Source organism: Bactrocera dorsalis, chromosome 5 (genome assembly GCF_023373825.1).
Source record: "Bactrocera dorsalis isolate Fly_Bdor chromosome 5, ASM2337382v1, whole genome shotgun sequence".
Lineage (NCBI taxonomy): Eukaryota > Metazoa > Arthropoda > Insecta > Diptera > Tephritidae > Bactrocera > Bactrocera dorsalis.
The window spans coordinates 24022261-24133169 of NC_064307.1; the positions used below are offsets into that span (position 1 = coordinate 24022261).

General features: G+C 35.1%; 18 protein-coding genes across 33 annotated transcripts; 11 read left to right on the top strand and 7 right to left on the bottom strand.

Moving 5' to 3' along the window:
- Positions 1 to 9443: 9443 nt before the first annotated feature.
- On the bottom strand, positions 9444 to 11776 carry LOC105223963 (signal recognition particle 54 kDa protein). Its single transcript, XM_011201888.4, has 2 exons — positions 10706 to 11776; positions 9444 to 10568 (listed from the first exon to the last, which is right to left on the bottom strand). The coding sequence occupies exons 1-2, from the start codon at positions 11621 to 11623 to the stop codon at positions 9960 to 9962; spliced, it is 1527 nt and encodes a 508-aa protein (XP_011200190.1). The 5' UTR covers positions 11624 to 11776; the 3' UTR covers positions 9444 to 9959.
- A 522-nt stretch (positions 11777 to 12298) lies between these two features.
- LOC105223962 (protein wntless) lies at positions 12299 to 14828 on the top strand. Its single transcript, XM_011201886.4, has 3 exons — positions 12299 to 12878; positions 12940 to 13802; positions 13959 to 14828. The coding sequence occupies exons 1-3, from the start codon at positions 12436 to 12438 to the stop codon at positions 14333 to 14335; spliced, it is 1683 nt and encodes a 560-aa protein (XP_011200188.1). The 5' UTR covers positions 12299 to 12435; the 3' UTR covers positions 14336 to 14828.
- A 234-nt stretch (positions 14829 to 15062) lies between these two features.
- Positions 15063 to 17424, top strand: LOC105223961 (ankyrin repeat domain-containing protein 54). Its single transcript, XM_011201885.4, has one exon. It carries the CDS (start codon positions 15313 to 15315, stop codon positions 16294 to 16296), a length of 984 nt encoding a protein of 327 aa, XP_011200187.1. The 5' UTR covers positions 15063 to 15312; the 3' UTR covers positions 16297 to 17424.
- Positions 17425 to 17562: 138 nt separating this feature from the next.
- On the top strand, positions 17563 to 18888 carry LOC105223959 (uncharacterized). 5 transcript variants are annotated; one of them, XM_029549301.2, is made up of 6 exons: positions 17618 to 17853; positions 17904 to 17947; positions 18081 to 18214; positions 18274 to 18453; positions 18540 to 18626; positions 18694 to 18888. In XM_029549301.2, the coding sequence occupies exons 3-6, from the start codon at positions 18170 to 18172 to the stop codon at positions 18742 to 18744; spliced, it is 363 nt and encodes a 120-aa protein (XP_029405161.1). In that variant the 5' UTR covers positions 17618 to 17853; positions 17904 to 17947; positions 18081 to 18169; the 3' UTR covers positions 18745 to 18888. The 5 variants fall into 5 exon arrangements, with proteins under 5 accessions (XP_049314216.1, XP_049314215.1, XP_029405161.1 ...); XM_049458259.1 differs by lacking the exons at positions 17618 to 17853; positions 17904 to 17947 and adding an exon at positions 17563 to 17581; XM_049458258.1 differs by lacking the exons at positions 17618 to 17853; positions 17904 to 17947 and adding an exon at positions 17593 to 17611.
- Positions 18889 to 18931: 43 nt separating this feature from the next.
- Positions 18932 to 19452, top strand: LOC125778840 (uncharacterized). The gene is made up of 2 exons (XM_049458260.1): positions 18932 to 19067; positions 19148 to 19452. The coding sequence occupies exons 1-2, from the start codon at positions 18942 to 18944 to the stop codon at positions 19253 to 19255; spliced, it is 234 nt and encodes a 77-aa protein (XP_049314217.1). The 5' UTR covers positions 18932 to 18941; the 3' UTR covers positions 19256 to 19452.
- A 154-nt stretch (positions 19453 to 19606) lies between these two features.
- On the top strand, positions 19607 to 22103 carry LOC105223958 (uncharacterized). The gene has a single exon (XM_011201879.4). The coding sequence runs from the start codon at positions 19683 to 19685 to the stop codon at positions 21735 to 21737; it is 2055 nt and encodes a 684-aa protein (XP_011200181.2). The 5' UTR covers positions 19607 to 19682; the 3' UTR covers positions 21738 to 22103.
- Positions 22104 to 22213: 110 nt separating this feature from the next.
- On the top strand, positions 22214 to 24077 carry LOC105223957 (selenocysteine insertion sequence-binding protein 2). Its single transcript, XM_011201878.4, has 3 exons — positions 22214 to 22896; positions 23074 to 23294; positions 23364 to 24077. The coding sequence occupies exons 1-3, from the start codon at positions 22343 to 22345 to the stop codon at positions 23606 to 23608; spliced, it is 1020 nt and encodes a 339-aa protein (XP_011200180.2). The 5' UTR covers positions 22214 to 22342; the 3' UTR covers positions 23609 to 24077.
- Positions 23920 to 25993, bottom strand: LOC105223956 (bax inhibitor 1). Its single transcript, XM_011201877.4, has 4 exons — positions 25650 to 25993; positions 24786 to 25239; positions 24546 to 24716; positions 23920 to 24075 (listed from the first exon to the last, which is right to left on the bottom strand). Exons 1-4 carry the CDS (start codon positions 25724 to 25726, stop codon positions 24037 to 24039), a joined length of 741 nt encoding a protein of 246 aa, XP_011200179.1. The 5' UTR covers positions 25727 to 25993; the 3' UTR covers positions 23920 to 24036.
- Positions 25994 to 29198: 3205 nt separating this feature from the next.
- Positions 29199 to 34733, bottom strand: LOC105223955 (cleavage and polyadenylation specificity factor subunit 6). 4 transcript variants are annotated; one of them, XM_011201873.4, is made up of 8 exons: positions 34219 to 34733; positions 33918 to 34160; positions 33174 to 33644; positions 31738 to 31905; positions 30803 to 31329; positions 30365 to 30658; positions 30228 to 30293; positions 29199 to 30126 (listed from the first exon to the last, which is right to left on the bottom strand). In XM_011201873.4, the coding sequence occupies exons 1-8, from the start codon at positions 34285 to 34287 to the stop codon at positions 29916 to 29918; spliced, it is 2049 nt and encodes a 682-aa protein (XP_011200175.2). In that variant the 5' UTR covers positions 34288 to 34733; the 3' UTR covers positions 29199 to 29915. The 4 variants fall into 4 exon arrangements, with proteins under 4 accessions (XP_011200175.2, XP_011200173.2, XP_011200174.2 ...); XM_011201871.4 differs by having other exon boundaries at positions 29199 to 30129; positions 34219 to 34732; XM_011201872.4 differs by having other exon boundaries at positions 29199 to 30129; positions 31738 to 31902; positions 34219 to 34731.
- A 339-nt stretch (positions 34734 to 35072) lies between these two features.
- LOC105223953 (protein ST7 homolog) lies at positions 35073 to 37337 on the top strand. Of its 2 annotated transcripts, none has more exons than XM_011201869.4 (3): positions 35073 to 35504; positions 35570 to 35860; positions 35920 to 37337. In XM_011201869.4, the coding sequence occupies exons 1-3, from the start codon at positions 35366 to 35368 to the stop codon at positions 37053 to 37055; spliced, it is 1566 nt and encodes a 521-aa protein (XP_011200171.1). In that variant the 5' UTR covers positions 35073 to 35365; the 3' UTR covers positions 37056 to 37337. The 2 variants fall into 2 exon arrangements, with proteins under 2 accessions (XP_011200171.1, XP_011200172.1); XM_011201870.3 differs by having other exon boundaries at positions 35074 to 35504; positions 35923 to 37337.
- A 1033-nt stretch (positions 37338 to 38370) lies between these two features.
- On the top strand, positions 38371 to 38876 carry LOC105223951 (U6 snRNA-associated Sm-like protein LSm8). Its single transcript, XM_011201867.4, has one exon. The coding sequence runs from the start codon at positions 38475 to 38477 to the stop codon at positions 38763 to 38765; it is 291 nt and encodes a 96-aa protein (XP_011200169.1). The 5' UTR covers positions 38371 to 38474; the 3' UTR covers positions 38766 to 38876.
- Positions 38800 to 40298, bottom strand: LOC105223952 (DNA polymerase delta subunit 2). The gene has a single exon (XM_011201868.3). The coding sequence runs from the start codon at positions 40158 to 40160 to the stop codon at positions 38874 to 38876; it is 1287 nt and encodes a 428-aa protein (XP_011200170.2). The 5' UTR covers positions 40161 to 40298; the 3' UTR covers positions 38800 to 38873.
- Positions 40299 to 40344: 46 nt separating this feature from the next.
- On the top strand, positions 40345 to 41306 carry LOC105223950 (39S ribosomal protein L46, mitochondrial). Its single transcript, XM_011201866.4, has one exon. It carries the CDS (start codon positions 40435 to 40437, stop codon positions 41248 to 41250), a length of 816 nt encoding a protein of 271 aa, XP_011200168.1. The 5' UTR covers positions 40345 to 40434; the 3' UTR covers positions 41251 to 41306.
- A 277-nt stretch (positions 41307 to 41583) lies between these two features.
- On the bottom strand, positions 41584 to 63282 carry LOC105223946 (spectrin alpha chain). Of its 6 annotated transcripts, none has more exons than XM_049458247.1 (9): positions 63145 to 63282; positions 52893 to 53010; positions 48690 to 52751; positions 48161 to 48208; positions 44750 to 46673; positions 44017 to 44620; positions 43841 to 43870; positions 42505 to 43105; positions 41584 to 42415 (listed from the first exon to the last, which is right to left on the bottom strand). In XM_049458247.1, exons 3-9 carry the CDS (start codon positions 52677 to 52679, stop codon positions 42287 to 42289), a joined length of 7326 nt encoding a protein of 2441 aa, XP_049314204.1. In that variant the 5' UTR covers positions 52680 to 52751; positions 52893 to 53010; positions 63145 to 63282; the 3' UTR covers positions 41584 to 42286. The 6 variants fall into 6 exon arrangements, with proteins under 6 accessions (XP_049314204.1, XP_011200157.1, XP_011200159.1 ...); XM_011201855.4 differs by lacking the exon at positions 63145 to 63282 and adding an exon at positions 62323 to 62480; XM_011201857.4 differs by lacking the exon at positions 63145 to 63282 and adding an exon at positions 53155 to 53278.
- LOC105223947 (protein disks lost) lies at positions 55822 to 60048 on the bottom strand. The gene has a single exon (XM_049457793.1). It carries the CDS (start codon positions 60046 to 60048, stop codon positions 55822 to 55824), a length of 4227 nt encoding a protein of 1408 aa, XP_049313750.1.
- Positions 62972 to 64536, top strand: LOC105223948 (ragulator complex protein LAMTOR4 homolog). 3 transcript variants are annotated; one of them, XM_019989444.3, is made up of 3 exons: positions 62972 to 63114; positions 63580 to 63929; positions 64154 to 64536. In XM_019989444.3, the coding sequence occupies exons 2-3, from the start codon at positions 63778 to 63780 to the stop codon at positions 64368 to 64370; spliced, it is 369 nt and encodes a 122-aa protein (XP_019845003.1). In that variant the 5' UTR covers positions 62972 to 63114; positions 63580 to 63777; the 3' UTR covers positions 64371 to 64536. The 3 variants fall into 3 exon arrangements, with proteins under 3 accessions (XP_019845003.1, XP_011200166.1, XP_011200165.1); XM_011201864.4 differs by having other exon boundaries at positions 63018 to 63187; XM_011201863.2 differs by lacking the exon at positions 62972 to 63114 and adding an exon at positions 63117 to 63257.
- Positions 64472 to 66283, bottom strand: LOC105223949 (vacuolar fusion protein CCZ1 homolog). Its single transcript, XM_011201865.3, has 5 exons — positions 66023 to 66283; positions 65649 to 65961; positions 65424 to 65599; positions 65071 to 65342; positions 64472 to 65015 (listed from the first exon to the last, which is right to left on the bottom strand). The coding sequence occupies exons 1-5, from the start codon at positions 66202 to 66204 to the stop codon at positions 64495 to 64497; spliced, it is 1464 nt and encodes a 487-aa protein (XP_011200167.2). The 5' UTR covers positions 66205 to 66283; the 3' UTR covers positions 64472 to 64494.
- A 378-nt stretch (positions 66284 to 66661) lies between these two features.
- LOC105223945 (signal recognition particle receptor subunit beta) lies at positions 66662 to 68062 on the top strand. Its single transcript, XM_011201854.4, has 4 exons — positions 66662 to 66889; positions 66957 to 67263; positions 67333 to 67458; positions 67522 to 68062. Exons 1-4 carry the CDS (start codon positions 66784 to 66786, stop codon positions 67715 to 67717), a joined length of 735 nt encoding a protein of 244 aa, XP_011200156.1. The 5' UTR covers positions 66662 to 66783; the 3' UTR covers positions 67718 to 68062.
- Positions 68063 to 110909: the final 42847 nt, after the last annotated feature.

Consider the following 110909-nt stretch of genomic DNA (forward strand, 5'->3'; position numbering starts at 1 on the left):
GAAGTGGTACCAGTAGCATAGTTGGCAAATGAAAATAGAGCAAGCAAAATGGCGTACTGTTAGCAACATACTTATATACAAACGTGCGACCATCGGCGAAAAAATGAGAGAAACAGTAGAAATTGAAAAGTAAATGCGTGGAAACGAAGTAAAATAAGAAAATGTAGTATGTAGCATGTAGAAAGTAGCAAAAAGGTAGATAGAAGCAAGCAAGCGGGCATACTGGCATTCTTTAATTGATAAAATCAATTTAAAACAAAATAATAATTTCTACGCCACACGCCTACAAGACCACGCGCATATATAGTATGAGGATGCATGCGTCGAGCGCAGTTTTGCTTACAAACCTAAAAATCGACAACATTTCGTATAAAAGTATACACTTTTCATCTAAAAACTAAATATAATTGCTTTTGGTGTGTCATTTTTTCTTGCTTAAAAAATATGAATTCTATATTTAACAAAAGCGAAATGCAATTGTGAAGCATAACTTATACGTTTCAAGAAAAAACTGATGGTAGTCGCAATAGTTTGTAAAAACTGAGCTTGTCACATTGTACAGTGTGTTTAAATTTGAAAGTGGGATGTAAGCCACAAAATATTAATGATGGTAATAGATGAGTTCAAAGTACTACTCAAGCTGTAACTTAAAAGTTTAAACAAAATTTAATGCAATTGTTTTCCTAAAAAACATAAAAAAATTACTTCTGATTTTTTACGTTTAAAATTAATTTTTTTTATTTTAATTGTTTTTTCGTATATCTTTTTATATTGATTTATAATTTTAATTTATAAAATAATTCTAAGAATTGCAACTTTTATTTATTATTATACAAATAATTATTAAAAATGGGATTTTATATATTTCATTGATTGAAATTAATATTGAAAATTTGTTCAATAGCATTAAATTTGCAATTTGCAATTTGAAATTTTTGTACTGATTTTACACTTTATTTTTCAAATTTTAATTTAATTTTTTATATTTCTTAAATGTTTTTTTATTTTATATAGTTTTTATTTATTTTTTCTAATACTAATTTCTCAAATAATTATGAAATATTTTTTTTTTATTTCAATTTGATATTTCTGTATTGATTTTCATTGTTTAGTTTTTAAAAAAATATTAAAAGTGCAATTTTTTAGGATTCGTAATTTTTCTAATTTCAGTTTTTTATTTTACTTTTTTGTTTACTAATATTAATTTCTCTAATAATTATAAAAAATGCTATTTTATATTTTTAGTATTAGTTTTTAATATTAATTTTTAAAATTATTTTTTAAATTTATTTTTAAAAAAACACTTTTTTTAATTTTTAATTGCAATTTTTAAATTTGTTATTATTTTTTCTCTTAATTTGTAAAATAATTATTCTAGTTTAAAATTAAAATATTTTTTTTTTATTTTTATTTTTTAATATTAATTTCTGTAACAATTATTAAAAATACAAGTTTATAATTTTAGTATTGATTTATAATATTAATTGGTTTAAATTTCCAAGTAATTTAATATTGTTTTTTTACTCTTTACTTTCAAAAAAATTATTAAAATTGCAATTTTTAATTTTTTTTTTCAATTTTTGTATTTTTGTATTGATTTTTAGTATTCATTTGCAAAATAATTCTTCTAATTGCAATTTATATATTTTGAAATTTTTTTCTAATTAATTAAATTTCTGTAACAATTATTAAAAATGGAATTTTATATTTTTAGTGTTGATTTTTAATATTAATTTATCAAATTATTTTTAAAAATGCAGTTTTGAAATTTAATATTGTTCAGAAAACAGCAATGAGTTCAAAATCATTTTGAATTTTAGATTTCTGTATCGACACATTGAGTTCAAACTTGACTTATGTATGTTTACATATGGGTTCCAAAGAAGTCTTGGAGGAAAAATTTTGTAATTTCCACAGATTTTCCAAAAATTTCAATGTTGTCGTGTGTGGTGAATATATCTTTCCTCTCCTTTCTTTCAAAAAATCGAATTTTTACCAAGCGAATGCATATTGCGATTACCATAGAGTGACGTATAATTTTTTAAGCTTTTTCGCTTTCTATTCTCAAAACTTATTAAGACAAATTTACAGAGCTTTAATTAGTTGCTAATTCTTTCAACTAAAACCGAAAGCCTAAATTCAATTGGCAATGGCAACCGAAATGCATTTTTGCGAGTGTGGCATATAATTTTTTTTTTCATAAAGAAAGATGTCTTTTTTACAGTAGCATTAAAGTGGACAGTTGCGTTAACGGTAACTGGAAAAAAGTTGACCAACAGATAGGTAATACTACCAACAACAAATCGGGTTATTACGATGAGAAGCAGCGGTTTTCTGCATACATGCGCATAAATAATATATTTACTTAAGTGAAAATTGAAACATTGAATTTGTGAACATTTCAAGTTTGTTAAACAGATGAAAATGCATGCAAGGTAAATGATTTGTGAAGAGTGACCGTAGTATATACATACATACACATAAGTAGTACATAAAAAATCTCTGTAAATGGATAACATAGGCGTAACAAGTAAAAAAGTGAAACAAAAATGAAAAAGTGAAAATAAAAACTGTAACAAAAACAACAAGAAAAACGAAAATGGAAAAAACAAAAAACAAAAACAAATAAAAAGCGTGTAAGCTGCGCGCACGCATTGTTGCTTGAGCATTTGATTTACCTTCTAATTTGCAAATGAAAGATTTATGCTAAAAATGCTTACAAACATTAAAACAAATCCAAATAAAAAGAACTCATAAACCTAAAAGTCAAAATTCTTTGTTCTTCTTTGTCTCCACTATCTACCGTGTACATTTTCTATAAAACTTCGTTGTGAGCTTAACCACAATTAACATCACGCCTTTTATTTTTTGTATTTTCTCGCTTTAAATTATTAAATATTAAATTTGTATGTATTTCATAAGTTTGGTTATTTACAACTTGTGTTATGTTATTATTATTATTTTTATATTTTCTTTGATTTATTTTTAAGTAGATAATTTATTTTTAATTGAAATGTTTAACTGCTTGGCTGGAGCTTAGTTTACTCATATTAATTTTTAGTAGAGCGCTAGCTTTTTAAAGCGAAAACTTTAAATTAATTTTTAAATTAATGTTAAGTGCAAGCAAAGTAATGTAAGTGCGTTTTGATTTTACGATTTTGTTTTTAATTTTTAGTGATTAAATTAAATTAAAAAAACAAGAAACACAAAATTTGATTTTTTGTAATATTTTTTCATAATGTGTATTATTTTTATTCTGTAGAAGGCGCTGTCACAGGATCTCTGCTATTTTGCTCTAACTTTTGCTGAATTAAACGGTACTAGCTTTGTTGTTTAGTGAAGAAGTGGGCTTATTCGAACAAATCTATCGGCAATCTTTAATGTACTTTTATTAGGTCAAATCAGTTTAGATCCCTAGAACAGGCCAAACTTTAACAGTTTATTCTGGGAGTAAGGAAGCTATTTCTTTCTTTCAGGCTTTATTATACGAAGTTCATTCAGGAAATAACGTGGCTTTTTCCTATTTCTAAAAATATCGATGAAAATCCCTGAAAGTGCTAAAAGTTATTCCAAAAATGGAGTTTGAGAAGTGTTTCGACGACTGGAAGAAGCGCTTGTATACCTGTAAGTGCATAATATCAAAGGGTAACTATTTCGAAGGCAACAACACTAGTGTAGACGAAAAAATAAATATTTTTTTCCGTAAATGCCGCTAGGCTATTGGGTCAATTTCACACTGTGAAATAAGAATGTTGGACTGACTTGTTCTCTATCTACCCATTGAGTGATGTTTCAGAACCCTATATATGTACTTACTAAGAGCGATCGCAGAATGACCCGTAATAAGACGCAGAAAGATTTTGCTAAAATTTCTCGGCAACCAATATTTCAACGGTTTTATGGAATTAATGATTTGAGTTCACTATTCATGATATTTGGAGAGGCATTATGGTTAATACACATTTTTTGCCGATTCGAGAACTGTGAACAATCTTCAAAAGATGATAATGGACAGAAATGTAGATATACATACATATAATATTGACTGTAGACATTTCTGTAAAATTATTATTAGATCTATTATATTCAGTGTTCAAGCCTTCAACATCTGTGGTAGCTACACTATTGACAACAAATCGTCTTAGAAGCTAAAATTATTTTAATATGAAATCTAATAAAAAAAATATAAGAACATAATTAAAACCAAAATATTTTGATATTCTTAAATGGTTGGAATTTTTCATCATGTGAGTAATAAATACAAGGTAAATAAACTCGTTTTTGAGAGATTATCAAGTAAGTAACCATCATCATCATTTTCTGCAATTCCCATTGAAGCAACAGACCTCCGGCTGATTATGTTAATTAATACTTTGGCTTCACTTCAGTTGTCGAATAAATCTTTCGCCTTTTATCAGAAAATTAGAGGTATAAATCTAATGATTGATATTGTATAGTCAACAAAATACCGTGATTACGCCGACTACGCATTCATCACGAGGTAGAAAATGGCTGATTATGTTTTTATCCACAGACGGTAGCAGGGTGAATAATAAAATAATAATTAGTAGTTAAGCAGACGGAATATCTACTGGCGCTCCAATACCTAATACGACATTGACTATTCTGCTTTAACAAAAAATCGGAATTGGAAAAAATCGACCACAATTATTCACCGGCGAGTGGTTTCACACAATTTAAAGTAAATACCTGGAGAATACAGTGGATTTTCCAGCTTAGTCAAATTGGACCAACTTAGGCGTTGATGCTGCGGAGATGTGGACCAGTTCGTTGTCATGGTAGAAAAGCAATTTCTTTTCGCCAAATGGGGACTATTTTTCTTCAATTCGCCGTGGAAACGGCATAATAATTTATCTAGGATGAGCATACATTGCATCCGTCGAGCTAACAATTTTTTCATGTTCAATATTTCACTCAATGGTCACTCAAGGCTTTTATGTCTTCTCGAGCACCTTCAATGGGTGGACTACCACTACGAGCTGAACTTCTGCCCTTTATCCTCCATCGTAGCTATTTGCGAAACATCTGATCATGACTTAGCAAAAGCCGACATGCAATCTTACTAAAACGGGTCGACATATCCAGTATTCGATCGCTTTTTGATCGAAAAAAAATCGTATCACCATAAATATACGAATACGTATTTGAAATATTTACTAAATCTTTTATTGCGGTCCATGAGGTGTTTTTGCGATAACTCGGGTGACACCCTTAAATTTAGCTTCTTTTTGTATCCAATATTACTTGTCCTTGTTGTAAAGTTCTTTTGGGAGTCTACATTACTCGTATCAAGAACAACAATATTTGTGTTGCACAAAGCATTCAGTGAAGGTTGTGAAGTCATCGGAATCTTGCTCATGCGAGACGTTCATCTACCTTTGTTAATGCCGATAACATCGAAAAGACATCAGACATATCAGAGGGTATAAATATCTCTTATTCTACAATTTTAGTTAATGTTTAGGGGATGAAACGTCTCAATGCTATACTCATGCCAACAGAACTGAATCTTTTGGAAGAACAACGTTGAGTAGAAGTCGCAGAAGTAATGCTTGAGGATCCTACATTCATCAAGCGTATTATTGCTGATAACGAGCGGTGGTTGACGAGAAGGGTTTATGAATATTATTAAAGCCATCTGTTGGAAAAATAATGCAATATTGACTAGACCTAATGTATAGCGCCGTTAGTTCTGCTTTCTCCAAATGGGCCTGATAGTGAACAGGACAAGACGAAATATCTCCTGTTACCAAACAAACAGTCGTCGCACTCGCGACTTGACTACTACGCCTCTGTTGACAGTCATAACTTCGAAGTCGTAGATAATTTCGTCTATCTTGGAGCCAGCATTAACACCAACAACAACGTCAGCTTCGAAATCCAACGCAGAATAACTCTTGCCAACAGGTGCTACTTTGGACTGAGTAGGCAATAGAGAAGCAAAGTTTACTCCAAACTCTACAAGTCACATCATATAAGGTGCAAGGCATGGACGATGACAACATCTGATGAGTCGGCATTACAAGTTTTCGAGAGGTTCTGCGGAAGATTTATGGTCCTTTGCGCATTAGCAACGGCGAATACCGCAGTCGAGGGAAGTACTTTAGCAGTGAAGGATCTTTTTTCTAACACCTTCAGAGATAGCGTGTAACTTGGAAAACGTTTAATAACAATATTTCAAAAATTTTACTGGAATTTCTTAAAATATGTGAAACATTTACTTAGATTTTTAAAAGACTTTATACAAACCTATTTTTAGTCCTTATAGGCTCACACACAAGGTGTGCTTCTTAAATTTGTATTGTAATGGATACTTGCACTCAAAGATAACACTTCTGTATATTACACACATACACACACCAATGTGTGTTATGTCCTGTTCACCATTTATACACAGACGTACTGCTAATTCCGTTAGCTACGAAAGCCTCGTGTATACATGTGAGTGTATAAAAGAGAACAAATACATATATAAATACACATACAAATACTTATGTAAGTAAAAGCTTACAATGATGTCTATTTGAAGTTTGTTGACTTTCGCATCCGCTACCACAATGAAAGCATTTCCAAAATACTTTTACTGAATTTTCTGCACTCCTGTTCGTTTGGCTTGTTTGACGGTTTTACGAGTGCCAAAATTTGACAGCTAATGACACGTTTTACTGTTATTGCCGTCGTAAAAGTGGGAGTGTATACATACATACATTTGTACAGATTATGTATATCTAAATAATTTTATACTGTTACTTCAATAACGAGCATTTGTAACAAACTTTGCATATATGTATGTATGTACATACAACATGTATACGAATATGTACTTGGTATAGAGATACTATAGGGTAGTTAGTATGATACTCATTTGAATTTGGCTCCGTTTTGGAGCAATATTAAACAATATTGCAAGTACTCAGCATTTTATGAAATACAATATAATGTAATATAATGTAAAGTTTTTAGAACATTCCGATAAAATTATGATATGAAAAGCTTTTAGAGATATAAAATTAAAAAAAAGCTCGCATTTAACGTTTGATAATTAGAATAATATGTACAAAAACAAATTAAAGTAGAAAATTGAAAATTTAAATAAAACATACATTTAGATAGATAACCTTACTTGAGGCCCAGCATTCATTATTGCATAATATTCGACCAAATAGACCACGTCCAGCATGCAGTGAAGAAAATATAGCAGCCGTAGCTAAGAGTGTACACAAAGACCGTGAAGAGTCGATTCGGCACCGATTGCAGCAACTCGGACTGACATATGGAACGACTTGAGGCATTTAAGGTCGAAATCTAAAATTGAAAGCGTACAAAATACAGCTTGTACTAAAACTTAAACCACTCGACCTTCCAAACGACATCGCTCTATGGACTCTTGAAAAGTTCTATGGATATCCGACGTTCGAGCCAAATTTGGTTCAGCGATGAAATCCATTTCTGCCTCAATGGTTATGTAAACAAACAAAATTGCCGCATTTGAGACGTAGCACAACCTGAAGAGATTCAAAAGCTGCGATTTCAGCCATAAGAAAAAAGGTTTGGTGTAGTTTGTGGGTTCATATTTCTTCAAAAATAATGCCGTTGCCGTAAGCTCGGCTATATTTGGTTTCAACAAGACAAGCAACTTTCCACACATCGTATCATTCATTGGATTTATTGATATGTAGAACACTTCGGTGAGCAAATAATTTCACATTGTGGGCTGATATCACCTAACCTCGAAATGGATTACCCTTTATAACGATCCATGCTGAATTTGAAAATTTAGCAATTTTTGAGAACGAATTTATTTCTCTTAACACTGTAATGCTAATGTAGTAAAAATAAATAGTAAAAACAAAAAAACAAAAAAACAAGAAAACGTTAAATTCAGTTGTACCGAAGTTATGATACGCCTCACTTGTCCAGAACAAATTTGCAACGCCTATGGTTCCGGGTTCTATTGGAAGCTTCTTAAGAGAAAATCATACTTTTCTGTGGAATTGAAAAGAGGCACTGAGAAGGAAATCTGAAATCAAATTTTTTCCCTGTGCCAATTCTACTGGAAAAAACAAGATAAAATTGATTGTAATTAGGAGAAGAAACTACCCTATGGAGTACAAAAGTACAAAGTCGCTCTGGATGACATGATCTCTGTTCAAGAACCGGTTTCAGAAACTCTATTTAAAAGAAACTCTATTTAAAAAAATCGAAGGAAAAAGGTAGTCGATTGTCTCAAAAGGTTTTACTCCTTGTTGAAAACGCACCGTCGAATCCAAACGCGAATGAATTATAGTCTGAAGATGGCTCAGTTAGAGCGAAGTTTTTACGGCGGATTTTACACCTTTGATTGAAACAATAAATCAAAACGCAATAAGAATAACAAAATTACATGATCGAAATTCTCTGTTGGCAGCCATTTTCTCCGATGAATCAACTTTCGTGAAAATAACTTGTCCAATAAAAAAAAATTTCCATACAAAAACTTAATTTTTAACGTTCAGTTTATGTGGCAGTTATATGCTAAAGTGATCCGATATCGTCTGTTCCGACAAATGATCAGCTTCCTACAGAGAAAAGAACGTGTACAAAATTTCAGATCGGTATCAAAACTTAGGGAATACTTTTCATATATGTAGACAAACGGACAGGTGGACATAGCTAAATCGACTCAGCTCGTCAGGCTGTTCAATTATTTATACACTTTATAGAGTCTCCGACGTCTACTTCTGGTTGCCGTTCAGGGGATAAAAAAAAATAATAAATCGGAATGGACTACTACCAAACTATATCCCATATATTTCAGCTGTTAACGGGATGAGCTTGGGATGGCATAGTAGATTTTATGTTACTCCATTATCAGCAGCAATAACTCAATATCTCACAAACTACACGAACAATTTTGTATCTGATACGTGCACTTGGTACTACGCGTGTCACTTTGTATATTTTCTAACTCAGTTCTTAATAAATATATAAAAGCTTAACGTAACGGAAATAGTTTCAAAATCGATACTTATTATTTTTGGTCATCGAAATGAGGATCTATTTTCCCACGGTCGTCCAAAAGGTAACTTAAATGGATTTGCATTTTTATGTCGCAAAAAAGGTCAGCCCTGAAGCATTCTTCATAACTATTTTGAGAATATTTTCAGACCTAAGAATAATTACATTCTACTTCCCTCTTTATCTTCTTTATTCCGTATACATGCTTAAGTATATTGGTCAATACCTCAAATATTTTTATGCAAATGTCAGATTGTTTATGATACAAATTCAACCGATTAAGTTTTTACCCACCAAAATAACTTTTATTTTAAAGATTTTATACAAATTATATGATTTAGAGTAAATTGGAAATTAATAAATGAAAATAGTTTATTAATGAAAATATTGAAAAATACTCTTTCACTTGTTAAAGAAACAAATCATTTACTTGAAATTTGTTTTTATTATTCATGCAACCTTTTCGATTCAAAAAGTATCTATTATGACTTAGCCTATTGGTATTTGATAAAGAATTACTTCTTCGTCTATAAGGACTAATTTACACACAACAGAATCTTATTCTATTAAACTTGATTCAATTTCACCTTTTGCTGTTAAAAGTCAATAATTTCGTTTTTTTTTTATTTCTTAATGGGGTTTAATACAAAATCACGCCGTAAATATACTTAATTTTACGCCGCATTGTTTTTATAAATGTATATCTATGTACGTGGTATTTTTCATTTGATCCAATTCAAATAACATAAAATTTACATAATATACAATCAAAAAGTGTTAAATAAGAAAACAATGGAAAAACTCTTTATTGGCGCAACAAGAAAAACAGATGTGCTTAATGTAAATGGGCACCACATCCGCGGCTCTTTCTTTGCTTGACCATACGATTTCTTAACAAATAGTTTTGCTAGAGTCTAAACATTATCTTATTATTGCGGTTTTCATTTGCCACCAAAGCCACCCATTAGATTTCCTAAACCACCAAGACCACCAGCAGCACCCTGCTGTAACTGTCTCATCATATTCTGCAACCCACCAACTCCGCCCATTTGTTGCAGCATACGCGGGTCAATCATTTTTGCCATTTGTTGATTTAATTTTGCCATTTGACTGGGATTGACATTCTTTGTCATGTCTCCTTGTTTGAAAAGGCCTTTAACGCCACCCATTTTTTTCACCACAGCGGCGAATTTCGTATAGTGTGAAATTAGATCGCGTACTTCTTTTTCGAGCACACCAGCACCTTGAGCTACACGCACGTAACGTGTGGGTTGTTTTGTAAACAACTTTACGCCATCACGATTATCCAGTTCACCATCGGACATACTATCCATCATGGTCATCATACGCTTTATTCTTGCCATTGACTCCTGTTCACCTCCTTTTGTCATAAAATCCTGAGAGAAGCCCGGAATCATGCCCATTATTTGAGAGAATGGACCCATTTTCATAATATTTTGAAATTGTTCGTACATATCGCGTATGGTAAATTGGCCATGCTTTATTTTTTCGAGTAGTTCATCGTTGCCGTCCAGATTCAGTTCATTCACCTTAAAAACATAAATTTATATATATTTAACGGCGAATAATTCAAATAAATTTAAACTTATGCCTAAAAAGTTTTCTATTTCGATCAAATTGTATTGAATTATTTTATCTAACGCATAGTTCATTGTCCGAATTTTACCTTATCAATCAGACCTTCGATATCACCCATACCAAGAAGTTTGCTTATAAAGGGTTTCGTCTTAAAAGGCTCCAAGTCGTCAATATGTTCTCCGGTACCGATGAAAATAATCGGAGAATTAGTTGATGCAACTGCAGATAGTGCGCCACCACCTTTTGCGTGACCGTCGAGTTTAGTAATGATAACTGAACCAATATTCACTTTTTCCTTGAACGCTTTAGCTTGGGCCTCACAAGCCTGACCAATGGTAGCATCCATTACGAATATTATATTGTCGGGAGAAACAACTCTAGAGACTGCCAACATTTCTTCGAATAAAGATTCCTCTTGTTTGTGACGCCCGGATGTATCCACTATAATGATTTCGAATCCTTCGCGTTTAAACATATCCACACCCTCTTGTGCAATCATAACAGGATCTATTTCAGTATAACTACCATAAAACGGTATACGAGCTTTTGTTGCATTTTGTTTGATCTGATCATATGCACCTGCACGGAAGGTATCAGCACATACAAGGCAAGATTTCCAATTTCGCTTTTGGTAGTGATAGGCTAGCTTGGTACATGTTGTAGTTTTACCCGAACCCTGTAGACCGACGAACATAATAACATTGGGCCGACCCTTTACTGGCTGATATGGCTTTACACCAGGATCTACCAATTTTATCAATTCCTTGAAGACAGCAGACTGTATCATACGTCGCTTGTTTAAGCCACCAGCCATTTCGTCGAAATCAATAACAGCCCTTACATTCTCGCGCAATTGCTTAACCAAACGAATATTCACATCAGCCTCAAGCAAAGCTGCACATATTTCTTTCAGCATTGAATTCAGAGCTTCCTCATTAATTACTGTGGCTTTACTCAACGACTGAATCGCCGAGGTAATTTTCCGACCTAAATCTGCCAAAACCATTTCTCTGCCGTTCTAGCCCGTTCGCCCTAGCAAATTTTTAAAGTTTTACAGTTGTTTATAAATATTTATTTATTTTAAAACACAATACAGGCTAGATGAGTTTATTATAACTTTTACTTTTTTGACACGTCGATGCGATGTGCATGTCAACTGTCAAAATCTCATTGTAGCATGTCACTAATGTGGACACTGTTTGGAATATACATAGTTCTACATTTTTTAATGCAACTACCAGCATACAGATGACGCCCAAATGAAACAAAAGCAACTATGACCAAAGAACGTACAAGAAATACAATTTATATGTCGTTTGATTATATTCTGTTTACATTGAAATCCTTTAAATCTTAATATCATTAATACACTTATATTAGGTTTTCATAATTTAAACATATTTTATGTAAATTTATTTGAAAGGATTATTAGGTGCTAGCGCAGCATTACAAATTTGATCATTGTTTATGGAGTTGCCACACAAATTTACATATACTTACTTAAATGCACTCTTACTAACTGCATTAGTTTAATTACTTACTGCATTCTTAATTGTAAATAAATGTGTACTTTATTTGATGGTAAATTTCCTCGTATAGTATAAGATTACTAATCATATGCCCTAATATAGATCTGTACATTATTTATTTTTAACAAACTTGGCAGCCTGGCCAATCTTCTTCTTACGCAGTCGCTATTGTTATCGGCGACGCTTTATTTTAGTTTTTTTCCCTGGTATACAACAATTTTTATATTTATATCGATTCTTTATTTAGCCGCATTTTTTAAATAAAGTCTGGTGCTAATATATACCAAAAATGTCAGGTACAATTCTGGAGAATCTTAGCGGACGTAAATTAGCCATATTAGTTGCTATATTGCTATTAAGCCAAGTCGCCTGTTTTCTCTTGGGTGGTCTACTGGCGCCACTGCCAGCCGGCCACCAGGTAATTCTTGGTATGGTCTGTAAAGATACACCACAGCGTCAGAATGACACTACATTTTGGCTGCATTTACGAGGCGAGGGAAAATGTGCTTCCGTTTCACAAGAAGATATTGAACAACATGACACAAAGATGGCAAATGAGATAGTATATATCTTCCAAATGCCTTTACCGCGTGGAGAAGAATTTGACTACTCCCGATGGCAACAAAATTTAATTGGAGTTTTACAGGTAGATATTGCCTACGATTCTGACATGTCACTGGTAGAGCCGCCTAAAGACCTTCAATTAACTATTGATACGCGTTTAGCTTATAGGTACGTAAAAATCATGATTCATTTTATCACATTTTATTATAAATCTCGTATATAATTGTAGAAACAAGGGTGATCGTAAAACTGATTGGAAACTTTATGCACATTCGCTTGAAAATCGTTATCTTGATTGCAGTTTGAAGACGGCGAGTCAAGAGGAGTCGCTATTTTCTTGTGATATGGTACCTCTGTTTGAATTGGGCGATCTCCACCACGACTTCTATTTGCTTAATTTACGTTTTCCCATTGACACCGATATGAAAATGAATCTCAATTTGGGTCATATGCACGATCTAACACTTACTGTAATTCATCAAAATGGTGGTTTCACAAAAGTGTGGTTGTCTCTTAAAACTATCCTTTTCCCCTTCCTGGTGGCAATAATGATTTGGTTTTGGCGGCGAGTACATATCCTACAACGTTCACCAGCTTTATTGGAATATATGCTGATATATCTCGGTGCGGCTTTAACATTTCTTAATTTTCCACTGGAATATCTATCTTTATTCATTGAGATGCCCTATATGCTGCTACTGAGTGATATTCGACAAGGCGTATTTTATGCAATGCTGCTTTCGTTCTGGCTTGTTTTCGCTGGAGAACACATGCTAATTCAGGAGTCGCCTTATAAATCAACAATACGTTCCCGCTATTGGAAACATTTGTCAGCTGTTGTAGTTGGATGTTTGTCACTTTTTATATTTGATATATGCGAGCGTGGCGTACAGATGCGAAACCCATTCTATTCTATATGGACTACGCCTATGGGTGCTAGAGTGGCAATGAGTTTTATTATTTTGGCTGCAATATCGGCAGGCATTTACTTCCTTTTCCTATGCTATATGGTTTGGAAAGTTTTTAAAAATATCGGAGCAAAGCGCACATCATTGCCATCTATGTCTAATGCGCGCCGACTACACTATGAAGGTTAGTATTTTTACATGAAATTATAGTATATTAGTTACGCATATATGTGCATATTAAGAAATTGTTAAAGGAAAAGATAATTGTTAGATCCGATAATAGCCTAGGTAAAGTTAATATTAACTACACGTAGATTAATATTTTTGAACGAATTTGTAGGTCTTATATATCGGTTCAAATTTCTGATGCTTGCTACACTACTATGTGCTGGACTGACTGTTGCCGGATTCATTATGGGACAAGTTGCTGAAGGTCAATGGAAGTGGGACGAAGATATGGAAATACAATTAACATCTGCATTCCTGACTGGTGTCTATGGTATGTGGAACATCTACATATTCGCACTACTTATTCTGTATGCCCCAAGCCACAAACAATGGCCATCCAATAGCTCTGATGAAACAACACAATCAAATGAAAATATTGTTGCTGCAGCCGCAAATGAAGAAATTGAATTCAGCCATTTACCTTCTGATTCTAACCCCAGTGAGATTTCATCACTTACTTCATTTACTAGGAAAGTGGCATTCGATTAAATAGTTAAGCCGTGAGTAGAATGCAACTGCAGTATCGTTTACAATAGACTGAAATTGGCAAAATATTGGCAATGCAAATTGATATAAGTTTGTATATACCACAATTGTACTTAAATATGTACTATGAATTTTAATCGATCATACTCCATTATATACAATAAGTCTTAAATTAAAAATGTGAAAGTAATTAGAAAGTGAACACATATTTTTTAAATAACTTGCCATAAAAAATGTAAAACTAGCATGCAAAAGAAGGTTTATTATATACAATTTTCTTCTTATTAGTGTTAGAGGTACAAATGTACATTGTTATAAGAAAAAAGTTTCAACAGTATTATGTTTTATTACTATTAGCAGACTACATGATTAATTTGTATGCTGTCGTTTAGGGTTTTTACTATTAGTGTAGTGTATGCATGTAACTAAATTTTTTTTTTATATACATATGTATTGTGAATAAAATAAATGTCGAGCATTAGAAAAACAATAAAACATTAATTTGCTTATCTTGGGTTGGGAAATGGACATTAAAAATAGCAATAACGGTACTTAAAGTAATAGAAAATACATATATCGTGCTGTTTTTATACTTATAATTTTTTGTACATATATTTCTTGTTCTGAGCAATTTTTATCGTAATTTTTGAAATTAATTTACGATCACGAACACATTTGTGGGAAACTTCAAAAGAATACAAGCTGGCAACTACAAAATGTGACAGCAGTAGTCGAGTGTTATTAAAAATAGGCGAAGAAGAGAAAAAAACACAAAATACACAAAACAAAAAATTTTCCAATGTGTGAAAAAATATTGTTTATTTAAGAAAGCGTGTGAAATATTGAAAAAATTTACAACAAAATATTAAGAGCTAAATAATATTAATATTTAACTGTTACTAAATATATAGTTTAACGCCCGTTAAAACAATATTTATATTAACAGAGCGCAAAGCTCAAATTACACACACACATAAGCAATGGCCGCGAATGATTCCGGCGTAGAGACGAGCAATGATAGCAACGATGGAGTCAGTAATGTTAGTGTTAATATTGGAGTCGGATTATCAGTAGGTATTGGAAGTGGCATAACAAAAATCATAGATATTACGCCACCACCGGCCATAATGCCGCCCACTCCAACGTCCTCACCCAACACGCATGAGTGGCCAAATTTCAGTCCGAATGCATTCCAACTGAATCGCGGCGAACATTTTGCGCTACCACATTTGCCGCCATTACCCCTCAATTCTGATTATTTACTCCATCCGAGTAACCTGCCGTCAGGAAGTCATCTGTCTCAATTTAAGATGCGCCTCCGCACGCGTAGCAAGCAACGCTTACGTTCAAACTATAACAATATTTTGGCTGAGTCAAATGGTCGCAAATTGCGCACCGCCGCTACCACCTGCAATATCGAATTGTTAACACGCGTCTTAGAATCTGGAGCGGATCCTAATGCGGCTGATGAATACAAACGGAGTCCACTGCATTTGGCCGCTTGTCGAGGTTACATACAAATCGTCCAACAGTTGCTGAAGTTCGGCGCCAATCCTAATGTTGTGGATTCGCTTGGCAATACTCCACTTCATCTTGCCGTAATTTCAGCCAGCTCTAATAACTTTAATGTTGTGGTACGCGTACTTCTACAAGGTGGAGCAAGTGTGCACATGTATGATCGCAGTGGTAAAACTCCTCTTGAATTGGCCGAAGCCAAATTACGTCTATTGCGCACACGCTACGACCGTCCCACTCCCGAGTCAGCGAAAATTTTAGAAGATATGTGCATGCTGACAACGCTTATTTTACGCTATATGGTAAAACAACAACGTGAGCTAGAAGATCTATCTGCGCTTGAACAACGTCTACAGAACTTGAGTACCAGTGACGACCAGGATCAGGTTGTTTCTCAGACAGCGGATGAATTACTGGCAAGTGTCGAACGTTTATCAATCAATAAATAAATATAATTCAACAAGTGATGATGGCTCAATAAAAAACAGCAAAATCCCATTTATTAAGTTTGTAATGCATTTAATAATCAGAAAATGCGGCAAGCAAATGAGTACAATAAGTTATTTATCAAGAAATTTAAGCAATTCGATATGAAAACGTTTTGGATTGTCTGTTCTGTGTGATTTAATAATACTTTATATGGGTCAATACGTCTAGGAGCTTTAAAGACCCCTCAATAAGTTTTTTTCACGTGATTTATTTTTGCATACATATATATTTTATACATTTGATATGTGCATATATGTGTGTTTACGCCCTATTAGTATTGAATTTCACTATGTTTAAAGTCGACGCAACGCAGTCCATTTTTCAACTCTTCAGTTCTGATTGTACACATCCTTGGATATATTTGCGTAGACTTTAATTTTTATGATATGTTATATTTTTTGCTTTTTTTAATTTCAGATTAACTAAACAGTTTATTATATCCAATAAGTCAACATATTTTAAATAATTTACAAATAATGACTTTAGTTATAATCGTTGGCAAAACCGATACAAAATAATGAATAACGAGCAAAGCAAAAATAATAACAATATAAAAGAAATCACGTTACAATGGTATTCGAAATTTTTAAGTTAAAATTTAAGCTAAATTTATGATATATACATATACATAGATATTTATGTATGTATATTCATACAAATTATAATGTAAATGAAAAATATAGGAGATATAATTACAAAATATCCATCATATATATACCTAGAAATCAATCAGAACAGAATTCAACAAATACATAATATGCATTCAATATACATAAGTATATGTATGTGTGTTTATATATGCGAAATGTAAACTAAAAACCTACGTATAGTAGAGAAACTACCACACCGAAATGATAAATAACTTTGCTGATAAAATAACTAAACTGTATGTAATTTCAATTTAATGAGTGTGAAAATAAAGGCATTTGCCATTCAAACAAAAAATTAAAAAATCGCATTTTCTTGAAAAATTTGTTTGTTAAAATTTTAGAACTTTACCAATGGCAGAATTAAAACTAAATTAATTTTGGAGGCATATATACTAAATTGATTCTTAATCATATAAATATAAGTGCAGATTTTTTATTGGCTAGTTCGCTGCCATTTGTTAATCGAGGGTCATGACAACTTTCAAAAATAATAATAATTTTTAAGCACTTGGTAGCTCTACGTAACATATGTTTTGCTTTTCAAATGTTTATGTTTTAATATAAACAAATATCAAAAAGTGTTTTCTTATATTTTGTTAAGTATATTAATTATATTATCAAAGACGTAAACAAAAACAAAACATTTAATTATTTTGCTATAGCCTCAATATTTTATTTTACCGTTAAAAAAAAAAACGTTCTGATTATCTTAAAAACGGCCATGACTATAAACAGGATTAGATAATATTTCGGATATGCGAAAGAAATACAAATCAGCATGAATGCGAAAATAATATAATTATATATTCATTGTAAACAAATGTTGTGGTGCAAGCACCCAATAGTTGTGGTACACGTATTTCGAAGGTTCGCGCAACTAGAAATATCGAAAATTTATTCACAATATAACTTTTCAGATGCTGCAAACAACATAGTAAATTAATATAGTTAAAGTGTTTGTGTATGCATAGTACAACTTATGCATATGATAATACAGTATATTACAATATTAAATAATTTTCTACTCGTACTGACGACGGTGCATACACATCTACCGAAATACTCATCGGGGTATTTTAATGCTTTCATTTTAGAAAATCTATACGAAACAATTTAGCCCAGAAATCTTTGATGACAAACATTTTTCATTCAAATTTTAATTTATCAAAATTTCTTAAAAAGAATGTCATATTCCCCTTTCCAATCAACAGAAACTGGCAATTGGACGGTGAGTATAATAAATGATATGAAAAACAAAGGAAATAACTTCTTAAATGATTTACTTAGGACTTACCTCTGCATTGTGTGCTTTATGAATGGTTAACAAAAAACATGAATTTGCCTAACGACTACGGTACGATCATTGCCTACATTGGATTATTCCTTATAACATGGTATACAATAATATGGGCAGTTCGCTTAGTAATGGCGGTTATTTGGCCATTATTTATTATAGCTTCTGCAATTGTAAGTTTATAATATTCAATTTTAATTTACATGTGTATATGTATGTAATCCAAACATTTTCATCCAATTATTGTTTTCTTTGGAAGGTTGTATTTCGAATATTACAGTTCTATGATCCCGAAGAAATCACTACAATTATGATGAAGTCGTTCAGTATTATTGCAGATACATTGGTGAGTATCAGCAAACTGTATTTAAATTTAATGGTTCCTTAAACAGTTGTATTATTTTATATTTTAGGTAATGGTTTTAGCTAAACTTCTTGAATTTGCATTTGATATATTCGATTAAATGGAATCATACTTCAAAGCATTAGACATAAAATGAAGCGAAAAATTCCACAATATAGCAAGATCAAAGTTGCTGTGAAAGAAAATTATTAAAAATAATGAATAATAAAAAAGTCAGAGAAACTATAAAAATTGTATATCAAACGAAAAATTGGAAATTTTGAAGAAACATAATTTTTTGGTTTTACAAAAAGCAAAATGGCCGTAGCTGTGCGCTTAGTTGAGGTTCTGACCTTAATTACACTGCTAGGAATGCTGACGGGAATATCAATTGTGATCGTGATTCTGCAACGCGTAATCGTGATTACTTTATATTTGCTCGGTGTATGTGTTTCCTTATCAGCATGTATTTTTAAAATATATTGCAATTACTGAATTGTGTTAACAATATTTTATATTTTCAGCCCATAACAGCAACAGTGGGCGGTATACTATATGCTTCAGAAAAAATACTTGTCGGAGCATTAATGAGTATATTGAATTTAACTACAGCACTTAGTACCTCAACTTGAACCTACAACGTATTTAAAATTCTTGGTTGTGCAAAAGGGGACTTTAATCATGTACTTTAAAGATGAAAAAAAAATGTAAAATTTATGTAATGTCACGAATAACTTATGTTTACTTTATTTATTTTTGCGTACTTTTATTAGTGTTAAAATTTTTTTAGTTTTCAAATACACAGTAGTAAAATCTATTGATATTTAAACTATTTTTTTTTTTATAAGACATTTTACTTTCAGCAAAAAAAAAAATCTTCCTCTTACCGCCAAAAAAAATTTCGTAGATTTTGCAGATACATGGTTTTATATATGCTATGTTGGCTTTCTCTTTTCCGGATTAAAAAAAGCTGGCAGCCCTATTTAACTAATTTCGATTGTGCTTGCCTCCATATTCATATCATAATCAATTACAGCTGTTTATATCCAATTAGAAAAGATGTTGATCTGGGGGAAAATATTTTCTTACGTGTTATTTATATTTGGCAGATTATTGTTTATTTCAATCGTAACTGCGTCGCCTATTGAATGTCCAGGAGAAGCTGTTAATGAAATACGTCAACAAGCTGAACAATATGAGTTATCATTTCTCTTTTATCATGTCTCGTGGAGCGATGATAGTCGAATAGCCCGAAAGGTATACGATCACGTTGCACACTATTACCGGGAAAACATTTATTTCGCTACCATCGATTGTTATCACCTTGCATGCAACTGCAGCAAAACGCACACGTCTGCGCTTGGCTCAGGAGCTCCCAATAAATGGCCAACTTTATTAGTACAATATGGTCAACGAATTTGTTTACAATATAACGGCGATTGGAGTTCAAGAGCTCTTCATATCTTTATTGACAACCTGTTTCTACCTGTGGAAAGATTACATTCAAGGAGTGAATTGAAAGAAGTGAGAATGGAAAGAGATGCTGTAGTATTGGGAGTTTTTCCTGATCTCTCCCAACCTGAGTTTCGGAAGTTTGTAAGTGCAGGCGTCAAATGGCTAGAAACTGATCCAGAGTCAAATTTTCGATTTGCTACAACATTTGGAAAGCCGATGGATATTATTATTGACAAAGTGAATAATAACAACCAAACACAATCACAAATTTTACTTATCACTAATAAAGATATAGAGGTGTTACCAAACGATTGGAACGTTAGCAATATCGTTTCTTGGTTAAAATCGAAGATTGTGCTGTCAGTAAATTCTTTGTACGGTTATAACTCACCAAAAAATATTGCAAGTCAGTTACGCTTATCGCCCGTATTGGCTGTAATTGCAAACGACTATTTCTACGAATATATGTCTAACTTAACAAATCCTGAAATGTCCACTAAGGACGAATGTTCTCTAAATTATTTGCAGCATGATCTGCTTGTTTTTGAAGAGCTTAATTATTTAAGATATGCGATGGACAAAATTAAAATATCAAACCCACACACATGTATAGCTAAAGAATATGTTAACCTATGGAATTTACGATATTACTACGGGTTGAATGCCCACCTTAAGCGATTGATGTGCCAATTGAGTGATAATTGTGACAATGAAAATGGATTGGAATTCAATATTAAGCAACTTACAAAGTGTTTACGAAGCAAAAAATTTAATTCGCCCAAAAGAAAAATAGCAGCCGCAAAATATTTAAAAAAATTTGTCGAAACAAATTGGGTCGATTTCAGGTCGAACCAAAATCAATCATTATCTGTTGTTATTTTGGATGAAGTTAAGTACATGGATTTTTTTCAAACTTTGGGAATTAAGGAAACAAATGAAAAGAGCTTAGTAACAATGATAATAGCTGATCGCTTGAAAGAAAGTGTTTTTTTGTCGCAAGATTTATTTGAATACGACAGGCTGGAACACTTTGTACGTGGTTACTATAATAATAGCCTTACAGCGTATAAAACAAGTAGTTACTTTAAAATAAAACCGGAAATACCTCAAAACAAGGTTTTTATTGAAAACGTTAACAGTGAAATATTCATGAAAAAAATAGAGCAGTCCAATTTAACCACAATTTTACTGCTTTATTCGCCGTTATGTACATTCTCAGCACTTGTATCACAGGCACTTATACAATTATCAGCTCGTCTTGACGATTCGTCAGGTATTCAAATCGTACGTATAAATACATCTTTAGATGAGTTACGTTGGGAGTTTAAAATTGATAAAACGCCCACCTTGATTGTGTTTCCCCGTGGACGTGGAACGGATTCTCGAGTATTTCCAATGCATTTAAAGGTGGATGTACGAAACATATTTAGCTTTGTATTGGCTCAAATGGAACCATTGGATCAATTGAAAGCTTTACTCAGCTATTGCAAACGCCAAAAATTACACTCACTTCGAATGCGAAAATGTTTGGAATACATAAAAACTATAGTTGAGTATCAAAAATTGGACAATATAGGTAAACAGAAAATGGATGTAGAACAATTTGTTGAATGGAGCGATGTAAACTGGCAATTAAAAACTATATTCCCTCTATACTAAACATAAATTTTTTTATTTGATCTCAGATCTGTATAAGAAGTAGAATATTTATACGTAAACTTATATTTCACACGCATGAATATATGGATGTATCTGTTTTTGACTTTGTGTTAAATACGACTTATTTTTGAATTATTTATTCACAAAAGTTACAATTGTTTACTAATTATGTCCCTGTTAATCATTCAGTATAACTAAGGTCATTCGAAAACACGCTTAAAACTTTTAAGGTAAGGATTAGTATATATGATCTAAACGCTCTTTTTTGTTCACTGGACAAAGTGGTATTTGACAATGAACTACTCGGCGTATTCGACTGGGAACAAAACAAAACAAAAATAACTTGATTTAAAAAAAAAATCGCAATTAATTTCACAAACACATCCATACTTTCCGGAATTTATCCATGCTTCCGTTCATATCGATAACAAATAATTGTAGTACAAACTACAAAAACAATAACATCGATTATTGACAGTGAGAACACTTGGTAAACAATACAGCTGTGAAATTCAAATTCTGTGTTTTTATTTTTATAGATTTCTTTGCACAAAAAAATTTAATTGTTAAGAGTTTGTTTTAGTAAAGAAAAGTTGTAAACATTTATGAAATGTAATTTTAGTGGGATGGCCGCTAACTATAAAGGTACTTCCGACAAACTAAATGTTATTGACAGAAAAACCTTCGAAAATATAAAGCAGAATCAAGGTACTGAAAACGATGATCCCTTCCGTAAATTAAAAAATGCCAAGTTTCGGAAAAAAAGTGCTGTGAAAAGCGGTGGAGGTGCAACCTTTAATTTGCTGCATTTTCTTACTAAAACTTCTAAGGAAAGAAAAAAGGAAACAAAGTTAAAATACCGAACTGTTTGCAAATTTGGAAATCGTACGCATAAAAATTGGAAGCAACGGGGAAAGACTAGAGAAGGTGGTAAAAGAAAAAAGTATACCAAGTTGAAAAAAGCTATATTGAGCTACAGGCAGCAGAAAAAACACAATCAGCAAAAAACTCAGTTAACAGCGGGATTACTACAGGAAACTGTGCATTTAATTGAATCTCTTTCTATTGATTCCAAAGAAAAGGAAAAAGAGCCAGTCAGTAACGAATTTAAGCCTACACAAGAATTTGTTAAAACCGCTCACTCGAGGCGATTTAGAAGGTATAAACAAATATTACTAACTTACAAATATTCATACTTTAATATTGAATATTAGTAAATACTTGAACATTTAAAAATTAGTTGCATTTCTTCTGCCGCAAGAATTGTTAAAGTAAGGGCTTTTCAAAATGAAGGCTTCACATATACTTATTATTAATAAATAATTTATATTTTTAGTTATTGCGACAATTGCACAACTCCTTTATTGAAAGAACTTACTGAGCAACTACTCCGCGAACTTGATCGCTTTCAAAAACGTGCCGTTGCTCAAAATGCAATAAAGGCTCATGCTCACAGACGCTTCGTAGTAGGATTTCGTGAAGCCAATAATTTTTTACTTGTAAACAAAGTAAAATTGATAATAATTGCACCAGACTGTGAAAAATGTGATGGCGGAGGTTGAAACAATGCAAATATTGCCTACAATTTGTTCAAATAAATTAATTTTTAATTTATTTCTATTATAGACGGACTGGATGAGAAGATTTGCAGTATTAAGAAGCAGTGCCAACAGCAAAATATTCCATATCTCTTCTCACTAAGGCGTCGTGAATTGGCATATACATTGTTTAAGAAAGCTCCGGTTGGCTGTGTGGCGGTGCTTGATTTCGATGGAGCACGTGATATATTTCTAAAGTTGTTACAAGAGTTAGAAATAGCAAAAAAATCTTATGAAGATCTAACAATTATACGATCTGCTGAAATAAAATAAAAAATCTAACAACTTGAGACTAAAGGACTACTTTTACAATCAATTTCCTCTAATAACATTTTAGTTTGAATATTTTTTCTAACTCCTTTTAATCAAACATTCACATACTGAATTTTCCACAATTTTACATTCCATTAACTGTTCGACAATAAACATTTGTTTTTTTTTTATTTATATTAAATATTTATTGTTTACACACAAAATTTTGTTCTTCCTGCTAAAAAGTTAATTTCGTCCTAAAACCTCAATTTAGAACAACTACATAACCTACCGATGTATTTAGAAAACATGGGATAAACAAACCAGTGTAATTAGTATTGGATTTGAAATATAATATTAATGCTGAAATTTGGGTATAAGTTACTTCATGAAAAGATATTTAACATATAAAATATTAATGTTTGGACACTCCGCGAAGGTATTTTCAGTTAGTTCCGTTTACGACGCTCCTCACGTTTACGTTCCTCCTGTAAAAATAAAAATTCATTGTTAGCATACAAAAATATATATTTTTTCTTAAAAAAAAAATAATTAAATTGTTTGAATACCGTAGGGTGATGTGTTTAAATTTTGAAACAAATTTCTCATCATTGGATTTGCATATTACGTTTAGTTAGGAAACTTCAGTAACTAGCACGGCAATCGGAAGTTTATGAGAGCAAATGATGCTTAAGCTGCAATATTTTTATTTTTTATAATTAGAAAATATACTTCATAACCGAAATTTTGTAACACACTTTGATTACATCATTACGAAATCTGCTACTACTATTCAAGATCAATCTAATTTGTTCATTTGTTTTAATATCCGAACACACACGGAAATTAACAATTTAAAAATGTAAAAGAGCCAAACCCTATATAAGCTTAAATTTTAAGTAACAACAAACACCCACAGATTCTACAAACAATTTCAACATCTGTGTAAATGTTTTACCTTTTGTGTTAGAATAATTAATAAACGTCTAAACATGCTTAAAACATCAAAGAACAAATCTAATGCATGTTGAACAACATCTCGATTTCCTGCCCGGCATTTCTCCACTATATTTTGTGTATCGAAGACCACAAAAGCAGCCATTACAAATACACCGACGTAAAGTTGCGCCTATAACAAAAAGAAGTTATTTACCTAATTAATTTCGAAAATCAAAATAAATTTAACTACTTTACTTACCAATTGTACAAAATATGATTGGAAAAACATATTGAAGAGGCTTAATATTGCCATAGTATTGATTACACTGACCAGCAATCCACCCAGGAAAAGATACTTTCCTCGTTCCGCTAGCAAAGCACCCAATGAAAGTGAAACGAAGGTTACCACAGTGCCTGTTAGCGCGGTTATGATTATCGATGGATTGATACTTATTATATATTGCATCAATGGTCCCAAAGTCTGTCCTGAACAAAAACCGAATGCCATCAACATGCTAAAGCGTGTATAGTAGTTCTTTCCATCATCTCTATAAAAATGTAGGCCCAACACAAGCCCCAATGAGGCCAATGCGGCTATCAAACCAAGATTTATAACACCCCACAACTGTAACATCGCTCCTACCGCAGTACTAGCCGTTGCGGCTCCAAGTACCATGTAGACTTTGGCCAAATGAGTACGCACATACGGTTCACTGGAATAAAATAAGGTTTCATTCCTTTAAGATGGGTTGAGGGATATATATACATCTGCAATTCTTAATACTTATTTATTATGCATGTAGATATGTACATATGTAAATGAAAATGACGTGGTCCAATGCAGTTATTACAACCAACTCATATAAAAGGATATATATATATATATATATACATATCTATATTCTGTTTAAAATACATACTTATATAATTTATAACTAAAATCAAATTCTTTAAACAGTTGTGAATACAAAAAGTGGTCACTTTAATTAAAAAGCAAAACATAAATTTATCAGTACATGTATGTATGTACATATTCACATGTATATAAATTCTTCTGTACTTCGACCTAAGCAGAACAAACGAGTATATGTTTTTGATAACACCAAATTTTACAGATACTCACTATTTATCACCCAATCCATTGATAAATCCTTGGACTCTGTCCTGGAAATTTGCATATGTTGCAGTCGAAGACGCCATTTCAAGGCAAAGTGGCGTAACGTATTGCGAAATTTCTGTTGAGGATTCGTGGGGTTTACCTCCGTGAAATTATTGTTTCTATTATAACTTCAAATTTATTATTTTTAGGTCTTGATTCTTTTCAATTATTTTGACAGAAAACTCTCTTTATATCTTGCTTTAATAAATTTTCAGTTTCAAAGTAATCACAAGTTTTCTCTGTTATATTACAACTCGTTACTTCTAGACGTTTTCGCGTTTCTTGTCAATAAATTTCTAATCATCTCCGAAACTCTTTACTTGCTTTTTATTGTAATCGCTTTGTATATTTTCCACCACGGGTTGGCGATGCCACGCTCTTCGAAAATATTTTTATTTACACACGAATTAAATTTTTGCGATAATTATTATCTCAATAGAAGATATCAGATATTGTCAATATACAAATATATAATTTAGAAAAAAATACACAATAGATGCAAATTACAATTCGGTTTCTACAACAGAAGTAAAATTTAATATACCTATGTCCTATGCAGCTAATCTGACGGTGAATATTGATATCTACCAAACCGTTAATATTCGATTGTCTTCTTCATATTTTAGTCTATTAAATTTATATAATACGCTGAGAAGAAAGCATCAAAATAAGAGTAATATACTCGTATATAAAGTAAAGCAAAATTAGAATATAATTGCGTTTATGTTTTACTTACTCTTCTGATTGTTCAGTTACTGGTACGTACATAATGCGTTTTCCCTACATAACATACGCATTATTATTGTGGGATTTAATTTATTTCTATTTTAAGTAAAATATACAATTTTATTAACAAAAACTGTACAAAAGATATGCTGTAACTTTAGAGCACACAAAATTATATTTAGAAGGGTTTACAACTTTTTTATTTCGATTGCAAAATGAAAATTGTGCGTATTAAATTCATCTTACTGCCTCCCTGAATATTTTTATTTAAAAATTTTGCTAGTGTTTAAAGAATGTGACCAACTTAAGGCACTCGAAGGACTTTCTTGCAATTTAAAGCCAATTTACAGAAGTTTATTGAACAACTTGTTTAGTATAAATACATAAAATGGTGTATTTAATAACCACCCTATTTATGTATATATGTATTACGTATGCCTGAATTTGATTTATATTAAAAGACAAGACACCCGAGCATTGGTGGCCCAGCTCCAATGAGCTTAGTATTAATGAAAATGTCATTAACATATTCCTTAATTTACTATTTGTAAATATGTTGACTCTTATAAAATAACTGCTATACTATTAATATTCTAATACTCGTAAAGTTGAAACAAAATAATAAAGAAAAATCCTTTAACATCCTTCTTGTAAAAATAAAGTGCATGAAACCTGCGTACGGTACATCTCATTAGAATTAATATTTTCCATTTACATAATGTTTGTATTTTGCACCAACTATTTTAAAATATGATTTTCCTCTCCAACAAGAAATCGGGTTACACTTACCAGCGATTGCTCCACTTTTCCTTGCGCACAAATTCATCTTTAACTTTTCTTTATCGTATTAATTAAATAAAATAGTTTACATCTATTAATAATGAACCTGACTGCAATTATTAACTTACTGACTTTTAGTGGATGGCTTTTTAGCGCACGAGCGTGATTTCTTGTTAGAGAGTGCACATACATACTTATGTACCACAAGTTTTCACTGTTCATAACAATAGTTGATGGTTTATATAATTCAAATATCTATTTAATACATTAGTTCAAATACAGAAAAACTGTAATTATTTTCTAAATATCACTTTAAATGTAAAATGGCAATGCAAAAATTTGTAACAGTTCAATTTGGATTAAAGTACATTAATGTACTTGTAATTGAGCAAAATGGGAATAGCAAAAAGCATAACAATATAAATGCTTAAGTTATCGGATGATAACAAATATGCAGTTATCCACATAACTACTCACAATTGTTTGATTATTATTTTGGTAACCGTTATAAAAATAAAATAGAGCTCAAACATCCGATAACTACAGCCTTACATACACCACTTATTCAATATGAATATTTCGAGTATTTTTACCTGCTTTTGATTAATCATATCAATACTTTATAATTACAACAGTAATAATGCCATCATCACAGATGGTGTACATTTTTACCGTATTATATCACAGATTATACTAGTATATACAATGCATTTTGAAAAACTTCAAATCACAAAAATAAATATTGGAAATAAATAGTTCTCATTAAAAATTACTGACTTTAGCTTTATGTAAGAAAGTTATCAATGCAATTAAAGCATATCATTATATGAAATTTATAAAGATTATATAATAATATATTATATGTATATATATATATGTATGCATAATGAATTAATTTTTAGCAAAACTAAAAAAAAATATAATAAATAATAACAAAAAAAAAATTAACATTACACTACCACTTGCAGTGCTATTCTTAAGATTAGGAAATGAAGATAGATGGAATACTATTATGCTGAGCAAAATTAAAAATTTCAGTGTTTGAATGTATGATTTACAATCATAAGTAAAATATACATAGACATATGTATCTCAAAAATATATGTAGCATTAATGAATACTGGATAACTTTTTAAGAACAAATTTTTCGAAAACATTCAATAACTGGTAAACTTATACATTTCAAATTAAATGTTATCATAGTTCCTTTTGTTGTCTATTTTTTACAAATTTCTTAATAAGTATCTATCGTAAGGCGATGGACAGTTTGGAGAAATAAAGAGAAAAAATAAAATTTGTCAAATACATTACGCTAGCCACTTAATTTATAGTTTTGGCGTTAGTATATCTACACTTTCATCTATATTGAACATACTTAACAGGATCGCACCCGTAAAATTTTATTTACGATTGTCATAATAAAAAAATTTAAATCACGTTTAATTTCGCCCATAATTATTATACAAAGATTAAGCACATTTTTCTTCCATTGAAGTGTACATAAGATGAAAATGTGATTAAGGAAAAAATGAAAACTCCTAACGTAAGTGGGCAACAATTTCGAAATTTACACAAGTGATTGAAAAAAAAATGTATTGAACAAAGTTTTCATTATGTCTAAGTCTAATGGTGTTACAAAGGAGTAATAAGTATAAAAACCATATACCGAAAGTGTTAAACTTACAATTCTAGGTACTTTGAGATTGTAGAATACTAAGTATACCGTTGGGAGCAGAATTTATGAGGGGGTTTCAGTGTTAGTAATGTGTGTGCAAACAGAAGTTGTTACTATGTTTAAAGTTAGTATATGGATATAATACATACAATTGAAAATAAACATTGGAAACAATGTTGTAATAAGAAGAAAGTTAACAACAATAATAAATATTATAAAACAAAGAAATAATAAATAACAATTGTTATAGCCACGCACAAAACAATGGTGCATATAAATATAGGAGTATTTATATAATTATAGGTATATCAGCATAAAAGACAATACAATAGTTTGCAATTTAACATTTTAAAATATTTTTTTTATTAATAAATGGAAATATCAATATACAATCTTCTTCGGATGTGAACGCGCAGGATTAATGCCGCAAACACGAAAACCGGTTCTGCTGTCGCCATTAGTTGTTACGATTTCACTTAATCAAACTTTAGTTAGATGTCCTTCAAATAATTTATTCACTTTTCTTAATCTTTCCACACACACAGGCTTATTAGTACTGATTAGTTCCATATTTCCTTTATTGAATACTTCATTTCCTGCTACAGCATAAATCTTGTTTGAAGATGTGCATGTTGTATTTTAAAATTGAAAATTTCCGACTTAAGAGTTTACATCTATGTATGTATGTATGTATAGTTCTTCATCGAGACGATTCCACTGAATTAATTATGTTTTCCATCGAAGTCGTCTATGGTTAAACCGCATTTTGCGATTTCTTTAAAAATTATTTAATTTCAGCATATTTAGATCATTTAAATCTATTTAATATAATGATAATCAATTGAAAGTGTTAATTTGCAAACGTACGTTTGCTATGGGGCCTGTCGTAAAAGTTGAATAATTGTTGATTATTTCTCTATGGTTTAAGCATTGCATACAATACAATCAATGTACCACTTTAAGTGTACCGTAGCATCTTTTCTTATTGTATAGATTTATTTACTTTGTTGCATGTGCTGGTTTAAATTTCTACGTGCTTTACTTTCTGCTCAGTGTCGCGAGCGATGTTCCTCACGTCGATCACGGTCCCTTTCCCGATCCCGGTCCCTGTCACGTTCTCGCTCGCGTTCCCTGTCACGATCACGATCCCGATCTGATGAACGATAACGTTCCTCATAATAGCTGCGTTTTGATGGTACATCACTGACAACTTCCGCAATTGCTTCTGGAGATTTTCGTGGACGTGCAGAACGACTGGAGCTACTTTATTTTTGAACCAAGTGATATAAGAATATTAATTAATTTGAAACATTTATAAAAATAAGTTTTATAGTCAATTTATAAAATAATTTTCAAGTTACCTATCATCGCGGTAGTGATCTGGCACAGGGCGTTCACGTTCTCTGCTTCTGGAGCGCTCCCTGTATCTGAAATATATTTTTGGGTTTCAAATAGTCCAATACCTTTAGAAAATATTAGTTGTTTGTGTGTTACTTACCCAGCCTCGCGATCACGATCGCGCTCACGTTCCCGTTCACGTGAACGTTCTCTATAACGTGATGATGAACGCTCCCTGCGTTGTCTTGGTCGATGAGTGCGCTCACGAGATCGTGAACGTTCCCGCCGATTATAACTTTTCGTTTCAATACCATGCAAAGTATCTTGCAATGAACTGATCAAAATCTTACAACGCTCGTCATGAGCCACTTTTGACTGTTTTATGAGAGAAATAGCCGTGACCAATGTTTCAATCGCACTGGAATACTCCCCTGCAGCTGCATCTGAAACGGCTCTATAAAAAGAAAAATATATAGAATATTTTTATAAAAAAGATTATATGGTTTATATAAAAATTATATGGTTTAATGGTCCTTATTAAAAATTGAAAAATTGAACGCGACTTTTCAGTTTCTTAATAAGTTTACTGTTTTCTCACCTGGCTATAGCTGAACTGCTCACAGTGCGGTTTCTGCTCATTATTTCCTCGAATTCCACTTCAGATAATTGAGGTCCGATCGCTTGCTCAGGGAATTGGCCTTGTGGTTTCGCCGGAGCTGGGCCCGGCCACGGTCCTCGTGGTGCACCTTGTTGGGCAAAATGTGGTGGGGGGCCATGTTGAGGTGGCATACCCATTCCTTGCTGTGGTGGTCCTGGTGGGCCATGTGGTGGACCACTCATGGGCGGTCCTCCTGGATGCTGAGGAGGACCACCTGGCTGGGCAAAGAATGCCGGATTTACGTGCGGCGCTGGCCCACCGGGACCTCCGTGTGGTCCTCCTGGCGGGCCGCCAGGGCCCATTTGAGGTGGCCCACCTGGTGGACCACGTGGTGGACCTTGCATATGTGGTGGTCCCTGCGGAGGTCCTCCAGGTGGACCTTGAGGCGGAAAACCACCATGCATTGGAGGCCTATTCCAATCTGGACGTGGGCCACGGATGGGCATTCCCCCTGGTGGTCCCTGGAACTGTAATACAAATAACATTTAAATATAACATGTATATATGCAAGTATATAAAAATAATTAAAATAAAAAGTTTACTAGACTAGATACTAGATGTTTGTTATTTAATATAAAATGCTTTTAGTAGTGTTAAGGTAAGCGCACATTGGTCAACATTTTTGAAGGCTGTTAGAAATTTATAAATGAATTTATCTGAATAATCTGAATGCTCTTCTAAAGAGTGTTTTTTTAGTTACAAATGTTACTAAATACTATTAAACTAGTTGGATAAAAATTTACCTATAAATAAACATGTAAAAGCAAAAATAAAATTAACTTATGTGTATTGATAATTTCGAAATGGTGTTGTTTCTACCTTAGAATAAAATCATTATTGTTATACAGCAATGTTACAAATTTTATTTTGTTTACCATTTGTGGTCGCTGTGGTGGCCCATTTGGCGGTCCTGCTCGTGGTCCATTTGGACGAGGCTGTCCTGTAGCTGTCCACTGACCTTGATTTGGTGGATAGCGTGGCGGTGGACCGGGCAATGGCTGTTGTGGTCCCATGTGTCCACCTCCCTGATGCATTGGCGCCTGCTTGTATTGTTGTACAAATACAGTTTATGTGCATGACAGTTGAGTTGTTGTAAATGTTTTGCCATTAGCGCAATTTCATTGTTTAAAAATGAGTGAAAGAAGTCGAATTATCACATCGAAAAGGTCCAATAAAAACATGGAATAAAACAATAACAGTAGCAATAATAACAAATGTAGACTTTTACAGACGTAGTTCTTTTGCAGCTATATTATATCGGATTTTAATCGCTTAAATCTAAGAAATTAAGTTTAAGAGAAGTTAAATGAAAATAACAGTAAAGAGTTAACAGAAGTGTTAAACCCTTTAAATATATTCAGTATTTCTGTTTTCATAAAGAAACCCATTATTTTACCAGAAAACATGCACTTGTATTTAAAAGAACATATATAAACAATATTTACATATGTACAGATCTATGGATAATTTACATACAATTTAAAAATATAATTATAACAGTCTTTAATATGATTTGGATTTACAGTACAGAGAAATTATATATTTTCTTTTATCTACCAAAGTCAAATGAATATACATAGTAAATAAAATCAATATTTTGACTACCAAAGCCATATGCTTAAAATATGATACATTAGTTGTATAAATTAATTTTTTTAATGTATAAAATTCCAACCTTTAAAATATTAAGTTTTGAAAATAAATATGTGCCTTAGAATTTTTTAAAATAAAATAAATAGTAAAAATTGTATAAGGACACTGATTTCATATTACAATTACATATTGCATCAATTGAAACATTAATATTATACAAATATTTAAACTACATTTTTGCTACAATGGGTTAACATAAAATAAAATTTGTGTTCTGAATAGTTCAAATAATTTTGGATGAATGACGTACTATATATAATGGAAATCAGAAAAGCCACGCCATGAACATTGGCACGTAAAAATTTTAATACAGTAATACAAAAAGTAACAGTTTTTAGTTTTTAAATAATTTCTTAAGGCTGTACATATTTTCTCAGCCAAGGTTTTATAAAGAGATAGAAGAACTACTCTTGTTGTGATTGCTTATGAGATTAAAACCGATTAAATCAAGGACACAGTATACTTAAAAAGACTATTTTTGATATTGGCATTCAGAACTACTCAGATAAACATGCCTAATTTGATTGGTTAGATGCAAATACCTCGAATAATGAACAATATATGCAACCAAGAAAAAATAAAAAAACATATTATAAGAAATGGGGAATAAACTACTTAATTTCTTAATAACTAATAGTTAATAATAATAAGCACATACCTGCATGCGTGGAGGACCAGCATTTGGACCGACAGGTGGACCCTGTTGCATATGTTGTGGTCTATATTGACCTGGTGCCATATTGGGATTAATCATACGAGGAGGATGACCAGGAGGCACACCTTGTCCACCAGGATGTGGAGGCATTGGCCCACCCACTCCCATATTTGGAGGCGCCGGACCACGTGGAGGACCATTTTGCTGCGACGGTGGCACCGGCCGTGTTTTCTGCAAACTCTCGAACTGGTTTAGTGCCTGTTTCGTTGGATAGGTTACAACAGGTGCTTGGCCATGCAACTCCTTTTTAGGTAGACGTTCCAAAACTAGCCGCAAGCTGGCTTCAGACCCAAGCGATACAACACTAAATCCTTTCGATTGACCGTTAGCTCTATTTTCAAAAAATTTAACCTCTTGAAAATCTGTTACTCCAATTTCTCGCATAACATTTGCAATATCTTGGTCGGTTGTCCACTGTAAGTACAAAAAAGAATATACACAAAACAATTAAGTTTTTTATTTACCACATTTGCCTTTAATTTATATTATATATTTTAAATAGAAGTTATATAAAAATGAAGGTAATAGCAATTATAAATGTATTTTCCACGAAAACGAATATATGCATAAGTGGGAATTCTTATAGCAGTATATACCTCATTTCAATTTATAAAAATTAATCCTTTTAGGATATGCATCATTATAAACTTGAAAAAAAAAAATAACTTAAAGAAAGTGCACACATACCCATGTTAAATTGCCTACATATAGCTGATAACGGCGACCCATATGATTAGGAGTTAAACTACCACCTCCTTGATGGTAAAGACCATTTGAGCCACTACCGTTAGCGGCTGAATCGCCTCCAACTACTGGCGCAGCATTTTCGACTGCATTTGCAGATACTGTCACTCCGGCAGGGACAGATGATGGTTCTGTGGGACCACCTATATCATCATACAGATCTACACCTTCTGCTGCAAATTCCTCCTGAAACCAATAAAAATTAAAACCTGAACGTAACGTATAAATAATCTATTTTTCTCACCTGGTTCTGCGCGGCAAAATCTTTATCCAAATCTTCTGCATAAAGATCTAGCACAGCACCGTCAGCCATGGCCGATATTGACTAATTTCAATTTTTCTGAACAATTTAAACAGGCCTAATACCCAAAGCCCCAAGGAAATTTATATTTCAATTTCGTTAACTTTTGTTAACAAATTTTCACCCTCCGTTATAAGCTGCATTCAATTAAATATTATGTATGTATATTAGAAACGGTACGCTCTTTTTATACCAACCACACCGGCGAAAACGTGAATTTTATCCACAAAATCTTACGCTTCTTTTTCACTTTTCTTCACTTTTTAGCAACATTTTTCTACACATGATAATTTGCTAACTGTAACCATATACTTTTAACGCGAACTGATGATATAATTCACAACTTATACCTCTAAGAATTAAAATATTATAACTTCTCTGAATAACCCGCAGAAAAATATTTTTTCTCAATTCATACCGCAATCGAATAGAAAATGGTGCACGAAAGCTGTGGAAAAAAGAAGCGTAAGAAACAATGGCGACACCTGAAGGTAATTCTAAATTGCAAATAAGTAGAGTTGCCAATTATCTTCTTCTTGTGTTGAATAACTTAAGAAAATGGCTTGAATAAACTGAATGTTTAAAAAAATTAGTAATTATTATTATTAAGTAAAGATTATCTGAAATTAGTAAATAATTTTTGCTTATGTTTTCACAACATTTAATTATTAAATTTTCTGTTAAAATATTTTTAAAACTAAATCCTTCGAAATATCCCCAAACCCTCAAAAATTAAAAATATTGGGCATTTTCTGGCAGTAGATCTGCAACAACTCATATAATCCTCTATAAAATTGTAATAAATTTGCATTTGCAAACATCACATATAAAACATATTTACATATTTCCAAAAATTTTGGTTTAGCTTATTGGACAAAGTGGAGAAAGAAACCCTAACATACAAATAAAACAACCAGAATTTATAATTAAATTTTAAATAAAAGTGTAAAGTTTTATTAACAAAATAATTATCAAAAGCTGTGTATTTGTAATTAAATATTACTGTTGTCATTGCGTCTCAAAGAAGAAAGTGTACATTTGTCGAATAGGTTTATAACGGTGGGAGAAGGAAAAAGATCATACAAGAAGAATGTGGGACTCCTCGGTGTTCCTAAGCACACTAACACCGAAGTTTTATGTGGCTTTGACCGGAACATCGAGTCTTATTTCCGGATTAATTTTAATTTTCGAATGGTGGTATTTTCGTAAATATGGTACATCTTTCATAGGTAAAACAGTAATTTTTATACATCTTCAATTTAATAATAATACTATTTAAAATTATTATGTAAAGAACAAGTCTCTATAAACCACATTAGTCCATGGATAAATGGTAGCGATGCACAGGCTGAAGCTAACGGGAATGGAAATAATGGTAGTGGAAATGGAACACCAGGAAGTTCTAATAATCAGACAGCTGGTTCAAGCCAGCAAATGCCAGAGTGCAAAGTCTGGCGCAATCCTTTGAACTTGTATCGAGGAGCAGAATATCAACGCTTTTTTTGGGCAACTAACAAAGAGCCTCTAACTTATTATGACATGAATCTGAGCGCACAAGACCATCAAACATTCTTTACATGCGAAGGTAATTACATGTCAATTTATAATAATGATGTACACTAATTTTAAAAATATTCCTTAAAGTAGGAGATGCGAGAAAAGAAGAATATGAAATAATGCAAACAGCTTGGCGAGAACGGAATCCAGTTCAAAGAATAAAAGCCGCTCATAATGCGCTTGAAATTAATCCAGAATGCGCGCCCGCTTACATACTTTTAGCTGAAGAAGAAGCCACAACTATTTTGGAAGCAGAAAAAATATTAAAAACAGCACTTAAGGTTGCAGAAATAAATTACCGAAGATCGCAGGCTACACAACATCAAGGTCCTATAGCAGAAGCTGCACATCGCCGTGATACAAATGTACTAATCTATATTAAACGACGACTGGCGATGTGCGCACGGAAGCTAGGAAAATTAAAAGAGGCAGCCAAAATATTTCGTGATCTCAGCAAAGAAATTCCATCTATCATGAATGTACTAAACGTGCATGAAAATCTCATAGAGACGCTGCTTGAGATGCAAGCATATGCCGACTGTCAGGCAGTTTTGGCCAAATATGATGATATTTCTTTACCTAAATCGGCAACAATTTGTTACACAGCAGCGTTATTAAAAGCTCGTACTGTGGCAGATAAATTCTCACCCGATATAGCATCAAAGCGCGGTCTTAATACCATTGAAATGAGCGCCGTCGAAGCCATTCATCGAGCTGTTGAATTTAACCCGCATGTACCAAAATATTTATTGGAAACAAAACCTCTTATTTTGCCACCAGAGCACATATTAAAACGTGGCGACTCAGAAGCGCTTGCTTATTCTTTTTTCCATTTAAAGCATTGGAAAAATGTGGAAGGAGCAATAAATTTACTTCATTGCACATGGGAAGGTACATTTCGTATGTTACCATATCCGTTAGAGAGGGGCCATTTATTCTATCCATATCCAACATGTACAGAATGTGCTGATCGCGAATTACTGCCAGCCTTTCACGAGGTGTCAGTTTATCCCAAAAAGGAATTGCCATTCTTTATTTTATTTACAGCAGGACTTTGTTCTTTCACAGCACTTTTAGCTTTGCTTACCCATCAGTATCCTGAGCCGATGGGAGCGCTTGCACAAAATGTTCTTCTTTATATCTCCTATCCATTTCAAATACTTAAAGAGCGCATTGAAGCATTATGGCCATGTAACTTTCTTCATCAGCTGACTCGAGTTTAAAATCTATGTTCATAAAATGGTAACGTAATTTAATAATTTAAGACACATTAACAAGTTGGTGAATACATCAAGATGTCGGACCCAAACTTAACTTGAGATTTTTTTAAGATTACACCATACTAATTTAAGTTGTTTTGTATAATTTGATTTTTTGATTTTATTTATTCAAATAATATTTACCAATTGGTTGCTTAAAGCAACTACTTACATACATATATGAAAGTGTTAAATTCTGAGAATGAATTAGCAATCTCAAGTCAATATAAAGTTATTAAAAGCAAACCTACAGTGGATTTAATTTCGGCATATTTTGCTTCCTTTTTGTGGAGATACATTTTGAATATTTTGCATGCGATAATTTTCAGTACTTATATATCATTAGGATACAATGAAGACTCATTAAGCACTTTGTGGAATTTACCTTGTTTGAAACTCTGAAGAACTCTTATTTAAAGAAAAAAGGGAAGTTTTAATAAATATATGTATGTATACAAAAGCACAAAGTTATTTCGCGATAATAAGGCTCAACGGTAATATAATTGCAATTTCAACTATCTTTAAATAAATTGTGCTTGTTAAATAAACATTACATACTTGAAAGTTGTCAAATTGAATAAGATGCACCACAAACATCACATATTTGTAACTGCTATTAGCATTAAGAGAAAAAAAGTAATCTCGTAATACGTTTACCATTGTAATGGTGGCGACACTACTACCTGGGCTGTGTTTTATCACTGGAGCAACCCTTGCAACAGGTTTGGTCCGTATACTCCTGAATGGTACTGGCATTGAGTCCCACCCGTGCAAGTACCCCATACGGTCCATAAAAGCTTAAACAGGCATCATTTCTCCCGTACTGATAAGCAATAGCGTGCGTGTATTTATGAATGTATGTGTAAATGCGAGTAAATAAGGGAATATTTAATAAACATATGAACATATTAAACTGAATTGTTTAATAATCTCAGTATGTAAAATATGCTATTAAAATAATTAAATTTAAGATCCCTGATTTGATTTAACTTTTGTGACTTCTCTATTCATAAACGTTCTCTGGCCAGGCTCTCCTTTTTTTAAAGAAATTGTTTGCTATTTGTTAAGGATAGTCAACTAATTAATTTAAATAAAATAGTTATAATGTATGGGATCATTTTAATATACATACATATATGTTAAACGGTTAAATATGAGGAAATTTTAGAATGTGTACAACTTCATACCGTAAATATAAAATCGGGATGAGTCCCGGTTACGTAGACTTCACTGTCATGTGAACAGAATTATAGCAATGAAACCATTTATTGTGATCTTCTAAAGAACAAGATAAGAACAAGCACGCGTACAAAAGTCAAATCTTGTTTATATTTTACTTTGACGAAACTGTTGACAATATTCGAGTGAAATTAACATCTTAAAATGGCATCAGGATTGGAGGCCTACATAAATCATACCGTGTCTATAATTACCGCCGATGGACGAAACTTTATCGGCACACTAAAAGGGTTCGATCAAACTATAAATGTCATCCTCGACGAGTCTCATGAGCGAGTCTTCTCTACCACATCTGGTATCGAACAAATTGTTTTGGGACTACATATTATTCGTGGTGATAACATAGCTGTAATTGGTCTTATAGATGACCAAATTGATTCGCGACTTGACTTGGGTAACATACGAGGGGAACCATTGGGTCCAGTAGTGCATTAAGATTTCTTATCTATTACAACAATAAAACAACTAATCCCAATTAAATAATAAATCTTTTATTATTTTCGTATTTTGATAATCAATAAATTACTTTGTTGAATAACTTTCTTATTTATCTGTCTTAAATTTTATTTCTTTGCAATCCAGAGTATCCAAGTCGACTACAGCAATGCTTTGTGTTTTCGAAAAGTTGGGTATACAAATTAATCTCGTAGTTTGTTTCTTTGAACCTTTATGTAAATCAGTTTCAAATACGTCGCAATTTCCCGCGAAATACACGTGAGGACATTCTTGCAAAATAAGAGGGTCTGTGTCAACATATGGGTAACACGCAAGGGTGTCTGGTGCTGTTGGTGCTAAATGTCCCCAAACCAAAGTACTTCGTAGCGCTTCTAAGGGCTTCTCGATCATTGTACATCTAAGTAAGTCATTTATATTCTGTCCAGAACAACCCACAAATTGATTATTATCTAATGAAAAAGCATACGGGTTAGGAACACTTCGGAAAGATGTACTCTTAGAAGCCTTGGGGAACATAAACGGATGGAACGGTTGTTGAGGAAGCATGAAGTTGGCTGGATCATGCGCTCCTGGCATTATGTCAATTGATACACTTTTCGACCAAGAAGCAAACCAACCGTCAATAGCACATATTGCTTTTACTGCTCCATTATTATCGTTGTTGCGAGGTTGCAAAGATGTAGTTTGAGATTCTTCTGTTGCTTTTCCAACGGAATTTCCAGCCACGATTACGCGAACTATTTGGGAATTTTGTTTTCCAAACACGTTACCACATAACCAATGTTGAAATAAGTTAAGTTCGTCGATATAATCATCTGCTCCTGTACAATTAATACCGGATAAAAGAACAAGTTTTCGATTATAGCCTTTATTGGACAAAGGCTTTTGAGGACCTGCTTCATAATATAGTATTTCTTCAACATCAAATCGGCCATCTTCCTCAATGCTTCCCAAAACAGCACAAACTACACCGGTTGACATAAAACGACCGTCTACTTTGCCATACAAACGCACTCGTTGAAGTTCATCCTCAAGAATTAACTTATCTTCAAGGTCTGCATAATGTTCACGAGGTGGCTGCGGAGCGAGTTGGTTTTCCTCAGAAATTTCACGCAATATACTTGGTTTATGAGCTTGATGTTTGTAAATTGTACCTATAATAATGCACGTTTCTGTTTGCTCTTCATGCAAATCGCAAAGTTTCTTTACAGCGTATTTGTTGCTCCAATGTTCCTCCGCTAGTGGTAAAAGGAGCGATGTCATTTCCCTTAATCGATGAGCATAAAAGTGTGAGTATTGTTTGTGATAATCGAATGAGGTAAGCCGAAATTTATTGGATAAGTCCTCATACTCAGATTTACTTCGAGATAGCATTGTTACGCTTTAAAAACTAATGTATGAATATTTTTCGCAAAATAATTTACCCACTTCACAGCGGAATATACAAAAAACTCAATTCGTTGTTGTTTATAACAAATTGACCGGGAAATTGTATTCTTCTTCTTTTATTAAATCAACAATTCACAATTATCTTAGATAGCTGAAAACAGCTGCTCAGTAATCACATAAAAAGGTTAAGTATTTGGATTGCGACCTGATTGGGTTATGTCAGTTTCTATAATAAAGTAAATAGTTTAATTAAATAAAAATGTATCGAAAAATTGTTACGAATCTTGTGAAGTTTGTTCCGAAAAGAGATGCGAACGTGATAATGCGACCAATGTCTGCAAAGTCGGTGGAATCTAAATCAATTGAAAACTGGGATTTGTATGCATCGGTCCTTGTGGAACGTCTGCCCATCGTATCAAAAAGTTTCAACGCCATTGAACGTGAATTCCAGGAGCAACTATGGCGCGTAGAGTTCGAGAACAGTTTACAGTCAGATCATGAACTTAAACATCAACAAGATTTAATACAAAGTGAACTAATCAAAAAAGGAAAAATGGAAGTGGACCTTGACGACAGCGCTTCCAAGCAGACAGCACAAGATTTAAAAGATGCCTACTCAGAGGAGTTAAAAAGTTTTCAATTTGCTTTACGGTCTACTGCCGACGATGCAACCAACAAAACAAATTCAACAAATAGATGCTTAGAAGACACTTTGTATCTGGTTGTCGAGGAATCATTAAGTAAACAAGCGGTGAAGATGTTACCACAAGGTCCACGACTTGATGGTGAGACCATGCGTCAGGCGGCAGAACGAGTGCTACGTGAGAAATGTGGTACTCAATTGGAGGTTACTTTCTATGGAAACGCACCATGCGGATTCTACAAATATAAGTATCCAAAAGAAGTGCGTAAAAGTAGTGTCGGAGCCAAAGTTTTCTTTTACCGAGCATCCCTACATGGCGGTAATGTCGATACAGCAATTGCGAAAAAATTCGAATGGCTGACAAGGCCAGCCTTAGAGGAACAACTTCAAAAATCTGAATATTCAGAAAGTATACAAAAATTTTTGTTATAGAATAAATGTACATAAGTGCCCAAAGCAACATGTTAATAAATCCTCGTTAAAATCAATTAAGTCGTGTTTTGATATATAATGTATATGTATTAAAATTATTGACTGCGACATATGTATGTAATTGGAATGTTGTTGTTGTCCTTTGGGCGGTTTCTCAATCCCCGTTAGGATGGTGAGGGTTATCTATGTTGTCGTCGATTTAATTGGAATCACCAATGTCGATCATACAAGTGAATTGTCAGTTCCTAGCGGTTCCCTCTTAAACAAGTTATATTCAGGTTCAATAGGACTGTTTTCAAAGATTCCAAGCCACAAATTTATAAACTCTAGATATCAATTAATAAGTATACGATTATCTTTATTAGACATGCAGTATATAGATATATAACTTTTTATTTAATAAAATATTTGCAAATTTTCAAGTGCATCTGAATACTTTAAATCTGCGTCAAATAAATGCATTTGTATACAAAAGAAACGGAAATATAATTCTATGAATTATCGTCACTGAATTTTAGTCAATAGTATTTTAGATTTAATAGTATTTTTTCTACTTTTAAGCCTCGTAGCAAATGCAGTCATAAAATCTATGAAAAACTCTATTTTCGTTTTTGATTCGGTTATAATTAATCACTTTGGATTAATATATGTAGCTACCCATATACCTCTAGAGCTAAGGAAGTTCAGGCTATCTTGCACTCTATGTAGATAAATTTATAAGTTGCAGCAAGCTATTTTTTCTGAAAGCATGCAGGCGCATACGAATATTATAATTTTCTCGCATCATACAAGAATGCGCATTATGTAGGAGTGATTAATAAATATGCAAACATATTATTTATGTGGAGTCTTACATAGATATTTTTATGACTTGCAATTGATATTTATTGCTGCCAAATACTTGTTTCCTAGTTGCAAGCGAAACTCAAGTAGACAATGAAATATAATACTTAACTCTAAACTACCCAAGTAATTGCAGGAAATATTTCACTTTGATATTAAGAAAAGTATTTAAATGTTTAATATTATTTTTGATTTAATTTTGAAACAGTGTTCTCGTAAACTCGATATAATCGAGTGCATCCTTAATAGGTTGACCAGAGCGGGGTTCTGAATAAGGCTTCATACGCTGCACACAATAGTCTGCCATGTCCTTGGTTAGGTTCTAAAAGAAATAAATTTACGTTTATTAAATATATACAAATATATGTATATTACTAGCATTGATATTTATGCATTTAGAAGTACACTTACGCAGTAAAGTTCTTCCTTTGTTACGTAGGGGCGGTCGGAGGCAGTGATAGCGCGGAAAGCATTTTCAATTTCTTCGTAGGACTGGACATTCTCTGTTTCCTTTGAAATCATGAAAGCTATGTATTCTTGCAACGAAACATGTCCATCACGATTTGGATCTACAACATTAAGAATAGCTTCGAATTCTGGATCTGGTTGTCCTTCCTCAACCATGGGTAAATCATAGCCGAGAGCACGCAGACATGATTTGAATTCTTGATGATTAAGTTTACCACTTTTGTCTTTGTCAAAGTGTTTGAACATCATTGAGAATTCTTTTAGTGAATCTTCCGATACTCCAGAATGATTGCGCGCTTGTATTTGTTGTTCTAAATTATGTTGCATGCGCATTGATAGTTGGTCTAGTTGATCCCATTGTTGTGCCAGGCCTACTGTTGAATGTTCTGTATAGCGATTGTCCAAGATCAAATGTTCTTCTAGTAACGCGCCCAATTCTTCAATTTTCTTCAAGTCAACACGACGGGCACGTACTTCGGTGGCCTTGATGCGAAGGGCTTCCAATTGCTGTTCCAACGAACCAGAGCCTTCCATCATACTAGTTCTAAATTAAAAGCGTGTAAAAGTATGTTAATACAAAGAAATGGCAATCGACTACTTTTCTATCATATTTAAATCAGCTTTTAGAAGTTGGTTATTTTTTGTTAAATTTGCCTGCAACGCTATTCCAGATTAAAGGCTAGTTATTGAAAAAGCGCAGCTAACTAACAACTCTGTTGGTAAGTAATATTTTTCACAAGAAAAACTAACTCTTTATTGTTTAACGAGCTTTTAAAGAAACTAAAAATGGATTTTCTCAAATATGTATGTATATATGTATTTCGATAAATATTATATGGACCCTAATTAGAATACTATAAAAAAAAATAAAAAGTATGAAATATATATTTTATACTCTTCATTTAAACTACATACATATGATATTTTTCTATTACTCTATTAAGTGGTAAATGTGGTGTTGAACAACCGGAGTAAAAATTAATTAAAGAATAGGCGGCGGTTAATGCAATTTAATGGCTCTCTAAAAAAAACCCAAAAAAATAAAATTGTTGCGTTTGTAATATTATATTTTCAAAAATTTTTAACGTCGCATATGTGGAATAATTTAAGCAGACAGAAGCTATTTATGGTATTTGCTGTTAATAAAAAGTTATTTGCTAAGCACTTTTAACACACACAGCTGCAATTATCATATCAGACATTAAATCATCAACATTTTGCAATGTAACATTGGTTAGAGGAGCGAACACTTGATCATAGTTAAGTAAAGAACTTTTACCCTTCTCTATTATAACCCAGCATATAATATCTAAAACAAAATATAAAAGAGTATAATTCGTCTCAGTAAGGTATGTGAAAAAATATGATATTAAAAATAAATTTCATTGAGTTATAAATGATGTGAATCTTGTTTCCATATTTCCTTAGGCAGTAATATTTTCAAACGATACTTACCTCGTTTCGGTTAGCCACGTGTGGAATAGATTAGCGTGTTTGGCAAATTCCTTTCGCAGTTTATCGTTTTCCTCCTGACGCTTCGCCTCTTTAGCCAATTCGCCATCTCGCTCCTCTATGATCTTTTGCAAGTTGCGCCAGGTCTCTTCAAGAGCTTCCATGGTGAACCAAGTGTATGGGTTAGGCCCAACATTGAAGCTCTTGATCTTTTGATCAAGCGCTGCCAGAGCTTTAAAATCGGCTTCGGCTGACGAAAGTGAAGCCTGGAATTGTGCATGCGCATCGCGCAAAGCACGTATTTCTTCGATCGAATTGCAGCGAACAGGATCAGTAAGGTCCTCTTCGGCATTTTCGAACCAAGAATTGAAGGCCGAAGCTTTCTTCGCAAATGTCAAGTAGAGTTCCTCGATTTGGCGGAACTGATCTTGCATGGCCAACAAGCGTTGTTTACGTGTTTCCGAGGCTTCGCGAAGTTTATTCCAACGTGAAATGACATCTTCGTGACGTTTCAAAATAGCCGGCGATTGAGCGTGATTTGCGTTAATGAGTTGATCCTTCAGAGCGGTAATATTATGTATACCTTCCTGTTCGAATGCATTAAGACCTGCAATAAAAAATCAAAGTCAAGTATAACTTTATATATTTTATAACAATTATTCTAACCAGCATACACAGACAACGATGTGGTATAAAAAAAACATAACAAAAGGAATTCTGGGTAATGTTTGCTTACCAGCATCAAATGTCTCTTGCTTAGTCAGTAATGTTTGAACTGTTGATAGATCACGCCCATATTCGTCGGAGCGCACGTAATTCTCCTTATCGGCTATCCAGCTTTCAACTACATCAGCTTTCCACATGAATTGAAGATAAGCTGAATTGTCTAAGAGAGCGCCTTTGCGTCGAGCAGCCAATGCATTTAAATTATCCAATTTATTGCGTAATTGTTGACAACGTTGAGCGATTGAGTCGCCATGGTGGTTTTTAGCTTCCACCAATTCACTTCCTTGATCGCAAATCAACGAGCAGCGATCCTTATGGGCTGCAAAATCAGTTTCAAATGCGTCATGCTTCTTCAAAAGACCTTGGACAGCAGCCATCGAATCACCGTAGTCGTCGACCGAGAGTAACTGTTGTTTTTCTGTTATCCAAGCCTCCTCTTCCTCAACTTGTGCCAAAAATTGTTGGTATATAAGGGATTCATCCAGTTTTTGTCCACGAGTAGCAGCCAAATTTTTAAGTTCAGCCCAAGCCTGATTTAAAGCCTTTAGACGTTGTTCAATTTCCGGCACACCCAAATTGGAGACGTCCATTAATTTCTCACCCGCCTCTTGCACAGCCTGTATGGCTGGCTCGTGTGATGCCAATTCGGCTTCGAGACGTTTATGTTTCTTCTTCAGATTTTGTACACCCGTCAAATCGCGACCATAATCATCTGAACCAACCAATAATTTCTTTTCTTTGATCCAACTTTCCTCATCGGCAATGTCGCGGAAGAATTGATGTAAAGTAAGTGCCTCATTCAGACGTGCCTGACGGTGTGCAGCCAAATTGCAGATGCGTTCATAACGTTCATTAATACTTTGACGTTTCTCTTGAATACCAGCACTATCAAATTGTCCGCTGTCGACCAAGGAATCGGCCTGGTTGTTCATGTCCTTAATGCGGTCTTCGTGTGCCACGATATCCGCCTCTACCAACTGATGCTTCTTCATGAGGTTTTGGACTGATGCCAAATCCTTACCAGAATCCTCAGTGGTAAGCAAGCTTTCGACCTCGCCCAACCAGAAATCCAAATCCTTGACAGCAGCGATATACGTGCGCTGTTTATTAGCTTCTTTCAATTTCAACGATTTCTCCGTCGTCTTATGTGTAAGGTATTCCCATTGATCAGCAATTTGTGTCAAACGCTTTTGAACAGCATCTTCGGAGCCGCTGCATTGTTTCTTGTCAATCAGGTTTTCACCCATAGCCAAAACACTTTGAATACGATCGGCATTTGCTGCCAATTCGGCTTCGAAAGCCTGATGTTTTTGATGTTTTGATTGAATATTAGCTGGATCTTTATAGCTCTCCTCAGTGGCAAGCTGTAATTTCTCAGCGATCCAATTTTCAATTTCATCAGCATCGCGAGAGAATTGTTGCAATGTTTGTTCATCGCCTAAACGTGAACGTTTCTCAATCAAACCTTCTTTAAGATGACGCCAACGCTCCAACACTTGCTTGCGCTTGTCATCAATCAAATTAGATGCATAGTGATTTTGATTAATTAATGTATCAGCTAATACTTGAAGAGCAGCTATCTTCTCTTCATGACCATTAATGGCCTTATCAAAATCTTCGTGCTTTTTAATTAGAGCCTCCACATTATCGCCCTTATTGTCAACATCATCTGCATTAAGGAAAGCTTCGCGCGCCGACATCCACGATTCCGCCAACTCACAATCACGCATATACAATTGTAAATCCAAGTTTTGCTCAAGTTGTAGCCGACGTGCCGTCCATGCTTTCTCCAATTCCTCACGAGTCTTGGCCAGATCCTCAATTTTCTCCTTGATTTCGGGTGAGGCAAAGTGATTGGATTGGAGCAATTCACTACCAAACTGCTCGAAAGCGGCAAAAGTGCCGGCACGTGCGTCGATTTCTGTGCGATGTTCCTAAGTTACAAGAAAATTTAATTTTGTTTTAAATTTACTGCATTAAAAAGGAAAACAAGTGAGCATAAAATAATGCAAACACAAGTATTTGAAAGGTTAAAACAAGTTGCATAGTCACAAAACTCAGTTAAAACGAAAAAACATACAATCGCACGGAATCGGGTTTTAGTCAAGAAACAATAATGCGCTTGCCGCACAAAAATAATTTGAAATCTTTTAACAACTTGTATTATTGCTAACAGAAACTATTTTTTCTATATTACTAACACAAAGCTTTCAAACAAACAAAGATAACATTGAAGCTGGATTGCTCATTGCGTTTGCGATCAATAATAAGAAGAACGCTCAGATTAATACAACAATAAACACATTATAATCTAATATTCAAAACGGATGTTAGTATATATGATTGGAGAATATTGACTCTCTTAAAAAGTGGTCAATACTACACATGCATACTTCTTTATAAATCATTACTAAAATTCAACTTTGCATTCACTTTATGGGCCTTACGTTTGCTGTACGGTGCAGTAGAAAATATTTTGTGGTCAAATTTAATGAAGGACCCTTTTATTATACATGGTATGTACATGAAAAACCTTTTCATTTGAGGAGAGATTTTCACGAAATTTGATATGAATTATGCAATCTCCGAAGAAATGGCACCTCGGACACCTATAGCACATAGGTGTAATACAAACTGAACGATCAAATCAAGGTTCTGTATGCAACATTTTTTTATTTGGCAGTATTTTACAATTTGACATATTTTATTTTATCTAGCAACGCTACAATCACCGAACAAAATGTTTAGATCGGATCTCTATAGCACATACAAATGTAGTTTCCATACAAACTGGACGAACAAAAACAAGTTATTGTATGGAATTCTTTGCAATATATAATATAAGGGTATCGATGCGGTGCAACCGAAATTACGGTTTTTTCTTGTTTGGCATCAATTATATAACATTTAGATACGGAAATTTCTTGAAAGTTACTTTGAAGCAGGTTTATTTTGAACCAGATTTTTTTTTTCTTTATTTCCGATTCAAAACACTCGCACTTACTAAGTAACTAGTATTTTAAATATTCGACAGTGTTACAACGAAATAACTCCCTTTATAGATGAGTCGTTATTTTATTCCATTAACTTTCGAGAAGGTAGGTCGTCGTCTAAATTTGAAGGTATAATACTTTGCTTTTGTTTTAGTTTAAAATAAAAATTTAGTATCAAATTATTTAATTGTTAATTTTCTAATGTGAGCAAGAAAAATAAAAAAGTAACACTATTGTAACAGTATAATACACAAAAAATAAATGCTATACATCTAAATGAGTACGCATATGCATATTGTTGTATGTACATATGTATTATATAAGTAGTTACAATTAAAATTTGGAAAAAAACATTTATGTATTATTTGACAAAATTGGCTGAAGCAGCAATTCAAAATTTAGTAGTTTGCAATGTAACGAACAACTACCTCAGCATTATTGTGTCCAATAATAGATTCGATTTCAGCGCGACGAGCCTAGGAATGCCGGTGTATGATTGGTATAGGGATGTTTTTTTTTTTAACAATATATTCATGCCGATTTTATATTTAACCATCAATTATCGAAATCAATTGTTTTTTGTTTTTATGTATACATATATGGCAGGTGGTGGAGGTGGTAGAAGATCCAGTAAAATTTGTTTGTATGTAGGCAATGGCGTAAATGATCAAACGAAGTGGATAACAATTCATAGAAAAATCGACAGCAAAACAAAGAAAAACATGTGTTTAATTTAAATATAGATATGCTTATAAGTGTGATTGTTCATAATCATAAACCAATGCGGATGTAACGAAAATAAAAATATATATATTTATATATTTAAGTAAAAAACTGTAAACAATCAAACTGATGCAAATTCTTAAGTGGGAACATACTTATTTTGCAATTATGCAAAAGCAAACACAACAAAAGGAAATAACAAAAAAAATATACAATAAAGCAATGATAATTTACCTGATGACGTTCGATAAGAGCTTCGGCACCAGTTACATCGTTGGCTAACTCATCAGATGTTACTAGGCTCATCATTGAGTTAATCCAAGCAAGCAAATCACGATAGTCGCTAAGGAATCGCTGCAAATCGTATGAATCCAACAGCTTTTCTTTACGTAAAGTGGCCTTTGTAATAATTTGGTCCCACATCTCATTGATTTCCTTTTGTTTGGCATAAGTTTGTTCAGCCGTGTCAGGGTGTGATTGCATTAGACGATTTGCAGTTTCGTCTAATTGACGTATTTTGTCACGAAGCGCTGCTAAATCACGTTCAACACCTTCGTGTTTACGCTGCAATGTTTGTACGCCACGCAAATCTTTTCCTAAATCATCATTGTTTAGAGCATTTTCTTTTTCAGCAATCCAATCTTTTGTTTCGTCGATATCACGATGGAAACGTTGCACTTCATGAGCAGAGCCAAGTTGGCTTGCCTTTTCGGCGGTCAATTGTTGTAGATTATTCCATTTATCGTTAAGGTCTTGCATTTGTGATTGAATTTTCAAGGCTGCCTCTGTTTGTCCGAGAGAAGTCAATTGTACCGCGATTTCATTCATATTTGCCAAACGTACTTCGTTAGCCTTCAGATCATCGTTGAAATCGTCGAATTTCTTTTGCAAAACTTCCACTTCTTCGAGATCCTCACCGACAACATCAGCGATTTGTGCATGATTTTCTTTATCCTTAATCCAGTTGGCCAAATCGGCAGCTTCTCTTACTAGTACGTATGCCTTTACGGTTTCGTTCAATTTATTTTGACGTTCACGTGCCAAAGCCAATAAATTGTCGTATTGGGAATTGATTTGGTTCTGTCGTTTAGCGATAGAGTGATTATCTACGAGATTTTGCTGACTTGCACTAAGACCTGCTTCAATTTTCTTGATGTAAGCAGCTGGTACAAATCCTTGACGATCGTTCACCTCTACCTTCCACCAATCTTTATTATTAGAGTTGAGTAGCGTAAGCACGTCACCTTTTTTCATTGACACCTCACGTGGTGATTTTTCAGTATAATCATAGAGAGCTACAACACACTCCTTGCCAGTGATATCGACAACAGGCGTTTCTTGCTGGCGACAATTTCTAGCTTGCTCTTGTAATCCTTGTATTGTATTGCCAAATGCTTCCAAATCAGAAACTAATGCTTCATGCTTCTTTAGCAATGCTTCAGCGGAGTCTTCATCTTTACCGTAATCATTGCTGGTGGCTATTGGTTCCTTTTCACGCATCCATGACTCCGCTTCATTAGCATCGGCAAAGTATTGATGTGCTTGTAATGAGTCCTCAAGATCTTGTTTACGTTGGTTTGATCTTTCCTTAAGATTGTTCCATTGCTCTTGCAAAGCATCCAAGCGCTGACGAATATCTTCACTAGCAAAAGGCTGTTCCTTTAACATATTCTCTCCAGAGCTGATAACATTAAGTAAACGAGGTTCGTGATTATTGATTTCAGCCAAGACAGCCTGATGTTTTTTAATAAGGTTTTGCACGCCAATCAAGTCACGGCCGCGATTTGTGGAAGCTGCAATGGGCTCCTTTTCACGGATCCAAGCTGCTTCGTCTTCCAGGTCTCGGAACAATTGTTGTACTTGCAAAGAGTCGAGCAAATGTTGTTTGCGTTCGCCCATTGGTGCTGCTAGTGCGGCGTAACGTTCGGACAAGTTAGCTTCCTTGTTGCGGATATTGTCGGCATCAAAATGACCAGACTCGATAAATTTATTAGCTGCTACTTTAATGCTTTCAATACGATCTTGATGAGCCATGACATCTGCTTCGAGAAGTGCATGCTTTTTCTGCAAATTTTGTACCGATGTCAAATCTTTGCCATGATCCTCGGACAACAATTGGCCCTCAATTTCACTCAGCCACAGTTCGATGTCTTCAATGGTACGATTGAACTGTTGCTGCTGGCAGGCCTCGTGCAACTTACAGCCCTTCTTATCCGAAGCTTGGACCAGTGTTTCCCACAATACAACAATTTCCTGCATGCGTGTATTAATTTGATCGGATGCGTAATGCTGCTTTTCGATGAGTTCGGTACCCACGGTTGTTATGTCCTCAATTCGCGATTTGTTAGCGTTAAGCTCATGTTCAAAGTTTTGATGTTTCTGCATTTTTCCATTCAAATTGGTTGGATCCAGATAGCTGTCGTCAGTGGCGAATTTTAGTTTCTCGCTAATCCAACCTTTGGTTTCGTCGCAGTCTCGTTCGAATTGCTGATAACGATTGGAATCTTCCAGCAATTGTCGGCGCCGTGCAGATTTCTCTTGCAATGCCGATCGGCGTGCCAACAGCATTTGACGGCGCTGCGCTACATCGTCGGCGGCATAATGTTGTCCATCAATCAGTTTAGTGGCGAATATATCAAGTGCTTTGATTTTTTCTTCTTGTGCAGCGAGACTCTTCTCAAAGTCTTCGTGCTTCTTAATCAAAGCCTCGACAGAGTCCAATGAATCACCGAGATCTTCATTAGCTAGGAAAGCCTCTTGCTTGGCCATCCATGTATCTGCTTGTTCGGTATCACGGTAGAACAATTGCAAATCCATGCATTGCTCGTATAAGATGCGACGATCTTCCCATAAGGACAATAATGAACTTTTATCATTTTCAAGTGCAGCTAATTTTTCTTGAATTTCGGCAGCAGCATAATGTTCACGTTCCAATAGTTTACGTCCCGATTCGGTAGTTAATTTAAAACTATCTTCGCGTGCATCGATTTCACCCTTATGCTCTTGATGACGTTCCAGTAGCGCTTCTGCTCCGGCAACATCTTTGGCCAATTCATCGGCAGAAATAATGGCTTTCATGCCGTTTATCCACGATACCAAATCGCGGAAATCGGCTAGAAAACGATGCAAAAAGTAGGATTCGTCCAATTTCTGTTTGCGTTCACGTGCCTTGGCCGTCAAGCTCTGCCAGTAGTTGGCAATTTCCGCTTGCTTTTCACGAATTTGATCGCTATGATCGGCATGAATGGAGCATAGACGCAACGCTTCCGCGCCCAAAGTGGAAACTTTATCCTCCAATGCAGCTAGATCACGTTCGACGCCTTCATGTTTACGCTGCAACGCCTGTACGCTGGCCAAGTCACGACCGTAGTCATCTGATGACAGCACAACATCTTTTTCGGCGATCCAGGCCACGGTTTCATCAGCATCACGATTGAATCGTTGAATTTCATGTGCACCAAATAGTTTCTCCTGGCGCACAATTGCCAATTGTTTAAGCCGTTGCCAGGCCTCGTTCAATTCTTCCTTACGTTTGGTTATTGTTTCGCGTTCCGGATGACCATCTTGCACTAACTTATCAGCCAAAATATTAACTTCATTGACACGATACTCTTGTGAAGCCATATCTTTTTGAAACTCGTCGAATTTGCGCTGCAATACCTCAACATGTTCCAAATCTTGTCCAAATTCATCGGCTGTAACGAATGCCTCCTTATCTTTAATCCAGAACATTACTTCTTCACATTGGCGCAAAAATTGTACTAATACAAGTGCCTGTTGCAATTTTTGACCCTTTTCGGCTAAACGGCTCAAAAGTAATTCCCATAAGCGATGCAATTCATCCAAACGACGCAAAATCGTTTCGGAAGCAAAATGCTGTTGATTGATCATCTCTTGACCGGTGTTATCAAGCGATACAATGGCATTACTATGAGCCGACACTTCCGCTTCGAAAGCTTGGTGTTTTTGTATTTTCGCCTGCAAGTTTGTCGGATCACGATAGCTTTCTTCACTTGCAGCTTGCAATTTTTCGTGAATCCATGATTCCAATTCATCTGCATCGCGCTTAAAGTATTGAAAGCGGCGTGAATCCTCTAACTTCTCACGCTTTTGACGGGTCTCGATCTTAAATTCATTATACCGCGAAAGAACCTGTTCTCGACGTTCCTGAATATCTTCGACGGTTTCTAGAATTTTCACCTCCTTAGGCGTAAAATTCTCCATCTTGCTCGTATGCTCGTTTCGTTCGTTGCTTTGTAATGCGTTTATATCTTAGTTGTCGATTTTGTAAAATTTCTGTAAAAAAAAAAAATAATTGTACTTAAATGTGATATTTGAAGTGTGACATTAAGAAATAAAGTGCATAATTTATATAGTTGTAGACTATGTCGATTGATGACCTCATCCACTCATCCGCTTAAGCGGGTTGATAGCTACCTTTGTTTGTTTTCGTTCGCTCTTATTTCCTTTAATTAAATTAATACTGCTTAGTGCGTTTTGTAATTCGAGCTGCCAGCCACCACTTGACTTGTCTCAGAGCCTCTTCCTTCTACACCTACAATAAAAAGAAACATTTTAATAAGCTTTGTTTTTATTGTGCATTCTTTTTTTAATTAAAAAGTCATTATTATATAATAATCAACTGTATCTACAAGCATACATAGTGTGATTGTATGCGTGTACGTATAGTGAGTCAGACCTTCAAAATTTCAATTATGTCAACTGATTGTAAAATGTTGGTCGTTTCGCTCGCTACAGACAAATAACGCGCTCGCGATTCGTCGCTGCGTTTAATGCGAACTCACAACTGTCGGCGACGCTATGAGTTTGATATCAAATTTACACACTTAACCCTTTTTAACTATTAATTGAAACAATATTTTTAGTTTTTATTACAAAATACGATTACAAAGTCTATATACATATAATATTTCTCACAGTTCTAATGACCTTGCTTTTATTGTGACGTTAATTTTTTAGGTTAATATATAGCAGAAATATATTGATATTAATATCCCAATTGGAATCTGTGCTCATTACATACCGTGCATATTTTTAGAGACCGAAAATATCAAATACTACAACTTTTAAAAGTGGCCTGTTGAAGGGTTAATTGAAGAATGTGTATCACCTGCTAAAACCTTTGATAAGCAGTCAATTTAAATTATACATGATATACATACCTAAAAAATAATAACTCAACGCCTAGTGAGAATGAATATACGAAGGCATAAATATTGACACCGGGCAACAATTATTGTTATTTTTTTAAATTAGAAATGAGGAAATAACCCCAATCCATGAGTATGATCTCATGATTTAATTTGCCTTTGATTTCTAGATTGACAAAATTTCTCAACACACAATAATTTCAAAATTTAAACCGAAAAAATTAAAAAAAAACTATATTTCATTGCTTAACACAATTGCCCAAATATGTAGACACAAATTGTAGTAACAAAACACGTACATATGTACATATGCAATCGAAATAATGAAATCAGTAATAATAATAAATTTAAAAAACGAAAGCAAATTAATTAAAGGAATTGAAATCAATTGAAAAGACATAAATTTTCAAATTAGCTCAACACATCATTCTAGAACAAACGAATCCATAACCAGAATGAAAAGTTGTTCTCTTATCTGCTTCCATGATTAGTTCTTTTTTGTTGATTTGACTTTGAGTTTCCAAGTGACCTTTAAACCTTTTCACACTCTTGCAACGAGCTGTGTTCCAGCAAATAAAAATAGAATCTATAAATTTAACTACAGCAGGTGTACTTGCGTATGCAAAAATAATCGGACTAAAACAACGAGTACTTGTTGCTTTGACGATTATCCAGACCCTGCCTTGTGGAAAGCAATACGTTAATAGTCGTCGAAGTCACTTAACGGTAGCCCTAGGAAGCGACCGGACCATAGGGTCCGTTTATAATGCTCTTTTAGAAACTTCAACTTTTTGAGCATTACTGTAAATACATAACTAACGCACTAACAAAGCACATTGCAACTTATGGCAATTGGTCTGGTCTAAAGATTGCTTGAATTGATCCAGATCTTCCTAACGCCCGTAGACCGAGTATTAGAATCGTCGTACATTTATCACCACTTCATGTAAAATATATCACCTGCCCACATAATCAAACAAAACCATATAAACGAACTTTTGAATCAATGCTTACACTTCTGCAACACCTTTAGCAAAACCTGCAATCTATCGGAAATTTTCTTCATTCGTCAGTAAGACATCCATATCTTATCTCAGCATAAAAATACTTTTAAACGTTTACTAAGCAATTGATAAGTTATTTTATACCCAACTTAAAATTTTATCAGGTGCCTGAATTCATATCGGTCTACAAAGAAAATTAGGAAATAGGTACATTCCTGTAAAATTGGGATTTCTCTGAATTGTAGTTTTCAAATTATTTATAACTGATTATTTTTTTTATTTCAGAGCCAGTATTTCTTACGCGCCTTTGTATACCCTGAACAGTTTGCAACACCCAGAAGTAAACGACGGAGAACTTGTTATATTTTGTTTTTGAGATATCGATCAGAAATTTCCCACGAAGCTGCTTATTTGTCGAAACCCCAATATCTGACCACTAACTGCCTTACAAACTGACCGATCAAAATCATGTTCTTGTATGGAATTTTTTTTTATTTGATGATCTTTTTATGAAATTTAGCATAGATTATTGTCCAAGTAAAGTCTATAATCTCCGAACAAATTGTTAAGATCGGGCCGTTACAGCACATAGCTGCCATACAAACTGACCAATCGAAATCAAGCTCTTATATGGATACCTTTAGAATTGATAGGAAATCTTCGCGAAATTTGGTATTGTTTGAAGCAACGTTACATTATCCGAACAAATTAGAAAAAACGCTTTATTTAAGTACTTAACAATATCGACAAGAACACCTTTTTAAAATTGAATAAAAAAAAATTATGGAAGGACCACGGAAGTCGGGTCAAGGTTTTTCCGATTTACTATTGGCCAAGAACTGCCTCGACAATATTGTTTACAACAATAATAAGATTTTTGAAGGCCTTTAATTTGACTTATTACACTATAAAATATTTTTACGTAGTCATGGCTTTAAATTTAAATTTTCGAATCAAGATTTATTCAAATATTTATAAATTACCTACAGCAATAAAATCATTGGCTTTGATTGTGAAATATATCTGGATTAAACTTATAAATAACCTATACAGTATTAAAAACAAAACACGTGAAAGCTTAGCTTAATAAACATAGAATTGTAATTTATTATGTCATAAATTAAAATCACACAAAATAACACTTTAGTCTATTAAAACTTATTGAGGCAAGCAGTATCTTAGCGGTATTAATTAAAAACCTAAATTATCAACGTCTCTTGAGAGATCGGCCAATACTTCCATAAATAAATGAGATTTGGCTTCGTCTTCACTACTCTCGTCGTCGTCAGCGGTATATGGACGTTTTGTTCTTTTTATTTTGACGGTCTCATCAGCAATTCGTTGTAGTGTTTTCGAGATTTCATTCAGTACGTTTATGGGCCAATTCTCTTTGAAAATCGGTATAAACAACACATTCACTTTGTCTATGGTAAGTACTTGTTGTGTTATCATATAAACTAGCAAGTCTTTTAGTTTTTCAAATAAATCACTATTATCTCCTAGGGCTTCGATAAATGCCACCGTGATCAGTGCGTCATAGATATTAGGCGTCTTATTTAAATCTGTCGAACTGGTACTAGTGCTTTCGTCATCACTGACATTATTGACAGCTTGTGCGTTATTTTTGTTAATATTATTTTTACTACGTTCTGTGGTATTTGTGAGCGCAATAAAATTTGGATGCAATAGAATTGTACAAGCTGATTCCATTAATTCGATTGTAACATGCGAGGGCTTATGAATTATTAATTGTTGAATAATTTGTATAACACCTGCACCGATAAGGCGATAAAAAATTGTTGGCAATGTATTTACAAATGCTTTGGGTATTCTTTGCAAAAATGCTACAATTTCTACAGATCCTGCCATAAGTAGCTCTGTGCGTAAGGAGGTGCAATGAAGCCAGTACTGTAGTTCGTCAAGTAAATCAGACACGCTTGGCTTGAAACTGACTATTTTCAATTCAGATGTTGATGACGTTTGTTGTTCCTTTTTATTTGATTTGCATATTTTTTGAGTGATTTCATTGAGATCACCACAATAAAAGCTTGTTGGTTGCACATTATCGATAAACCACTGTTTAATTCGTTTCATAGCATTTTGTCTTATCAATTGGGAGTAGGTTTTTTGTACTATGGGCGTTGTCTCTGTTGGTAGCAGTGCAGGTAGAGCAATTGCAATGCGCTCGTCTAACAATTTTGGTATGTTTGATTCCCAAAGGAGATGCACTTCATCATAGGCACTGGTGTATATGTTAGATACGATTTTATAAACCTCATCTGCATTAGAAGAAGTGATTTCGTTTACACGCTTATCAGCTGTAGCTTTTGTAGGCAGTATATATTTGTGTTGTCCATCCTTAACAACCGACTTATACACTCTTTCAGTGACAAATTCTATAAGACGACGCATGGAGGGATTCTGTGAATGTAGAAATGCTTCAATAAGTTTATTTTGTTGGGCTCGTTGTGAATTGATGGCATTGGTGTTTGTGTTACAGGCAACGTGTGATGGCGAATTCACAGCTGAGGATTGTGGCTCGGCAATACGTGTCGTTATATGGCGATATCTACCTGTGCGTGAGGCAAATTTTGTTGTTGCATATTTGCTTGGCATTATGGCTACCCGAAATTCTGCCAAAAATGGACAGGCAACGGATAGTAGAGATTCAAGTAAGGGATTAAGTGTAATTTCCTTACACATGTTCTTTTCATTTGGAATGCAAACAACTTTGCTGTTAACATGCGTGGCACCTAATATTCTTACAATTAATTCCTCTGGTTCATCATGTTCGGCGTGTGTTTCTGCTTGCGATCTTGTGCCAACATTTGTAGTTATTTGTGTCGTTCGGTATCTAAAATAATTTTCAGCTATGAAGGGTTTTATATCGAAAAGCCAACCCATACAGCAACGTAGAATGAATATAGATGTTGGCGTCAAAGATCTTGGAGTTAAATTGCTGCCGATTGTGGTGTATAAGGCAAATAACATTCGGGTAGTTTCGGCAAAGTCGGACAATTGTAATGTAATATTATCCAACATTGCAAGATATTGTACCAACCACGGTAATGTAATAAGCATTTTATTATATTTGATTGCCTCTAACAAATGGTGAGATACATTAAAGTGTGGTTTAAATAAGCTGCGTAACAATAACTGCTTCTTTTCAATGCTCCCTGATATGGTTGCAGTTTGTAAGTGCTGACTATATGGATAAGCGGTCACGAAACCGAGAAATTTCGCTAATATGATCATAGACGCTAGTGTTTCGGCTCGCACTATAAATTCACTGCATTTCGCCTTATCATTATCCGTTTCGAGTTCATCCGCATCTCTGTTGTCAGTCAATAAATTCGTTTGTTCAAATGTAGAATTATTTAGTGTAATTAGTTGATAATATAGCGCCATTTTTAACTGTTCAGCAAATGGTATCGATCTGGCTTCGGCAATGAAATCACGAAAGAAAGCTTGATTACGTGGAAATTGATAATCGACGCTGAAATTGCTAGGTGCGACTAAACGTTGTGCTAGTTTGCTGAACTTTTCGGCGTCAACATCTAAGCCAATGTCTTCGGGTGAAGTTGCATCACTGGCTGATATCAATAGTTGCGAGACAAACAATTTGGCAAAATGTGCCATATTGATTGAATTTTCCGACTGTTTGAAAATTTCACGAATTCTTGGTGCCAACTCTTGTGTAAAATTCCAATTGGGATTAAGATGATGAGTTTCCCAAAGTTTAAGTACTTTGTAAAAAAGGTCACGTTGAGTTTTGAAGGCGCCAAACTCATTATTGGAAGTGAAATGCTGTCTCGAATCTTTGTCTTCTTGATAGTAAACGCTCTTAAATGGGCTTGTAGTGGAGGTTTCGAATGTTTGTGTCTTATCTTGTAGCAAACTTTGTTTAAGCTGATAAATAGATTCTAGGTACGATTTCAAATTCGTATCAAGGCAGTGAATGCGTTCGTTATGCAGAACTACACCCAAACTTTTAATATCGAGGTGTGCAAACAAGTGTCGCTGACGTCTAATCACACAGAGAGCGAAATAAATGCAATTTGTTATATTACTCAACATTTGCATGCCCATCGATTGTTCTTGAGTTAGGTCAGTTTTGATATTTGCGCCTTCGATGTTATTAACTTCAAGATCGTCAAGTGTGGTTTCCTGTATGTTTAACAAATTCAACGTAAATGCCATTTCACTTAGTATGTTAGTTACAAAATTCAAGTCCATTAAAACCACATATATATCTGCCAGACGTTTTATGTATGGGTGATTTTTGATTTTTCCTAGCTCTACTATAGGCGGTTGAGCTATAAGTGCATCACTCGTTGTTTCCGCTTCCACATTTAATGTGACATCCCTTAGCTTCCGCTTAACCATTTCACGTAAATTTTTCTCTTCTTCACCAATCGAAGTGGTTTCCATTTCTTTACTTATTTCAATAGCATTTAGTTTCAGAGATTTCCTAGCAGCCATAATACTGCACTTATTTTTATCCTCTATTTCAGCATTCGATAGTTTAAGTATATTGTTTTCATTGCTGAATGAACTGTTGGAGCCAAAAGCTTTTAGCTCGCCCGCAACATCTACAACTGACCGATTACTTATAGTGATTGGAACTACGCGCTTTTTGGGTTTACTATTACTTGGAGTTTCATTATATGACGATGCGGCAGTATTTTGAGTTTGTGTAGTTGTAGCTTTCTTTCGGTTCGAACGATTGCTATTTTGTTGGAGCACCATAAAGTCACCAAGGCAAAAGCTGGAGGTAGCGCTGTTGTTGCGTACTGACTTTTCAGTACTATGAGGCGTTACTGGCAGCAATGAGCTATTTCCCGAACGCCGGTTGCTGTTCTGACTGCGACGTATAGGCGTAGATGCGTCACTTTTAAAAGTACTTGTTATGCTTCGTTCCATCGAATGAGCAGGCGTAGAAACCGTAGATGAGATGTTTTTACCATTATTTCGATAATTGCTTGAGAAGTCCGTAAGTTGGCTGCTTTCAAAATAACCTTTACTTTTATTCGCTTGCTCCGGTGTAGAGGCAAAATTTGGTGTGGTTGGTGCCGAATTCTGTGGGTATAGTGACACACGTTTGGGTGTATTAATTTTTTCATACCCATCGATATCGCTAATATTAGTTAACAATTTATTTGTTTTTACAGGCGTTTGGCAAGTTTGCTCTACTTCGTTTGAGCGCAAATATTTTTCAGTTTGTCGACGCATGGTATTCAAGAAATATATTGCAAAATTCTCCAAACTGTCCCTATTATCCGAGTTTGTCTCCTTGAATTGCTGAAGAAACCATTGGCGAAAATGGTCTATAGAAATTGTGTCATCTTCAGTTGTTTGTGTTGGCACTTCCACATTAGCACGTAACAACTGTTTCAATTTTATTTCCGACGTAGTCATTGCTAAACCTTCCTGTTTTCTAACTTCTAATGTATTTAGCTTAGATAATCGTTGAATCTCTAAAGACTGCTCATTTTGCCTCTTTCTATAGTGTTAAATATTTCGTAATATTTAATTTGATCATCTGAAATGGAATATGTCAGAGAAAAAGAGGACGATATTTCAGGATGGAAGTGGTATGAGCTTGTCGTCAGACTTATTGGAAAGATCTAAATTGCATGCACACGTTTATTATTGTAATATATAGTAAACATGTTTTTGCAATATTGGTACTTTTCATTAATAAATAGGTTTGTAATATTATCTACAACAAGTCTACAGCTAATAATTTGTTTTTATAAGTTAGACATTAAAAGTGCGAAAGAGTTAGTTATTATTTTGGAGAAATAGTACTGGAAAAGACCTTCAATTTAAATAATACCTAGAAGAACTACAATCACAACCGACATCAAATATATTTTAGGTTTTATTCTATTTCATCAAAGTCACTTATTTACTTATTATTAAATCTGAACGTTTGTGGGCAGGCGATCGATTCCTTTCAATACAACAAAATTTCAAATATATATATATGTAAATATTATTTTTCGTTTCCCAAAGTATTGAACTATATTACAAGTACAAAAATGTATGGGTACTCAAATTGAAAGGGAGCATCGAATAAGACAATCCTTGAAATATACCACCTCCAAACATTACATTTTTTACAATTTTATAGTATATAAACTGTGGAATAATAGCATAGTATATTTATTTTCCCAAACTTCTATATACAGTTTAGTTCTAGTTATATAGAAAGTAATGTATGTACATACTCGTATACATATATAACTTAATAAATTACCCAAAAATTAAAAAAATAAAAGCATTTAACACAAGTGAATATGCAACCTCAAATGGAAATTTGTACATTCTCATATTTGACCAGACCATAGATATGTTGTGGGAATACTCAGCACTGAACTACTGACAACAACAAAAAAAAAACACTCATACAAGTTCTACAAAACCAATTGACTCAGAGAATTGAGCAAAAATAGTGAAATGACGTAATGCGTAAACACAAATATTTGGTTTTAAAACTGTCTTTGTATAAATGAATTTGTTAATTATCGTCATATCGGAGCGTTTTCTCTCTAGCTATATTACCGGTATACCTCTAGTTGAGAAGGTAAATATTAAGCAAATATATGGAAAAAGACAATAGTATATAATAAAATACATATCAAGTAAAAGACAAACTAAATGAAAAGATAAGTAACGCATGCTCTTTGAGTCATAGTTCAGTTTGAAAGGATGAGCAGACTAAATGTACCATTTAACAACTCAACTTTATTGCTCACTGTTGATTTCATTAGGTGTTGACGTAATACTATTTTATGATTTTTAAAAGGACTCTCATCACAACTTCTGCTAATAAATGAGAATGTAAGCCAAACTAATACCTGACAAACCTATGTTTTCAACACACGAAATATATTTGTTGTAAATCAATAGTATTTTAAACACAAAGTTTTAAGCGACAATAGAAATATGATTAAAATAAATCCCTATTTAGTACATACATAAAAAAAAATCGACTAATATGTAATCATCCTAAAAATATGCAACAGATCGCATCTTGTTTCTAAATACAAATATATAATTTCCAGTGTCATCTTTTGGTCACACCCTTTATTTTATTGTATATTGTATATCGTGGTTCGTACGCAAGAAGCACACACGAAATTAAAATTTGAATTACAAACTTATTTGTTTTACGTGATATTAAGTATATCATATACTTGTATTATTGAGAAAGTTCTTCTTTTGATAGCACAAATTTATTGTAATTGCTTAATTTTCACCATACACAACACATGAACGCAACTCCCAAAACACTTTCCAAAAACAAATTTGCCGTCTGCTCTGCACATCACGAAGCAAGCAGCACGATGACGTCGCTCACATCGGCAATGCTCTTAATGAACGATTTCTCCCCTAAATACTTTTCTTTTTGTAACTTTTTTCTTTCAATAATTTCAGATACAGAAATTTTCGTTGACTTACCAAATATTAAACTACAAAACACAATCAAATATTAACCAAACTAACTGTTTCTTTATTTAATGAAGTATTTTCTTTACTAAATATTGATTAGATTAGCTACAAAATATATTTTTTCCCATAATGGGTGTGGCGGCTGCTTAACTGACCCACAAATTTTCTTCACAAAATACTACCTAATCTTACTATAAACTTCATAAGTACTTATGAAATTTCAATCTAACTTACACGAATAAATTCTTAGTCGCGTTTTACACAATATCCTTTAGTTTTAAACTGGATAGCCTCTTTTTCAATAATTCATTCAAAGCGCACAATACACCAAGTTTAGTATGTTTTAAGAGCACTTTACAAAATGGCAACGAATAAATTCGATATTCGTTGAGAACGTCGTTTGACATTTTCTACTTTGCTTTTTGGCATTCTCCAGTGTTGGAAAAAATTTAGATTACGTAAATGATAAAAACAGAACCGACCCATAAACGCTATAATTTTTTGGAATAAAAATAAAAAAAATGAATGTCACTGCAATATAAATTTATCTGTATAATTATGTAAATAATTTGGTTTAATATAAGATTTTTGAATTAATTTGAGCTGCGATGTCATAATATCAAATTTCAATAGAATGGATATATTTATAATAAATACTGTTCTTATTAGATTATACACTCTCTTATACTAAACTTTTCATTCTCAACAATTAATGTTATGAATTGCAGAGAACGTATATAATAAAAATGTACATTCTCTGGAAGTGCTTATAGGAATCATGAATAATTGTTTCAAATCCAATTTGTTTTTATCCGCCTTCTTTACACATCATTTATTTGCTATTGTTTTGAGTTCTTCATTCGCGTTTTTGTCCTACTTTGTACACGACATTCATAATAAATATACAAAGAAAATATAAACATTCTCGCTACTTCCCAAAACACCGTATATTTTTTTAACTAGGCTTCTATGTAAGATTCCAGGATATCAAACGCGAAATTTCGAGTGTATTAAACTAAAAAAAAGGTTTGAAATAATTATTCTAAGTGCATTTACCTGATTTGGGAAACGAAAAGCGCCCTTCCGTCGAAATAAAATGGTGAAGATTTATACTTTACACAAGAAAATAGATTTTATAAGCTCGTACACTGCATAACACGAATCTTAAGGTATTGAAATTTAATATAGCCCAATATTAATATACAATGACTCCATGGTACAAAATATATTAAAAGTTTACTCCTAGCTTAATTTTACTTCACTAAAGACGCATATAACAAAACTTTGATTGAGATATGTACATTAACGATGTGTGAACTAAAATCGATTTTTAATCGAAGAACAAATTTAAATAGTTATTGAGTAAGGCATCGTAATTACTTATAATAATTTTAACATAGAGGAACTGGTAAAGTAGTAAAAAAATTTATAATAAAAGAAGACAAATTATTTCAAAGTTTTTCTTATATCTTGCAATCTTTATCTTTTTAGGCACGGTTCATGTGTCGCAGTTGACATTTTAAAAGTCGAAAGCGCATAAAGCCTTTTGTTATCACTAAAACTAGATTGACATTTAGATAATTTTAAGTGAAAAACAAAAGAACTTTCTATCTGGAAGAATTTAAATATTCTTCCTTTATCTATAAGTTTAAGAAAGCCTAATTTACCAGCACATTATTCATACTTCAAATGGCATTAATTAGCAATATGGAAAAACTGAGCAATCAAATTGGCTATTTATTATTGCAAGACGATGGAGCAGTAATTGGTTCCGGTGGAGATTTAGAAAATGATGAAAGAAGTGCGAACATATTCATGGAACTTTTACACCTAGCGGAAAGGTTCGTAAAGTTTTATTTTTTTATGATGTACATATGTTAGCCTATAAAGTAGCCGGATCCTATAATCACCAAAAGATTCATCGCGTTTATTGCAATGATTATTATTTTAACCCTCCATATATAAATAACTCTCATAACCAGTTGTCAACATATTACTTCAAAATTATCTAATAATTTTATGTTCTAGAAATACTGCTAAAACGTGTACTATTTTACATTTATAGTGTTGACGATAACTTCATGCCCAATAGCAGTTGTGAACGCATCTCAATTGTGTATGATGACCACAGTTACAATATTTCCATGAGCAATCATCGGATATATATAGTAAAGTTAAAGAATGCTCCGCGTGGAGGTACAGTTTACGGTCTTACGAACAATGGTAGCAATGTGGTATTCTCAGAAAGTGAGACTTCTGGTGTGGCATCAATACTAACTTGAGACGCTACTACATCATGCTGTGTGTTCTGTCACCGTAATCGATCTATGGGACAATTGAATGCCTACCATGAGGAAGTGCGTCGTTTTAATTGGAAAACGCCTTTCATTTATTTAATTATACTTTTTATTTGTCAAAAAATACATCATCTGTAAATTCTTTATCAAACACACGCCTAGCTTCTTGTGTAATATCCAGCAAAGTTGCTTTACTGTTGTGTATTATCACATAGCACCGCCGCCAATTCCAACATCGTTGTACAATCCAAAAATCATTTGTGGTTTTAATCTGCACTTCTTTTAAATCTGAGTACGAGTCCTCTAAAGAATTGGCTTCATCAGAGGGGATAAGATCTGCTATAAGATTAGTGACATTTGCAGGAAGATAATGTGTTGATTTATTTGTTCTACGATATTCTGTGGGAATGTTAGTAAGATGTTTTAAGCTTTGCTCATTGATGAATATGTACTTCGGGTTCACATTATCGTCAGCCGAAGCTAAAGCAGAGAGCGACGAAGAAGTGTTTGCTTTACGAAGACCTTGTTTACTGATATTTTCTTCTATGTCCTTTGCGATACTCGATAACTGAGGTTCCATATACGAGCGTAGTTCATCGTAAAACTCCTTGCATGGAGGATCCTCCGTCGCTATAAAGTAAAGTCATGAATTTTTAGGCAAATATTATTATTCAACAATACTTACCACTAATAAGTAAACACAATGTTGCTCTTAAAACTCGAAAAATTACTATGTAATAACAATGGAGTTCTTTCCTTATTTTGATGTATATTTTAGGTAAGTCGGTTGAGTGTTCTTCACTACCTAAACCAGTGACATAAACTCCATTTTGAAACTTTTCTACTAGGGGACTCTCACTTTGAGAACTTCCTATGAGATGTTCGCATTTTTCGATGAATGAGGTTAAAAGATATTGATGCAAACTACATAATTCAATTGCATCGATTTGCCCACCGCTGTAAGAAAAAAAATGCTTTAATATTTATGTTTTTTAATTTAAAATAACAACTAAGAAAGTTTTGTACATCGAAACTGACCTTATTATTCGTTCGTCATATAGTAAAACGGTCTCTTTTATGACAGGAAACGTTGCACGAATCATGTTTATAAAATTATGGGCTCGAAGAAATAACGCTTGTTCTAAAGGCAAATATTGTATGGAGTGCATAAAGCTGAGCACGTCTCCAACGGGAAACCTCAGAGTTTTCAAATACTAAAACAATATGTTTACTTTTACTAAAGCAAATATAAGTTACACTTACGTTATTGAAAAATGTAGAAAGTCTCCCTTTTAATTGCTCACGCCCATTATCTTCATCACTATCATTTGAATTCGAACGGAAAGTACCTGAACTCAGTCGAAACATATTGTAACATTGACGCAATACGGCCCTATATATTCGATCTTGTACTTCGGTGCCACGATACTCCGGTACCTCAACACCATCCTTGCCTTTAACTTCTTTCGGCACATTTAGAACCATAACAATCCAGTACTCTTTTTCAGGTTGATAGAATAACTGCGTAGTTTTCTGTGTATGTAGCGCTTTGCAGTCATCGTCACCAACGAAGGTGCTAAATAAAATGTGAATATTTAACAATTAATATTGATTTCAATGAAAATTGTATGGTATACCCAGTAAACTGTATAATAGCTTCGCTTAAACCAACATCCTTGATTTTGGTGTTCAGTTCGATATCCTCAGGATTATAGTAGAGTATTTTTTTGAACTCATCGCCTTCTTTTTTACAATAATTCGAATTGAAAACATAAAAGCAGCGCAAAGTAGTTTCAACCCTCTGTAAAAGTTTTGCCATTTTTAACTACATACGCCAAATATAACTTACGAGCTTAATTATTCGGCTTATCTTTGTTTAATGACTGAAACAGCTGTTATTTCTTAGATGTGGGTGAAATATTGTTGACTGCGAGCGCGCCATCCATCGGTCAATAGACTAACAATAATTAATCGATAATTTAAAATCAATTCTAACCCCATTCCTACCAAAATTTTAAACCACACCAATCCAGAAATGCTTTTAGACAAATTGTTTTTAATACTAATAATATACGATACTACATTATATGGATTATACAATGCATAGTAAATGATAATACTGATTAAATAAGCATTAAGTATTATGAAATATTTTTGTGAGCCGATAATTAGTCTGATTTGATAAGTAGATGCCTACCACTTAGTATATTTATCGATACTTTAATTTCAACAACAAAATTACTACCCTAGTGTATGCGTGTCGACTGTGCGCTGTCAACTCATTGACGTGACTTTTGTTTGGAATTTTATATTAACCAAAGTGACTTCGACTTTTCAAAGCGCCACAACTAATTTTTTTTAAATTAAAAACTTTTCATTTATTAATAATTTATACAAAATGGATACAATACCAGAAAGTGCACAAGAGAATACAACATCCAAAGTATCAGAGTTGAATATGACTACTGTACTCGTTGCTGCGGTGCTGGGATTCATTGTAATGGGTTAGTGCTCTTATATATATGTATATTTTCACGGTAAATGTAAAATACTTCTTAAATATCTTTATAGCAATAATACTATTGTTGCGCAGAAGATCGTTTGGCCGACGAGATTTCATTTTGACCGGTTTGAGTGAATCTGGGAAGAGTGCTATATTTATGCAAATGATGCACAAAAAATTCCCAGATACTTTCACTTCCATCACAGAAAACGTGGGCGAATACCGTTCCGGGCGTATGTCTGGCCGTCTTGTAGATATACCTGGACATTATAGAGTGAGGGATAAGTGTTTTGATCAATATAAACGTACAGCTAAGGGCTTAATATTTGTAGTGGATTCTGTAACAGTACAAAAAGATGTCCGCGACGTGGCGGAGTAAGTATACATTGAGTAAAATAAAACTTTTTGACAAAATTTATCTAATTAATCTCGTTGACATAATAGTGCTTTATACAGCGTACTTGCCGATCCTGCCATACAGTCTTGTCCCTTCTTAGTACTTTGCAATAAACAAGATCTGAGCACAGCAAAGGGCGCTCAAGTAATCAAAAGTATATTGGAAAAAGAAATGTAAATTAAGCAATTCAAGTAAAAATCTTAATGATTACTAATTAAAATCATTTCTTACGCCAGGAACATTGTACGGGTAACACGTGGTCGTAAATTGCAGTCGGTAGGAGAGGATAACATGTCAAAACCAGTATTTTTGGGTAAAGAAGGCAAGGACTTTGAATTTTCACACATTAACCAAAACGTACAATTCTTCGAATGCTCTGCAAAAGATAATCAATTGAATAATTTATCTGATTGGATAGACAGAATGCTGTGAAATAAGCGGAAAATAATGCAATTTTTGATATTATGGTATAATAAGAAAATGATCAACATCTTTCATAGACTTTGTCTGCAAATGTTAGCTATACTGTCTGAACGGAAGCAGGTTTGAAGAGGGTTTTAGTTATGTTATATGTTCTGTTATTTTGGATGGTTAGCATTGTGTTTTGAGTCCTTATGGTAAAGCTTATACAAAATTTCCTTTTTTATTCAAATAAATAAAATAAAATAAATTAGATAAATTTTGTAAATATTAAAAGTAGCAAAGCGTTAAGTTTCGCTAAAAAGCGGCTATGCTCACTTTTAATTGCAACGAAATGAAATTTTCAAGTTAAAATAATTTTATATGTAAATAAATGAGAAAAAGAAAAAAATTCAAGTAGTAAATTTCTAGTATGGAAACAGGTCTTCAAGCGTAACAAGTGTGCATGTGAGTGTGTATCTGTACATAAACAAATAAGTATTTGTAACAGCAGAGATGCTAGAAAATTTCATGCAGCCACCAAGAGAAAAGCAACAAGTCACACAAAAAATTTCCAAAAAAGAAAGTCGTTCAACAGGTCAGAAAAATAAAATGCTAGCGCAGTACAAAAACAAATTTCCGTGAATTAAGAGCTGACCGAAGGCACAGCAATTGGAGACAGCTGCTAAGATGTTAGTAACCTTATGATGAGGTGCGAAATGGGGAGAGCTTAATATGATAATAATCACATTATTACGACAGATTTTAAAGAGCATACATATTTACAATGATTCTCGTGCGCTCCCTTGAATTATGACATGCCTAAAAGTATACTATGAAAATTGGTTTGGAAAGATCATTAGGGAAATGTGCTCGATTAGTCCTTGCGTTCATTTCATTTGGGCCGCAAGCTCAACTAATCAGTCCTTTTTACATTTGATTGGAATTTTTAACGAGCTGCTACTTGTCAAACTTCGGTCAAAAATATGCCAGTCTCGTATTAGTTGGAAATATTTACAAGTATGTCGATATCACTATATGTACATACATACGTAAATATATTCATACATAAGTATCCGGGGGAGTTAGTTGCAAAATAAGTTTAAATTACTAAGCAATCTCGGACGATGAACGGCAGCAACGGAAGTTGGGTTACAAAAGCCAACATATACCTTGAAGTTCCTATGACTGTGTGTGAAGTGAAGTTATTGGTATCCGGAAATTGTTTCGAAACTGTGAGTGAATTCATCAAAATCAGCCGATATCATCATTGAAATTCATGGAAATGGAATTAAACATCGACTTATCGCATTTTGAGCGAACATTTGGGCTTACGAGAGGTGTGTGCAGGGTTTGTTCCGCACAAATTGACTGACGATCAAAAATTGCTCAGAATCCAACATTCGATGGACGATTATTTGACGCTAGTGAAAGATTATTTGTCCAAAAATTAATTAACCATTAACCACTCGCCATATTCATCTAATATGGCACCGTGCGACTTCTCCCTTTTCGCATTTGCTTATGAAAGGAAAGCGTTATGCTGACGTAGACGCCATTCAAAAGACTTGCACCGGCATACTGGCGGCCATACCGCCCAACGAGCTAAAGCACTCGTTCGACATGCTTTTGGACCGTGCAAAAGTCTGTATTGAAGCAGAAGGACACTATTTTGAATAAAATAAATTGATTTTGCCGAAAAAACCATTTATTCTGTTTTTTTTTTAAGACCTGTTTACTTTGGAATGCACCTTGTATGTACCAAATTTGGTTGAAACCGGTCGAGTATGAGGCTCTCTCGTGCCATCTGGCGTATTTAGTAATTGATTTATAGCGCATTTAGTCATTTTTAACAGTACTGTTATATGGGTAGTGGGCGGTGTTATCATCCGATTTCATCCATTTGCACACTGTTGGTAAGAGTTCTTAATCAAGACTTATATTGTACCTTTTTCATTTTTCGAAAATAAACGGACACCACCTATTCCACACAAAGCAATCCAATTGAGCTGAAATTTTGACAAATCGTCTACGAGAATGTACTATACGGTAGTTGCATCATAGGTGCGTATCATGAGTCGGCGAAACATTTGATATGGAATTGCTTTGAATTAGTAACCTCCTGTCAAGAAGCTAGCGAAAGGAGCAAACAGAAATCCAGCCAAGTGCCTCAAGTAATGTGCAGATATACATATATAATAAATATATAACGTAAGCATTACTGTGTGTATGTGTGATGCTTACGCAAACATGATTTGTAGGTGAAATTGTCATCGCAGAAGCTCTTGAGGTCTTCACAGGGTAGCTACACACTGCTCGCGCCTTGTAATTGGGTGCCGCATCAACAAGGTGTTAAATGGCACACCATTACGGCCAAACAACAATTACGCGGAAAAGGAAAAGTAAAAGCAAAAACAAAAATATTTAATATAAACAAAACATAATTAGCGCAATGCTCACAGGAGACCTTGTGGAGTTAGGGAACAGGTAAAACTGCGGCGAAGGCTCCGGTTCGTAGACAATGAGGACACAAGTGTTGCCGTTCATGAGGTGATAATTATTAACTACGCCACACGGCCGATCGATTTATTTATGAGCTGCCGAATGTAGCACCGTTATGTATTTAATGTACGCTTTTACGTTCAGGGGTTAATTGATTGGTTCACCAACGAGGTGATGAAGTGCCGCGCTTGATGGCCATAACGATATGCTAAAACAAATTGCATATCTTGACAGGTCCATCGGTGCCGTGATATAAAAATTCGCTGAATTGTTATTGTAACCGTCTACGGTGCTGTTGTCCAACAGCACAATGCAAGCCAAGCCAACCGATTGCCAAGTTATCAAAGGATGCGGCATGCTGTCACTTGGAAGCATACATTTTGTTGACACTCTATCAACTTAAGTAACGGTAGCGGCAGCCACGGCTTGATTTGCATTTGCTGCACGAAATCTTATTAAAACATCATCGCGCTTCAATGTTTGAACGCGTTAATTTGCTCCATACACCCATATATAGTACATGTATCTATTCATATGAATGTGTATTAGGGTGCACCACCTCCGACAGAAATACTTTTAGCTTTAGGAAGTGTAGATTTTGTGAAGAACGCGATAGTTTCTTGCTCAGCAAACCTCAGTAAACCGATTTACAATCCGAAGATTCTTTTTCACTAGGAAAACTCATAAATACGGACGGCGGATTCAGTGGACTTTTTTTGACTTCGGCTTATCTGAAAAGCGGTAATTGCAGTCTTTAGAATATTACTTTGGCTCAGTTTAGGTTACGTAGGTCAAACTGTCAGTGATCTTTGCATCACTCGTACATTTAATTTATCGACATTTTCGTGACGTTGACGACAAAAAATTCAATTCAAAATTACAGTCTGGTTAAATTAGGTTAGGTTAGAAGGTTGATCCAATAACGGAACGCATTTAGACAGCTGGGAACGCCAGTTCATTGTCATATAGTATCTAAATACTCTTAAGTAGATATTTATTGAAAAGACTCTCAAAAATCGACAAATCGCTTTGAACCTACAAAACATTTGCTTAAGCGACTGATATCCACTCTGGCTATGTCGCTACGTTCGCTGTAGATATCGCTGACGAGCTGCTTCAACTACTATCTAGCAAAAGCTGGATAATGGAGGAGAAAATGTTTGGATGCTTTCACCTCGCCTTACTTTATACAATTTTGACAGTTAGCATATTGGGCTTTGTCCATTAGGTATTCCTACGATTGTAATAAGCTGAACTTTAGTGAGAGCAAGTAATAGTTCTGTGGACCTTCTGCGTTCTGAATTCGGATAGAAAAGTCTCGCAGTCGCACAGGAGTTAGTTGTTGACCAGCACTTGCTAAGCACAAGCGAAGTCGAAAGGTAAAGCGTTGCAAGAGACTACGCAAATAATTGGCGTATGAGTATATATAAACTAAGTACACAATAGTTTTCTTAAATATTGAACATATGTACATACAATTGTGATCTATTGACACCACCGAATATATTAAAAAGTTAAAAACCATTTCTCTTTCAAGAAGTTCACCACCCTAACACATATACTTATGTACTTATTTATAAGAATATGCGTAAAATAGTGATCGCCGTAACACTTTCGTCTTGTTCATCCCTCATTGAAAGGAAAAGTTAACTGGTTATTGCTCGTATCGGCTGCACTTTCTAAAAAAAACAAAATAAAAATAATATTTTAAGAGCACTAACTAACTTTTTCCCTTACACTTCACTTCCAATGACTCAAATAGAGGTAGTGATGTCAACAGTAAAATCTGGTCTCAATTTTGGAGATTTTAACTGAAATTTAGTTTTTATACTTCTGCAACATATAGCTATAGAGTGTAATAGTTTTATTCACCTAACGGTTGTATGTATCATCTAACACTAATCGACATAGATATACGGTTATTTATGTAGAAATATTAGAATGCGAGGCGGACATCCCGGTGTCTGTCTGTCAGTTCGTCCGCGGAAGCTGTAACTTAAATAAAAATTAAGATGCCTTCATGAAACTTGGTAGACATGATCCTTGGCATCATAAGATAACTTTGGTATTGTAGATGGGCGTAGTTGGACCACTATCACACCCACAAAAGGTCATCTATCGAGACCGCATAAGGTGTCATAACTACCTAAGCCGTAAGTTAGGATTTGGATAGTTTAATGTACATAACTTCCGAACTAAAAAAACTATGTCACCCAAATTTGCATACGACAAATTTTCTTTACCTTTCTACCGATACTGTGAAAAAGGCCAGGTCCTTCTCCACTTGGTCCTTCCAACGGAGTGGAGGTCTTCCTCTTCCTCTGCTTCCCGCGGCGGGTACTGCGTCTAATACTTTCAGAGCTGGAGTGTTTTCGTCCATCCGGACAACATGACCTAGCCAGCGTAGCCGCTGTCTTTTAATTCGCTGAACTATGTCAATGTCGTCGTATATCTCGTACAGCTCATCGTTCCATCGAATGCGATATTCGCCGTGGGTAACGCGCAAAGGACCATAAATCGTTCGCAGAACTTTTCTCTCGAAAACTCGCAACGTCGACTCATCGGTTGTTGTCGTCGTCCAAGCCTCTGCACCATATAGCAGGACGGGAATTATGAGAGACTTATAGAGTTTGGCTTTTGTTCGTCGAGAGAGGACTTTACTTTTTAATTGTCCGAAGTAGCACCTGTTGGCAAGAGTAATCCTGCGTTGGATTTCCAGGCTGACATTGTTGGTGGTGTTAATGCTGGTTCCTAAATAGACGAAATTATCTACAACTTCAAAGTTATGACTGTCAACAGTGACGTGAGAGCCAAGTCGCGAGTGCGACGACTGTTTGTTTGATGACAGGAGATATTTCGTCTTGCCCTCGTTCACTGCCAGACCCATTTGCGTTGCTTCCTTGTTCAGTCTGGAGAAAGCAGAACTAACGGCGCGGGTGTTGTGGCCGATGATATCAATATCATCAGCATACGCCAGCAGCTGTACACTCTTATAAAAGATTGTACCTGCTCGATTAAGTTCTGCAGCTCGAATAATTTTCTCCAGCAGCAGATTGAAGAAGTCGCACGATAGGGAGTCGCCTTGTCTGAAACCTCGTTTGGTATCGAACGGCTCGGAGAGGTCCTTCCCGATCCTGACGGAGCTTTTCGTGTTGCTCAACGTCAATTTACACAGCTGTATTAGTTTTGCGAGAATACCAAATTCAGACATCGCGGCATAAAGGCAGCTCCTTTTCGTGCTGTCGAAAGCAGCTTTGAAATCGACGAATAGGTGGTGTGTGTCGATTCTCCTTTCACGGGTCTTTTCCAAGATTTGGCGCATTGTGAATATCTGGTCAGTTGTTGATTTACCAGGTCTAAAGCCACACTGATAAGGTCCAATCAGTTTGTTGACGGTGGGCTTTAATCTTTCACACAATACGCTCGATAGAACCTTGTACGCGATGTTGAGGAGGCTTATCCCACGGTAGTTGGCGCAGATTGTGGGGTCTCCTTTTTTATGGATTGGGCATAGCACACTTAAATTCCAATCGTTGGGCATACTTTCGTCCGACCATATTTTGCAAAGAAGCTGATGCATGCACCTTTTCAGCTCTTCGCCGCCGTGTTTGAATAGCTCGGCCGGCAATCCATCGGCCCCTGCCGCTTTGTTGTTTTTCAGGCGGGCAATTGCTATTCGAACTTCTTCATGGTCGGGCAATGGAACGTCTGCTCCATCGTCATCGATTGGGGTATCGGGTTCGCCTTCTCCTGGTGTTGTGCGTTCACTGCCATTCAGCAGGCTGGAGAAGTGTTCCCTCCATAATTTAAGTATGCTCTGGGCATCGGTGGCTAGATCGCCTTGGGGGGTTCTACAAGAGTATGCTCCGGTCTTAAAATCTTCTGTAAGCCGCCGCATCTTTTCGTAGAATTTTCGAGCATTACTCCTGTCGGCCAGCTTATCAAGCTCTTCGTACTCACGCATTTCGGCCTCTTTCTTTTTCTGCCTACAAATGCGTCTCGCTTCCCCATAACTGCACCTACTTTCCATATAAGACAATTTGAACTCCATTTGATTCTTTTACATTATAGTATACAAATCGAGAAGTAATTAATATAAAGGAATAAAATTTTGCAGTAATAATTCACTTAAAGTATGCAACCTTTTGACCAAATCCAACCAAAACTGCGCAAGACCATCGGTACCGAATATGTGGACCCCGGTATCTATAGTTGACTTTTGAGCGTAAATATCATTCAATGTGTGAGATATGCAATTGAAATTCAGACAGAATCCTTTCCCAACAATAGTAATGATTGGTGATTGTATGTAAGGTACCTTAATGAAACCTAAGGAATATTATTTAGTATGTTGCATGATAATACAATTAGTTAATGAATAAAATCGGGTCGATACTACACCAAATCGCATATATTACATATGTACATACATATAATGATTCTCGTTTTTCTAACGAACCTTATGCCGAATATGACCTCCAGCGTATTAGTTATATAGAGTATTTGTATATGTAAAATTGCTTTCATTCCGATTCTCTGGTTGACGAGCTGGCTTGGGATGTCCTTCTGCCTCCTTCTTATTGTTCGGAGCTGGCGTCAAGTGATTTCGCCTGCGCCCCATGACAAGTATATTCCATTTTTTTGCCAATAGGAACGATGTGTCCTAACGGAGTGGCTTTATGAAATTATCTCTAAAATGCCCAACAAGTTATCGAATAAAACGGTGCATATTGACTTCAATCATTATAAATATGGTAAATTTTTCGAAGCAGGTAAACAAAACTTTAAATTTAATATAAAAATAATACATTTCTTTCTAGTAGACCTATGAAATCTTTTATTTTGATTTTTGTCATAAATAGTAAATGATAATGTTTTCAAATTTAGACTGTCTTTATTACTGTCATGTGCCATGTCTTTGCGTGGTCGCGAGTTTGAGTTCAGATCGTGGTCATATGAAAAATACATATACAAAAGCTTCCACTGTTAACGCAACTCGAGCAGTAAAGCTAAAATTGCTGTTATTGGCAACAAAATGTTTAAACTCTTATTAATTTTTGAAAATTAAATAAAAGAATAAAGCAGTTGCGACTGACCGATGCTAGGAATTGCTGGTTGTTAAGTGATTGAGGTCGCCACACCAGCGCCATGGCGTCATATTACCATGTGGTCCATGCCAACTTGTCCTTTATCGCCATTAAGTTTTGATTACAAGAATCTGATACACAAGTACCGTATTTAAATGTACAGTATGCATACATATTTACATAAACTTGAAATGCCTGTTAGTATGTATGTATATAAGCGCATGCGCCTTAAGTAGCAAAAACCACATGTGATTAAGTGTATTCAAAAGAAAATTGCGCCAAGTCAACTGGAAAATTTAAAAAGCCAACTTTTTTGGAGCCTTAAAGCTCTGGTTGGCGATGAAACTTAATACACGAAAAATGGAAGCGCCCCCCATAAGCGCAATCGCTTAGCTTTATTTAACTGATTTTAGACCTCATGTCGTGCCAACAGTAAATAAGTTTTGCAACTTTTTTCGAATGTATCAAATTTTGCACTGGATGCCTGCTTCGGTTAATACATACATACGTACTTATAAAAATATTTGTCTGCGCATATATGGGTATATACCTACGACCACAGGTACATCATCGATCTGTGCGCAGTCGAGCGTATTTCATTCGATTGCTACCGTTTTACAGTTTCCGCTTGGTTAACGCATGCCAGACGAAATGACATATGGGTCCGATCAGGACAACGGCCGGTTGAGTTAACGGGTCAAATGCGTCGAAAAAAAATTGAAACATTTAAAAAAAAATGGCAGATTTCTTTTCATATAGCACGTGCTAAAGCGCATGCGCGACCAGCTGACACAGACATTGAATTTTTTACGTTAAATCTACCTGAAAGTATTGTGGACATACATATATGTAGTATGTATGCATATATTTTTGGAATTAAATTTTATGTATTAGAACTTGATTATTACGAATTTTTTTTAAAGACTAATGGGCTGAAAAGTCTTTGACCTAGCAATAGATCAGGACAGGACAGGACGTTTATGACGACCATAAATTGGATGCAGCGCTCTGGCGTCGTTTGCTGTCAATATCGGTCTATTTTTGTAGCATCGCTTTTGAAAACTCCGTTAATTGCATGAAGCTTTCCACAGAACTCGAACTCCCTTTAAAAAGTTATCATCTTCACAGTTTAGTCGTGCACCAAGTCAACTTGTCATACAATTTCGAACTTAGCGGTGATAGAATCCGAATTCACGAACCTGGTCCATTTGACATATATTTTCTGAGTACTTATTCCATTGTCGATAATTGCTTGGTTATACATATATCGAAGCGAGTTTTTGGGGCGGATGTATATGATTCTAAAAAATTTGAAAGGTATATCGATTTCTATTTTATGTAGTACTTATACTCGTAAATACTTTCCCAAAATTAAAAGGGAAGGCTGGTCCAAGCATTAAAAACTTAATTAGAAATTAAGGTTAAAAAAGTATTATACAACTTTTTCAAGTTTGAAAACAAAAAAAAGTCACATTCTCCCAAAGCTGGATTTCAATAGGCACTTCCAGGTGAGGATACCATCTAGGCGAGAATGGAGAAGAGGTTCAATTGCAGAGGAGGGTACCACCTCAGTCTATACCGACGGGTCCAAAATGGACTGCGGAGTGGGCACGGGGGTATTCTCCGCTGATCTGGGCATATCTCTCTCTATACGTCTACCGAACTCGGCTAGCATCTTCCAAGCAGAAGTACTAGGCATAGAAAAAGCCTGCGAAGTTCTATTAGAAAACCACGGGAATATACATAAAGCAACTATATTTACGGATAGCCAGGCGGCCCTCCTGGCATTGTCTTCACCCATGACAAATTCCAGTATAGTTCACAACTGCAAGAGAGCGCTAAGCTCAATAAAAGACAAGCTCCAGCTAAACTTGATCTGGGTTCCCGGCCACAGGAACATTTTCGGTAACGAAAATTTTCGGAGCTCATACCGAGCCCGCTAGGATCGATCAAAGGAGAGATCAATAGACAATTTCAACAAATTGCTAACAACAGGTGGAAAAACACTACAAAATGCGTCATAGCTAAACAATTATGGCCAACATACGACAGGAAAAGAACCAACGACCTATTAAATAGGTCAAGGAAAAGTATATACAGAATAACAGCTACCACAACAGGGCACTGGCCATTTGGGGAACATGCGTCCAAAATGGGTATGCCCTACAACGACATCTGCCGTGGCTGCGGAGTAGCAGGGAACAAGGAAACAATCTTCCACTTTCTCTGCGAATGCCCAGCTCTGGCACAGATCCGACATAAAACACTCGGAATCCACCAAGCACCAAACCTTGAATGGATTTCCATCAAAAGCATATCGGACATAAGTAGTTTCATCGAAACCTCAAAATGGTTTGAGAGAGAAGATGGAACGTAACAGCAGATACAGGAGGTTCTACGAGCAGTGTATCAAAATGGCACATCAGTGCTAATTGAGCCCGATAGGTTTGAAAACAAAAAGAAGTCACATGCTTCTTAATATGGTAAGTTGGTAACCTAATTCGACCGCGGTACCTGTTTCTGGGCAGTTTGGGAGTCTCTCTTCACGTTGAAAGTCGTTAACCCAAATACTTTTTGTTTTATTAAGCGATTTCTTTTCCAAAAACGAGAGTATGCATACTGATTCCTTATATTTTTCTTAAATTTGCAGACAGAACCGCTTCCAGAAGCGATCAAAATACTTATGTATTATGCGCTAGTAAAGTATTCTTGCGATATATTCGCCATCGCATGGTGAACAGTATTGAGTGGACCACCCTGATATATGTAGCATATTAATATATCCAAAAGCAACATATAAAGGCGTTGTTCTGTGTATTACTGCCAATATTTTGCTCATAATAAATATACATATAAGAGATGCAATATCTGCTACATTGTCGCGAGTGTGCAAATTGATTGGTTAAGTTTGTGTCTTAAGTCTTTTGTCTTTCACTTCGAATAATTTGCGTTAGGGCAATAAATTAAGCAGTCGCTTCAAATGGGTGACAGCTACTAATTTGTTTGCTTTATGCCGAATTAGCTTGTATGGAACAAAAAAATTACTCTTAGCACTGGCGGACCATATCCTGACAGTTGGCCGACTGTAGCTACAAAACATAGCGCAGCATAGTGTTATAGTTTTTGGCAAGCACATAAGAAAATGCCGCGTAAAGTGAAAAGTAAAGTATATAAATATTGATATTGATATCGATGTTTTTAATGAGTGTTTAACATACAGGGTGCGACATCTTTGCCGTCACTAATAGAGTTAGGCTACGAGTTCTAATTTCATTTAATGGGCAATGAGAGATCTTTGATTTGGATTTATTTGACGAATAATAAGTTCGATTGAACTGATATTGAGACATCATTATTACTTATACGCTCTTCATTTAGATATCAGTGTATTCACTTTCACATTTCACAGACCATAATTTGTCCTGAAACCGCAGCTATAAGTACCGAGATGAGCAAAAAGTAGTAACACAAATACTTAATTTTTCCATGGCCATTGTAGGCGTGTACTAAAAATAAACAAGCAAAATAAATTCCAAAAAGCCTTATAAAAAAAATATATATGAAAAATAAAGTCTAAATTTTAAGTCTTTGAATGTGTCGTCATAAAAAAATACACCCTTTATATGCAAACAATTCAAGCTGTGTAGGGTTGCAATATGTTTCACTGAATTACTATCGCTGTGGGCTTAGCGAGAATACGAGTATAGAGGAATTTCAAAACGAGAACTGTTCATGCCACAGTAATATGACACTAATTAAGTTTGCGGTTGGAATTAGTTGGCGCTTTCAGTGCGACAGCGGCCGCTGTCTGTCACAAGTGTTTTGCTTTGTTAGATGTTTTGGTATTTGTCAATACATTTTATGTATGTATGTATTTGTGATTAGATTCGTTCTTTGATCTTAGCCGCTTTTACTGAGAGTTTGCTAAGAATCTAATGTTACTCTTGCAGATCCTTTTTAGTTGCTAGATTTTTTTATTTTTATATACACCTTATGTTTATATGCTTATATTATGTACATATAGTATAAATATGTTGGTGGCCAACAAAGTGCTTTGTATGCATCTTGGTTAGGTTAAAATAAAAGGCTATAGAGATTTTAGTAAAGCTTTCAGCAGGTAATATCAACCATTCGCATGTATTTTTGGTACGCCAAAGCTTTTTTTAAATTTAAATAAAATTTGATACATAACATGTATGTGCTATCTTCCTCTCGTGAAAACTTCCTTTATAAATGTGTGTGAACTTCTGTCTATATATTCCAAACACCGAAAATAAGTAATAAGTAGATAATTTATGTTCTTCTTTAGTGGGTTACATGGGTTTTTTCGGGTAAAAACCCTTGTTTAAATCATTTTTTTTCTCATATAAAAGATGAAATATTTTATTAAAATTTTTATTGATACACTATTACCAAAGAAATTCTGAAATTTTTGAGAGAAAATATTTTAAACCTCCTCGAAAAAAAGATGCGCCAGGGTTGACAGGATAAAAGGAGCATTAAAAGTGACAAAATATGTGTTTTAGTTAAAACTTTAACTTAGAACTTGGAGGAAGGAAACAAACTGAAAATTGGATTTTTGTCGAACATTTTCACGACTTAATGAGTATAGAATGTAATAATTTCCATTTTATCACAATCCATCGAGTTTTTTGTAATAACTCATCTATGTGATGAATCCTTTGGAATCACACACGTCATAAACTAAAGAATTGAGGTTAGGTAGGTGAGTTGAGGTAGAATACCAAAGTTGCGTATTTAGTTTGGTTTGTGTAAAGATGTAAAATGAAAGAGATTTCACACTATGATTTTATTTTGATAGGCAAGGCTAGTTTATATGCCAGCTATATTCCTTGTATTCGGATCTGAACAATATGCTCGGAGATGGTTGAAATGGCTTGAATAATCATCCAGGCTAAATTCTTTTAAAATAAAAATGCTTTCAATACTCGGGTTGTATTCAATCAGTGTGCCAGTTGTATCCATTTGGAGTCCGATATCGGTGGTTGCGACAAATGAGCAGCATTTTGTTGAGAAAAAGATTGGTATCTCAAAAACTGAGGGATATACAGACGGGCAGACTGGAATGGCTTAACCGACTCATCTTACCGCGGTGCTCATTTATATATAAAGTATAGTTTATAGGTTTTTCGATTGTTGTGTTTTCATAAGAAAACTGTTAAATGAAATATCGGAATATTTAAAAAGCTTTTGTGAGCTACAATTCCTTTGTAACTCGAAATATCCGCTTCATTGTTGGCGGTTCGACAGCGACATGGAAATATTTCAGTTCATTAATTCTTTTTTTTTTAGTATTGTAAGAAGCGTTACAATCTGATTATTACTGTTATTACTCACAAGAAAATTGTCTAGACAAAAGCATAACCGACGCTGAATGAAAAGCTTGCCACACGCATTCCAGATATATATGTATGAGTATATCCGTATAATCGGAAACAGTTGAACGCGAGTAAATAAAGTTTTTTCAAGAGTATGCCAGTCCAGTATATTTTGTTGCTTACATTGTATGTACTTGTATATCTATACAAATGTGAATGTATATATGTATGAGCAGAATTATTTGTGATGCAGTTGTGATTTCTCAGCCAGTCTTTACTCAAAGTCTGTTAAGTGTTAATTTCCGCAAAAATATGTTAATTTGTGCAAAAATTCCAGTTGTACGCCTACAAAAGTTCGCACAGCCAAGCATCTGTGAACTTATATACCATTCATGACATTTAGATGCTAAGGCAGGCTGCAAAACAGAATTATTTAAAAAAGTAAATGACTTGCCTCTCAAGCTATGGTATGTGTGTGAGTTACAGATTCACAACATTCCTGGAGTCGGTTTCCGGATTGACGTATTATCGATAGAGTGTTGAGCTTTATAATAGTTGAAGTTATGTTTCTAGGTTAGATCCCTTAGTGAACAAAAATTAGATATCAAGATAAAGTTTTGTCTATTAAAAAAATGGTTTTCGACTTTCTGATATTATATTTCTTCGTAGTGTAGTGTGATATCGAGGCTTAATGGTACAAATGCTCCTTCGTCTGCTATTCGTATCTATGTATATACGTTGCTTCTATCGAGCAAAACAACAAAGCTTAGGTGGCAGCCTTACTTAATTGGCAGGGTCTTATTGATCCAAGCTTGTATGCAGATTTAACGATATGGACGAATGCCTCTGGAATGTATTTTTACGCTTCGTCAATTATTGCGTCTACACTCGTAAACAACAACAACATAATGGTTCGTTTGGGGAATACTACTAGCAGTTATACAGACATACCCATATGCATACTGAGTTACGAGTTTTAATCTTGTGGTTTAAGGCTGTGGTAATATTGTCGGTAGTGTGTCTTTGATTTACGCGCGCATATGTGGAAATATGACTTGACCATTACCGCAAACACTTGCCCAGCTAGCACATAAATACACATAAATCGATATTTACATGTCCGAATTCTGCTTCTTCGACAAAAGCTATGAAAACCGCAAATGCCTGCCACTACCCGACACAATCACTTCATTTTGACTTGGTGGGATTCCTTGAAATTTCGCAATATTTTGCTAATTACAAGTGCAAAGAAGAGAGTATGTATGGACTTTAGACGGGTTAAAGGCAATTGAAACTCAGCTTTCTCCATCCCACCGATATTTCACTCTTCGGTGCTGGTTCGATCTTAATGGGTCCATAATGGGAATCTGGTCTTAGGAAATTAAAAAATACGAGTATCGATCAATCTGTAAGATATACATACTATTAAAATACGAACAGCTTTTTCTCTCTTTTAGTTTTCTAAATAATTTGTCTGTTTTCTAAATAAATGGAAGGGGAATGGATCCCAGGTTATATCGTGTTAAGGACTGTTATTTAGGCAAGAGTCCTTAAAAGTATTTGGCTTCATCGCTACAAAGACCAAACAAGTCATTCATCCTCACCGTCCTGTTGTATGGCACGGACGATGACAACAGCCGATGAGTCGGCGTTACGAGTTTTCGAGACAAAGGTTCCGCGTAAGATTTATGGTTCTTTCCGCATTGGCAACGGCGAACACCGCAGTCGATTCGATTCCCACGACGGCCGGTTCTACGCACCGAAATTTACACGGATTTTACAATGAGCAGTACGTAATATACGACGACATTGATATATTTCATTTAATTAAGAGGCAGAGTCTACGCTGGCTAGGTCATGTCAACCGAATGTATGAAAACACTCAAGGTCTGAGAGTATGCGACGCAGTACCGGGAAGAAGAGAAAGACTTACACTCCGTTGGATAGTCCAGGTGGAGAGAGACCTGGCTACTTTTGGAGTCTCCAGTTGGAAGAACGACAGGAATGCTGTTGTAAACTCGGCTATTACCGCGCAAAGCGAAGGAAAAGAACTAGTAGAATGCTCTTCTATCACATTTAGCTGGAAATCACTGCAAAATGCTGAATATTGGGACCAAAAATAGTTTTTGGTGCTGTAAAATTTATAAATTTTCATCAACTTTAGAGATATCTGCAACATTTGGAATCTCCAAAAGTCGTACGCTCACCATCGAACAATCTACACATCCTTCGCTACCCACTTTTGTTTTAGCGAGCTTGTATCCATATCGGTGTATATAATTATATAAACACACGCGTTCATACCATTGTCGCATTATTCTCTTTAAATTGCTACCTTCGAAATTATCATATCGCATCCGTTAATTACTCGACCGTGTGGTCGCCGACACCGAAATTTGCAGGCACCAACTCACTCACAGTTGATTCATGGATTGTGGCTTGCTACGACCACGGTGGTCGACGGTCGGTGGTCGCCGCCAGTGTGTAGTCATAGCATATATGTATATACATATTATATCTATACATACATATTTGTATGTACATATATAGAGGACTGGCTTTATTTACCACCGACAATGCCGAAAAGCAAAGAACCTTTTGCAATGCTTGCCGCCCAGTTCCCAGGCAAGCTGCGGTTCAGCGCAAATTTGCGGCTACAAAAATTGAGTAATTTGAAATTCAATCAGTAGCCGCGAATCGCCGCCATATACACATACATACATACATATGTGAAAATATTTACAAACATTTGTACAAACACATGTTATAGACAGTATACTGCGCTTTGGCGCTGGGTTGCGAATTAGTGGCTAAAGGGAATCAGTGCCCGTGTGCGCCGACAAGTTCGTGTGCCTACACGAGGCTGGGTGCAAACTGACCACCGCCACCGGCCACCAAGCACAAGTCGGTCTAAACGGCAAATGGCAAACGGCAAAGAGGCGTGGACCCCCACCGTGGAGCAACAGTGCCGGCGGAAGTTCATCGCATGCAAACGTGTATGTCGGCATAATCGGCGTGCAGGTGGGGAGTTAGCCCGTTTTGGCGCACGCACGCAAATTTTATGCCACACGCATTAGCCAATTGACGATGACCACAAAACTCTGATTTCGATTCGTGCAATGCATTTCGGCGTCGCTTTTTGTGGCTTTATACGTCGGCACCACGTTTGCATATGCATATACATATGTGCATGAATGTGTGTGTGTATGCATGTATGTATGTGTGTGTATGCATGTTTTTTGCAATTGTTGCAGGTGGCGCAGTTGGGCATGCGCATGCGGTGGCGCAACGCCGGTGGTCCACTGAGCCATCGGACCATCGATCAACAAGGCACGGCGCCCTGCGTCGCTTTCCGTTTGTGGCCAGCGACTCTGCGTGGCTCCGTTTGCGACGCGTTTCCAGCAATATTAACGAAATAGTTAACTTCATATTTTCCATTGGCTCAAAAGCTTTTGTGAATGGCGCAGTAAAAAGTGCTGCCAAAACTGTATGTAAATACGCTTGTGTACAGAGATATCAATATATAAAAGCACGTCTATATTCGAATGTAGGTCAAGTTTAAAATAGCCTCTATTTTTACAACTCTTCCGGTTACTATACAGATATTCATTTATTGATATTCTGAGAGGTGTCCGCCATTGCGTATCGCATAAGAATCTATTAAAGTACGCCCTTACAATAAATTCCGCACTTATCGGAGCACACATATTTAAATAAACATATGTATGTACTTATATTATATTAAAATTCAAATAACGTTTTGAGTAGTGTTTTATTTTCACAACAATAAATATGTTAAGCTAGTCGCATACTTTGTTGGTTGGGTCAGTAATAATGATAAGGATTAAGTGCGAAATTACAAACAGAGATAGTGAGTATTTCCTCCTCCCCCCGCCAATGGTAATTGACTTCGAGTAGCAAGGACAAGGGCCTGAAATTTTAAATAGTTTGCTATGAAGTGTATTGGTATACATATATACACATATGTATATTTATAAATTAATACATTTGTTGATTTGAGTTTGTATATATACATTGTGACAAAAAAGTAGCAGAAAATTGCAAATAAAACGCAAACTATTTAATTGTTCATTGTTAGTTATTTTATCGCCTTCAAAGTAATCACCACCATGGCCTTTAGCTTCTTTAGCGAATTTTGTTATATACGTATCTTTTCGATCGATTGAAAACGGGTTCCATGAAGCGAAACTTTCAGTTTGAGGAACAAGAAAAAATCACAAGTAGCCAAATCTGGTGAAAATGGTGGTTGATCGATGGCTTCTTCCACTATTCCGGCCCTTTGCGATAATGTTCTCACGAAAACGCCTCAATACGGTCAAATAGAACTCCTTATTGATCGTCTGTCCCTCCGAAACCAACTCATGATGCGAACGAATTGTTTTGTGATCGGCTTTGGAGTAGTTTTTTTGGTTTCGGCTCGCTTTTTGTGTTCAGGGGTATTGACTTGTTTGCATGTTAAACTCATAAACCCATGACCCATCGGCAGTTATAACGCTCTAGATGAATGTGGGTTCGGCATTCGCATCGCAGATCAAGCATGTAAAAAGAGACCTGTTTATGGTACTGTTTTTGAGAAAAAATCAGCTTTATCGGGACGAGTCAAGCAAGAACATGTTTCATTAGCAAATATCCACCAAAATCATGCAAACGTACTCGCGAGAGCTGTTAAGCTCTCTTGCCATCTCTATAACTTGCTTGGCAATTTTCAAGTACCATATCCTTCACTTTTTTTGTATTTTTATCAGTTGAAGGGGTGGTGGGTCGTCCAGAACAGGCATGTCTTCGACGATCTCTCGAACGGGCTTTGTACGCCACCTAGGCTTGTGTTTTTTATAAAACTGAGTCACCGTAAGTCGTTCCCAACATTCGCTGCGATTCCGCATACGAAATTTCGATAGAAATACAAAACTTCAGACAATTTATTTTTCGATGTTATTATCCATTATATAAATTCAACGCACTTCTGAGGTGTACCGACTTAAGCTACTGCTGTAAACAAACTCGTTGACAGATCGCGACCATATTTGGCATAGTAATTAAGATCAGTACTACCAACTTAACAAAATTCAATTTCTGGGTACTTTTCTGTCTCAATATATGTATGTAATATCCCATACTTTAATTTATTACATTATTTCATACAGTAAGCGCTCTGCGATAAAGTCATTCGGACTAATAATTTATTAATTAATTAATTTGTCAACAACTTTTTAACTTTAAACTTTTTTAATTAACATTTCGTGCGATATTCGAATATTAATCACTGAAATTGAATTATTTATTAAATTTACTGAAATTTAAAAAATAATAATATTACTCTAATATTCGCGATTAGTTTTAGGCCCTACGCAATATTCCTTTCATTTAAAAAATGGCGGTTCAATAAGTAATTAGCCTTTCCGCTCACTATTAACAGAGATCGTATCGTCGTAACACATAAGTGGACAATAACAGTTATTTCAGCCGAATCCGACTTGTGGTTTCGTTTTTACCACTGGCGGACGTGTCCATGTAATTTAGAGAAATGGAAAAAGAGCAATATTTGTCGTGATCTTTGTTTTTTGAAAGGGTATCATACACCGAGTTCAATGATCTCTTCTATGATGAAGCGAAAAGTCCAGAAAATCTCTTATGAGCAGACCAACTACTGAAGATTCGCGATATATAGTATGTGCCTCAAAAGAACGTAATGAAAAATTAGGCTCAAGCAACTAGGGCAATCGTAGGATCGTTGCATCATATCAGTTTTTGGTCCTGTTTAAGCACAATTCGAAGAAATTACACTGGCGAGTCGTGACCATTGATGAAATATGGATTCACTGAAACACCCTAGAGACCAAGGCTTAGTCGTAACAGTGAAGTTCACTAGGTAAATTTTCTTCAAAAAGGCAAGGACCATCAAAATCGAAACTGATATTTTATTAATGGTTACCTTTCGGCTTACAATAATAATTATAATACTCGTAATAACAAACAAATGGGTTATTGAAAAAAGAGTTTTTCTTTTTAAACTTTAAAATTATAAGAAGGGCTGTTTTCTAAGTCAATAAAACATAATATTATATACATTTTTAAGGGGGTTAGTTTAGAAGTTAAAAAAATCGAATTTTTTCATAATTCAATAGTTTAGAATATCACCCCAAAAGTATTTTTGCAAAATTCAAATTATTTCCGATGTTATAGCTATATTATTGTCGAGGCAACAGGACCACGTAAAGTCAACCTAAAACTTTTAAAGTTTTTTCCCTCGAAACTACTTTTTCCTATGTAGATGCCACAATATACAAGTTCTAGTCAGCCGATTTACTTGAAGTAAGAAAAAATTAAAACTTGAAATTAAAAAAAATCGTCAATGTTAAGTAAGTAGTAAAAAAATCGATCTTTATTTTTGAGTACCCGCCATTTTTTAAGAAAAAATATTTTATTTTAGTTTTGCTTTTTGAGATATGTAGATACATTCGTACTTATCAAGAATCCATTGTTGTTTTATTTTTCAGATTACAAGAGTAGAAATCATGACGACGAGGACATGGCATTTTCCCTTCTATTTCTGAAAAACAAAAGTTTAAATTCAGTTTGTGTACTCTGCAAATATTAATGAACAAGTGGTAAAAAAGTGGATGGAAAAATATTGACAGCTTTTTTATATCAACTGCCAAAAACGATCGGAATTCGGGCCTCTAAACTAGACTGTCCGCTTTTGCCGAACGCAGTTGTATGCTATTGTATATTTAATTTTTCAAATCATACTTTGATAGCTTTTCCTACAGGTATAATTCCAAAGTTACATGATTCAATATCTAAATATGTCTGGCTACTACAGGTGTGCTAAAAATAAATATGTCTACACTTGGCACTTGCTTTAATAACTTTATTGTTTTAATAGGTTGAATCTAATCAAAAACAATTGGGGGCTTGAATTATTCAAAATATTGAAACTCAATAGAAATGCTTGCTTCATACATGTTTGGTAACACATGTGTAATTAAGGGTGGTTCGAATAAACTCGAATAAAATAGTAGTTACATGAATTAATGAAAGCTCAAAATTTTTTATATTTTAATTATGAATAATACACTCGTGCATACTTCACTTCAGCTACAATAATTATTGCTGTACCCACAGGTATCAAAATTTTTAGTTGATTAGCTACACTGCATGGTACACAACTAAATTATTCTCCAGTCATACTATGGGCCCTAGGATTTGTATTCTTATTCACAAGTAGGGGCATTAACAGCAGTCGTTCTCCTGATAAAAATATTAAACATTTTGAGCTTTCATTAATTCATGTAACTTCTATTTTTGAGTTCTGTGGATAGAAGACCGTTCGTGAATACATAAATATGTGTATATTGATATTGTTTGATAATTAGGGTTTGTTCGTTACTAAATGCTGCATTTAATCTTCCAAGCGATAGAAAAAACGTCGTTCACAAAGAGTTCAAGCAAAAAAATATTTTTTTTTAATTATCTTGTAATGAAATTAGATAATTTATAACACATTACAAATTTATTTTGAGATAGAGTTCTCTTGCAATGCGAGTAGTAAACCGCTACAAGGCGCGAGCTGATATATCGGCTCTGGAACTTTTCGCAAGTACAGCTGGACCCGATAATATCGGTAATGGCTCGATATATCGGCTCCCGGCACTAAAAGGGTTAATAATACTTTAGAATTTTTATATATTAACCACCCTAATGTTATACAATCACATTACAAACATTCATTAAACAATTTTGTTGTTGTTATTTTTATTTTTATTAGATGTTTACGCGAATTTAATTCGTCGACAGGTACAATTATAATCAAACTTTTGTCTGCTAAGCGAGGAATATACAAACATATACATATGTGTTTTTGTTACATATGTACGTATATATAATATTTGTTGTTTTAATTCGTTAAACAATGAAACGTGCTTGGTGATAAGTCTTTATACCTGTACCGTAGAGAAATATGTTTGCATTTTTCTTCTTTATTATTGAATTTTTCACCCATATTTCATGGAGAATATTGTGATTTAGCAAATTAAAAACTGTCCACTCTGTAGATCTTGTCATGGATTTTCTGAAAAATACTCAAGTATACATTGGGATTTGGCGGTGTTTGTCCTTTAGAGATTTTTTTCTTTGTAGTAGATTTTTGAGTTATGGGTTAATATGACTCTAATTTTAAAAAGTGTCGGTAAGCATTAAGAGTATCAGTTTCACACATACTTAAAAAAATCTGTTTTCATTAAAAATACGATAATTTTTTACTTCTTGTAGAGAATGAAATTGCCTATTGATCTCCCCTTTGATCGATCCTAGCGGGTTTGGTATTAGCTCCGCCTCGGATTCGTTGAGGAAAGCTCCTGCCTTTGCCAACTCGTCTGCTTTTTCGTTATCGAAAATGTTCCTGTAGCCGGGAAACCCAGATCAAGTTTAGTTGGAGCTTGGCTTTTATTGAGCTTAGTGCTCTCTTGCAGTTGTGAACTACGCTGGAATTTGTCATGGGTGAAAACAAGGCCAGGAGTGCCGCCTGGCTATCCGTAAATATCGTTGCGTTATTTATATTCCCGTGGTTTTCTAATAGAGCTTTGCAGGCTTTTTCTAAGCCTAGTACTTCTGCTTGGAAGATGCTAGCCGAGTTCGGTAGACGTATAGAGAGATAAATGCCCAGATCAGCGGAGAATACCCCCGTGTCAACTCCGCAGTCCATTTTGGACCCGTCGGTATAGACTGAAATGGTATCCTCCTCTCCTATTGAACCTCTCTCTAGATGGTATTCTCACCTGGAAATGTCTATTGAAGTCCAGCTTTGGGAGAATGTAGTCTGATTTATTAATGATGAGCTTGTTTAGGATTACACTATGTACATTTAATTTTTTAATGTTGTCTTGTTTGTTTAGCGCTGGCCACCATACCAGAGCTCCATATGTAAGTATAGGTCTTATGACAGCCGTATACATCCACATGATTATATTGCACTTGGTTTAAGGCCCCAATTCTTGCTGACGGTTCTCTTACAAGTATAGTAGGTGAATGCTTTGTTTATAAACTTAGTAAACTTATATTGCCTACACTTTGCGGGATAGGTTCGAAGAATTTATTTAAGTACATATTATTGCGAAAAAGCGTAACTCTGGCAGGTTTCGTCAGTGGACGGACTCAAGCAACAAAAATATTCATTGATAAATAAATTTGAGTAGATAATAAAATAAAAAATATAAAAAAAACTTCAACTACGATTAGACCGAAGCAATAATACCCTTCACAAATAAAAACTTACAAGTACTTGATGTTGATCGCTCAGCTTGTATGGTAGCTACATGCTATAGTGGACTGCTATCGTCGGTTCCGACCAATGAGCTGCTTGGGAAGAAATGAGTATATGCAAAGTCTCAGATCGATAACTTAAAAACTGAGGGACTGACTGAGGGAGATCGCTAAATCGACTCAGCTAGTCCCTTTATTTTTCGCTTTATAACGTCTCCAACAACTTTCCCTACAAATTTCGTAGCAAAATAAACATACTCTGTTCAGGGTATAAAACTAATTACTGAATTTTGGCTTACGAGGGAATGAGCATGTAGGCACACTTTGTTTGAAGACATGCGATCAGTACAAATCTCCAGCGACAATTCCAATGACAAGCAGAATACAATTTATTTCTGGCACGAGTGCCAATATAGTATAGTTAGACGTGGCTGATAACTATAGTATTTCACAAGTACTATAATTGTTTACATACTACATATAAGTATGTGCTATACGTCAAGTAATTTAAAACATTAATGAACAATAAAATAAATAACCCAGTTGTTGTTTGTTATTCACAAATTATGGCCTTTCTGCCACCCCTTAATATAAAAAAAAGTTGTGCACGTGGTGATAGTCATTGGTACATGCAGTGCTGGGGAGAGAGCGGGGATCGGCGGGCAGGTTCGGGGACAATTTCCCCGAGACCGGAGTTTTCAGGGGGCTCAATTATTTGCAGTTTTTTTTTTTAACACAATTTTTGCAATAAAGTTTATTTTAAGTCTTCAACAATAATCTGCTAGTATTCCTGTGATCTATTTCCCTTAATAGCGCTTCTTGAATAAGAAAATATCCTGATGGAACCCTAGTCTTGTTCGTCACTCATTGCACACAAATTTGCCGATAAGAAATCTGGATGAGACATAAGCAAGTATTACGCCCAAAACTTTATATGAAATTATAAGTTAGTTTATTATGGCTTGGTAATTTTCAAATTTATGTTTTTCTAGAAACTTTGGGCAACATATCCAGGTCCACTTTTTCTGATTATTCAGTTTTTCTTCAAAGCTCTTATCTTTTACCTTTTGCCGTATTTGTTGACCTACAAATATTTCCTCTTTAATTTTTGCCCCGCTGAGTTTTGAGAATTTCTCTTTCAGATATATAAATACTTTTTTTAGCATTGGCCCAGGCAGTGCGACCCTCTGACTGGGTAATGTGTTTAGACTTGGTTATAATGTCTTTTGTTTCAGTCAAACAAAAATACAATATCAATCACTCACATGATCCTTTGATCCGGTCCCAATTGTTGGTATAGCAAATGGGGTCTTGTTTAGCTCAATCTAATAGCAGTCTCACACACAATACAACATTTATGTGGAACCTAGGATTTATATTGATTTCTCAGAGGATATATAAAATACTGTAAATAATACTGTTCAATCAATGACGTGGCATTACGACGTTGAGATTTAAAAGTGAATTCTCCACAGACATAACAAAAGCTGTCTGGGTCTTTAGAACGCGTTCGTGATTTGGGGTGTTTATCAGTGTAATTTATTGGATGAAGGGATCCGCATTCTATACCCCGTACCCCGGATTTCTCTCTACGGCCCTGTGTTCATATGTATACTTATACATTATTTTGGTACAAACCCACTTATTATTTCATAATTTCTCACCGTAAATATTAAGCTTTCAAATAAAAGAAATGTTTATTAAAAATATGTATTTATTAAAAATATATATGTATTTAAGTATACACATACATACGTATGTATGTACCTGTAGTACAATGTATTAGCTATAATCTGTTTATTGGATGTACAGTTGCGGTCAAAATAATAGTAGTGCTACTACTGCACATAGTTAAATGTTTCTATTTTTTCGCGTTTTCTTCTTTGCCCTTTATTCTCCTTAATATAATGTTTTATAGACAGAGTTCAATAAAAAAAGTGCCGTTATAACTGTATACGTTAGCACGTGGAGTCGTTATTTCATTTACTTTCAAATGTGTTGGCTATTGAGTCGGTCAAAATAATAGTAGTGCAAGGAGTGAGCTTCTGAAAAATTCATAAAAAAATATTTATTTGTGTCCAAGATTTACAAAAAGGTAAGTAATGCATTTTTTGATGTATTTTCATAAATTTTTGTGATAATCTGATAAAGATCGTTCAGCTATGGGACGAGGAAAGCACTGCACCGCTGAACAGCGCAACCTTATCAAAAAACTAATTTCAAACGGGAAAACTTACAAAGAAGTTGAAGAAATTATCGGCTGTTCACCGACAATGATTTCAAACGCGTTAAAATATAAATCCCAACCTGAAACACGTGGACGGCCACCCGCAATGACCGCTAAATTAGTCAATCGTGTGGTTAGATACTCGAAAAGTAATCCTTTCGCACCTGCAACTGATATCAAGAGTGACTTGCAGCTGGAAGCAAGCGTGGAAACTATCCGTAGACGTTTGCGGGAACAGGACTTAGCAGCTCATAGCCCAAGAAAAGTGCCATTACTGACTAAGAAGCATGTAGCGCAAAGGCTTAAGTTTGCGAACGATCACTTGGAATGGCCCCTTAAGAAATGGAGAAATATTTTGTGGACATATGAATCTAAAATCGTGCTGCATGGTGCAAGAGGATCTCTCCAATATGTCAGACGACCCGCTAGTTCCGAATACAATCCCAAAATACACAACTAAAACTATTAAACATGGGGAGTCTAGTATTATGATTTGGGCATGTTTGTCAATTTATGTAGTTGGACCGATATATTGGATAAAAGAAATCATGGATCGTACTGTGTATGTTCGAATTACGGAGGAAATCATGCTCCCTTTTGCCAGCGAAGAAATGCCACTACTTTGGGTCTTCCAGCAGGACAATGACCCAAAGCACACAAGCAAGTTGGCGCCGCAGTGGTTTCAGAGGATCAGGGTTGAGGTCATGTAATGGCCTGCACAGTCTCCAGACCTCAATCCAATAGAGAATTTGTGGTGCGATGTGGAAAAGACAGTTTCTGTTGCTAATCCAACAACTAATAATCAGCTTTGGGAAACAGTAGAGCGGGCATGGAAATCGATACCAAAGGAACGATGTGAACATCTCGTTAATTCAATGTATCGCCGATGTGTAGCTGTAATATCGAACAAAGGATACGCAACTAAATACTAATTATTTTATAATTAATTTTCTTATTATTTTCAATTTAAATCAGATGAAAAGAAAAACTAATTGAAATATATTTTTGTTAAATAAAATCACACTACTATTTTTTTGACCGTCCATATGCATAAGGTCGTATGAAATAATTTTTTTATAACGTTGTAATGAATTTTTTCCTAAGTTTTGTTTTATGATTTTATTGTTAAGAGTGGTTGTTCCTTAAAATAAAAATAACGAAAGTATTTAAATGAAAACATTCTACTTCTTCTTCATTTATTTTCCAATGTGTGGGCACTACTATTATTTTGACCGCAGCTGTATGTCCGCCTATATGTAGGTTATTCTAGACTTTTGGATGACTCGTGGACACTGAGCTTGACAGCAGCCGTCTATCAATTATAATTTGTTGTTGTGTTTTTTGTTGCTTTCCTTAGCTCTGCTCTATTTTCGGCGCTTGCATATTGACGTCAACAAATTAATCTCGGCAATTCAAAACATTAGCGATAACAATTTGCCGTGTACTAATCGGTCAGTGTTAATGAAGCGATGAAGCGTTTGGAGGGCAAGGGGCAATTCAAAAATGCATGGACATATGTATAGTACACGAAAAGCTTGACATACGCTAGCGTTGTTGTCGGTACAACTAATTGCAACGCTCTTCATACTTAATTATGGAAAATATTAAAGCTGCTGACATTAACGGTTCCACACAGAGTGGTGTGTCGTGCTGCGCGCGTTCTCACGAGGAATCGTCACGTGAACTGATAAACAACAAAATTCTTGAAATAGTAAGGAATTCGTCATACGGTTGCTGTTATTGTAAACATACATACATACATATATGTATAATTATAAACAATTTCCTAGTTATGGAATTTCACAAAAAGCCATAAAGATTATACCTTTGTTAGCCAAAATAATCAACAAACGGTGTGTGTGGGATAGCGAATAGTGATATCGTATATACATATATACATATAATGTATAATGCATGTATACATACATACATACTTATGAAGAATACATGTATGTATGTAGTTATTTACAAATTTAAGTAGTACGGAGAGTTTTTATATCTCGGATTAACTTAGATTAGCTTGATCGTGTCTGTATAAGAGTGGGGACGCAATATCTAACAAATTAAGCTTCATTTAGATATTTCAAGAATTTTTATTTTAATCATTTCGGTATTTATAACCGGATGAGTCTTTCTACATTCTTTTCTTCATCTCCGAGTGGTTACAAAAAATATGTAGTTGCTTAAAAACAATCTGTGTCTGCCACGCAGATAGAACTCTATATCGTGCTTTTTAGGACTTTTGACATTTAATATATCTTCAATATTAAGGGTTTGGACAGTTTAGAATTTTTAATAGATCTAAAGTTTATTTCTTAAGTTTAAAGTACACTTCCTTCTTCTTCTTACTTGGCGTAGAAACCGCTTACGCGATTATAGCCGAGTTAACAACCGGAGGATGGAGTCATGTGTAGAAGTTCACGCAAGTGAGGAAAGTTCTCTGATCGCCATTCACTTGGGAGTGGCCAGAAACGATTCTTTTACATATGACTCAAGCAGCTCACGACTTCCGGTCTTTGACCAAGTATCCTCTGGGTAGCCTAAGAACATCCGTTTGAAGGCGAGCTAAAGTGAGAAGGCGAAACATCCCCTGCATAGGGTTGTGCGCTGGGTTTGGGACCCGCCACGTAAAAAATCATACCAATGAAAGGGAACAACAAACTAAGCGTTATTTCTTGTTTATAGGGGAACTTTTTTATGAAAAATTTACTGTCCAATTTTTCATACAAAATGTAACCATTTTTAAAAGTACCACACTTTGCGAAAAATTTATGTAACCGTAAACATTTTACTATTAATTCATATCCAGTTTAAAAATCCGTTTCCTATTTTCATTTAGCACCAGTTCCTGCAATCACTTATCTTAAAAAGGATGGTTACGAGGGTTAGTCCAGCAGCCACGATTTTGTATCAAACTGGCAAAATAAAAAATTCGATACCTTTTTCCTTACTTCGTCCTTTTTTGAGGACCAATTGCCTTATGGGAATGATAGCCAAAGGTATGGAGTTCCTAATTGACATCTAAGGTATGTTATCCTAATATCTGTTTGTTTAATTTTAGAACTATCAATAGGTTAGTTTTTTTCTTAAATTGGAGCACGATAGTCCACATAGCATGACAGGGAAATCAAGATTTAGAAGTCCACATTGAATTACGACACTCAAAACTAATTTTTATATTGAAATTTTATTTATAATAAATACTGTTTACAGTGTATTTACCATACTATACATTAGCAAAATTAATTAATTACTTAATTAGTAGCTAAGTGATAATAAATTGATGTAAGAGTTGTAATGCAAGTTCAGAAGTTTGTTCAGCCAATGGAGGAAAGATAAATAACAGGCAAACGAAATTCGAAAGAAATAACATTTTCACAAGGTAAACCGAAATATTTTTCTGTTAGAGAGAGCTGTCAATTATTCATTGCTTAAACTAAATCGAGTACCTTTTAAGATCAATATGACCAATAAATTTGCTCAGCTAATCGACTTGCTGGAAAATGATTTCTTAGAGTTAATCGAAATAAATATATTATTCTAACTTAAGATATTATTGAAAAGGAAACTTTTACGAACAAAATCTGAAGAAAACGTTTTTTGACAGCTGTCAAATAGTTCTAGGTTAAGGCCACTAATTCCGAATTTCGGTAGTAAATTTTTATAATTTCGACTTGTTGTTGGGTTCTTTTCATGATGAAATGGCAGACCTTACTGAAGAGAAGTGTCAAAAGCGGGGAAAAATATTGCGCCGTTTGCTGTCCCTATCAGTCTACTTTTGTGGTGCCCTTTTGAAAAACCCTTCATTAATGCTTAATTTTAATTGAGTGCGTCTGAAGGCCAAATATGATGACTCAATTAACATGTTACAATCTTCGGCAATAAATTTGACTGGAAAAACTTTCGTAAGCTTAAGAATATCTTATTTACATATTTTAATAATAATAATTTCTTATTGAAAAATCAATTACATTAATTTGCATATGGTCGATTTGTGAAAGTTATGAAAAGCTCTGTTTTCGATCAAAGCATCCATCTTTTGACATAATATGAGCACAAGGCCCGTTTAACTTTCGCTATCTTTTATATACCATGCACTTACTTTAGTATGCATGTAAGTACAATAGGTATATTTATCTACATATATACTATGTAAGTATATCTTACATGTGTGCTGATATGTAGACATTATTATTGATACATTTATCCGGCTGCCGCCGATTCGTTGTGCGTCGTGTGCGTCCATTAGTGACTCCCGTGTGTGCTAATATGCGCCAACCTGTCAGACAAGCTTTCATAATGTGCAGCCTGCCGACATTTAAGTACATACATTTTCCTATACACACATACTCGCGTATATCATTGCAAATACAGATGAGCCTACATATATACATACATATGTACATACCGTTGCGAATCTTCTTGTTTTTTGCACAACCTTCGTTTATTTCAACAATTCGAATTATGTACATTTGTATGAATGTGTGGTATGTATGTGGATAATCAAGCGTATGGCCAGTGATGATTGGCTGGCAAATTGGACGATCGACAGCGCGTGCGTGTCTTTCATTGGAGTGGCTGCCACATTTCAGCGGAGTCTTTGCATCGTTGGATCGTTGGAGCATTTGAGCTCCGAAATCCCTTTCACGGCAGCGCTCTGCATTTATTTTACATAATGCTTAAATGCGAGACGGTGTGTAGCAATCGGTTCGAGATACATAATTACAATTGCAAGGCTACTATGGAGTTGTGGATGCTGGCCGTTGTTTTCACTGAATCTTATCATTGGTGCGTCCCGATTTTTTAATTAAGTTAACACCATGGTACGCAAGACTGTAAATGCATATACATATTTACAGATGATATGTTTACTTTTATATAACTGAAAGAGAAAAATATATTTACGTAGGTACCATGTATGTGTGTATATTATGCCGAACATTTATTCATTCCTTATACATACATATGTATATAATTTAAGGCCACTTTCAAATTGCTTGCATGGACGACCTACCGCCTTGTGGCACTAATTAAGTCATGATGCTCGCAAGCAATTTGCTTTCTTATTAGCAGAGAATGAAAAAAAATAGCCTACCTTTGATAAAAAAATTCAAGAAGTAAGGAACATGGAAATTAATTTCTATCCCTTAGGTTTTATTAAACATATATTTGATTTATTTTGAACTTTTGATACAAAATGGCGGTTATAGAGCCAATATGACATTTTTCAAAAGCTCTTCTTGGGGCGATGGCGATTCTTGTAGCACATTTTATGTGAAACAAGATAAAATACGATATGTTATTATATTTAAGACTTGTTAGTATATCTGGAGCGTTAAAAAAAGTTCGATGTTGGACCAAATAACTAGATGTTAATTGCTAATAAAAAAAGGGGTAATAATAAAAGGTAGTCATATAAAATTTACTAGATACTGTTACTGTGAAATGACAATTAAAATTTCAAATCGATACGTATGATGGTCTCCGAAATCATCATTGCACGATTTGAAAAACACAGTTTCGAGAGAAACGCGTTTAAAGTTATGAGAAGACGCTGGATTAGACAGAGAAGCAACTATTTTTTTCACTATTTGAATAATGTTTTTAGATCCCAGAACACTCAACAGCAACTTGGTATAACTGTGGGATGGCAGCTGCAAGCGAAACCATTGGTTTTCAGAAAAGGCAAAAGAACAGCTGGTATAACGAGGAGTACCGTGTCGCAGTGGAGAGAAAACAGACTACCTTTCTCGCAAGGTTGCAATCGACCACAACACGTGCGGGATGGGATAGGTACCGAGATCTAAAGAGACAAGCGAGACGCATTTGCAGACAAAAAAAGAGAGAAGCAGAGTATGAAGACTTTGACAAGCTGGCCGACAGGGATACTTCTCGCATACTGAAATTATGGAGGGAACAATTCTCCAGCCTGCTGAATGGCAGTGCAAGCATAACACCAGGTTATGGCGACCCCGATGCCGCAATCGATGACGACAGAGCAGACCGTCAACAAACTGATTGGACCTTATCAGGGTGGCTTTGGACCTGGCAAATCTACAATCGACCAGATTTTCACACATCATCTCGTCTCCGACTGCACGAAAGAAACTGCTCTATGCCGCTATGTCTGAACTTGGTAATCTCCGCAAAGATGCGGGCTGTGTAAGCTGACGTTGAGTAATACCAAAAGCTCCGCATGATAGGGCAGGAACTCTTCGAGCCGTTTGCTACCAGGCGAGGTTTCAGACAAGGAGACTACCTATGGTGTAACTTCTTCAATCTATTACTGAAGAAAATCATACGAGCTGCAGAACTAAATAGCAGTCACGACTAGGCTCCAACGTCACTGTTGACAGCCATAAATTTGAAGTCGTAGACAATTTCGCCTATAATGCAACCAGCATTAACGCCAACAACAATATCTGCCTCGAAATCCAACGCAGAATAACTCTTGCCAACTGGTGCTACTTCGGATTAAGAAGTAAAGTCCTCGCTCGACGAACAAAGACCAGACTCTATAAGTCAGTTATTATTTCCGTATTGTTATATTGTGCAGAGACATGGATGATAACAACATCTGATGAGTCGACGTTACAAGTTTTCGAGAGAAATGTTCTGCGGAAAATCTTCAATGGTCTTTTGCGTATTGGCAACGGCGAATACCCCAGCCGATGGAACGATGAGCTGTAGGAGATATACGACGCCTTTGACATATGTATGTATGTAGTTCCTCCAATTAAGAGACAGCTGCCACGGTCATGTCGTCCGAATGCATGAAAACACTCCAGCCCTGAGAGTGTATGGGACGGAAGCAGAGTAAGAAGAAGACCTCTACTCCGTTTGTAAGACTAGGTTCAGAAGAACCTTGCTACATTAGGAATCTCCAATTGGCGCCAAACAGTGAAAAGGAAGAACGACTGGCGCGCTGGTGTAAACTCGTCTTTAATCGCGTAAGTGGTGTTTACGCCAATGAAAAAGAAGAAGAATTTACATATATAAATTTTCTGCCAAAAACGTGAATTTCTCCAGATCGCAATTGCTTTTGTCTAAATTAAGACTTTAAATGTTATTTTTGTACGGTCACATACAAGAACATTTGTTTCAGCATTTATACCGTTGATTTTATTGTGTTATGTCGTGTGTTGTTGGTATTGTGTTTATCTAGAATAAAGGAAAATAATAAAACAGATTTGCGTGTGCCATGACTGATGAGTGGCTGAGTTATAAATAAACAAAAACAACAGCACGCCAACACCACTCACACTCCCACACACACACTCCCACACACACACACACGTACAAGTGTATGCAAATTCTGAATAGCAGTTACATACGTGTACGTAGGCATGTGTGTGCGTGTGTGTCAATAAGCACATGTACGATTGTAGCTTTATACTGTTATTCAGAAATTTTCCATGAATTGTTTGTCGAGGCGTTTATCAGCGGTTATTTGCTATTTTCTGAACGTTCCCCGTTACCCTGCTGCCACGCTGTAATATATGTACTTATCAGCGGCAGCGTGCAATGCCTGGAGGCAACACGTCGATTGTAGCAAACCTCACCTCTCCGCCCGCTCAACTTCTCACACGGTAATTCCACCGTCGTATATGCTATTTACCGCTCTATAACTATTTACCGCTTTTACGAGCATGCACGAGCACTGTATACGGTTAATTGTAGACGCCTACTTGGGTGCGGGGGTGTGCGGGTGTGGCTAATGGTGTTGATGTTGATGGAGCACTTGTCGGCTAGAGCGCCGGTGCTCGGCGCTTTGTTGGTTTTACATGCAATCACTTTCGTTCGCAACTAAAAATCAAAAACAACAACAACAACAACAACATTAGCTATAATAAGGTGCCGCTGTCACGTTCACACTTGCTCGTATATTTACACATGTGTTTGTTTGCATATTTGCTATTGTTCTTGTTGTTTTTGTTGTTAAGACACACTCTCAACAAGCATTGCTTTTGTTGTCGTCGTGCTGCACCAGCCGCAGCAAATATTTACACAATTTACGGGCATACTAACTAGTATATCATAATGTCGCGACAACGTTTGTATGAGTATAACATCTGGGCTTTGCGATGCACACGATCTCGAGGTCTGCTGACTCGGTTCACTTGGTTAGCGACGATGGTTAGTGGACTGTTGCCACCTCACCAGCATGCCAGTTGGGGTGTGCACAACAAATTCTTATCGGCGATTAAGGCGCATCCGGTAGGCGATGGCGTGGCAGACGGAGGAGGTGGCGTCGACTGATAATGTGCACTTGTACCCGCGAATGTACATATGTATGTATGTATAAAAGTGTGTGTGTATAGGGTTATAATTTTGTACTTTGCGGTTTTTTATATACATATGAGTAATTGCTATGCATTCGTCACTCCACCCGAACTGGTGCAAAATTAATACCGAGTGAGCTAGTTGAGAGCGGTCCGAGTATTCGTGTTCTTTATAAATATGCAGAACCATAGACGATGACAACATCTGATGAGTTATGAGTTTTCCAGAGAAAGGTTCTGCGGAAGCATTGACAACAGAGCTGTATGAGATATATGACGACATTGGCATAGTTCAACGAATAAAGAGACAGCGGCTACGCAGGCTAGGTCATTTCGTCCGAATGGATCACTCCAGCTCTGAGATTTTTTGAGGCTTTCACACTCGTTGAAGTCTGAAAAGTCTCTTTATGATATTTTATATCCATTAATCAGAAATATGCCTCATTGCTAAGTATGATTTTGCAGTAAAAATAAGCTTCTGTAAATCTTCTATATAGAAATCTAGTTTTTTAAAGAAGTCCCAAGTTTTTTGTTTTGAATTATTGCGTTGTGAGTACAGATTGTTTAGGGTAGTTTGCCAAATAGTTGGACTGCTATTACTCTCGAATATATTAGACTATGCCAGCTGCTTTAATTTTTGACAAGAATTTGTCATTTTAGCCATTTACTATTCTAAAATATGTAAAAAAGAACTTGGTAGCACTGAAAATCGTGAATTTACAACTTTAGGGAGGTAACCTAGTCTCTTATAACCAAATGAACTCGCTAACTTAACTATAGCTTTTACATAATTATATTTTAAGAAAGGAAATGGCGAATCGAAGACACCACTATCAGCCACAAAAAAATCAAATCTTATATGATACATTTTTCATAAGGGCTCGATATGCTCTTTTATATCCACAAATTAAGAATTAATTGATTTTAGCCGAGTCAAAAATCATAAGCAGGCGCTAATTCTAAGGCCAAGCGGAGACAAACACCTCTCCCGTTAAATCGCTCACTGTTGGGAATGATATTTTTTAGGAAAGCTTTCGAGCTTTGAGTTCTTTCGTTGCACTCTATTAGCATTAGAAGCGAACTAGTATTGCTTCAAACGGCATTAGAAACGTATTAGTCTGGAGACAGTTTAAGTTTATACATGGTGATTGTAAAATCTGTATACATATGTACATATATACATATACTTCAAATATGTATAATTATACGGCCGTATGCTTTTTAATACACAAGCACATTGTCACTCATAGATATTTATAATTTCAAACAAGTGGCAATATTTATTGGTGCTGCACAATATATACACACTCAGCCATACATACGTCCATGCATACAGGCTTCACGACGTCGGTGAGGGTGGTGGCGGTGGCGGCATCGATCGCTTTAACTTTGGGTGTCGCTGATAAGGTTGTTTTTGATGACGCTCGTTTCGGTCGACTGGCCGACTGCCCGGCTTCTCGACAGCCGGCCCACAGTGCCTACGTGATTAAACGAGGGAAAGCGATCAGCTGTGTTGTTGATCTATTTTGCCTTTGTGCTGCTTCTTGCTAGCACGTAAAAACGCCCCAGCGCTACAGTCGCGCGCATTACTATCATTGTTATTGCTGTTGTACGTTGTTATTGTAATTAAATTAATTACATTGGATGGTTACTTTTGCTTGCCAATTGGCTTGGGCAGGGTTGTGGCGGTGTCTGTCCCATTTTGGCCATGCCGTTCACAGAATGTAAACAAATCTATAAATAAGCACATTATAAACATACATACACACAAACTTACATTTATAGCTAGCCATATATTGTATTCATATATACATTATATGTACATACATATATAGGCTGATGTGTCCACTTTATTTATTTATGGGCCTAGGTTGTTCAGGGTTATTGTAAAAATACTCAAAAATCCATATTTTTAGAATAAAAATAGAAAATTAGCTGACATATACATACATACATATGTATGTTTGTAAGAGTGTGTGTATGTAGGTGTATTTTGAACTGATTGATGACTAAACGCCATCAGCCAAACAAGTGAACGTGATTATTTTTTGTTTATGAAATAGAAAATTGGCAAGGTCAAGCGCTTGAAACATGTGAGTATGTGTAATCTAAATTCAACACATATAAGTGTATACAAGTATATACACATATGTACATCATTCTTAAGGAATTAGAACATAAAAGCTGTAACTTTTACTAAATATTTATTCTGGGAATAAGGAAACAAGTAGAATTTTAAACTCTTTCAGTCTTCATTAATCAATCGTTTGAGTGTATAAATTACTTGTTTATGGACAATTTAATACGAGAAGGCAACTTTTATGTCAATCTGCTGGATCACCTGTTTAGAGAGCTTTTTTGGGAATTTTAGCTATGTCAAAAATAATAAAAAAAGGGTTATTCGTGATATGAATGAAAAAAATTACATTTTGACCACAAAAATTAAAAAAGTATTGAATATAAAAACGTCTTAGTAACAAAAATATAGTTTAATAGATCATATTATTATGAGACAGCAGTTGAAATTTTAAGTGAACCAGCTTCCGGGTATCAGCGTCGGCTGATTTGAAAAATTTAGTTTCGAGAAAAAAAACTTTAAAATTTTAGGAGTTTACAGTGCTTCGCAATTACATATTTTTCAACAGAGAAGTAATTATTTTTTACTGTTACACCATTTTATAGTGTTTTTAGAATCCGTAAGAGTACATTCCAAAAGTCCCCGACAGGCATAGATATTAGTTGCTCAAGTAAGTTGAGAAGAGTTTGTTTCAGCATTAGTAGTCAACCACCAAACATTTTCAAGGCAATTACATGCGCTGGAAATTATTCAGAAACGAGAAACTTGTGCTTCTTGTGATCTCAATACTTGCAAAGGCACGAAAAAGTAATCCTGCTGCAAGACGACGCTCGGCTTCACGTTGCCAAGCCCGTTAAAACCTACATACATATATGGAAACGGTTAAATGAGAAGTCATACCTCACCCGCTTTGTTCCCCAGATATTACAGCGTCCGCTTAGTATTTGTTCATTTCGATGGCACATGGTCTGGCTCAGAAGCAGTTCCACTCACAAAACAGCATCGAAAAAATTTTTTTTCTTAGATAAGATTATAAATGAATAGATTTACCGTAATGTTATTCGAATTTTCTCAGAAAAATTGGAACAAACTGTGATTAGCGATGAAGAATACTTTGAATAGTTCATTTGTAACTAGATTCTTACAATTAAATTGCATTTTCATTAAAAAAAAACAGTGACATAGTAGATAGATTGGTCTAACCTGTTAAATAGAAAATACACTAAAAACATATCCTCAGAAGATTATCGTTTCATTAGAGTTTTAAATAAATGAGATAATTTTCATATATTAAATATTTGTGTTTAGTCCAGTAACCGCCGTAGTGTTTGATTCAACATTGAAAAGTTTCAGGAAGAAAATAGAATTTTTAACAATGAGATGAATGGAGCCGCAGTAGCTTCCTAGGACGACAAAAGTTCCAATTTAACTTCCGGCTTAAATAAAAAAGGAGATGAATGTCTACAGTGAAAAATTTTCTGAGCCGAGCATTCTTTTCTCACTCGCTTATTTAAACAAGAAGTAGATCTTTGTATATGTAAGTATGTGCATATGTATATGTACGTACATAGATACTTAAGGAAAATTAGAAACTGATCGCTTTTATGAGAGTACACAGCTCCGTGCTGCATGCTTAAAGCACTTTTTGAGTGCTTTATTTTTTCTTATCGAACATTTTTGAAGCGGATATTGCCAACTGACATTGGTGACCTTAAATTCGTTGTTTGAATGAGGCCGCCTATGAACGACACACCACTCCACTTCACGGCACTGATAAGATAGAGGCCAAAAAAGGCCGACTCACACCTGTGCGACATTTGTTGTTTGTGGTGTACAAAATTGGAAATGAAATCAATGAGCTCATAGACTGTTTTTGGTTATGGTAGAAATTTTAAAAATAGACGAAATACAAATGAAAATAGAAAACAATCGACTGTAGAATTACAATTATTTACCACAATACGAGCTGATGCGCTCTTGTCATACTCCACGTTTCATTGATGTTTATATGCTTGTAAGTTTGTTTTTATATAAGTTTTTTGGGTACATACTTAGAATATATGTATATTATACTATAAACATATTATAAATATATATGTACATATAAGTATACTGATATTTTTGTTTATTAGAAGCGAAAATTGGGAAATGCGGCAACAGATGGGATTTTACTTTTAATAAAATGAAAATATTTTTGCGGGATTTGGAATATATTATATGTGGCAAAAAATTGTTTTTTCAACGATATTATTGCTTTGAACTCTTAAATTGTTAGGCTTTTTACATTTTATATGACACATCATATATTACCCTGGTATATGGTATAGGCATTTCTGTAAAATGGAAGGTACAGACTTGTGGACAGAGACACTATAGTACAACAAGTGTGAGTTTTTTTGTGATTTCAAGTTGATGGGATGTACTAAACGTTAGTTCTTGTAGGAGAAGATCTACTGCATGATTCTACTAATCTAACGAAGAACGTTAGACTTCTCCACCAATTGTTAGAGGACGATTTTTTTACTACTATTGAAGTGATTGTTGCTATGAAAAAAGTGTGATATATTATGTGTAACTTTGTCGGTTGGTTGAAAAAAAGACGCATGATTAAATTATATAAGATAAATAAATGAAGTTTACAATGCCCCCTAAGTTCTATTGTGCCCTCTTCTAAGTCACAAAGAGTCACTTAGCCCCAGTATATTAATAAATTTTAATATATTTTTTGGAAACATGGATCCAAGGGCCTTTACCTTGCGCCTACGGACTGATGTTCTGTCAATTACTAGGTGTTCTGAAGTTTCAGGCTCCATGTCGCAGAACCGGCAATTCGCACGAGTAGCTAGGCCCATGTTATATAAGTGTATCTTCAGCTTGCAATGGTCGGTGTGGAAGGCAAAAGGTAGCTTGGGTATGGGGACCAACCGCAATAAACGGTTCGGATCCTACCATACTTTCCGCAGAAAGAACACCTTCGCGGTCCACTATGGTCCAGGGATATACGCCAGTGCAAGCCTATCTCTCATCAGCTGAACAAGGTAAGGCAGTAGAACGATTGAGTCCACAGTAGACAGTTAACTTCTGACTACCCAATCTATGTCAGATCGCTTCCTTAATTGTCTTCGGGAAAAGCGCACGCAGGAGTGCCGTAGTTTTCTCCTCCGCGCTGGTCCTATAGGTCCTGTCACATCTTTTAATATCTAGAACTGTGTCGGTCTCACCCTTAGCCAGAGTCCTGTGTAGTCTTACTGCCTCTGGTGTCGAGGAGACTTTTTCACAGAAATCCCAGAAATTTTTATCTTTCGCAGACCTAATCTCCTCGTTATAAGGAGTTATGTTGCATTTGTACTCCTTCCCATTCCTAGTATGTTGGACCTTGTTGAGAGTCTACTTGATTACTAATGACAGTTGCGTCCGTTGGTGATCGTCTTTATGGGGCAGCTGTATATCAGATCTAATGTAAGACGCAGGAGCGTCAGATCGCATGAAGCAGCGCTTAGGTCTTAATTAGAACCATGTGCTCTTGGGTGTTTCCACTCCAGCAGGCCATTGTATCTTAAATTGAAACATTGGAAGCCGGGGGAGATATCCCGCATTCGCCGGACCCCATTTTTCCAATTGCCTGAAAGTGGGATCTTAATGGTACGTCTGTCAGGGTTACTAAGAACAATTTTTATATTCCTAAAGCGTCAAGCACATTCACTGAAACTTTTTGGTGCACTTATATAGGAAACTGCTTTTAAGCATAGCTGGAATAACAATAAAATGTAAGCAACTGGTGGGTTCAAGACATTTTGTCGACACATGTATATGTACATTTTCTGGCTTCACAAAACTGGATAAAGCTAATTGCGATCAGCCATAGAACCCAACATAACAAACTACTTAGTAAATATCCGAACAATGGACTTTAGAAGCTTTTTGCACTGACACTTTGACGGTAGTGACCCACATCTAGAAAAACTGAATACTACGTACATGCAACTGATAGAAAAATGATTTCAAGCCATCTTCAATCGAGACAAAACTACTCGGCTCACTGTACAGAAAGACACGGTATCAGAATGCTAACGGTTTTTAATTATTTCGACAAAATGGTAAAACTCTCCTGCTATGCATATACTATATGTATAGATATACATATGTATGTATGTGCACTTTTATACACGTTATATGTATGTATATGCACTGTCGCCTAGTCTAGTTGTAATCAACATTATTATTGTTGATGGTTTTTCTGGTAGCTGCAGTTGTTGACGAGGACAACATGTGATAAGGGTGAGTGTTTTCGTTTCGATTGTGCACGCGCCCGCCCATCGACTGTTGCTATTGCATCCATAAAACACGAGCAGCCATCTACATACAGACATACATATATCACATTAATTTGCGCCTACAAGCAAACATACCCACTTATGTCGATAAGCGCACATACATACAAACCGACAGCAATGACTAGCAATCACACACTGTAGTAAAGCGCCGCAGCACGACAGTGGGTCCAGCAGAACGCCACACTGGCTATGGTTGATAGCGATCTTGTGCGTCAGCAAGAACTTTAGACAGTGAACTCGTCGCCTCTCAGCGATTACTGGTCGGTCGTAGACCAGCGCCCATCGTTCATCGTTTACCGCCCCATTGCCTGCCGCCTGCTGATTGCTAAAAGCCGACGACTGCCGCTCGACGACGACTGTTCGCGGCTGGTGCGCGCGTGGCTTTTGACACACTCCACCTAGGCGGTTTGTTTGTTTAAAGCCTAAATGTTATGTTGATTGTAGTGCTTAAATTTTGTTGCTTTTATAACATACTAGTGACATACATTCTTAATTATATTTATACTTAAATACACGAATGTATGTTAGTTTATGATATCTATTTTGGCGTGCAGTGGTGGAATTTTCCGTTTAAATGGTTTAAAATTACTTTCAAGTATTACTGCTAGTTTTAATAACGGGTAATCCAAGTAGAGGTACTTTTTTTCAAAAGCCTCTTTTGATAGATCACGCGTGAGTCGTGTCAAGCCAACAAGATATCTTGGTTCAGTATTGTTTGACATGAAAAGACTTACGCCTGAACAACGTTTACAAATCGTACCAACTTTCGCTCAACTTATGGTCAACATAATCGGCTTACTGAGTGTACTATTCGAAACGCCATCACCCGTTTTGAGACCCAACATTCATTATTGGATAATATTCGACCGACGTTGGACGTGGTCTATTAAAACGCAGTGAAGAAAATATGGCAGCCATAGCTGAGAGTGTATACAAAGACCGTGGAGAGTAGATTTGGCCCCATTCGCAGGACCTCGGACTGACATATGAAATGACTTGGCGTATTTTAAGTCGAAATCTTAAATTGAAAGCCGCTCGATCTTCCCAAGCGCCATCGCTTCGCTCTATGGGCTCCTGAGAAGTTCCAAGAACATCCGTTGTTTTCGAGAAAATTTTGTTCAGCAATGAGGTTCCTTTCTGGTTCAATGGGTATATAAACAAGCAAAATTAACGCATTTGGGACGAAGAGCAAGCTAAAGAGATTTTAAAGCTGTCATTTCATTCAGAAAAAACTGTGGTATGTGTCCCGGTGGAATCATCGGCGTAACCGTCAATGGCAACCATTACCGTGCCATGATAACCGACTATTTGATGTTTGAAATTGAAGATTGTGATCTCGGCGACATTTGGTTTTTCTATACTATACATCGCATCATTCAATGGAATAATTGAAGGAAAACTTCAGTGAGGAGATAATTTCACGTTTTGGGCCGGTCGATTGGCCAACAAGATGATATTACACCTTTAGACTTATTTTTCGGGAGATGTTAAAGTCTAAAGTCTATGCGGACAATCCCGCTTCGATTCAGATCTTGGAGCAAATCATCACGCGTGTCATTAGACAGTTACCAGTCGAAATGCTCGAACAAGTCATCGAAAATTGGACTCAACGGATGGACCAACTGAGACGTGGCCGCGACCAACATTTGAAAGAGATTATATTCAAAAACTAAATGCCAAAGAATGTTCTTTCGAAGAATAATAAACATTCCTCCATCAAATTTGAAGTTTCTGTTTTTTTCATTAAAAAAAAGTAGAGAACCTAGAAATGGATCACCCTTTAGTAGTGTACTATAGATTAAGTTCACATTGCTCTTTTATGGCTATCTCATGATGCTATTTGTATAAAATGATGGGTCTCTTTACTTTATCATGCATTTCACAACAAGACTTCCGGCTAAGATTACCGTATTTTCGAGTTATTCAGTTATGAAGTGTGCAGATAGCGTAGGCCTAACTTTTTTAGATTCAGTTAAAAATTAGCGCAGTTCTTTAATATTTATTTATACTAGATTTAGTGTCTTTCCCTTTAGCTTTATAATAGTATTCTATCCAAGTACTATTTTCGCGTATATAATCAATGTTTTGCTAAAATGTCTATATTCTGTTTCATCAGACCTTAGCTAAGGATTTTATTTTTATTCTATCCGCTACAGCAGAGGTGATCCTATCGAAGATTTTCCAGTACTTTAATTTAAGAACCACTTAAAACCTCGATCTTTGCTCACTACTTTTTGTTTTACTCGAGGGAGCCTATGGCTTACGACGTACTGAGAGGAAACGTTAACTTCGACAGCGAGGCCGAACCCAAGCATCCAGCGGTAGCCATTTTGATTTTTTTCCCTGCAGCTTTGTTTGATATAAAAATCATTCAAGCTAAATTAGGGTTACTTACTAAGGCAAAGATATACTTTATAATGACTTTTATCTTGATTTTAACCTACCACTGGCTTGACGATACTGCTCGAACCAAAGACTAATCTTACTTATCCATCCTTAGTTTTCTACTCCTGACAATTGTTTAGCGTTTGCTGACCCCAGATAACAAAAAAGAATTTCCATCCGTTCTCATTTTCTTAGTTATTAAATAAAATATCATATTTTGCAGAGTAATCAGTCTTGTTTGATCAAGTTATGTATATCATTGTAATCTGGCACCCGAATCAGTCGTACTAAAAATGATCGACAACTCGACACAATCCAAAGCTACCGAAATAAAATCTTACTTTTCTGAAAGAAAACGCAGCTCAAAACAGTAAATCTTCAGATTTCTTAAAGTGGCAATGGTTTAAAAGTCTGATCAGAGTAGATGAAAACTTTTGGACAAGGTTTAGTTCGAGAAAATTTCCAACAGAACTTAGAATGATTAGTGTAACCGTTCAGCTCCTTGAGGAGATAGCTCTTTGGCATGGTGAATGCAAACATTGGTAATGTAGTCTATGCTTCATAAGTTTCAGACCAAAGACCATCTTCCCCGTCCTGTTATATGGTGCAGAGGCATGGACGATGACAACAACTGATTAGTCGACGTTGCGAGTTTTCGAGACAAAGGTTCTGCGAAAGATTTATAGTCCTTTGCACGTTGGCCACGCATTCGATGGAACGATGTGCTCTACGAGATACTCGTATACCACGACATTAACATAGTTCACCGAATTAAGAAACAGCGGCTACGATGACTGGGTCATGTCGTCCGAATGAAAGAAAAAACTTCAGCTCTTGGAAAAATAAGGTGGAGAAGGACCTGGATACACTTGGAATATCTATTCTCGTAAGCGGTGTGTACCCCAATAAAGAAGAGGAGAAAATACTATAAATAAAAAAAATAAATACTAAGGCGCTAATTTTGTAGGAAAGGATGAAGGTCCTCAAAGGAAGCTTGAAGAGAAGTTTAATGATTATTTGTAGATATGTACATGTATGTATATTCGAATATATTACTTCTATTATGTGCTAATTTGCTGCTGATGTGATTTCCGAAACCGATTCCAGAACGTCTACGTCGAATAGACTTCACTGGAAATACATACATATATCTACCATTTCACGGGAAGTGTTTGTGCAGCTTTTGTTGTTGTAAATTTAATATTTCAGCAGCTTAATTACTTACGTGCGTAGTAGGGTTTCTTATATGCACAAGTATCAGTGCAAGTCACGCGCACACTCCTAATTTCTAATACCTTTCGCCAGCATTGTTGTTGTGTTTGTGAACGCTTCAAATGTGTGATTTTTTTCGCTTTATTGCTTGTGATTTGCAATTTTTCTTCACTTTCACAGCGGCGTCTATTGTTTGCTATTTTTAATTTCCATTTTTTTTCGTTTTTTTTTAATGGTTCGCTTTGACTTTTTATACGCCTTTTTTGTAGGTGTTGTTGTTGTGCTACCTACTACGCTTGTGGCGCGTGCATGACAACACGCGTTCAGCGACCGCAAATAATAAGCTTATCAACTATCAATCGCAGCAAAAGAGGTGCTCACCAACGCGATAGTGAGAAAGGGGTGTGCAGGCGTTGGCAACACAACAACAGCACAAGGTAAATGGAGAACAGTTGGACGCTTTGTTGTACGAATCTATTGTATGTTGGTGTGTTTGTG

Bases quoted from the DNA above. Each gene is read 5' to 3' on its own strand.
- LOC105223963 (XM_011201888.4), bottom strand. From the start codon at position 11,623: ATGGTTTTGGCAGATTTAGGTCGGAAAATTACCTCGGCGATTCAGTCG. The intron at 10,569-10,705 runs GTAAAATTCGGA...TATGTTTTTAAG, and splicing joins TCGAAGGTCTGATTGATAAG to GTGAATGAACTGAATCTGGA.
- LOC105223962 (XM_011201886.4), top strand. From the start codon at position 12,436: ATGTCAGGTACAATTCTGGAGAATCTTAGCGGACGTAAATTAGCCATA. The intron at 12,879-12,939 runs GTACGTAAAAAT...ATATAATTGTAG, and splicing joins GATACGCGTTTAGCTTATAG to AAACAAGGGTGATCGTAAAA. The intron at 13,803-13,958 runs GTTAGTATTTTT...ACGAATTTGTAG, and splicing joins GCGCCGACTACACTATGAAG to GTCTTATATATCGGTTCAAA.
- LOC105223961 (XM_011201885.4), top strand. From the start codon at position 15,313: ATGGCCGCGAATGATTCCGGCGTAGAGACGAGCAATGATAGCAACGAT.
- LOC105223959 (XM_049458259.1), top strand. From the start codon at position 18,170: ATGTCATATTCCCCTTTCCAATCAACAGAAACTGGCAATTGGACG. The intron at 18,215-18,273 runs GTGAGTATAATA...TGATTTACTTAG, and splicing joins CAGAAACTGGCAATTGGACG to GACTTACCTCTGCATTGTGT. The intron at 18,627-18,693 runs GTGAGTATCAGC...TTTATATTTTAG, and splicing joins GTATTATTGCAGATACATTG to GTAATGGTTTTAGCTAAACT.
- LOC125778840 (XM_049458260.1), top strand. From the start codon at position 18,942: ATGGCCGTAGCTGTGCGCTTAGTTGAGGTTCTGACCTTAATTACACTG. The intron at 19,068-19,147 runs GTATGTGTTTCC...TTATATTTTCAG, and splicing joins TTACTTTATATTTGCTCGGT to CCCATAACAGCAACAGTGGG.
- LOC105223958 (XM_011201879.4), top strand. From the start codon at position 19,683: ATGTTGATCTGGGGGAAAATATTTTCTTACGTGTTATTTATATTTGGC.
- LOC105223957 (XM_011201878.4), top strand. From the start codon at position 22,343: ATGAAATGTAATTTTAGTGGGATGGCCGCTAACTATAAAGGTACTTCC. The intron at 22,897-23,073 runs GTATAAACAAAT...TTATATTTTTAG, and splicing joins CACTCGAGGCGATTTAGAAG to TTATTGCGACAATTGCACAA. The intron at 23,295-23,363 runs GTTGAAACAATG...TTTCTATTATAG, and splicing joins TGAAAAATGTGATGGCGGAG to ACGGACTGGATGAGAAGATT.
- LOC105223956 (XM_011201877.4), bottom strand. From the start codon at position 25,726: ATGGCGTCTTCGACTGCAACATATGCAAATTTCCAGGACAGAGTCCAA. The intron at 24,717-24,785 runs GTAAGTAAAGTA...TTTTTGTTATAG, and splicing joins AATCATATTTTGTACAATTG to GCGCAACTTTACGTCGGTGT. The intron at 24,076-24,545 runs GTAAAACATTTA...TTATTTTTACAG, and splicing joins TAATTATTCTAACACAAAAG to GAGGAACGTAAACGTGAGGA.
- LOC105223955 (XM_011201871.4), bottom strand. From the start codon at position 34,287: ATGGCTGACGGTGCTGTGCTAGATCTTTATGCAGAAGATTTGGATAAA. The intron at 31,330-31,737 runs GTAAACAAAATA...TTTGTATTACAG, and splicing joins CACCACAGCGACCACAAATG to TTCCAGGGACCACCAGGGGG. The intron at 30,659-30,802 runs GTGAGAAAACAG...TTCTTTTTATAG, and splicing joins AGCAGTTCAGCTATAGCCAG to AGCCGTTTCAGATGCAGCTG.
- LOC105223953 (XM_011201869.4), top strand. From the start codon at position 35,366: ATGTGGGACTCCTCGGTGTTCCTAAGCACACTAACACCGAAGTTTTAT. The intron at 35,505-35,569 runs GTAAAACAGTAA...TATTATGTAAAG, and splicing joins ATATGGTACATCTTTCATAG to AACAAGTCTCTATAAACCAC. The intron at 35,861-35,919 runs GTAATTACATGT...TATTCCTTAAAG, and splicing joins AACATTCTTTACATGCGAAG to TAGGAGATGCGAGAAAAGAA.
- LOC105223951 (XM_011201867.4), top strand. From the start codon at position 38,475: ATGGCATCAGGATTGGAGGCCTACATAAATCATACCGTGTCTATAATT.
- LOC105223952 (XM_011201868.3), bottom strand. From the start codon at position 40,160: ATGCTATCTCGAAGTAAATCTGAGTATGAGGACTTATCCAATAAATTT.
- LOC105223950 (XM_011201866.4), top strand. From the start codon at position 40,435: ATGTATCGAAAAATTGTTACGAATCTTGTGAAGTTTGTTCCGAAAAGA.
- LOC105223946 (XM_049458247.1), bottom strand. From the start codon at position 52,679: ATGGAGAATTTTACGCCTAAGGAGGTGAAAATTCTAGAAACCGTCGAA. The intron at 43,106-43,840 runs GTAAAAGTTCTT...CTTTTAATTTAG, and splicing joins CTGGGTTATAATAGAGAAGG to AACTAGTATGATGGAAGGCT. The intron at 42,416-42,504 runs GTAAGTGTACTT...TATTTCTTTTAG, and splicing joins CAAAGGAAGAACTTTACTGC to AACCTAACCAAGGACATGGC.
- LOC105223947 (XM_049457793.1), bottom strand. From the start codon at position 60,048: ATGACTACGTCGGAAATAAAATTGAAACAGTTGTTACGTGCTAATGTG.
- LOC105223948 (XM_019989444.3), top strand. From the start codon at position 63,778: ATGGCATTAATTAGCAATATGGAAAAACTGAGCAATCAAATTGGCTAT. The intron at 63,930-64,153 runs GTTCGTAAAGTT...TTACATTTATAG, and splicing joins CTTTTACACCTAGCGGAAAG to TGTTGACGATAACTTCATGC.
- LOC105223949 (XM_011201865.3), bottom strand. From the start codon at position 66,204: ATGGCAAAACTTTTACAGAGGGTTGAAACTACTTTGCGCTGCTTTTAT. The intron at 65,343-65,423 runs GTCAGTTTCGAT...TTTTTCTTACAG, and splicing joins TATGACGAACGAATAATAAG to CGGTGGGCAAATCGATGCAA. The intron at 65,016-65,070 runs GTAAGTATTGTT...TTTACTTTATAG, and splicing joins ATTGTGTTTACTTATTAGTG to CGACGGAGGATCCTCCATGC.
- LOC105223945 (XM_011201854.4), top strand. From the start codon at position 66,784: ATGGATACAATACCAGAAAGTGCACAAGAGAATACAACATCCAAAGTA. The intron at 66,890-66,956 runs GTTAGTGCTCTT...ATATCTTTATAG, and splicing joins GCTGGGATTCATTGTAATGG to CAATAATACTATTGTTGCGC. The intron at 67,264-67,332 runs GTAAGTATACAT...TTGACATAATAG, and splicing joins GATGTCCGCGACGTGGCGGA to TGCTTTATACAGCGTACTTG.